Source organism: Ambystoma mexicanum, unplaced genomic scaffold, assembly GCF_040938575.1.
Source record: "Ambystoma mexicanum isolate Mex_15411 unplaced genomic scaffold, UKY_AmexF1_1 Mex_scaf3, whole genome shotgun sequence".
Lineage (NCBI taxonomy): Eukaryota > Metazoa > Chordata > Amphibia > Caudata > Ambystomatidae > Ambystoma > Ambystoma mexicanum.
This window is the reverse complement of record NW_027182444.1, coordinates 1,561,272-1,705,450: the sequence shown is the minus strand read 5'-3', so window position 1 is coordinate 1,705,450 and position 144,179 is coordinate 1,561,272.

Here is a 144,179-nt window from a genome sequence, read left to right as displayed (position 1 = left end):
ATTGGCAAGGAGTCAGATATCAAATCTCATGCTACAGGTAGGATCTCAGGTTTGTTGTGGGAAGGAGTTGGATACCACATCTGATGCTTTAGGAAGGGTCTCAGGTTTGGTATTAGAAGCATTGAGATATCACATCTTATGCTACAGGAAGGGTCTCTGGTTTGGAAAGGGAAGGAGTTGGATATCACATCTCATGCTATAGGAAGGGTATCAGGTTTGGAATGGGAAGGAGTTTGATATCACATCTCATGCTATAATAAGGGTCTCAGGTTTGGAATGGGGAGGAGTTGGTTATCACATTTCATGCTATAGGATGGTCTCAGGTTTGGTATTAGAAGCACTGAGATATCACATCTCATGTTATAGGAAGGGTCTCAGGATTGGAATGGGAAGGAGTTGGATATCACATCTCATGCTATAGGAAGGGTCTCAGGTTTGGTATTAGAAGTATTGAGATATCACATCTCATGCTATAGGAAGGGTCTCAGGATTGGAGTGGGAAGGAGTTGAATATCACATCTCATGCTATAGGAAGGGTCTCAGGATTGGAATGGGTAGGAGTTGGATATCACATCTCATGCTATAGGAAGGGTCTCAGGTTTGGTATTAGAAGCATTGAGATATCTCATCTCATGCTATAGGAAGGGTCTCGGGATTGGAATGGGAAGGAGTTGGATATCACATCTCATGCTATAGGAAGGGTCTCAGGTTGGAATGGAAAGGAGTTGGATATCACATCTCATGCTATAGGAAGGGTCTCATGTTTGAAATGGGAGGAGTTGGATATCACATCTCATGTTATAGGAAGGGTCTCAGGTTTGGTATTAGAAGCATTGAGATAACACATCTCATGTTATAGGAAGGGTCTCAGGTTTGGTATTAGAAGCATTGAGATATAACATCTCATGTTATAGCAAGCGTCTCTGATTTGGAAAGGGAAAGAGTTGGATATCATATCTCATGGTATAGGAAGGGTCTCAGGTTTGGAATGGGAAGGAGTTTGATATCACATCTCATGCTATAGGAAGGGAATCAGGTTTGGAATGGGAAGGAGTTTGATATCACATCTCATGCTATAAGAAGGGTCTCAGGTTTGGATTGGGAAGGAGTTGGATATCACATTTCATGCTATAGGAAGGGTCTCAGGTTTGGTATAAGAAGCATTGAGATATCATATCTCATGCTATAAGAAGGGTCTCAGGTTTGGAATGAGAAGTAGTTAGATATCACATTTCATGCGATAGGAAGGGTGTCAGGTTTGGAATGGGAAGGAGTTGGATATCACATCTCATGCTATAAGAAGGGTCTCTTGATTGGAATGGGAAGGAGTTGGATATAACATCTCATGCTATAGAAAGGGTCTCAGGTTTGGAATGGGAAGGAGTTGGATATCACATTTCATGCTATAGGAAGGGTCCCAGTTTTGGAATGGGAAGGAGTTGGATATCATATACCATGCTATAGGAAGGTTCTCAGGTTTGGTATTAGAAGCATTGAGATATCACATCTCATGCTATAGGAAGGGTCTCAGGCTTGGAATGGGAAGGAGTTCGATATCACATGTCATGTTATAGAAAGGTTCTCAGGTTTGGTATTAGAAGCACTGAGATATCACATCTCATGCTATAGGAAGGGTCTCGGGGTTGGAATGGGAAGGAGTTGGATATCACATCCCATGATACAAGAAGGGTCTCACGATTGGAATGGGAATTCGTTGGATATCACATCTCATGCTATAGGAAGGGTCTCAGGATTGGGATGGGAAGGAGTTAGATATTGCATCTCATGCTATAGGAAGGGTCTCAGGTTTGGTATTAGAAGCATTGAGATATCACATCTCATGCTATAGGAAGGGTCTCAGGATTGGAATGGGAAGGAGCTGGATATCACATCTCATGCTATAGGAAGGGTCTTAGGTTTGGAATGGGAAGGAGTTGGACATCACATACCATGCTATAGGAAGGTTCTCAGGTTTGATATTAGAAGCAGTGAGATATCACATCTCATGCTATATGAAGGGTCTCAGGCTTGGAATGGGAAGTACTTCGATATCACATCTCATGTTATAGGAAGGTTCTCAGGTTTGGTATTAGAAGCACTGAGATATCACATCTCATGGTACAGGATGCATCTCAGGTTAGGAATGGCAAGGAGTCAGATATCACATCTCATGCTACAGGTAGGATTTCAGGTTTGTTGTGGGAAGGAGTTGGATACCACATCTGATTCTTTAGTAAGGGTCCCAGGTTTGGAATGGGAAGGAGTTGGATATAACATTTCATGCTATAGGAAGGGTCTCAGGTTTGGTATTAGAAGCATTGAGATTTCACATCTCATGCTATAGGAAGGGTCTCAGGATTGGAATGGGAAGGAGTTGGATATAATATCTCATGCTATAGGAAGGATCTCAGGTTTGGAATGGGAAGGAGTTGGATATCACATTTCATGCTATAGGATGGGTCTCAGGTTTGGTATTAGAAGCATTGAGATATCACATCTCATGCTACAGGAAGGGTCTTTGGTTTTGAATGGGAAGGAGTTGGATAGCACATCTCATGCTATAGGAAGGGTCTCAGGTTTGGAATGGGAAGGAGTTTGATATCACATCTCATGCTATAGGAAGGGTCTCAGGTTTGGAATGGGAAGGAGTTGGATATCACATCTCATGCTATAAGAAGGGCATCAGGATTGGAATGGGAAGGAGTTGGATATAACATCTCATGCTATAGGAAGGGTCTCAGGTTTGGAATGGGAAGGAGTTCGATATCTCATTTCATGCTATAGGAAGGGTCTCAGGTTTGGTATTAGAAGCATTGAGATTTCACATCTCATGCTATAGGAAAGGTCTCAGTTTTGGAATGGGAAGGAGTTGGATATCAATCTCATGTTATAGGAAGGGTCTCAGGTTTGGTATTAGAAGCATTGAGATATCACATCGCATGCTATAGGAAGGGTCTCAGGATTGGAATGGGTAGGAGTTGGATATCACATCCCATGCTATAGGAAGGGTCTCAGGTTTGGTATTAGAAGCACTGAGATATCAAATCTCATGCTATAGGAAGGGTCTCGGGATTGGAATGGGAAGGAGTTGGATATCACATCTCATGCTATAGGAAGGGTCTCATGTTTGGAATGGGAGGAGTTGGATATCACATCTCATGTTATAGGAAGGGTCTCAGGTTTGGTATTAGAAGCATTGAGATAACACATCTCATGTTATAGGAAGGGTTTCAGGTTTGGTATTAGAAGCATTGAGATATAACATCTCATGTTATAGGAAGGGTCTCTGGTTTGGAAAGGGAAAGAGTTGGATATCATATCTCATGCTATAAGAAGGGTCTCAGGTTTGGAATGGGAAGGAGTTTGATATCACATCTCATGCTATAGGAAGGGAATCAGGTTTGGAATGGGAAGGAGTTTGATATCACATCTCATGCTATAAGAAGGGTCTCAGGTTTGGATTGGGAAGGAGTTGGATATCACATTTCATGCTATAGGAAGGGTCTCAGGTTTGGTATAAGAAGCATTGAGATATCATATCTCATGCTATAAGAAGGGTCTCAGGTTTGGAATGAGAAGTAGTTGGATATCACATTTAATGCGATAGGAAGGGTGTCAGGTTTGGAATGGGAAGGAGTTGGATATCACATGTCATGCTATAAGAAGGGTCTCAGGATTGGAATGGGAAGGAGTTGGATATAACATCTCATGCTATAGGAAGGGTCTCAGGTTTGGAATGGGAAGGAGTTGGATATCACATTTCATGCTATAGGAAGGGTCTCAGTTTTGGAATGGGAAGGAGTTGGATATCACATACCATGCTATAGGAAGGTTCTCAGGTTTGGTATTAGAAGCATTGAGATATCACATCTCATGCTATATTAAGGGTCTCAGGCTTGGAATGGGAAGGAGTTCGATATCACATGTCATGATATAGAAAGGTTCTCAGGTTTGGTATTGGAAGCACTGAGATATCACATCTCATGGTACAGGATGCATCTCAGGTTAGGATTGGCAAGGAGTCAGATATCAAATCTCATGCTACAGGTAGGATCTCAGGTTTGTTGTGGGAAGGAGTTGGATACCACATCTGATGCTTTAGGAAGGGTCTCAGGTTTGGAATCTGAAGGAGTTAGATATCACATCTCATGCTATAGGAAGGGTCTCAGGTTTGGTATTAGAAGCATTGAGATATCAAATCTCATGATATAGGAAGGGTCTCAGGTTTGGAATGGGAAGGAGTTGGATATCACATCTCATGTTATAGGAAGGGTCTCAGGTTTGGTATTAGAAGCATTGAGATATCACATCTTATGCTACAGGAAGGGTCTCTGGTTGGAAAGGGAAGGAGTTGGATATCACATCTCATGCTATAGGAAGGGTATCAGGTTTGGAATGGGAAGGAGTTTGATATCACATCTCATGCTATAATAAGGGTCTCAGGTTTGGAATGGGAAGGAGTTGGTTATCACATTTCATGCTATAGGATGGTCTCAGGTTTGGTATTAGAAGCACTGAGATATCACATCTCATGTTATAGGAAGGGTCTCAGGATTGGAATGGGAAGGAGTTGGATATCACATCTCATGCTATAGGAAGGGTCTCAGGTTTGGTATTAGAAGTATTGAGATATCACATCTCATGCTATAGGAAGGGTCTCAGGATTGGAGTGGGAAGGAGTTGAATATCACATCTCATGCTATAGGAAGGGTCTCAGGTTGGAATGGGAAGGAGTTGAATATCACATCTCATGCTATAGGAAGGGTCTCAGGATTGGAATGGGTAGGAGTTGGATATCACATCTCATGCTACAGGAAGGGTCTCAGGTTTGGTATTAGAAGCATTGAGATATCTCATCTCATGCTATAGGAAGGGTCTCGGGATTGGAATGGGAAGGAGTTGGATATCACATCTCATGCTATAGGAAGGGTCTCAGGTTGGAATGGAAATGAGTTGGATATCACATCTCATGCTATAGGAAGGGTCTCATGTTTGAAATGGGAGGAGTTGGATATCACATCTCATGCTACAGGTAGGATCTCAGGTTTGTTGTGGGAAGCACTGAGATATCACATCTCATGGTACAGGATGCATCTCAGGTTAGGATTGGCAAGGAGTCAGATATCAAATCTCATGCTACAGGTAGGATCTCAGGTTTGTTGTGGGAAGGAGTTGGATACCACATCTGATGCTTTAGGAAGGGTCTCAGGTTTGGAATCTGAAGGAGTTAGATATCACATCTCATGCTATAGGAAGGGTCTCAGGTTTGGTATTAGAAGCATTGAGATATCAAATCTCATGATATAGGAAGGGTCTCAGGTTTGGAATGGGAAGGAGTTGGATATCACATCTCATGTTATAGGAAGGGTCTCAGGTTTGGTATTAGAAGCATTGAGATATCACATCTTATGCTACAGGAAGGGTCTCTGGTTGGAAAGGGAAGGAGTTGGATATCACATCTCATGCTATAGGAAGGGTATCAGGTTTGGAATGGGAAGGAGTTTGATATCACATCTCATGCTATAATAAGGGTCTCAGGTTTGGAATGGGAAGGAGTTGGTTATCACATTTCATGCTATAGGATGGTCTCAGGTTTGGTATTAGAAGCACTGAGATATCACATCTCATGTTATAGGAAGGGTCTCAGGATTGGAATGGGAAGGAGTTGGATATCACATCTCATGCTATAGGAAGGGTCTCAGGTTTGGTATTAGAAGTATTGAGATATCACATCTCATGCTATAGGAAGGGTCTCAGGATTGGAGTGGGAAGGAGTTGAATATCACATCTCATGCTATAGGAAGGGTCTCAGGTTGGAATGGGAAGGAGTTGAATATCACATCTCATGCTATAGGAAGGGTCTCAGGATTGGAATGGGTAGGAGTTGGATATCACATCTCATGCTACAGGAAGGGTCTCAGGTTTGGTATTAGAAGCATTGAGATATCTCATCTCATGCTATAGGAAGGGTCTCGGGATTGGAATGGGAAGGAGTTGGATATCACATCTCATGCTATAGGAAGGGTCTCAGGTTGGAATGGAAAGGAGTTGGATATCACATCTCATGCTATAGGAAGGGTCTCATGTTTGAAATGGGAGGAGTTGGATATCACATCTCATGTTATAGGAAGGGTCTCAGGTTTGGTATTAGAAGCATTGAGATAACACATCTCATGTTATAGGAAGGGTCTCAGGTTTGGTATTAGAAGCATTGAGATATAACATCTCATGTTATAGCAAGGGTCTCTGATTTGGAAAGGGAAAGAGTTGGATATCATATCTCATGGTATAGGAAGGGTCTCAGGTTTGGAATGGGAAGGAGTTTGATATCACATCTCATGCTATAGGAAGGGAATCAGGTTTGGAATGGGAAGGAGTTTGATATCACATCTCATGCTATAAGAAGGGTCTCAGGTTTGGATTGGGAAGGAGTTGGATATCACATTTCATGCTATAGGAAGGGTCTCAGGTTTGGTATAAGAAGCATTGAGATATCATATCTCATGCTATAAGAAGGGTCTCAGGTTTGGAATGAGAAGTAGTTGGATATCACATTTCATGCGATAGGAAGGGTGTCAGGTTTGGAATGGGAAGGAGTTGGATATCACATCTCATGCTATAAGAAGGGTCTCTTGATTGGAATGGGAAGGAGTTGGATATAACATCTCATGCTATAGAAAGGGTCTCAGGTTTGGAATGGGAAGGAGTTGGATATCACATTTCATGCTATAGGAAGGGTCTCAGTTTTGGAATGGGAAGGAGTTGGATATCACATACCATGCTATAGGAAGGTTCTCAGGTTTGGCATTAGAAGCATTGAGATATCACATCTCATGCTATAGGAAGGGTCTCAGGCTTGGAATGGGAAGGAGTTCGATATCACATGTCATGTTATAGAAAGGTTCTCAGGTTTGGTATTAGAAGCACTGAGATATCACATCTCATGCTATAGGAAGGGTCTCGGGGTTGGAATGGGAAGGAGTTGGATATCACATCCCATGATACAAGAAGGGTCTCAGGATTGGAATGGGAATTCATTGGATATCACATCTCATGCTATAGGAAGGGTCTCAGGATTGGGATGGGAAGGAGTTAGATATTGCATCTCATGCTATAGGAAGGGTCTGAGGTTTGGTATTAGAAGCATTGAGATATCACATCTCATGCTATAGGAAGGGTCTCAGGATTGGAATGGGAAGGAGCTGGATATCACATCTCATGCTATAGGAAGGGTCTTAGGTTTGGAATGGGAAGGAGTTGGACATCACATACCATGCTATAGGAAGGTTCTCAGGTTTGATATTAGAAGCAGTGAGATATCACATCTCATGCTATATGAAGGGTCTCAGGCTTGGAATGGGAAGTACTTCGATATCACATCTCATGTTATAGGAAGGTTCTCAGGTTTGGTATTAGAAGCACTGAGATATCACATCTCATGGTACAGGATGCATCTCAGGTTAGGAATGGCAAGGAGTCAGATATCACATCTCATGCTACAGGTAGGATTTCAGGTTTGTTGTGGGAAGGAGTTGGATACCACATCTGATTCTTTAGTAAGGGTCCCAGGTTTGGAATGGGAAGGAGTTGGATATAACATTTCATGCTATAGGAAGGGTCTCAGGTTTGGTATTAGAAGCATTGAGATTTCACATCTCATGCTATAGGAAGGGTCTCAGGATTGGAATGGGAAGGAGTTGGATATAATATCTCATGCTATAGGAAGGATCTCAGGTTTGGAATGGGAAGGAGTTGGATATCACATTTCATGCTATAGGATGGGTCTCAGGTTTGGTATTAGAAGCATTGAGATATCACATCTCATGCTACAGGAAGGGTCTTTGGTTTTGAATGGGAAGGAGTTGGATAGCACATCTCATGCTATAGGAAGGGTCTCAGGTTTGGAATGGGAAGGAGTTTGATATCACATCTCATGCTATAGGAAGGGTCTCAGGTTTGGAATGGGAAGGAGTTGGATATCACATCTCATGCTATAAGAAGGGTATCAGGATTGGAATGGGAAGGAGTTGGATATAACATCTCATGCTATAGGAAGGGTCTCAGGTTTGGAATGGGAAGGAGTTGGATATCTCATTTCATGCTATAGGAAGGGTCTCAGGTTTGCTATTAGAAGCATTGAGATTTCACATCTCATGCTATAGGAAGGGTCTCAGTTTTGGAATGAGAAGGAGTTGGATATCAATCTCATGTTATAGGAAGGGTCTCAGGTTTGGTATTAGAAGCATTGAGATATCACATCGCATGCTATAGGAAGGGTCTCAGGATTGGAATGGGTAGGAGTTGGATATCACATCTCATGCTATAGGAAGGGTCTCAGGTTTGGTATTAGAAGCATTGAGATATCACATCTCATGCTATAGGAAGGGTCTCGGGATTGGAATGGGAAGGAGTTGGATATCACATCTCATGCTATAGGAAGGGTCTCAGGTTGGAATGGAAAGGAGTAGGATATCACATGTCATGCTATAGGAAGGGTCTCATGTTTGGAATGGGAGGAGTTGGATATCACATCTCATGTTATAGGAAGGGTCTCAGGTTTGGTATTAGAAGCATTGAGATAACACATCTCATGTTATAGGAAGGGTCTCAGGTTTGGTATTAGAAGCATTGAGATATAACATCTCATGTTATAGGAAGGGTCTCTGGTTTGGAAAGTGAAAGAGTTGGATATCATATCTCATGGTATAGGAAGGGTCTCAGTTTTGGAATGGGAAGGAGTTTGATATCACATCTCATGCTATAGCAAGGGAATCAGGTTTGGAATGGGAAGGAGTTTGATATCACATCTCATGCTATAAGAAGGGTCTCAGGTTTGGATTGGGAAGGAGTTGGATATCACATTTCATGCTATAGGAAGGGTCTCAGGTTTGGTATAAGAAGCATTGAGATATCATATCTCATGCTATAAGAAGGGTCTCAGGTTTGGAATGAGAAGTAGTTGGATATCACATTTCATGCGATAGGAAGGGTGTCAGGTTTGGAATGGGAAGGAGTTGGATATCACATTTCATGCTATAGGATGGGTCTCAGGTTTGGTATTAGAAGCATTGAGATATCACATCTCATGCTACAGGAAGGGTCTTTGGTTTTGAATGGGAAGGAGTTGGATAGCACATCTCATGCTATAGGAAGGGTCTCGGGTTTGGAATAGGAAGGAGTTTGATATCACATCTCATGCTATAGGAAGGGTCTCAGGTTTGGAATGGGAAGGAGTTGGATATCACATCTCATGCTATAAGAAGGGCATCAGGATTGGAATGGGAAGGAGTTGGATATAACATCTCATGCTATAGGAAGGGTCTCAGGTTTGGAATGGGAAGGAGTTGGATATCTCATTTCATGCTATAGGAAGGGTCTCAGGTTTGGTATTAGAAGCATTGAGATTTCACATCTCATGCTATAGGAAGGGTCTCAGTTTTGGAATGGGAAGGAGTTGGATATCAATCTCATGTTATAGGAAGGGTCTCAGGTTTGGTATTAGAAGCATTGAGATATCACATCGCATGCTATAGGAAGGGTCTCAGGATTGGAATGGGTAGGAGTTGGATATCACATCCCATGCTATAGGAAGGGTCTCAGGTTTGGTATTAGAAGCATTGAGATATCAAATCTCATGCTATAGGAAGGGTCTCGGGATTGGAATGGGAAGGAGTTGGATATCACATCTCATGCTATAGGAAGGGTCTCAGGTTGGAATGGAAAGGAGTTGGATATCACATCTCATGCTATAGGAAGGGTCTCATGTTTGGAATGGGAGGAGTTGGATATCACATCTCATGTTATAGAAAGGGTCTCAGGTTTGGTATTAGAAGCATTGAGATAACACATCTCATGCTACAGGTAGGATTTCAGGTTTGTTGTGGGAAGGAGTTGGATACCACATCTGATTCTTTAGTAAGGGTCTCAGGTTTGGAATGGGAAGGAGTTGGATATAACATTTCATGCTATAGGAAGGGTCTCAGGTTTGGTATTAGACGCATTGAGATTTCACATCTCATGCTATAGGAAGGGTCTCAGGATTGGAATGGGAAGGAGTTGGATATAATATCTCTTGCTATAGGAAGGATGTCAGGTTTGGAATGGGAAGGAGTTGGATATCACATTTCATGCTATAGGATGGGTCTCAGGTTTGGTATTAGAAGCATTGAGATATCACATCTCATGCTACAGGAAGGGTCTTTGGTTTTGAATGGGAAGGAGTTGGATAGCACATCTCATGCTATAGGAAGGGTCTCGGGTTTGGAATAGGACGGAGTTTGATATCACATCTCATGCTATAGGAAGGGTCTCAGGTTTGGAATGGGAAGGAGTTGGATATCACATCTCATGCTATAAGAAGGGCATCAGGATTGGAATGGGAAGGAGTTGGATATAACATCTCATGCTATAGGAAGGGTCTCAGGTTTGGAATGGGAAGGAGTTGGATATCTCATTTCATGCTATAGGAAGGGTCTCAGGTTTGGTATTAGAAGCATTGAGATTTCACATCTCATGCCATAGGAAGGTCTCAGTTTTGGAATGGGAAGGAGTTGGATATCAATCTCATGTTATAGGAAGGGTCTCAGGTTTGGTATTAGAAGCATTGAGATATCACATCGCATGCTATAGGAAGGGTCTCAGGATTGGAATGGGTAGGAGTTGGATATCACATCCCATGCTATAGGAAGGGTCTCAGGTTTGGTATTAGAAGCACTGAGATATCAAATCTCATGCTATAGGAAGGGTCTCGGGATTGGAATGGGAAGGAGTTGGATATCACATCTCATGCTATAGGAAGGGTCTCAGGTTGGAATGGAAAGGAGTTGGATATCACATCTCATGCTATAGGAAGGGTCTCAGGTTTGGTATTAGAAGCATTGAGATAACACATCTCATGTTATAGGAAGGGTCTCAGGTTTGGTATTAGAAGCATTGAGATATAACATCTCATGTTATAGGAAGGGTCTCTGGTTTGGAAAGGGAAAGAGTTGGATATCATATCTCATGGTATAGGAAGGGTCTCAGGTTTGGAATGGGAAGGAGTTTGATATCACATCTCATGCTATAGGAAGGGAATCAGGTTTGGAATGGGAAGGAGTTTGATATCACATCTCATGCTATAAGAAGGGTCTCAGGTTTGGATTGGGAAGGAGTTGGATATCACATTTCATGCTATAGGAAGGGTCTCAGGTTTGGTATAAGAAGCATTGAGATATCATATCTCATGCTATAAGAAGGGTCTCAGGTTTGGAATGAGAAGTAGTTGGATATCACATTTAATGCGATAGGAAGGGTGTCAGGTTTGGAATGGGAAGGAGTTGGATATCACATGTCATGCTATAAGAAGGGTCTCAGGATTGGAATGGGAAGGAGTTGGATATAACATCTCATGCTATAGGAAGGGTCTCAGGTTTGGAATGGGAAGGAGTTGGATATCACATTTCATGCTATAGGAAGGGTCTCAGTTTTGGAATAGGAAGGAGTTGGATATCACATACCATGCTATAGGAAGGTTCTCAGGTTTGGTATTAGAAGGATTGAGATATCACATCTCATGCTATATTAAGGGTCTCAGGCTTGGAATGGGAAGGAGTTCGATATCACATGTCATGATATAGAAAGGTTCTCAGGTTTGGTATTAGAAGCACTGAGATATCACATCTCATGGTACAGGATGCATCTCAGGTTAGGATTGGCAAGGAGTCAGATATCAAATCTCATGCTACAGGTAGGATCTCAGGTTTGTTGTGGGAAGGAGTTGGATACCACATCTGATGCTTTAGGAAGGGTCTCAGGTTTGGAATCTGAAGGAGTTAGATATCACATCTCATGCTATAGGAAGGATCTCAGGTTTGGTATTAGAAGCATTGAGATATCAAATCTCATGATATAGGAAGGGTCTCAGGTTTGGAATGGGAAGGAGTTGGATATCACATCTCATGTTATAGGAAGGGTCTCAGGTTTGGTATTAGAAGCATTGAGATATCACATCTTATGCTACAGGAAGGGTCTCTGGTTGGAAAGGGAAGGAGTTGGATATCACATCTCATGCTATAGGAAGGGTATCAGGTTTGGAATGCGAAGGAGTTTGATATCACATCTCATGCTATAATAAGGGTCTCAGGTTTGGAATGGGAAGGAGTTGGTTATCACATTTCATGCTATAGGATGGTCTCAGGTTTGGTATTAGAAGCACTGAGATATCACATCTCATGTTATAGGAAGGGTCTCAGGATTGGAATGGGAAGGAGTTGGATATCACATCTCATGCTATAGGAAGGGTCTCAGGTTTGGTATTAGAAGTATTGAGATATAACATCTCATGCTATAGGAAGGGTCTCAGGATTGGAGTGGGAAGGAGTTGAATATCACATCTCATGCTATAGGAAGGGTCTCAGGTTGGAATGGGAAGGAGTTGAATATCACATCTCATGCTATAGGAAGGGTCTCAGGATTGGAATGGGTAGGAGTTGGATATCACATCTCATGCTATAGGAAGGGTCTCAGGTTTGGTATTAGAAGCATTGAGATATCGCATCTCATGCTATAGGAAGGGTCTCGGGATTGGAATGGGAAGGAGTTGGATATCACATCTCATGCTATAGGAAGGGTCTCAGGTTGGAATGGAAAGGAGTTGGATATCACATCTCATGCTATAGGAAGGGTCTCATGTTTGAAATGGGAGGAGTTGGATATCACATCTCATGTTATAGGAAGGGTCTCAGGTTTGGTATTAGAAGCATTGAGATAACACATCTCATGTTATAGGAAGGGTCTCAGGTTTGGTATTAGAAGCATTGAGATATAACATCTCATGTTATAGCAAGGGTCTCTGATTTGGAAAGGGAAGGAGTTGGATATCATATCTCATGGTATAGGAAGGGTCTCAGGTTTGGAATGGGAAGGAGTTTGATATCACATCTCATGCTATAGGAAGGGAATCAGGTTTGGAATGGGAAGGAGTTTGATATCACATCTCATGCTATAAGAAGGGTCTCAGGTTTGGATTGGGAAGGAGTTGGATATCACATTTCATGCTATAGGAAGGGTCTCAGGTTTGGTATAAGAAGCATTGAGATATCATATCTCATGCTATAAGAAGGGTCTCAGGTTTGGAATGAGAAGTAGTTGGATATTACATTTCATGCGATAGGAAGGGTGTCAGGTTTGGAATGGGAAGGAGTTGGATATCACATCTCATGCTATAAGAAGGGTCTCTTGATTGGAATGGGAAGGAGTTGGATATAACATCTCATGCTATAGAAAGGGTCTCAGGTTTGGAATGGGAAGGAGTTGGATATCACATTTCATGCTATAGGAAGGGTCTCAGTTTTGGAATGGGAAGGAGTTGGATATCACATACCATGCTATAGGAAGGTTCTCAGGTTTGGTATTAGAAGCATTGAGATATCACATCTCATGCTATAGGAAGGGTCTCAGGCTTGGAATGGGAAGGAGTTCGATATCACATGTCATGTTATAGAAAGGTTCTCAGGTTTGGTATTAGAAGCACTGAGATATCACATCTCATGCTATAGGAAGGGTCTCGGGGTTGGAATGGGAAGGAGTTGGATATCACATCCCATGATACAAGAAGGGTCTCAGGATTGGAATGGGAATTCGTTGGATATCACATCTCATGCTATAGGAAGGGTCTCAGGATTGGGATGGGAAGGAGTTAGATATTGCATCTCATGCTATAGGAAGGGTCTCAGGTTTGGTATTAGAAGCATTGAGATATCACATCTCATGCTATAGGAAGGGTCTCAGGATTGGAATGGGAAGGAGCTGGATATCACATCTCATGCTATAGGAAGGGTCTTAGGTTTGGAATGGGAAGGAGTTGGACATCACATACCATGCTATAGGAAGGTTCTCAGGTTTGATATTAGAAGCAGTGAGATATCACATCTCATGCTATATGAAGGGTCTCAGGCTTGGAATGGGAAGTACTTCGATATCACATCTCATGTTATAGGAAGGTTCTCAGGTTTGGTATTAGAAGCACTGAGATATCACATCTCATGGTACAGGATGCATCTCAGGTTAGGAATGGCAAGGAGTCAGATATCACATCTCATGCTACAGGTAGGATTTCAGGTTTGTTGTGGGAAGGAGTTGGATACCACATCTGATTCTTTAGTAAGGGTCCCAGGTTTGGAATGGGAAGGAGTTGGATATAACATTTCATGCTATAGGAAGGGTCTCAGGTTTGGTATTAGAAGCATTGAGATTTCACATCTCATGCTATAGGAAGGGTCTCAGGATTGGAATGGGAAGGAGTTGGATATAATATCTCATGCTATAGGAAGGATCTCAGGTTTGGAATGGGAAGGAGTTGGATATCACATTTCATGCTATAGGATGGGTCTCAGGTTTGGTATTAGAAGCATTGAGATATCACATCTCATGCTACAGGAAGGGTCTTTGGTTTTGAATGGGAAGGAGTTGGATAGCACATCTCATGCTATAGGAAGGGTCTCAGGTTTGGAATGGGAAGGAGTTTGATATCACATCTCATGCTATAGGAAGGGTCTCAGGTTTGGAATGGGAAGGAGTTGGATATCACCTCTCATGCTATAAGAAGGGTATCAGGATTGGAATGGGAAGGAGTTGGATATAACATCTCATGCTATAGGAAGGGTCTCAGGTTTGGAATGGGAAGGAGTTGGATATCTCATTTCATGCTATAGGAAGGGTCTCAGGTTTGGTATTAGAAGCATTGAGATTTCACATCTCATGCTATAGGAAGGGTCTCAGTTTTGGAATGAGAAGGAGTTGGATATCAATCTCATGTTATAGGAAGGGTCTCAGGTTTGGTATTAGAAGCATTGAGATATCACATCGCATGCTATAGGAAGGGTCTCAGGATTGGAATGGGTAGGAGTTGGATATCACATCTCATGCTATAGGAAGGGTCTCAGGTTTGGTATTAGAAGCATTGAGATATCACATCTCATGCTATAGGAAGGGTCTCGGGATTGGAATGGGAAGGAGTTGGATATCACATCTCATGCTATAGGAAGGGTCTCAGGTTGGAATGGAAAGGAGTAGGATATCACATGTCATGCTATAGGAAGGGTCTCATGTTTGGAATGGGAGGAGTTGGATATCACATCTCATGTTATAGGAAGGGTCTCAGGTTTGGTATTAGAAGCATTGAGATAACACATCTCATGTTATAGGAAGGGTCTCAGGTTTGGTATTAGAAGCATTGAGATATAACATCTCATGTTATAGGAAGGGTCTCTGGTTTGGAAAGGGAAAGAGTTGGATATCATATCTCATGGTATAGGAAGGGTCTCAGTTTTGGAATGGGAAGGAGTTTGATATCACATCTCATGCTATAGCAAGGGAATAAGGTTTGGAATGGGAAGGAGTTTGATATCACATCTCATGCTATAAGAAGGGTCTCAGGTTTGGATTGGGAAGGAGTTGGATATCACATTTCATGCTATAGGAAGGGTCTCAGGTTTGGTATAAGAAGCATTGAGATATCATATCTCATGCTATAAGAAGGGTCTCAGGTTTGGAATGAGAAGTAGTTGGATATCACATTTCATGCGATAGGAAGGGTGTCAGGTTTGGAATGGGAAGGAGTTGGATATCACATTTCATGCTATAGGATGGGTCTCAGGTTTGGTATTAGAAGCATTGAGATATCACATCTCATGCTACAGGAAGGGTCTTTGGTTTTGAATGGGAAGGAGTTGGATAGCACATCTCATGCTATAGGAAGGGTCTCGGGTTTGGAATAGGAAGGAGTTTGATATCACATCTCATGCTATAGGAAGGGTCTCAGGTTTGGAATGGGAAGGAGTTGGATATCACATCTCATGCTATAAGAAGGGCATCAGGATTGGAATGGGAAGGAGTTGGATATAACATCTCATGCTATAGGAAGGGTCTCAGGTTTGGAATGGGAAGGAGTTGGATATCTCATTTCATGCTATAGGAAGGGTCTCAGGTTTGGTATTAGAAGCATTGAGATTTCACATCTCATGCTATAGGAAGGGTCTCAGTTTTGGAATGGGAAGGAGTTGGATATCAATCTCATGTTATAGGAAGGGTCTCAGGTTTGGTATTAGAAACATTGAGATATCACATCGCATGCTATAGGAAGGGTCTCAGGATTGGAATGGGTAGGAGTTGGATATCACATCCCATGCTATAGGAAGGGTCTCAGGTTTGGTATTAGAAGCATTGAGATATCAAATCTCATGCTATAGGAAGGGTCTCGGGATTGGAATGGGAAGGAGTTGGATATCACATCTCATGCTATAGGAAGGGTCTCAGGTTGGAATGGAAAGGAGTTGGATATCACATCTCATGCTATAGGAAGGGTCTCATGTTTGGAATGGGAGGAGTTGGATATCACATCTCATGTTATAGAAAGGGTCTCAGGTTTGGTATTAGAAGCATTGAGATAACACATCTCATGCTACAGGTAGGATTTCAGGTTTGTTGTGGGAAGGAGTTGGATATAACATTTCATGCTATAGGAAGGGTCTCAGGTTTGGTATTAGACGCATTGAGATTTCACATCTCATGCTATAGGAAGGGTCTCAGGATTGGAATGGGAAGGAGTTGGATATAATATCTCTTGCTATAGGAAGGATCTCAGGTTTGGAATGGGAAGGAGTTGGATATCACATTTCATGCTATAGGATGGGTCTCAGGTTTGGTATTAGAAGCATTGAGATATCACATCTCATGCTACAGGAAGGGTCTTTGGTTTTGAATGGGAAGGAGTTGGATAGCACATCTCATGCTATAGGAAGGGTCTCGGGTTTGGAATAGGACGGAGTTTGATATCACATCTCATGCTATAGGAAGGGTCTCAGGTTTGGAATGGGAAGGAGTTGGATATCACATCTCATGCTATAAGAAGGGCATCAGGATTGGAATGGGAAGGAGTTGGATATAACATCTCATGCTATAGGAAGGGTCTCAGGTTTGGAATGGGAAGGAGTTGGATATCTCATTTCATGCTATAGGAAGGGTCTCAGGTTTGGTATTAGAAGCATTGAGATTTCACATCTCATGCCATAGGAAGGGTCTCAGTTTTGGAATGGGAAGGAGTTGGATATCAATCTCATGTTATAGGAAGGGTCTCAGGTTTGGTATTAGAAGCATTGAGATATCACATCGCATGCTATAGGAAGGGTCTCAGGATTGGAATGGGTAGGAGTTGGATATCACATCCCATGCTATAGGAAGGGTCTCAGGTTTGGTATTAGAAGCACTGAGATATCAAATCTCATGCTATAGGAAGGGTCTCGGGATTGGAATGGGAAGGAGTTGGATATCACATCTCATGCTATAGGAAGGGTCTCAGGTTGGAATGGAAAGGAGTTGGATATCACATCTCATGCTATAGGAAGGGTCTCATGTTTGGAATGGGAGGAGTTGGATATCACATCTCATGTTATAGGAAGGGTCTCAGGTTTGGTATTAGAAGCATTGAGATAACACATCTCATGTTATAGGAAGGGTCTCAGGTTTGGTATTAGAAGCATTGAGATATAACATCTCATGTTATAGGAAGGGTCTCTGGTTTGGAAAGGGAAAGAGTTGGATATCATATCTCATGGTATAGGAAGGGTCTCAGGTTTGGAATGGGAAGGAGTTTGATATCACATCTCATGCTATAGGAAGGGAATCAGGTTTGGAATGGGAAGGAGTTTGATATCACATCTCATGCTATAAGAAGGGTCTCAGGTTTGGATTGGGAAGGAGTTGGATATCACATTTCATGCTATAGGAAGGGTCTCAGGTTTGGTATAAGAAGCATTGAGATATCATATCTCATGCTATAAGAAGGGTCTCAGGTTTGGAATGAGAAGTAGTTGGATATCACATTTAATGCGATAGGAAGGGTGTCAGGTTTGGAATGGGAAGGAGTTGGATATCAAATGTCATGCTATAAGAAGGGTCTCAGGATTGGAATGGGAAGGAGTTGGATATAACATCTCATGCTATAGGAAGGGTCTCAGGTTTGGAATGGGAAGGAGTTGGATATCACATTTCATGCTATAGGAAGGGTCTCAGTTTTGGAATGGGAAGGAGTTGGATATCACATACCATGCTATAGGAAGGTTCTCAGGTTTGGTATTAGAAGCATTGAGATATCACATCTCATGCTATATTAAGGGTCTCAGGCTTGGAATGGGAAGGAGTTCGGTATCACATGTCATTATATAGAAAGGTTCTCAGGTTTGGTATTAGAAGCACTGAGATATCACATCACATGGTACAGGATGCATCTCAGGTTAGGATTGGCAAGGAGTCAGATATCAAATCTCATGCTACAGGTAGGATCTCAGGTTTGTTGTGGGAAGGAGTTGGATACCACATCTGATGCTTTAGGAAGGGTCTCAGGTTTGGAATCTGAAGGAGTTAGATATCACATCTCATGTTATAGGAAGGGTCTCAGGTTTGGTATTAGAAGCATTGAGATATCAAATCTCATGTTATAGGAAGGGTCTCAGGTTTGGTATTAGAAGCATTGAGATATCACATCTCATGTTATAGGAAGGGTCTCAGGTTTGGTATTAGAAGCATTGAGATATCACATCTTATGCTACAGGAAGGGTCTCTGGTTTGGAAAGGGAAGGAGTTGGATATCACATCTCATGCTATAGGAAGGGTATCAGGTTTGGAATGGGAAGGAGTTTGATATCACATCTCATGCTATAATAAGGGTCTCAGGTTTGGAATGGGAAGGAGTTGGTTATCACATTTCATGCTATAGGATGGTCTCAGGTTTGGTATTAGAAGCACTGAGATATCACATCTCATGTTATAGGAAGGGTCTCAGGATTGGAATGGGAAGGAGTTGGATATCACATCTCATGCTATAGGAAGGGTCTCAGGTTTGGTATTAGAGGTATTGAGATATCACATCTCATGCTATAGGAAGGGTCTCAGGATTGGAGTGGGAAGGAGTTGAATATCACATCTCATGCTATAGGAAGGGTCTCAGGTTGGAATGGGAAGGAGTTGAATATCACATCTCATGCTATAGGAAGGGTCTCAGGATTGGAATGGGTAGGAGTTGGATATCACATCTCATGCTATAGGAAGGGTCTCAGGTTTGGTATTAGAAGCATTGAGATATCACATCTCATGCTATAGGAAGGGTCTCGGGATTGGAATGGGAAGGAGTTGGATATCACATCTCATGCTATAGGAAGGGTCTCAGGTTGGAATGGAAAGGAGTTGGATATCACATCTCATGCTATAGGAAGGGTCTCATGTTTGAAATGGGAGGAGTTGGATATCACATCTCATGTTACAGGAAGGGTCTCAGGTTTGGTATTAGAAGCATTGAGATAACACATCTCATGTTATAGGAAGGGTCTCAGGTTTGGTATTAGAAGCATTGAGATATAACATCTCATGTTATAGCAAGGGTCTCTGATTTGGAAAGGGAAAGAGTTGGATATCATATCTCATGGTATAGGAAGGGTCTCAGGTTTGGAATGGGAAGGAGTTTGATATCACATCTCATGCTATAGGAAGGGAATCAGGTTTGGAATGGGAAGGAGTTTGATATCACATCTCATGCTATAAGAAGGGTCTCAGGTTTGGATTGGGAAGGAGTTGGATATCACATTTCATGCTATAGGAAGGGTCTCAGGTTTGGTATAAGAAGCATTGAGATATCATATCTCATGCTATAAGAAGGGTCTCAGGTTTGGAATGAGAAGTAGTTGGATATCACATTTCATGCGATAGGAAAGGTGTCAGGTTTGGAATGGGAAGGAGTTGGATATCACATCTCGTGCTATAAGAAGGGTCTCTTGATTGGAATGGGAAGGAGTTGGATATAACATCTCATGCTATAGAAAGGGTCTCAGGTTTGGAATGGGAAGGTGTTGGATATCACATTTCATGCTATAGGAAGGGTCTCAGTTTTGGAATGGGAAGGAGTTGGATATCACATACCATGCTATAGGAAGGTTCTCAGGTTTGGTATTAGAAGCATTGAGATATCACATCTCATGCTATAGGAAGGGTCTCAGGCTTGGAATGGGAAGGAGTTCGATATCACATGTCATGTTATAGAAAGGTTCTCAGGTTTGGTATTAGAAGCACTGAGATATCACATCTCATGCTATAGGAAGGGTCTCGGGGTTGGAATGGGAAGGAGTTGGATATCACATCCCATGATACAAGAAGGGTCTCAGGATTGGAATGGGAATTCGTTGGATATCACATCTCATGCTATAGGAAGGGTCTCAGGATTGGGATGGGAAGGAGTTAGATATTGCATCTCATGCTATAGGAAGGGTCTCAGGTTTGGTATTAGAAGCATTGAGATATCACATCTCATGCTATAGGAAGGGTCTCAGGATTGGAATGGGAAGGAGCTGGATATCACATCTCATGCTATAGGAAAGTCTTAGGTTTGGAATGGGAAGGAGTTGGACATCACATACCATGCTATAGGAAGGTTCTCAGGTTTGATATTAGAAGCAGTGAGATATCACATCTCATGCTATATGAAGGGTCTCAGGCTTGGAATGGGAAGTACTTCGATATCACATCTCATGTTATAGGAAGGTTCTCAGGTTTGGTATTAGAAGCACTGAGATATCACATCTCATGGTACAGGATGCATCTCAGGTTAGGAATGGCAAGGAGTCAGATATCACATCTCATGCTACAGGTAGGATTTCAGGTTTGTTGTGGGAAGGAGTTGGATACCACATCTGATTCTTTAGTAAGGGTCCCAGGTTTGGAATGGGAAGGAGTTGGATATAACATTTCATGCTATAGGAAGGGTCTCAGGTTTGGTATTAGAAGCATTGAGATTTCACATCTCATGCTATAGGAAGGGTCTCAGGATTGGAATGGGAAGGAGCTGGATATAATATCTCATGCTATAGGAAGGATCTCAGGTTTGGAATGGGAAGGAGTTGGATATCACATTTCATGCTATAGAATGGGTCTCAGGTTTGGTATTAGAAGCATTGAGATATCACATCTCATGCTACAGGAAGGGTCTTTGGTTTTGAATGGGAAGGAGTTGGATAGCACATCTCATGCTATAGGAAGGGTCTCAGGTTTGGAATGGGAAGGAGTTTGATATCACATCTCATGCTATAGGAAGGATCTCAGGTTTGGAATGGGAAGGAGTTGGATATCACATCTCATGCTATAAGAAGGGTATCAGGATTGGAATGGGAAGGAGTTGGATATAACATCTCATGCTATAGGAAGGGTCTCAGGTTTGGAATGGGAAGGAGTTGGATATCTCATTTCATGCTATAGGAAGGGTCTTAGGTTTGGTATTAGAAGCATTGAGATTTCACATCTCATGCTATAGGAAGGGTCTCAGTTTTGGAATGAGAAGGAGTTGGATATCAATCTCATGTTATAGGAAGGGTCTCAGGTTTGGTATTAGAAGCATTGAGATATCACATCGCATGCTATAGGAAGGGTCTCAGGATTGGAATGGGTAGGAGTTGGATATCACATCTCATGCTATAGGAAGGGTCTCAGGTTTGGTATTAGAAGCATTGAGATATCACATCTCATGCTATAGGAAGGGTCTCGGGATTGGAATGGGAAGGAGTTGGATATCACATCTCATGCTATAGGAAGGGTCTTAGGTTGGAATGGAAAGGAGTTGGATATCACATGTCATGCTATAGGAAGGGTCTCATGTTTGGAATGGGAGGAGTTGGATATCACATCTCATGTTATAGGAAGGGTCTCAGGTTTGGTATTAGAAGCATTGAGATAACACATCTCATGTTATAGGAAGGGTCTCAGGTTTGGTATTAGAAGCATTGAGATATAACATCTCATGTTATAGGAAGGGTCTCTGGTTTGGAAAGGGAAAGAGTTGGATATCATATCTCATGGTATAGGAAGGGTCTCAGGTTTGGAATGGGAAGGAGTTTGATATCACATCTCATGCTATAAGAAGGGTCTCAGGTTTGGAATGGGAAGGAGTTGGATATCACATTTCATGCTATAGGAAGGGTCTCAGGTTTGGTATAAGAAGCATTGAGATATCATATCTCATGCTATAAGAAGTGTCTCAGGTTTGGAATGAGAAGTAGTTGGATATCACATTTCATGCGATAGGAAGGGTGTCAGGTTTGGAATGGGAAGGAGTTGGATATCACATCTCATGCTATAAAAAGGGTCTCAGGATTGGAATGGGAAGGAGTTGGATATAACATCTCATGCTATAGGAAGGGTCTCAGGTTTGGAATGGGAAGGAGTTGGATATCACATTTCATGCTATAGGAAGGGTCTCAGTTTTGGAATGGGAAGGAGTTGGATATCACATACCATGCTATAGGAAGGTTCTCAGGTTTGGTATTAGAAGCATTGAGATATCACATCTCATGCTATAGGAAGGGTCTCAGGCTTGGAATGGGAAGGAGTTTGATATCACATGTCATGTTATAGAAAGGTTCTCAGGTTTGGTATTAGAAGCACTGAGATATCACATCTCATGCTATAAGAAGGGTCTCAGGGTTGGAATGGGAAGGAGTTGGATATCACATCCCATGCTACAAGAAGGGTCTCATGATTGGAATGGGAATTCGTTGGATATCACATCTCATGCTATAGGAAGGGTCTCAGGATTGGAATGGGAAGGAGTTAGATATTGCATCTCATGCTATAGGAAGGGTCTCAGGTTTGGTATTAGAAGCATTGAGATATCACATCTCATGCTATAGGAAGGGTCTTCAGGATTGGAATGGGAAGGAGCTGGATATCACATCTCATGCTATAGGAAGGGTCTCAGGTTTGGAATGGGAAGGAGTTGGACATCACATACCATGCTATAGGAAGGTTCTCAGGTTTGGTATTAGAAGCAGTGAGATATCACATCTCATGCTATATGAAGGGTCTCAGGCTTGGAATGGGAAGTACTTCGATATCACATCTCATGTTATAGGAAGGTTCTCAGGTTTGGTATTAGAAGCACTGAGATATCACATCTCATGGTACAGGATGCATCTCAGGTTAGGAATGGCAAGGAGTCAGATATCACATCTCATGCTACAGGTAGGATTTCAGGTTTGTTGTGGGAAGGAGTTGGATACCACATCTGATTCTTTAGTAAGGGTCTCAGGTTTGGAATGGTAAGGAGTTGGATATAACATTTCATGCTATAGGAAGGGTCTCAGGTTTGGAATGGGAAGTACTTCGATATCACATCTCATGTTATAGGAAGGTTCTCAGGTTTGGTATTAGAAGCACTGAGATATCACATCTCATGGTACAGGATGCATCTCAGGTTAGGAATGGCAAGGAGTCAGATATCACATCTCATGCTACAGGTAGGATTTCAGGTTTGTTGAGAGAAGGAGTTGGATACCACATCTGATTCTTTAGTTAGGGTCTCAGGTTTGGAATGGTAAGGAGTTGGATATAACATTTCATGCTATAGGAAGGGTCTCAGGTTTGGTATTAGACGCATTGAGATTTCACATCTCATGCTATAGGAAGGGTCTCAGGATTGGAATGTAAAGGAGTTGGATATAATATCTCATGCTATAGGAAGGATCTCAGGTTTGGAATGGGAAGGAGTTGGATATCACATTTCATGCTATAGGAAGGGTCTCTGGTTTGGAAAGGGAAAGAGTTGGATATCATATCTCATGGTATAGGAAGGGTCTCAGGTTTTGAATGGGAAGGAGTTTGATATCACATCTCATGCTATAGGAAAGGTCTCAGGTTTGGAATGGGAAGGAGTTTGATATCACATCTCATGCTATAGGAAGGGGCTCAGGTTTGGAATGGGAAGGAGTTGGATATCACATCTCATGCTATAAGAAGGGTATCAGGATTGGAATGGGAAGGAGTTGGATATAACATCTCATGCTATAGGAAGGGTCTCAGGTTTGGAATGGGAAGGAGTTGGATATCTCATTTCATGCTATAGGAAGGGTCTCAGGTTTCGTATTAGAAGCATTGAGATTTCACATCTCATGCTATAGGAAGGGTCTCAGTTTTGGAATGGGAAGGAGTTGGATATCAATCTCATGTTATAGGAAGGGTCTCAGGTTTGGTATTAGAAGCATTGAGATATCACATCGCATGCTATAAGAAGGGTCTCAGGATTGGAATGGGTAGGAGTTGGATATCACATCTCATGCTATAGGAAGGGTCTCAGGTTTGGTATTAGAAGCATTGAGATATCACATCTCATGCTATAGGAAGGGTCTCGGGATTGGAATGGGAAGGAGTTGGATATCACATCTCATGCTACAGAAAGGGTCTCAGGTTGGAATGGAAAGGAGTTGGATATCACATCTCATGCTATAGGAAGGGTCTCATGTTTGGAATGGGAGGAGTTGGATATCACATCTCATGTTATAGGAAGGGTCTCAGGTTTGGTATTAGAAGCATTGAGATATAACATCTGATGTTATAGGAAGGGTCTCTGGTTTGGAAAGGGAAAGAGTTGGATATCATATCTCATGGTATAGGAAGGGTCTCAGGTTTGGAATGGGAAGGAGTTTGATATCACATCTCATGCTATAGGAAGGGAATCAGGTTTGGAATGGGAAGGAGTTTGATATCACATCTCATGCTATAAGAAGGGTCTCAGGTTTGGATTGGGAAGGAGTTGGATATCACATCTCATGCTATAGGAAGGGTCTCAGGTTTGGAACGAGAGGTAGTTGGATATCACATTTCATGCGATAGGAAGGGTGTCAGGTTTGGAATGGGAAGGAGTTGGATATCACATCTCATGCTATAGGAAGGGTCTCAGGTTTGGAATGGGAAGGAGTTGGATATCACATTTCATGCTATAGGAAGGGTCTCAGTTTTGGAATGGGAAGGAGTTGGATATCACATACCATGCTATAGGAAGGTTCTCAGGTTTGGCATTAGAAGCATTGAGATATCACATCTCATGCTATAGGAAGGGTCTCAGGCTTGGAATGGGAAGGAGTTCGATATCACATGTCATGTTATAGAAAGGTTCTCAGGTTTGGTATTAGAAGCACTGAGATATCACATCTCATGCTATAGGAAGGGTCTCGGGGTTGGGATGGGAAGGAGTTGGATATCACATCTCATGTTATAGGAAGGGTCTCAGGCTTGGTATTAGAAGCATTGAGATAGCACATCTCATGTTATAGGAAGGGTCTCAGGTTTGGTATTAGAAGCATTGAGATATAACATCTCATGTTATAGCAAGAGTCTCTGATTTGGAAAGGGAAAGAGTTGGATATCATATCTCATGGTATAGGAAGGATCTCAGGTTTGGAATGGGAAGGAGTTTGATATCACATCTCATGCTATAGGAAGGGAATCAGGTTTGGAATGGGAAGGAGTTTGATATCACATCTCATGCTATAAGAAGGGTCTCAGGTTTGGATTGGGAAGGAGTTGGATATCACATTTCATGCTATAGGAAGGGTCTCATGTTTGGTATAAGAAGCATTGAGATATCATATCTCATGCTATAAGAAGGGTCTCAGGTTGGAATGGAAAGGAGTTGGATATCACATCTCATGCTATAGGAAGGGTCTCATGTTTGGAATGGGAGGAGTTGGATATCACATCTCATGTTATAGGAAGGGTCTCAGGTTTGGTATTAGAAGCACTGAGATATCACATCTCATGGTACAGGATGCATCTCAAGTTAGGATTGGCAAGGAGTCAGATATCAAATCTCATGCTACAGGTAGGATCTCAGGTTTGTTGTGGGAAGGAGTTGGATACCACATCTGATGCTTTAGGAAGGGTCTCAGGTTTGGAATCTGAAGGAGTTAGATATCACATCTCAGGTTTGGTATTAGAAGCATTGAGATATCAAATCTCATGATATAGGAAGGGTCTCAGGTTTGGAATGGGAAGGAGTTGGATATCACATCTCATGTTATAGGAAGGGTCTCAGGTTTGGTATTAGAAGCATTGAGATATCACATCTTATGCTACAGGAAGGGTCTCTGGTTTGGAAAGGGAAGGAGTTGGATATCACATCTCATGCTATAATAAGGGTCTCAGGTTTGGAATTTGAAGGAGTTGCTTATCACATTTCATGCTATAGGATGGTCTCAGGTTTGGTATTAGAAGCACTGAGATATCACATCTCATGTTATAGGAAGGGTCTCAGGATTGGAATGGGAAGGAGTTGGATATCACATCTCATGCTATATGAAGGGTCTCAGGTTTGGTATTAGAAGTATTGAGATATCACATCTCATGCTATAGGAAGGGTCTCAGGATTGGAGTGGGAAGGAGTTGAATATCACATCTCATGCTATAGGAAGGGTCTCAGGTTGGAATGGGAAGGAGTTGAATATCACATCTCATGCTATAGGAAGGGTCTCAGGATTGGAATGGGTAGGAGTTGGATATCACATCTCATGCTATAGGAAGGGTCTCAGGTTTGGTATTAGAAGCATTGAGATATCACATCTCATGCTATAGGAAGGGTCTCGGGATTGGAATGGGAAGGAGTTGGATATCACATCTCATGCTATAGGAAGGGTCTCAGGTTGGAATGGAAAGGAGTTGGATATCACATCTCATGCTATAGGAAGGGTCTCATGTTTGAAATGGGAGGAGTTGGATATCACATCTCATGTTATAGGAAGGGTCTCAGGCTTGGTATTAGAAGCATTGAGATAGCACATCTCATGTTATAGGAAGGGTCTCAGGTTTGGTATTAGAAGCATTGAGATATAACATCTCATGTTATAGCAAGAGTCTCTGATTTGGAAAGGGAAAGAGTTGGATATCATATCTCATGGTATAGGAAGGGTCTCAGGTTTGGAATGGGAAGGAGTTTGATATCACATCTCATGCTATAGGAAGGGAATCAGGTTTGGAATGGGAAGGAGTTTGATATCACATCTCATGCTATAAGAAGGGTCTCAGGTTTGGATTGGGAAGGAGTTGGATATCACATTTCATGCTATAGGAAGGGTCTCATGTTTGGTATAAGAAGCATTGAGATATCATATCTCATGCTATAAGAAGGGTCTCAGGTTTGGAATGAGAAGTAGTTGGATATCACATTTCATGCGATAGGAAGGGTGTCAGGTTTGGAATGGGAAGGAGTTGGATATCACATCTCATGCTATAAGAAGGGTCTCTTGATTGGAATGGGAAGGAGTTGGATATAACATCTCATGCTATAGAAAGGGTCTCAGGTTTGGAATGGGAAGGAGTTGGATATCACATTTCATGCTATAGGAAGGGTCTCAGTTTTGGAATGGGAAGGAGTTGGATATCACATACCATGCTATAGGAAGGTTCTCAGGTTTGGTATTAGAAGCATTGAGATATCACATCTCATGCTATAGGAAGGGTCTCAGGCTTGGAATGGGAAGGAGTTCGATATCACATGTCATGTTATAGAAAGGTTCTCAGGTTTGGTATTAGAAGCACTGAGATATCACATCTCATGCTATAGGAAGGGTCTCGGGGTTGGAATGGGAAGGAGTTGGATATCACATCCCATGATACAAGAAGGGTCTCAGGATTGGAATGGGAATTCGTTGGATATCACATCTCATGCTATAGGAAGGGTCTCAGGATTGGGATGGGAAGGAGTTAGATATTGCATCTCATGCTATAGGAAGGTTCTCAGGTTTGGTATTAGAAGCATTGAGATATCACATCTCATGCTATAGGAAGGGTCTCAGGATTGGAATGGGAAGGAGCTGGATATCACATCTCATGCTATAGGAAGGGTCTTAGGTTTGGAATGGGAAGGAGTTGGACATCACATACCATGCTATAGGAAGGTTCTCAGGTTTGATATTAGAAGCAGTGAGATATCACATCTCATGCTATATGAAGGGTCTCAGGCTTGGAATGGGAAGTACTTCGATATCACATCTCATGTTATAGGAAGGTTCTCAGGTTTGGTATTAGAAGCACTGAGATATCACATCTCATGGTACAGGATGCATCTCAGGTTAGGAATGGCAAGGAGTCAGATATCACATCTCATGCTACAGGTAGGATTTCAGGTTTGTTGTGGGAAGGAGTTGGATACCACATCTGATTCTTTAGTAAGGGTCCCAGGTTTGGAATGGGAAGGAGTTGGATATAACATTTCATGCTATAGGAAGGGTCTCAGGTTTGGTATTAGAAGCATTGAGATTTCACATCTCATGCTACAGGAAGGGTCTTTGGTTTTGAATGGGAAGGAGTTGGATAGCACATCTCATGCTATAGGAAGGGTCTCAGGTTTGGAATGGGAAGGAGTTTGATATCACATCTCATGCTATAGGAAGGGTCTCAGGTTTGGAATGGGAAGGAGTTGGATATCACATCTCATGCTATAAGAAGGGTATCAGGATTGGAATGGGAAGGAGTTGGATATAACATCTCATGCTATAGGAAGGGTCTCAGGTTTGGAATGGGAAGGAGTTGGATATCTCATTTCATGCTATAGGAAGGGTCTCAGGTTTGGTATTAGAAGCATTGAGATTTCACATCTCATGCTATAGGAAGGGTCTCAGTTTTGGAATGAGAAGGAGTTGGATATCAATCTCATGTTATAGGAAGGGTCTCAGGTTTGGTATTAGAAGCATTGAGATATCACATCGCATGCTATAGGAAGGGTCTCAGGATTGGAATGGGTAGGAGTTGGATATCACATCTCATGCTATAGGAAGGGTCTCAGGTTTGGTATTAGAAGCATTGAGATATCACATCTCATGCTATAGGAAGGGTCTCGGGATTGGAATGGGAAGGAGTTGGATATCACATCTCATGCTATAGGAAGGGTCTCAGGTTGGAATGGAAAGGAGTAGGATATCACATGTCATGCTATAGGAAGGGTCTCATGTTTGGAATGGGAGGAGTTGGATATCACATCTCATGTTATAGGAAGAGTCTCAGGTTTGGTATTAGAAGCATTGAGATAACACATCTCATGTTATAGGAAGGGTCTCAGGTTTGGTATTAGAAGCATTGAGATATAACATCTCATGTTATAGGAAGGGTCTCTGGTTTGGAAAGGGAAAGAGTTGGATATCATATCTCATGGAATAGGAAGGGTCTCAGGTTTGGAATGGGAAGGAGTTTGATATCACATCTCATGCTATAGCAAGGGAATCAGGTTTGGAATGGGAAGGAGTTTGATATCACATCTCATGCTATAAGAAGGGTCTCAGGTTTGGATTGGGAAGGAGTTGGATATCACATTTCATGCTATAGGAAGGGTCTCAGGTTTGGTATAAGAAGCATTGAGATATCATATCTCATGCTATAAGAAGGGTCTCAGGTTTGGAATGAGAAGTAGTTGGATATCACATTTCATGCGATAGGAAGGGTGTCAGGTATGGAATGGGAAGGAGTTGGATATCACATTTCATGCTATAGTATGGGTCTCAGGTTTGGTATTAGAAGCATTGAGATATCACATCTCATGCTACAGGAAGGGTCTTTGGTTTTGAATGGGAAGGAGTTGGATAGCACATCTCATGCTATAGGAAGGGTCTCGGGTTTGGAATAGGAAGGAGTTTGATATCACATCTCATGCTATAGGAAGGGTCTCAGGTTTGGAATGGGAAGGAGTTGGATATCACATCTCATGCTATAAGAAGGGCATCAGGATTGAAATGGGAAGGAGTTGGATATAACATCTCATGCTATAGGAAGGGTCTCAGGTTTGGAATGGGAAGGAGTTGGATATCTCATTTCATGCTATAGGAAGGGTCTCAGGTTTGGTATTAGAAGCATTGAGATTTCACATCTCATGCTATAGGAAGGGTCTCAGTTTTGGAATGGGAAGGAGTTGGATATCAATCTCATGTTATAGGAAGGGTCTCAGGTTTGGTATTAGAAGCATTGAGATATCACATCGCATGCTATAGGAAGGGTCTCAGGATTGGAATGGGTAGGAGTTGGATATCACATCCCATGCTATAGGAAGGGTCTCAGGTTTGGTATTAGAAGCATTGAGATATCAAATCTCATGCTATAGGAAGGGTCTCGGGATTGGAATGGGAAGGAGTTGGATATCACATCTCATGCTATAGGAAGGGTCTCAGGTTGGAATGGAAAGGAGTTGGATATTATATCTCATGCTATAGGAAGGGTCTCATGTTTGGAATGGGAGGAGTTGGATATCACATCTCATGTTATAGGAAGGGTCTCAGGTTTGGTATTAGAAGCATTGAGATAACACATCTCATGCTACAGGTAGGATTTCAGGTTTGTTGTGGGAAGGAGTTGGATACCACATCTGATTCTTTAGTAAGGGTCTCAGGTTTGGAATGGGAAGGAGTTGGATATAACAGTTCATGCTATAGGAAGGGTCTCAGGTTTGGTATTAGACGCATTGAGATTTCACATCTCATGCTATAGGAAGGGTCTCAGGATTGGAATGGGAAGGAGTTGGATATAATATCTCATGCTATAGGAAGGATCTCAGGTTTGGAATGGGAAGGAGTTGGATATCACATTTCATGCTATAGGATGGGTCTCAGGTTTGGTATTAGAAGCATTGAGATATCACATCTCATGCTACAGGAAGGTTCTTTGGTTTTGAATGGGAAGGAGTTGGATAGCACATCTCATGCTATAGGAAGGGTCTCAGGTTTGGAATAGGAAGGAGTAGTTTGATATCACATCTCATGCTATAGGAAGGGTCTCAGGTTTGGAATGGGAAGGAGTTGGATATCACATCTCATGCTATAAGAAGGGCATCAGGATTGGAATGGGAAGGAGTTGGATATAACATCTCATGCTATAGGAAGGGTCTCAGGTTTGGAATGGGAAGGAGTTGGATATCTCATTTCATGCTATAGGAAGGGTCTCAGGTTTGGTATTAGACGCATTGAGATTTCACATCTCATGCTATAGGAAGGGTCTCAGTTTTGGAATGGGAAGGAGTTGGATATCAATCTCATGTTATAGGAAGGGTCTCAGGTTTGGTATTAGAAGCATTGAGATATCACATCGCATGCTATAGGAAGGGTCTCAGGATTGGAATGGGTAGGAGTTGGATATCACATCCCATGCTATAGGAAGGGTCTCAGGTTTGGTATTAGAAGCATTGAGATATCACATCGCATGCTATAGGAAGGGTCTCGGGATTGGAATGGGAAGGAGTTGGATATCACATCTCATGCTATAGGAAGGGTCTCAGGTTGGAATGGAAAGGAGTTGGATATCACATCTCATGCTATAGGAAGGGTCTCATGTTTGGAATGGGAGGAGTTGGATATCACATCTCATGTTATAGGAAGGGTCTCAGGTTTGGTATTAGAAGCATTGAGATAACACATCTCATGTTATAGGAAGGGTCTCAGGTTTGGTATTAGAAGCATTGAGATATAACATCTCATGTTATAGGAAGGGTCTCTGGTTTGGAAAGGGAAAGAGTTGGATATCATATCTCATGGTATAGGAAGGGTCTCAGGTTTGGAATGGGAAGGCGTTTGATATCACATCTCATGCTATAGGAAGGGAGTCAGGTTTGGAATGGGAAGGAGTTTGATATCACATCTCATGCTATAAGAAGGGTCTCAGGTTTGGATTGGGAAGGAGTTGGATATCACATTTCATGCTATAGGAAGGGTCTCAGGTTTGGTATAAGAAGCATTGAGATATCATATCTCATGCTATAAGAAGGGTCTCAGGTTTGGAATGAGAAGTAGTTGGATATCACATTTAATGCGATAGGAAGGGTGTCAGGTTTGGAATGGGAAGGAGTTGGATATCAAATGTCATGCTATAAGAAGGGTCTCAGGATTGTAATGGGAAGGAGTTGGATATAACATCTCATGCTATAGGAAGGGTCTCAGGTTTGGAATGGGAAGGAGTTGGATATCACATTTCATGCTATAGGAAGGGTCTCAGTTTTGGAATGGGAAGGAGTTGGATATCACATACCATGCTATAGGAAGGTTCTCAGGTTTGGTATTAGAAGCATTGAGATATCACATCTCATGCTATATTAAGGGTCTCAGGCTTGGAATGGGAAGGAGTTCGATATCACATGTCATGATATAGAAAGGTTCTCAGGTTTGGTATTAGAAGCACTGAGATATCACATCTCATGGTACAGGATGCATCTCAGGTTAGGATTGGCAAGGAGTCAGATATCAAATCTCATGCTACAGGTAGGATCTCAGGTTTGTTGTGGGAAGGAGTTGGATACCACATCTGATGCTTTAGGAAGGGTCTCAGGTTTGGAATCTGAAGGAGTTAGATATCACATCTCATGCTATAGGAAGGGTCTCAGGTTTGGTATTAGAAGAATTGAGATATCAAATCTCATGATATAGGAAGGGTCTCAGGTTTGGAATGGGAAGGAGTTGGATATCACATCTCATGTTATAGGAAGGGTCTCAGGTTTGGTATTAGAAGCATTGAGATATCACATTTTATGCTACAGGAAGGGTCTCTGGTTTGGAAAGGGAAGGAGTTGGATATCACATCTCATGCTATAGGAAGGGTATCAGGTTTGGAATGGGAAGGAGTTTGATATCACATCTCATGCTATAATAAGGGTCTCAGGTTTGGAATGGGAAGGAGTTGGTTATCACATTTCATGCTATAGGATGGTCTCAGGTTTGGTATTAGAAGCACTGAGATATCACATCTCATGTTATAGGAAGGGTCTCAGGATTGGAATGGGAAGGAGTTGGATATCACATCTCATGCTATAGGAAGGGTCTCAGGTTTGGTATTAGAAGTATTGAGATATCACATCTCATGCTATAGGAAGGGTCTCAGGATTGGAGTGGGAAGGAGTTGAATATCACATCTCATGCTATAGGAAGGGTCTCAGGTTGGAATGGGAAGGAGTTGAATATCACATCTCATGCTATAGGAAGGGTCTCAGGATTGGAATGGGTAGGAGTTGGATATCACATCTCATGCTATAGGAAGGGTCTCAGGTTTGGTATTAGAAGCATTGAGATATCACATCTCATGCTATAGGAAGGGTCTCGGGATTGGAATGGGAAGGAGTTGGATATCACATCTCATGCTATAGGAAGGGTCTCAGGTTGGAATGGAAAGGAGTTGGATATCACATCTCATGCTATAGGAAGGGTTTCATGTTTGAAATGGGAGGAGTTGGATATCACATCTCATGTTATAGGAAGGGTCTCAGGTTTGGTATTAGAAGCATTGAGATAACACATCTCATGTTATAGGAAGGGTCTCAGGTTTGGTATTAGAAGCATTGAGATATAACATCTCATGTTATAGCAAGGGTCTCTGATTTGGAAAGGGAAAGAGTTGGATATCATATCTCATGGTATAGGAAGGGTCTCAGGTTTGGAATGGGAAGGAGTTTGATATCACATCTCATGCTATAGGAAGGGAATCAGGTTTGGAATGGGAAGGAGTTTTATATCACATCTCATGCTATAAGAAGGGTATCAGGTTTGGATTGGGAAGGAGTTGGATATCACATTTCATGCTATAGGAAGGGTCTCAGGTTTGGTATAAGAAGCATTGAGATATCATATCTCATGCTATAAGAAGGGTCTCAGGTTTGGAATGAGAAGTAGTTGGATATCACATTTCATGCGATGGGAAGGGTGTCAGGTTTGGAATGGGAAGGAGTTGGATATCACATCTCATGCTATAAGAAGGGTCTCTTGATTGGAATGGGAAGGAGTTGGATATAACATCTCATGCTATAGAAAGGGTCTCAGGTTTGGAATGGGAAGGAGTTGGATATCACATTTCATGCTATAGGAAGGGTCTCAGTTTTGGAATGGGAAGGAGTTGGATATCACATACCATGCTATAGGAAGGTTCTCAGGTTTGGTATTAGAAGCATTGAGATATCACATCTCATGCTATAGGAAGGGTCTCAGGCTTGGAATGGGAAGGAGTTCGATATCACATGTCATGTTATAGAAAGGTTCCCAGGTTTGGTATTAGAAGCACTGAGATATCACATCTCATGCTATAGGAAGGGTCTCGGGGTTGGAATGGGAAGGAGTTGGATATCACATCCCATGATACAAGAAGGGTCTCAGGATTGGAATGGGAATTCGTTGGATATCACATCTCATGCTATAGGAAGGGTCTCAGGATTGGGATGGGAAGGAGTTAGATATTGCATCTCATGCTATAGGAAGGGTCTCAGGTTTGGTATTAGAAGCATTGAGATATCACATCTCATGCTATAGGAAGGGTCTCAGGATTGGAATGGGAAGGAGCTGGATATCACATCTCATGCTATAGGAAGGGTCTTAGGTTTGGAATGGGAAGGAGTTGGACATCACATACCATGCTATAGGAAGGTTCTCAGGTTTGATATTAGAAGCAGTGAGATATCACATCTCATGCTATATGAAGGGTCTCAGGCTTGGAATGGGAAGTACTTCGATATCACATCTCATGTTATAGGAAGGTTCTCAGGTTTGGTATTAGAAGCACTGAGATATCACATCTCATGGTACAGGATGCATCTCAGGTTAGGAATGGCAAGGAGTCAGATATCACATCTCATGCTACAGGTAGGATTTCAGGTTTGTTGTGGGAAGGAGTTGGATACCACATCTGATTCTTTAGTAAGGGTCCCAGGTTTGGAATGGGAAGGAGTTGGATATAACATTTCATGCTATAGGAAGGGTCTCAGGTTTGGTATTAGAAGCATTGAGATTTCACATCTCATGCTATAGGAAGGGTCTCAGGATTGGAATGGGAAGGAGTTGGATATAATATCTCATGCTATAGGAAGGATCTCAGGTTTGGAATGGGAAGGAGTTGGATATCACATTTCATGCTATAGGATGGGTCTCAGGTTTGGTATTAGAAGCATTGAGATATCACATCTCATGCTACAGGAAGGGTCTTTGGTTTTGAATGGGAAGGAGTTGGATAGCACATCTCATGCTATAGGAAGGGTCTCAGGTTTGGAATGGGAAGGAGTTTGATATCACATCTCATGCTATAGGAAGGGTCTCAGGTTTGGAATGGGAAGGAGTTGGATATCACATCTCATGCTATAAGAAGGGTATCAGGATTGGAATGGGAAGGAGTTGGATATAACATCCCATGCTATAGGAAGGGTCTCAGGTTTGGAATGGGAAGGAGTTGGATATCTCATTTCATGCTATAGGAAGGGTCTTAGGTTTGGTATTAGAAGCATTGAGATTTCACATCTCATGCTATAGGAAGGGTCTCAGTTTTGGAATGAGAAGGAGTTGGATATCAATCTCATGTTATAGGAAGGGTCTCAGGTTTGGTATTAGAAGCATTGAGATATCACATCGCATGCTATAGGAAGGGTCTCAGGTTTGGTATTAGAAGCATTGAGATATCACATCTCATGCTATAGGAAGGGTCTCGGGATTGGAATGGGAAGGAGTTGGTTATCACATCTCATGCTATAGGAAGGGTCTCGGGATTGGAATGGAAAGGAGTAGGATATCACATGTCATGCTATAGGAAGGGTCTCATGTTTGGAATGGGAGGAGTTGGATATCACATCTCATGTTATTGGAAGGGTCTCAGGTTTGGTATTAGAAGCATTGAGATAACACATCTCATGTTATACGAAGGGTCTCAGGTTTGGTATTAGAAGCATTGAGATATAACATCTCATGTTATAGGAAGGGTCTCTGGTTTGGAAAGGGAAAGAGTTGGATATCATATCTCATGGTATAGGAAGGGTCTCAGGTTTGGAATGGGAAGGAGTTTGATATCACATCTCATGCTATAGCAAGGGAATCAGGTTTGGAACGGGAAGGAGTTTGATATCACATCTCATGCTATAAGAAGGGTCTCAGGTTTGGATTGGGAAGGAGTTGGATATCACATTTCATGCTATAGGAAGGGTCTCAGGTTTGGTATAAGAAGCATTGAGATATCATATCTCATGCTATAAGAAGGGTCTCAGGTTTGGAATGAGAAGTAGTTGGATATCACATTTCATGCGATAGGAAGGGTGTCAGGTTTGGAATGGGAAGGAGTTGGATATCACATCTCATGCTATAAAAAGGGTCTCAGGATTGGAATGGGAAGGAGTTGGATATAACATCTCATGCTATAGGAAGGGTCTCAGGTTTGGAATGAGAAGGAGTTGGATATCACATTTCATGCTATAGGAAGGGTCTCAGTTTTGGAATGGGAAGGAGTTGGATATCACATACCATGCTATAGGAAGGTTCTCAGGTTTGGCATTAGAAGCATTGAGATATCACATCTCATGCTATAGGAAGGGTCTCAGGCTTGGAATGGGAAGGAGTTTGATATCACATGTCATGTTATAGAAAGGTTCTCAGGTTTGGTATTAGAAGCACTGAGATATCACATCTCATGCTATAGGAAGGGTCTCAGGGTTGGAATGGGAAGGAGTTGGATATCACATCCCATGCTACAAGAAGGGTCTCAGGATTGGAATGGGAATTCGTTGGATATCACATCTCATGCTATAGGAAGGGTCTCAGGATTGGAATGGGAACGAGTTAGATATTGCATCTCATGCTATAGGAAGGGTCTCAGGTTTGGTATTAGAAGCATTGAGATATCACATCTCATGCTATAGGAAGGGTCTTCAGGATTGGAATGGGAAGGAGCTGGATATCACATCTCATGCTATAGGAAGGGTCTCAGGTTTGGAATGGGAAGGAGTTGGACATCACATACCATGCTATAGGAAGGTTCTCAGGTTTGGTATTAGAAGCAGTGAGATATCACATCTCATGCTATATGAAGGGTCTCAGGCTTGGAATGGGAAGTACTTCGATATCACATCTCATGTTATAGGAAGGTTCTCAGGTTTGGTATTAGAAGCACTGAGATATCACATCTCATGGTACAGGATGCATCTCAGGTTAGGAATGGCAAGGAGTCAGATATCACATCTCATGCTACAGGTAGGATTTCAGGTTTGTTGTGGGAAGGAGTTGGATACCACATCTGATTCTTTAGTAAGGGTCTCAGGTTTGGAATGGTAAGGAGTTGGATATAACATTTCATGCTATAGGAAGGGTCTCAGGTTTGGTATTAGACGCATTGAGATTTCACATCTCATGCTATAGGAAGGGTCTCAGGATTGGAATGGGAAGGAGTTGGATATAATATCTCATGCTATAGGAAGGATCTCAGGTTTGGAATGGGAAGTACTTCGATATCACATCTCATGTTATAGGAAGGTTCTCAGGTTTGGTATTAGAAGCACTGAGATATCACATCTCATGGTAAAAGGATGCATCTCAGGTTAGGAATGGCAAGGAGTCAGATATCACATCTCATGCTACAGGTAGGATTTCAGGTTTGTTGAGAGAAGGAGTTGGATACCACATCTGATTCTTTAGTTAGGGTCTCAGGTTTGGAATGGTAAGGAGTTGGATATAACATTTCATGCTATAGGAAGGGTCTCAGGTTTGGTATTAGACGCATTGAGATTTCACATCTCATGCTATAGGAAGGGTCTCAGGATTGGAATGGGAAGGAGTTGGATATAATATCTCATGCTATAGGAAGGATCTCAGGTTTGGAATGGGAAGGAGTTGGATATCACATTTCATGCTATAGGAAGGGTCGCTGCTTTGGAAAGGGAAAGAGTTGGATATCATATCTCATGGTATAGGAAGGGTCTCAGGTTTTGAATGGGAAGGAGTTTGATATCACATCTCATGCTATAGGAAGGGTCTCAGGTTTGGAATGGGAAGGAGTTTGATATCACATCTCATGCTATAGGAAGGGTCTCAGGTTTGGAATGGGAAGGAGTTGGATATCACATCTCATGCTATAAGAAGGGTATCAGGATTGGAATGGGAAGGAGTTGGATATAACATCTCATGCTATAGGAAGGGTCTCAGGTTTGGAATGGGAAGGAGTTGGATATCTCATTTCATGCTATAGGAAGGGTCTCAGGTTTCGTATTAGAAGCATTGAGATTTCACATCTCATGCTATAGGAAGGGTCTCAGTTTTGGAATGGGAAGGAGTTGGATATCAATCTCATGTTATAGGAAGGGTCTCAGGTTTGGTATTAGAAGCATTGAGATATCACATCGCATGCTATAGGAAGGGTCTCAGGATTGGAATGGGTAGGAGTTGGATATCACATCTCATGCTATAGGAAGGGTCTCAGGTTTGGTATTAGAAGCATTGAGATATCACATCTCATGCTATAGGAAGGGTCTCGGGATTGGAATGGGAAGGAGTTGGATATCACATCTCATGCTATAGGAAGGGTCTCAGGTTGGAATGGAAAGGAGTTGGATATCACATCTCATGCTATAGGAAGGGTCTCATGTTTGGAATGGGAGGAGTTGGATATCACATCTCATGTTATAGGAAGGGTCTCAGGTTTGGTATTAGAAGCATTGGGATATAACATCTGATGTTATAGGAAGGGTCTCTGGTTTGGAAAGGGAAAGAGTTGGATATCATATCTCATGGTATAGGAAGGGTCTCAGGTTTGGAATGGGAAGGAGTTTGATATCACATCTCATGCTATAGGAAGGGAATCAGGTTTGGAATGGGAAGGAGTTTGATATCACATCTCATGCTATAAGAAGGGTCTCAGGTTTGGATTGGGAAGGAGTTGGATATCACATCTCATGCTATAGGAAGGGTCTCAGGTTTGGAACGAGAAGTAGTTGGATATCACATTTCATGCGATAGGAAGGGTGTCAGGTTTGGAATGGGAAGGAGTTGGATATCACATCTCATGCTATAGGAAGGGTCTCAGGTTTGGAATGGGAAGGAGTTGGATATCACATTTCATGCTATAGGAAGGGTCTCAGTTTTGGAATGGGAAGAAGTTGGATATCACATACCATGCTATAGGAAGGTTCTCAGGTTTGGCATTAGAAGCATTGAGATATCACATCTCATGCTATAGGAAGGGTCTCAGGCTTGGAATGGGAAGGAGTTCGATATCACATGTCATGTTATAGAAAGGTTCTCAGGTTTGGTATTAGAAGCACTGAGATATCACATCTCATGCTATAGGAAGGGTCTCGGGGTTGGAATGGGAAGGAGTTGGATATCACATCCCATGCTACAAGAAGGGTCTCAGGATTGGAATGGGAATTCGTTGGATATCACATCTCATGCTATAGGAAGGGCCTCAGGATTGGAATGGGAAGGAGTTAGATATTGCATCTCATGCTATAGGAAGGGTCTCAGGTTTGGTATTAGAAGCAATGAGATATCACATCTCATGCTATAGGAAGGGTCTCAGGATTGGAATGGGAAGGAGCTGGATATCACATCTCATGCTATAGGAAGGGTCTCAGGTTTGGAATGGGAAGGAGTTGGACATCACATACCATGCTATAGGAAGGTTCTCAGGTTTGGTATTAGAAGCAGTGAGATATCACATCTCATGCTATATGAAGGGTCTCAGGCTTGGAATGGGAAGTACTTCGATATCAAATCTCATGTTATAGGAAGGTTCTCAGGTTTGGTATTAGAAGCACTGAGATATCACATCTCATGGTACAGGATGCATCTCAGGTTAGGAATGGCAAGGAGTCAGATATCACATCTCATGCTACAGGTAGGATTTCAGGTTTGTTGTGGGAAGGAGTTGGATACCACATCTGATTCTTTAGTAAGGGTCTCAGGTTTGGAATGGTAAGGAGTTGGATATAACAGTTCATGCTATAGGAAGGGTCTCAGGTTTGGTATTAGACGCATTGAGATTTCACATCTCATGCTATAGGAAGGGTCTCAGGATTGGTATTAGAAGCATTGAGATATCACATCGCATGCTATAGGAAGGGTCTCAGGATTGGAATGGGTAGGAGTACGATATCACATCTCATGCTATAGGAAGGGTCTCAGGTTTGGTATTAGAAGCATTGAGATATCACATCTCATGTTATAGGAAGGGTCTCTGGTTTGGAAAGGGAAAGAGTTGGATATCATATCTCATGGTATAGGAAGGGTCTCAGGTTTGGAATGGGAAGGAGTTTGATATCACATCTCATGCTACAGGAAGGGTCTCAGTTTTGGAATGGGAAGGAGTTGGATATCAATCTCATGTTATAGGAAGGGTCTCAGGTTTGGTATTTAGAAGCATTGAGATATCACATCGCATGCTATAGGAAGGGTCTCAGGATTGGAATGGGAAGGAGTTGGATATAATATCTCATGCTATAGGAAGGATCTCAGGTTTGGAATGGGAAGGAGTTGGATATAACATCTCATGCTATAGGAAGGGTCTCAGGTTTGGAATGGGAAGGAGTTGGATATCTCATTTCATGCTATAGGAAGGGTCTCAGGTTTGGTATTAGAAGCATTGAGATTTCACATCTCATGCTATAGGAAGGGTCTCAGTTTTGGAATGGGAAGGAGTTGGATATCAATCTCATGTTTTAGGAAGGGTCTCAGGTTTGGTATTAGAAGCATTGAGATAACACATCTCATGTTATAGGAAGGGTCTCAGGTTTGGTATTAGAAGCATTGAGATATAACATCTCATGTTATAGGAAGGGTCTCTAGTTTGGAAAGGGAAAGAGTTGGATATCATATCTCATGGTATAGGAAGGGTCTCAGGTTTGGAATGGGAAGGAGTTTGATATCACATCTCATGCTATAGGAAGGGTCTCAGTTTTGGAATGGGAAGGAGTTTAATATCAATCTCATGTTACAGGAAGGGTCTCAGGTTTGGTATTAGAAGCATTGAGATATCACATCGCATGCTATAGGAAGGGTCTCAGGATTGGAATGGGTAGGAGTTGGATATCACATCTCATGCTATAGGAAGGGTCTCAGGTTTGGTATTAGAAGCATTGAGATATCACATCTCATGCTATAGGAAGGGTCTCGGGATTGGAATGGGAAGGAGTTGGATATCACATCTCATGCTATAGGAAGGGTCTCAGGTTGGAATGGAAAGGAGTTGGATATCACATCTCATGCTATAGGAAGGGTCTCATGTTTGGAATGGGAGGAGTTGGATATCACATCTCATGTTATAGGAAGGGTCTCAGGTTTGGTATTAGAAGCATTGAGATAACACATCTCATGTTATAGGAAGGGTCTCTGGTTTGGAAAGGGAAAGAGTTGGATATCATATCTCATGGTATAGGAAGGGTCTCAGGTTTGGAATGGGAAGGAGTTTGATATCACATCTCATGCTATAGGAAGGGAATCAGGTTTGGAATGGGAAGGAGTTTGATATCACATCTCATGCTATAAGAAGGGTCTCAGGTTTGGATTGGGAAGGAGTTGGATATCACATTTCATGCTATAGGAAGGGTCTCAGGTTTGGTATAAGAAGCATTGAGATATCATATCTCATGCTATAAGAAGGGTCTCAGGTTTGGAATGAGAAGTAGTTGGATATCACATTTCATGCAATAGGAAGGGTGTCAGGTTTGGAATGGGAAGGAGTTGGATATCACATCTCATGCTATAAAAAGGGTCTCAGGATTGGAATGGGAAGGAGTTGGATATAACATCTCATGCTATAGGAAGGGTCTCAGGTTTGGAATGGGTAGGAGTTGGATATCACATTTCATGCTATAGGAAGGGTCTCAGTTTTGGAATGGGAAGGAGTTGGATATCACATACCATGCTATAGGAAGGTTCTCAGGTTTGGTATTAGAAGCATTGAGATATCACATCTCATGCTATAGGAAGGGTCTCAGGCTTGGAATGGGAAGGAGTTTGATATCACATGTCATGTTATAGAAAGGTTCTCAGGTTTGGTATTAGAAGCACTGAGATATCACATCTCATGCTATAGGAAGGGTCTCGGGGTTGGAATGGGAAGGAGTTGGATATCACATCCCATGCTACAAGAAGGGTCTCAGGATTGGAATGGGAATTCGTTGGATATCACATCTCATGCTATAGGAAGGGTCTCAGGATTGGAATGGGAAGGAGTTAGATATTGCATCTCATGCTATAGGAAGGGTCTCAGGTTTGGTATTAGAAGCATTGAGATATCACATCTCATGCTATAGGAAGGGTCTCGGGATTGGAATGGGAAGGAGCTGGATATCACATCTCATGCTATAGGAAGGGTCTCAGGTTTGGAATGGGAAGGAGTTGGATATAACATCTCATGCTATAGGAAGGGTCTCAGTTTTGGAATGGGAAGTAGTTGGATATCAATCTCATGTTATAGGAAGGGTCTCAGGTTTGGTATTAGAAGCATTGAGATATCACATCGCATGCTATAAGAAGGGTCTCAGGATTGGAATGGGAAGGAGTTGGATATCAATCTCATGTTATAGGAAGGTTCTCAGGTTTGGTATTAGAAGCAGTGAGATATCACATCTCATGCTATATGAAGGGTCTCAGGCTTGGAATGGGACGTACTTTCGATATCACATCTCATGTTATAGGAAGGTTCTCAGGTTTGGTATTAGAAGCACTGAGATATCACATCTCATGGTACAGGATGCATCTCAGGTTAGGAATGGCAAGGAGTCAGATATCACATCTCATGCTACAGGTAGGATCTCAGGTTTGTTGTGGGAAGGAGTTGGATACCACATCTAATTCTTTAGTAAAGGTCTCAGGTTTGGAATGGGAAGGAGTTGTATATAACAATTCATGCTATAGGAAGGGTCTCAGGTTTGGTATTAGAAGCATTGAGATTTCACATCTCATGCTATAGGAAGGGTCTCAGGATTGGAATGGGAAGGAGTTGGATATAATATCTCATGCTATAGGAAGGATCTCAGGTTTGGAATGGGAAGGAGTTGGATATCACATTTCATGCTATAGGATGGGTCTCAGGTTTGGTATTAGAAGCATTGAGATATCACATCTCATGCTACAGGAAGGGTCTTTGGTTTTGAATGGGAAGGAGTTGGATAGCACATCTCATGCTATAGGAAGGGTCTCAGGTTTGGAATGGGAAGGAGTTTGATATCACATCTCATGCTATAGGAAGGGTCTCAGGTTTGGAATTCAAAGGAGTTGGATATCACATCTCATGCTATAAGAAGGGTATCAGGATTGGAATGGGAAGGAGTTGGATATAACATCTCATGCTATAGGAAGGGTCTCAGTTTTGGAATGGGAAGGAGTTGGATATCAATCTCATGTTATAGGAAGGGTCTCAGGTTTGGTATTAGAAGCATTGAGATATCACATCGCATGCTATAGGAAGGGTCTCAGGATTGGAATGGGAAGGAGTTGGATATCAAACTCATGTTATAGGAAGGTTCTCAGGTTTGGTATTAGGAGCAGTGAGATATCACATCTCATGCTATATGAAGGGTCTCAGGCTTGGAATGGGACGTACTTCGATATCACATCTCATGTTATAGGAAGGTTCTCAAGTTTGGTATTAGAAGCACTGAGATATCACATCTCATGGTACAGGATGCATCTCAGGTTAGGAATGGCAAGGAGTCAGATATCACATCTCATGCTACAGGTAGGATCTCAGGTTTGTTGTGGGAAGGAGTTGGATACCACATATGATTCTTTAGTAAGGGTCTCAGGTTTGGAATGGCAAGGAGTTGGATATAACATTTCATGCTATAGGAAGGGTCTCAGGTTTGGTATTAGAAGCATTGAGATTTCACATCTCATGCTATAGGAAGGGTCTCAGGATTGGAATGGGAAGGAGTTGGATATAATATCTCATGCTATAGGAAGGATCTCAGGTTTGGAATGGGAAGGAGTTGGATATCACATTTCATGCTATAGGATGGGTCTCAGGTTTGGTATTAGAAGCATTGAGATATCACATCTCATGCTACAGGAAGGGTCTTTGGTTTTGAATGGGAAGGAGTTGGATAGCACATCTCATGCTATAGGAAGGGTCACAGGTTTGGAATGGGAAGGAGTTTGATATCACATCTCATGCTATAGGAAGGGTCTCAGGTTTGGAATGGAAAGGAGTTGGATATCACATCTCATGCTATAAGAAGGGTATCAGGATTGGAATGGGAAGGAGTTGGATATAACATCTCATGCTATAGGAAGGGTCTCACGTTTGGAATGGGAAGGAGTTGGATATCACATCTCATGCTATAGGAAGGGTCTCAGGTTTGGTATTAGAAGTATTGAGATATCACATCTCATACTATAGGAAGAGTCTCAGGTTGAAATGGGAAGGAGTTGAATATCACATCTCATGCTATAGGAAGGGTCTCAGGTTTGGAAAGAGAAGGATTTGGATATCACATCTCATGGTATAGGAAGGGTCTCAGGTTTGGTATTAGAAGCATTGAGATATCACGTCTCATGTACAGGAAGGGTCTCAGGTTTGGAATGGGAATGAGTTTGATATCACATCTCATGCTATAGAAGGGTCTCAGGATTGGAATGGGAAGGATTGAATATCACATTTCATTCTATAGGTAGGGTCTCAGGTTTGGTATTAGAAGCATTGCGATATCACATCTCATGCTACAGGAAGGGTCTTTGGTTTGGAATGGGAAGGAGTTGGATAGCACATCTGATGGTATAGGAAGGGTCTCAGGTTTGGAATGGGAAGGAGTTTGATATCACATCTCATGCTATAGGAAGGGTCTCAGGTTTGGAATGGGAAGGAGTTGGATATCACATCTCATTCTATAAGAAGGGTCTCAGGATTGGAATGGGAAGGAGTTGGATATAACATCTCATGCTATAGGAAGGTTCTCAGGTTTGGAATGGGAAGGAGTTGGATATCACATTTCATGCTATAGGAAGGGTCTCCGGTTTGGTATTAGAAGCATTGAGATATCACATCTCATACTATAGGAAGGCTCTCAGGTTTGGAATGGGAAGGAGTTGGATATCGCATCTCATGCTGTAGCAAGGGTCTCAGGTTTGGTATTAGAAGTATTGAGATACCACATCTCATGCTATAGGAAGGGTCTAAGGATTGGAATGGGAAGGAGTTGGATATCACATCTCATGCTATAAGAAGGGTCTCAGGTTGGAATGGGAAGGAGTTGAATATCACATCTCATGCTATAGGAAGGGTCTCAGCTTTGGAATGAGAAGGATTTGGATATCACATCTCATGGTATAGGAAGGGTCTCAGGTTTGGTATTAGAAGCATTGAGATATCACATCTCATGCTGCAGAAAGGGTCTCAGGTTTGGAATGAGAAGGAGTTGGACATCACGTCTCATGGTATAGGAAGGGTCTCAGGTTTGGTATTAGAATCATTGAGATATCACATCTCATGCTATAGGAAGGGTCTCAGGTTTGGAATGGGAAGGAGTTGGATATCACATCTCATGTTATAGGAAGGTTCTCAGGTTTGGTATTAGAAGCATTGAGATATCACATCTCATGCTATAGGAAGGGTCTCAGGATTGGAATGGGAAGGAGTTGGATATCACATCTCATGCTGTAGGAAGGGTCTCAGGTTTGGTATTAGAAGCATTGAGATATCACATCTCATGCTATAGGAAGGGTCTCAGGCTTGGAATGGGAAGGAGTTTGATATCACATGTCATGTTATAGAAAGGTTCTCAGGTTTGGTATTAGAAGCACTGAGATATCACATCTCATGCTATAGGAAGGGTCTCAGGGTTGGAATGGGAAGGAGATGGATATCACATCCCATGCTACAAGAAGGGTCTCAGGATTGGAATGGGAATTCGTTGGATATCACATCTCATGCTATAGGAAGGGTCTCAGGATTGGAATGGGAAGGAGTTAGATATTGCATCTCATGCTATAGGAAGGGTCTCAGGTTTGGTATTAGAAGCATTGAGATATCACATCTCATGCTATAGGAAGGGTCTTCAGGATTGGAATGGGAAGGAGCTGGATATCACATCTCATGCTATAGGAAGGGTCTCAGGTTTGGAATGGGAAGGTGTTGGACATCACATACCATGCTATAGGAAGGTTCTCAGGTTTGGTATTAGAAGCAGTGAGATATCACATCTCATGCTATATGAAGGGTCTCAGGCTTGGAATGGGAAGTACTTCGATATCACATCTCATGTTATAGGAAGGTTCTCAGGTTTGGTATTAGAAGCACTGAGATATCACATCTCATGGTACAGGATGCATCTCAGGTTAGGAATGGCAAGGATTCAGATATCACATCTCATGCTACAGGTAGGATTTCAGGTTTGTTGTGGGAAGGAGTTGGATACCACATCTGATTCTTTAGTAAGGGTCTCAGGTTTGGAATGGTAAGGAGTTGGATATAACATTTCATGCTATAGGAAGGGTCTCAGGTTTGGTATTAGACGCATTGAGATTTCACATCTCATGCTATAGGAAGGGTCTCAGGATTGGAATGGGAAGGAGTTGGATATAATATCTCATGCTATAGGAAGGATCTCAGGTTTGGAATGGGAAGTACTTCGATATCACATCTCATGTTATAGGAAGGTTCTCAGGTTTGGTATTAGAAGCACTGAGATATCACATCTCATGGTACAGGATGCATCTCAGGTTAGGAATGGCAAGGAGTCAGATATCACATCTCATGCTACAGGTAGGATTTCAGGTTTGTTGAGAGAAGGAGTTGGATACCACATCTGATTCTTTAGTTAGGGTCTCAGGTTTGGAATGGTAAGGAGTTGGATATAACATTTCATGCTATAGGAAGGGTCTCAGGTTTGGTATTAGACGCATTGAGATTTCACATCTCATGCTATAGGAAGGGTCTCAGGATTGGAATGGGAAGGAGTTGTATATAATATCTCATGCTATAGGAAGGATCTCAGGTTTGGAATGGGAAGGAGTTGGATATCACATTTCATGCTATAGGAAGGGTCTCTGGTTTGGAAAGGGAAAGAGTTGGATATCATATCTCATGGTATAGGAAGGGTCTCAGGTTTTGAATGGGAAGGAGTATGATATCACATCTCATGCTATAGGAAGGGTCTCAGGTTTGGAATGGGAAGGAGTTTGATATCACATCTCATGCTATAGGAAGGGTCTCAGGTTTGGAATGGGAAGGAGTTGGATATCACATCTCATGCTATAAGAAGGGTATCAGGATTGGAATGGGAAGGAGTTGGATATAACATCTCATGCTATAGGAAGGGTCTCAGGTTTGGAATGGGAAGGAGTTGGATATCTCATTTCATGCTATAGGAAGGGTCTCAGGTTTCGTATTAGAAGCATTGAGATTTCACATCTCATGCTATAGGAAGGGTCTCAGTTTTGGAATGGGAAGGAGTTGGATATCAATCTCATGTTATAGGAAGGGTCTCAGGTTTGGTATTAGAAGCATTGAGATATCACATCGCATGCTATAGGAAGGGTCTCAGGATTGGAATGGGTAGGAGTTGGATATCACATCTCATGCTATAGGAAGGGTCTCAGGTTTGGTATTAGAAGCATTGCGATATCACATCTCATGCTATAGGAAGGGTCTCGGGATTGGAATGGGAAGGAGTTGATTATCACATCTCATGCTATAGGAAGGGTCTCAGGTTGGAATGGAAAGGAGTTGGATATCACATCTCATGCTATAGGAAGGGTCTCATGTTTGGAATGGGAGGAGTTGGATATCACATATCATGTTATAGGAAGGGTCTCAGGTTTGGTATTAGAAGCATTGAGATATAACATCTGATGTTATAGGACGGGTCTCTGGTTTGGAAAGGGAAAGAGTTGGATATCATATCTCATGGTATAGGAAGGGTCTCAGGTTTGGAATGGGAAGGAGTTTGATATCACATCTCATGCTATAGGAAGGGAATCAGGTTTAGAATGGGAAGGAGTTTGATATCACATCTCATGCTATAAGAAGGGTCTCAGGTTTGGATTGGGAAGGAGTTGGATATCACATCTCATGCTATAGGAAGGGTCTCAGGTTTGGAACGAGAAGTAGTTGGATATCACATTTCATGCGATAGGAAGGGTGTCAGGTTTGGAATGGGAAGGAGTTGGATATCACATCTCATGCTATAGGAAGGGTCTCAGGTTTGGAATGGGAAGGAGTTGGATATCACATTTCATGCTATAGGAAGGGTCTCAGTTTTGGAATGGGAAGGAGTTGGATATCACATACCATGTGTTAAGACGGATTTCTGAACTCTGTCCTGGCGGCGCAGAAGTTCAGAAGGCCAACCTAATTACTTGGAACAGGGTAACCTCTGGACAAGCCAGACCAATCAAGGCAGCGATCGCGGCGGTCAAGACTAGGTCTCAAGAGGGGTGAGGATGACTAAAAGCCCGCAATGAGCACACAAAGCAAGAGCGCTTACAAACTACTCCAAACAGGTGTTATATCAAAAATATAAACACATTTATTTTAAGGCCTTTAAAACAACGACCGTAGCGAGAAAATCACAATATCACAATATTAAACCAACACATACCAAATCAATACAATATATATACAAATACACAGTTGCAAGCGTTTAAAGCACGAAATATGTAGTCCACCTGAAAGGGAAGGAAAACAGGCAGTGCGATAACGCTTTAGACTTAGTTCGCCTTCAGAGGCACCTAACTAGATGGAAGTCCAAGCCCTGCGAAGAGTGGAGCCTTGTGCTCAAAGTAGCTGCACGCGCTGGTGCCAACGGGCAAAAGGAGAAGCTCTTCGGAGGAAGTCAGGCAGTTCGTGTTAGTGCACAGCAGAAGGAGAACAGGTTCCGCAACTCAAGCGCAGCCTCCACAGCGAGTAGAAGCAAAGCGCGAGTACGGACGAAAAGGGTGCTGTTTTTACACAGCGGGGAAAAGCAATGGGCTACTGCAGGAGGGCGACCAGATCCTAGCTATACTACTCACCGGTCCCCGAAGCAAGCAGACCCAGGCTTCTCCACGTTAGTTTCAGCAGCTGGCAGGTTCAGAAGAGCAGGGAACGCCTCGTAGTCGTGTAGATCAAAAAGACGTCCCAATCGACGAAACCGGCACAGTTTTGTTGCCGCAGCCGGGCAACGGAGCGGCCGTGCGTATCTGAGTCAAAAGTACACTCCTCCCTTCAGACCTGGGAACGCCAAGTGCACGAAGCGTGGGACAATGACAAGGACTCGAGATACGGCACAACCTGGCGGCGGTTACAGAGCAGAGCTCCCTTGTAAGCTGGTCAGTCAACTGGATGGCCCAGAGACGCTTCCGAAGGCTTACTTGGCAGGAGATGATGAAGATGCCGGGAATAGCTGTTCCTGCTATTCCAAAGGTCGAAGCACCAGTACAGGCCTTCTGGTTCGATCAAAGGAGGACAGTGGCTCACAGGACGACAGCAGTGCAAAGGAGGATTCCTTCAGCGGGTCACCAGCGATTCCTCGGTCCAGCCTCTTGGTTGCAGGATACTTGGCTCCTGTATTCCTTCGTTCGTGAGAACTCAGGAGATCGACATGGTAGTGGTGTTTCCAGCCCCCTCTTATCCACGGTTCCCTTCGCGCCAAAACGGAGGAGAGCCAATGGGAGATCCGCTCATCAAAACACATACCATACGTGGACCAATCACGGACCACGGTGGTCCCAGGCATTCACACCACCCTAGACTCTCTGGCACCCAGGATGTGTATTGGGACCAGACATCCCAGCCACACCCTGGAGGCACACAAACGACATGTAGAAGCCCGCGAAAGCATCCGTGTTTCGCGGGAAAGTACATGCCCAAATAAGGAAGGCCCCGGGTCGCCTCGACCTGGGGAAGGTGAAGGGAGCAAGACGGTCAGTGGACAAGACAAAGGAGCCTCGTGGTCTGGCCATTTTGGGAGCCAGGCCACCATTTTGGGTTCAGTGCAAAAACGTGCTCAGAACGGCAAAAGGAGCTCAAAATATACAAAACGATCGCTGCCACCATTCCAGTCCCTGAATGACTTGCACCGATCAAATCCCATCCTAAAAGATTATCTAGGGCCTGTAGAAGGCTAGAGACCCAAGAGAGCTGTAACTTAGCTTACAGTGCCCTCTTGTGTCGTGTTGCACTAAAGCTGCAACACGATAAAAGAAACTACGGGAAACAGCGTTCCCCGGTACTGACTGTCTTACGGGCATGTCAGTTTCCCCATAAGAAAGGAGCGAAAGCCCAGAGAAGTGCGGCAGAAGGCTGTACTTCTCTGGCAAAGTCAAGAACAAGGTTAAAAACAATAGCAAAAAGTTTAGGGGTTGCCACATGGAATGAAAATTCCCTACAATTACGAAATCTTTCCTAACACTCGCCCCTCCCAGACTATGGACAGGGGGAACTAATCCACCCCTGGATGAGTCTCTTGTTCAGGTCGGTTAAACATTCTGGACAACCCATCAGCATTGCTATGTTGGACACCCGGCCTATGCTCAATAGTGAAGTCGAAGCCTTGCAGACTTATGGACCACCTAAGCAACTTTGGATTCTCCCCCTTCATGTTCATTAGCCACTTTAACGGCTTATGGTCAGTTTGCACAGTGAAGTGGGTCCCATAGAGGTAGGGCCTCAGCTTCCTTAGGGCCCACACAACAGAGAAACATTCTTTCTCTACCGTGGACCATCTGAGCTCTCTGTCCTTAAGCTGGCGACTAATAAAACCGATAGGGTGTTCCTTACCCTTCTCATCTACTTGTGATAGTACAGCTCCTATCCCAGTGTCAGAGGCGTCCGTCTGCACGATAAAAGGTCTTTGATAATCAGGGGCCCTGAGGACAGGGGCCTGGCACAAGGAGTCTTTCAAGCCATTGAAGGCCTTCTCACACTCGTCGGTCCAAGTTACCTTCTTGGGTTTCTTCGGAGTTGTGAGGGCAGTCAGAGGAGCAGCTATGGTGCCATAGTCTGCCATAAAATTCCGATAATACCCCGTGAGTCCTAAGAAGGCTCTCACTTGGGTTTGCGTAGTGGGGGTAGTCCAGTCTTGTACTGCTTGTACTTTACTGGGTAGAGGCTGTATCCTCCCTCCACCTACTTCATGTCCAAGGTAAACCACTGAGCCTTGTCCAATCTGGCACTTACTAGCCTTCATGGTCAAGTGGGCTTTCTGAAGAGCCTGGAGCACAATCCCGAGGTGTTTCACATGGTCTTCCCAGGTGGCACTGAAAACTGCTATATCGTCCAGATATGCAAGACAGAATTCGTCCAACCCATTCAACACATGATTCACAAGCCTCTGGAAAGTGGCAGGTGCATTCTTCAACCCGAACGGCATTACCCGGAATTGGTAAAGGCCGTCTGGCGTAGAAAATGCTGTCTTCTCCCTGGCATGTTCTGCTAAAGCTATTTGCCAATAGCCAGCAGTGAGGTCAAACGTGCTGAGGTACTTGGAGGCACCCAAAGTATCCACCAGCTCATCTGTTCGAGGCAAGGGGTGTGCATCTGTCTTGGTGACAGCATTCAGAGCCCTGTAATCCACGCAGAACCTCAATTCAGAAGTGCCTGCTTTTGGAACCAAAACCACAGGGCTGGACCAAGGACTACTAGAGGGTTCAATCACCCCAAGGTCTAACATCTTGTTGACCTCGGTCTTAATATAAGACCGTACTTTATCCGACATTCTGTATCCCCTACTTTTGGTAGGTACACTGTCTCCTGTGTCAATGTTATGTTTGCACCAAGGTGTCAAACCAGGCGACTGTGAAAACAGGGGGGAAAACTGCCTAAGCAAACTTTTCACCTCAGCCTGCTGATCAGAAGTCAGGTGAGGGGCCACACGGACACCCTCAAAGGAGCTATCTGAAGGACCGCCTTGGAACAGGTCGGGGAGAGGTTCAGACTCCTCTTCCTCAACGTCTGAAGCCAGTAGCAGTGCTGCGATTTCGACTCTTGGGACGAAAGCCTTCAGCCTATTTACGTGAAACACTTTTGGAGCCTGTCCAGGCCTTCCAAGGTCCACTAAATAGTTCACCTCACCCAGGGGCTCCACCACTGTGTAAGGGCCTGACCATTTGTCCTGTAAAGCTCGAGGCCTTATGGGATTCATGATCAGGACTTGCTGACCAGGTGTAAAGTTGATGAGGGAAGCTTTCTGGTCGTACCAATGTTTCACCAGCGCTTGCCCTGCCTTCAATTTATCACTTGCCAAGCCCATCAGAAGTACCATCCGTTTTCTGAGCCCTAGCACATAATCAACTACATTGGTAGTAACAGGGGGAGTGGGCATCTCCCATCCCTCTTTGACGATGGCTAAGGGTCCTCGTACGGGATGACCGAACAGAAGTCCGAAGGGGCTGAAGCCAACACCCTCCTGTGGTACCTCTCGGTAGGCAAACAGTAAACATGGTAAAAGAAGATCCCATTTTCTTCTCTGGGGCTCCTCCAGAGCCCCAATCATGCTCTTTAACGTTCTGTTGAAGCGTTCCACCAGACCATTGGTCTGGGGGTGGTATGCAGAAGAGAACTTGTAGGTGACCCCACATTCTTTCCACATAGCCTGCATATACTTCGACATAAAGATGCTGCCACGATCTGACACAACTTCTTTAGGGAAGCCAACCCTAGTAAATATGCCGAGTAAAGCTTTTGCAACTGACTTGGCAGTTACAGTTTTCAATGGGATGGCCTCAGGATACCTGGTTGCATGGTCGACCAGCACCAGGATAAACCTATTGCCCGAGGATGTTTGCGGGTCAAGGGGGCCAACGATGTCGATCCCTACCCTTTCAAATGGTACCCCCACAACTGGGAGCGGTACCAACGGAGCTTGGATTGTCGCGCCAACCTTACCAGACAACTGGCAGGAGGCACAACTCCTGCAGTGTCTTTCTACTTGCACCCCCATCTTGGGCCAGTAGAAGTGCATGGATAACCTTTGCTTGGTCCTCTTCATACCAAGGTGACCAGCAAGGGGAACTTCATGCGCCAACTGCAGGAGGAAGGGCCTAACAGCAAGGGGAACCACCAACCTCCTATGGTCTCCTTCTGTAGACTCTGTGGGCTCACTATACATGAGTCCACCTTCCCAATAAATCCTATGCGTCCCATGAGGTTCACCCTCAAGTTGGGAGCAGGCCTGTCTCCTTAGGCCTTCCAGAGATGGGCACTCACGTTGGCCTTTACTGAATTCGTCCCTATCAGGACCTCCTTCAACTAACAAGTCTTTTAGTTCAGGATGATCGTTGGGGTCGAATACTTCAGGCATCGCCACTTCCTCGTCAGGCCCGGGCGATTGACCAACTTCCTCCACCGCAGTGGTAGGCGAGCTTGGGGGAATATTCTCTTTCCCTCGTCGTGACTTGTTGACTCCTTTCGCCTTGGGTTTCCCCTTCGGCGGGGGCAGCGTATTGGACTTGGCCAATGCTGCCCGTGCTTGAGACCGTGTGTAGGGTCTTTCGGCAGTGTCTCCTACGAGCCCTAAAGCTCTGAGATCATTACCTAACAAGACCTTTCCCGGGACGTTTCTCTGAACGCTCACTGGAATCCTGACTGCTGTACCATTTAAAGTAAGATTTACAGGTATCACGGGAAACATACGGAGGGGGCCGTCAGCCAACTTAGTGGGCATCAGAGTAGCTCTGGCAACTTCCTCTGAGTCTACCAAGGTAGAATCCACTACAGTGCGACTGCACCCACTATCCCTAAGAGCTGGAGTATCTACTCCATTGATCAGCACACTGTCTTTAAAGTAGTGCTTGGTATTATACGGAATCCTAGCATAAGCCTCTGCGACTTTAGGCTCCCAGGAACCCAGGGACACTAAAACTACCTCAGCCTCTATTCCGCTGGGAAATGAGTCTGAGGAGAAGGATGCTCCTGTAATCTCTTCTTCCTCGTAGGAGGAGAAGGCCAGATTAGCGGAGTGGACCCCCAAAGGTCTAACCTTACAACGGGGATCCCCCTTCACATGGTCAGTTGCTCCACAAGCAAAACAAGATCCAATGGGTCTGTTTACATAGGGAGGCTTATTGTAACCAGAGTTCTGTTTCGGAGGCGGACCTCCACTACCCTGTGAGTTCTCTTGTGTCTTACCCTTGTTTTTCTTTTTGTGGCCCTTTTGGGAAGAAGTTTTAGCAGATTCTCCACCCTCCATATCTTTGGACTTTTTCCCTTCCTCCTGCTTACCAGGATGAGTTTTGTCCTTATGGGACACTCGATGTGACACCCATAAGTCTGCTGCCATGGCCAGCTTCTTAGGATCTATCTCCTTCGAATCGGCTAAGTGCTGCTTAAGCTCCGGGGAAGAAGAAGCAAAAATGTGTTCCAGCATGACAAGATTTATCATGCCGGCGAAGGTAGAAACCTTATTGCCTTCGACCCAGCCAGTTAAGTTTTTCAAGGATTCAGTGACATAAGATACCCAAGTACCACCTTCCTTTTTCTTATACTCTCTAAAACGTTTTAAATATTGGGCCGGAGTCTTCCCAAACTTAAAAATGAGAGTTTGCTTCAACATTGCGAAATCAGCTCGCTCAGCCTTCGACATCTCCATAATGGCACTACAGCCAGAATGGGGCAGTCTGCTGAGTAACCACGCAATCTTATCAGCATTGTCAACTTTCTGAACTTCGCATGCATACTCAAACGCATTCAGCCAGTCCATAATGTCATTCCGCTCCTCATACACACTGAGCAGATCTTTTGGAAACCGTGGATGAGAGGAGGCCCCAGACCCATGTCCAGGACCCGTGGACCCATTTGCAACCTGAAGCTTGGCCAGTTCCAACTGGTGATCCCTGTCTTTTTGTTTTTCTGCCTGTTCGATTTTTAGTTTGGCTATGCTGAATTCAAGCTCCTGCTGCCTAAACCGCAGCTCTTGCTTCTTGAATTCAAGCATAGCCTCCCCATCAGCACTGGCAGAGGAAACATTAGACATCTCGTCCTCCCTGTCCTCGTGGTCACGGTGGATCAGTGCGGCGGCAGAACCGTCGGTTCTGCCAGTGAGAGCAGCCCCACCACCTTCCGCACTGTCCTCAGAAGTAATAGCGTCAAGCTGCGCTTCTTGCCACACCACGATTCTTTGGATCATTTCCAATTTTGTGCCTTGAGAGGAAACACCTCTCTCCGCACACATCTTTTTCAGCGTTTCTGATTTGGAAGCATTTAAAGTTAACAACGTACTTGTTTCCATACTGTGTGATAGGACTATGGCCTTTTTAAAGTTATATTACAACAATTCACTACGTGTACTGGTTGGAATAACCTGAAATGCCTTAGTTTGTGCGCAACACTGGATACCTTCAGTCGTATCCCACCGCTGTACACCAATTTGTTAAGACGGATTTCTGAACTCTGTCCTGGCGGCGCAGAAGTTCAGAAGGCCAACCTAATTACTTGGAACAGGGTAACCTCTGGACAAGCCAGACCAATCAAGGTAGCGATCGCGGCGGTCAAGACTAGGTCTCAAGAGGGGTGAGGATGACTGAAAGCCCGCAATGAGCACACAAAGCAAGAGCGCTTACAAACTACTCCAAACAGGTGTTATATCAAAAATATAAACACATTTATTTTAAGGCCTTTAAAACAACGACCGTAGCGAGAAAATCACAATATCACAATATTAAACCAACACATACCAAATCAACACAATATATATACAAATACACAGTACGCAAGCGTTTAAAGCACGAAATATGTAGTCCACCTGAAAGGGAAGGAAAACAGGCAGTGCGATAATGCTTTAGACTTAGTTCGCCTTCAGAGGCACCTAACTAGATGGAAGTCCAAGCCCTGCGAAGAGTGGAGCCTTGTGCTCAAAGTAGCTGCACGCGCTGGTGCCAACGGGCAAAAGGAGAAGCTCTTCGGAGGAAGTCAGGCAGTTCGTGTTAGTGCACAGCAGAAGGAGAACAGGTTCCGCAACTCAAGCGCAGCCTCCACAGCGAGTAGAAGCAAAGCGCGAGTACGGACGAAAAGGGTGCTGTTTTTACACAGCGGGGAAAAGCAATGGGCTACTGCAGGAGGGCGACCAGATCCTAGCTATACTACTCACCGGTCCCCGAAGCAAGCAGACCCAGGCTTCTCCACGTTAGTTTCAGCAGCTGGCAGGTTCAGAAGAGCAGGGAACGCCTCGTAGTCGTGTAGATCAAAAAGACGTCCCAATCGACGAAACCGGCACAGTTTTGTTGCCGCAGCCGGGCAACGGAGCGGCCGTGCGTATCTGAGTCAAAAGTACACTCCTCCCTTCAGACCTGGGAACGTCAAGTGCACGAAGCGTGGGAGAGTGACAAGGACTCGAGATACGGCACAACCTGGCGGCGGTTACAGAGCAGAGCTCCCTTGTAAGCTGGTCAGTCAACTGGATGGCCCAGAGACGCTTCCGAAGGCTTACTTGGCAGGAGATGATGAAGATGCCGGGAATAGCTGTTCCTGCTATTCCAAAGGTCGAAGCACCAGTACAGGCCTTCTGGTTCGATCAAAGGAGGACAGTGGCTCACAGGACGACAGCAGTGCAAAGGAGGATTCCTTCAGCGGGTCACCAGCGATTCCTCGGTCCAGCCTCTTGGTTGCAGGATACTTGGCTCCTGTATTCCTTCGTTCGTGAGAACTCAGGAGATCGACATGGTAGTGGTGTTTCCAGCCCCCTCTTATCCACGGTTCCCTTCGCGCCAAAACGGAGGGGAGCCAATGGGAGATCCGCTCATCAAAACACATACCATACGTGGACCAATCACGGACCACGGTGGTCCCAGGCATTCACACCACCCTAGACTCTCTGGCACCCAGGATGTGTATTGGGACCAGACATCCCAGCCCACACCCTGGAGGCACACAAACGACATGTAGAAGCCCGCGAAAGCATCCGTGTTTCGCGGGAAAGTACATGCCCAAATAAGGAAGGCCCCGGGTCGCCTCGACCTGGGGAAGGTGAAGGGAGCAAGACGGTCAGTGGACAAGACAAAGGAGCCTCGTGGTCTGGCCATTTTGGGAGCCAGGCCACCATTTTGGGTTCAGTGCAAAAACGTGCTCAGAACGGCAAAAGGAGCTCAAAATATACAAAACGATCGCTGCCACCATTCCAGTCCCTGAATGACTTGCACCGATCAAATCCCATCCTAAAAGAGCATCTAGGGCCTGTAGAAGGCTAGAGACCCAAGAGAGCTGTAACTTAGCTTACAGTGCCCTCTTGTGTCGTGTTGCACTAAAGCTGCGACACGATAAAAGAAACCACGGGAAACAGCGTTCCCCGGTACTGACTGTCTTAAGGGCATGTCAGTTTCCCCGTAAGAAAGGAGCGAAAGCCCAGAGAAGTGCGGCAGAAGGCTGTACTTCTCTGGCAAAGTCAAGAACAAGGTTAAAAACAATAGCAAAAAGTTTAGGGGTTGCCACATGGAAGGAAAATTCCCTACAATTACGAAATCTTTCCTAACACCATGCTATAGGAAGGTTCTCAGGTTTGGCATTAGAAGCATTGAGATATCACATCTCATGCTATAGGAAGGGTCTCAGGCTTGGAATGGGAAGGAGTTCGATATCACATGTCATGTTATAGAAAGGTTCTCAGGTTTGGTATTAGAAGCACTGAGATATCACATCTCATGCTATAGGAAGGGTCTCGGGGTTGGAATGGGAAGGAGTTGGATATCACATCCCATGCTACAAGAAGGGTCTCAGGATTGGAACGGGAATTCGTTGGATATCACATCTCATGCTATAGGAAGGGTCTCAGGATTGGAATGGGAAGGAGTTAGATATTGCATCTCATGCTATAGGAAGGGTCTCAGGTTTGGTATTAGAAGCATTGAGATATCACATCTCATGCTATAGGAAGGGTCTCAGGATTGGAATGGGAAGGAGCTGGATATTGCATCTCATGCTATAGGAAGGGTCTCAGGTTTGGTATTAGAAGCAGTGAGATATCACATCTCATGCTATATGAAGGGTCTCAGGCTTGGAATGGGAAGTACTTCGATATCACATCTCATGTTATAGGAAGGTTCTCAGGTTTGGTATTAGAAGCACTGAGATATCACATCTCATGGTACAGGATGCATCTCAGGTTAGGAATGGCAAGGAGTCAGATATCACATCTCATGCTACAGGTAGGATTTCAGGTTTGTTGTGGGAAGGAGTTGGATACCACATCTGATTCTTTAGTAAGGGTCTCAGGTTTGGAATGGTAAGGAGTTGGATATAACATTTCATGCTATAGGAAGGGTCTCAGGTTTGGTATTAGACGCATTGAGATTTCACATCTCATGCTATAGGAAGGGTCTCAGGCTTGGAATGGGAAGGAGTTCGATATCACATGTCATGTTATAGAAAGGTTCTCAGGTTTGGTATTAGAAGCACTGAGATATCACATCTCATGCTATAGGAAGGGTCTCGGGGTTGGAATGGGAAGGAGTTGGATATCACATCCCATGCTACAAGAAGGGTCTCAGGATTGGAACGGGAATTCGTTGGATATCACATCTCATGCTATAGGAAGGGTCTCAGGATTGGAATGGGAAGGAGTTAGATATTGCATCTCATGCTATAGGAAGGGTCTCAGGTTTGGTATTAGAAGCATTGAGATATCACATCTCATGCTATAGGAAGGGTCTCAGGATTGGAATGGGAAGGAGCTGGATATTGCATCTCATGCTATAGGAAGGGTCTCAGGTTTGGTATTAGAAGCAGTGAGATATCACATCTCATGCTATATGAAGGGTCTCAGGCTTGGAATGGGAAGTACTTCGATATCACATCTCATGTTATAGGAAGGTTCTCAGGTTTGGTATTAGAAGCACTGAGATATCACATCTCATGGTACAGGATGCATCTCAGGTTAGGAATGGCAAGGAGTCAGATATCACATCTCATGCTACAGGTAGGATTTCAGGTTTGTTGTGGGAAGGAGTTGGATACCACATCTGATTCTTTAGTAAGGGTCTCAGGTTTGGAATGGTAAGGAGTTGGATATAACATTTCATGCTATAGGAAGGGTCTCAGGTTTGGTATTAGACGCATTGAGATTTCACATCTCATGCTATAGGAAGGGTCTCAGGATTGGAATGGGAAGGAGTTGGATATAATATCTCATGCTATAGGAAGGATCTCAGGTTTGGAATGGGAAGGAGTTGGATATCACATTTCATGCTATAGGATGGGTCTCAGGTTTGGTATTAGAAGCATTGAGATATAACATCTCATGTTATAGGAAGGGTCTCTGGTTTGGAAAGGGAAAGAGTTGGATATCATATCTCATGGTATAGGAAGGGACTCAGGGTTGGAATGGGAAGGAGTTTGATATCACATCTCATGCTATAGGAAGGGTCTCAGTTTTGGAATGGGAAGGAGTTAGATATCAATCTCATGTTATAGGAAGGGTCTCAGGTTTGGTATTAGAAGCATTGAGATATCACATCGCATGCTATAGGAAGGGTCTCAGGATTGGAATGGGTAGGAGTTCGATATCACATCTCATGCTATAGGAAGGGTCTCAGGTTTGGTATTAGAAGCATTGAGATATCACATCTCATGTTATAGGAAGGGTCTCTGGTTTGGAAAGGGAAAGAGTTGGATATCATATCTCATGGTATAGGAAGGGTCTCAGGTTTGGAATGGGAAGGAGTTTGATATCACATCTCATGCTACAGGAAGGGTCTCAGTTTTGGAATGGGAAGGAGTTGGATATCAATCTCATGTTATAGGAAGGGTCTCAGGTTTGGTATTTAGAAGCATTGAGATATCACATCGCATGCTATAGGAAGGGTCTCAGGATTGGAATGGGAAGGAGTTGGATATAATATCTCATGCTATAGGAAGGATCTCAGGTTTGGAATGGGAAGGAGTTGGATATAACATCTCATGCTATAGGAAGGGTCTCAGGTTTGGAATGGGAAGGAGTTGGATATCTCATTTCATGCTATAGGAAGGGTCTCAGGTTTGGTATTAGAAGCATTGAGATTTCACATCTCATGCTATAGGAAGGGTCTCAGTTTTGGAATGGGAAGGAGTTGGATATCAATCTCATGTTATAGGAAGGGTCTCAGGTTTGGTATTAGAAGCATTGAGATAACACATCTCATGTTATAGGAAGGGTCTCAGGTTTGGTATTAGAAGCATTGAGATATAACATCTCATGTTATAGGAAGGGTCTCTAGTTTGGAAAGGAAAAGAGTTGGATATCATATCTCATGGTATAGGAAGGGTCTCAGGTTTGGAATGGGAAGGAGTTTGATATCACATCTCATGCTATAGGAAGGGTCTCAGTTTTGGAATGGGAAGGAGTTGGATATCAATCTCATGTTACAGGAAGGGTCTCAGGTTTGGTATTAGAAGCATTGAGATATCACATTGCATGTTATAGGAAGGGTCTCAGGATTGGAATGGGTAGGAGTTGGATATCACATCTCATGCTATAGGAAGGGTCTCAGGTTTGGTATTAGAAGTATTGAGATATCACATCTCATGCTATAGGAAGGGTCTCGGGATTGGAATGGTAAGGAGTTGGATATCACATCTCATGCTATAGGAAGGGTCTCAGGTTGGAATGGAAAGGAGTTGGATATCACATCTCATGCTATAGGAAGGGTCTCATGTTTGGAATGGGAGGAGTTGGATATCACATCTCATGTTATAGGAAGGGTCTCAGGTTTGGTATTAGAAGCATTGAGATATAACATCTAATGTTATAGGAAGGGTCTCTGGTTTGGAAAGGGAAAGAGTTGGATATCATATCTCATGGTATAGGAAGGGTCTCAGGTTTGGAATGGGAAGGAGTTTGATATCACATCTCATGCTATAGGAAGGGAATCAGGTTTGGAATGGGAAGGAGTTTGATATCACATCTCATGCTATAAGAAGGGTCTCAGGTTTGGATTGGGAAGGAGTTGGATATCACATTTCATGCTATAGGAAGGGTCTCAGGTTTGGTATAAGAAGCATTGAGATATCATATCTCATGCTATAAGAAGGGTCTCAGGTTTGGAATGAGAAGTAGTTGGATATCACATTTCATGCGATAGGAAGGGTGTCAGGTTTGGAATGGGAAGGAGTTGGATATCACATCTCATGCTATAAAAAGGGTCTCAGGATTGGAATGGGAAGGAGTAGGATATAACATCTCATGCTATAGGAAGGGTCTCAGGTTTGGAATGGGAAGGAGTTGGATATCACATTTCATGCTATAGGAAGGGTCTCAGTTTTGGAATGGGAAGGAGTTGGATATCACATACCATGCTATAGGAAGGTTCTCAGGTTTGGTATTAGAAGCATTGAGATATCACATCTCATGCTATAGGAAGGGTCTCAGGCTTGGAATGGGAAGGAGTTTGATATCACATGTCATGTTATAGAAAGGTTCTCAGGTTTGGTATTAGAAGCACTGAGATATCACATCTCATGCTATAGGAAGGGTCTCAGGGTTGGAATGGGAAGGAGTTGGATATCACATCCCATGCTACAAGAAGGGTCTCAGGATTGGAATGGGAATTCGTTGGATATCACATCTCATGCTATAGGAAGGGTCTCAGGATTGGAATGGGAAGGAGTTAGATATTGCATCTCATGCTATAGGAAGGGTCTCAGGTTTGGTATTAGAAGCATTGAGATATCACATCTCATGCTATAGGAAGGGTCTCAGGATTGGAATGGGAAGGAGCTGGATATCACATCTCATGCTATAGGAAGGGTCTCAGGTTTGGAATGGGAAGGAGTTGGATATAACATCTCATGCTATAGGAAGGGTCTCAGTTTTGGAATGGGAAGTAGTTGGATATCAATCTCATGTTATAGGAAGGGTCTCAGGTTTGGTATTAGAAGCATTGAGATATCACATCGCATGCTATAGGAAGGGTCTCAGGATTGGAATGGGAAGGAGTTGGATATCAATCTCATGTTATAGGAAGGTTCTCAGGTTTGGTATTAGAAGCAGTGAGATATCACATCTCATGCTATATGAAGGGTCTCAGGCTTGGAATGGGACGTACTTTCGATATCACATCTCATGTTATAGGAAGGTTCTCAGGTTTGGTATTAGAAGCACTGAGATATCACATCTCATGGTACAGGATGCATCTCAGGTTAGGAATGGCAAGGAGTCAGATATCACATCTCATGCTACAGGTAGGATCTCAGGTTTGTTGTGGGAAGGAGTTGGATACCACATCTAATTCTTTAGTAAAGGTCTCAGGTTTGGAATGGGAAGGAGTTGGATATAACATTTCATGCTATAGGAAGGGTCTCAGGTTTGGTATTAGAAGCATTGAGATTTCACATCTCATGCTATAGGAAGGGTCTCAGGATTGGAATGGGAAGGAGTTGGATATAATATCTCATGCTATAGGAAGGATCTCAGGTTTGGAATGGGAAGGAGTTGGATATCACATTTCATGCTATAGGATGGGTCTCAGGTTTGGTATTAGAAGCATTGAGATATCACATCTCATGCTACAGGAAGGGTCTTTGGTTTTGAATGGGAAGGAGTTGGATAGCACATCTCATGCTATAGGAAAGGTCTCAGGTTTGGAATGGGAAGGAGTTTGATATCACATCTCATGCTATAGGAAGGGTCTCAGGTTTGGAATGGAAAGGAGTTGGATATCACATCTCATGCTATAAGAAGGGTATCAGGATTGGAATGGGAAGGAGTTGGATATAACATCTCATGCTATAGGAAGGGTCTCAGTTTTGGAATGGGAAGGAGTTGGATATCAATCTCATGTTATAGGAAGGGTCTCAGGTTTGGTATTAGAAGCATTGAGATATCACATCGCATGCTATAGGAAGGGTCTCAGGATTGGAATGGGAAGGAGTTGGATATCAATCTCATGTTATAGGAAGGTTCTCAGGTTTGGTATTAGGATCAGTGAGATATCACATCTCATGCTATATGAAGGGTCTCAGGCTTGGAATGGGACGTACTTCGATATCACATCTCATGTTATAGGAAGGTTCTCAGGTTTGGTATTAGAAGCACTGATATATCACATCTCATGGTACAGGATGCATCTCAGGTTAGGAATGGCAAGGAGTCAGATATCACATCTCATGCTACAGGTAGGATTTCAGGTTTGTTGTGGGAAGGAGTTGGATACCACATCTGATTCTTTAGTAAGGGTCCCAGGTTTGGAATGGGAAGGAGTTGGATATCGGATTTCATGCTATAGGATGGGTCTCAGGTTTGGTATTAGAAGCACTGAGATATCACATCTGATGGTACAGGATGCATCTCAGGTTAGGAATGGCAAGGAGTCAGATATCAAATCTCATGCTACAGGTAGGATCTCAGGTTTGTCGTGGGAAGGAGTTGGATACCACATCTGATGCTTTAGGAAGGGTCTCAGGTTTGGAATCTGAAGGAGTTAGATATCACATCTCATGCTATAGGAAGGGTCTCAGGTTTGGTATGGGAAGGAGTTGGATATCACATCTCATGTTATAGGAAGGGTCTCAGGTTTGGAATGGGAAGGAGTTGGATATCACATCTCATGTTATAGGAAGGGTCTCAGGTTTGGTATTAGAAGCATTGAGATATCACATCTTATGCTACAGGAAGGGACTCTGGTTTGGAAAGGGAAGGAGTTGGATATCACATCTCATGCTATAGGAAGGGTATCAATTTTGGAATGGGAAGGAGTTTGATATCACATCTCAGGTTTGGAATGGGAAGGAGTTGGATATCACATCTCATGCTTTAAGAACTGGGTGGTCAGTCATAATCTCGAAATTAGAAATCTCGAAAAATAAAATCTCAAATGTATTATACCTAAAAATAAAAATCTCGAAAGTCATATTCTCGAATTTTTTTCTAGCAATCTCGAATCTATGTCAATAGTTCAGGTAAGTACAATACAAATAATTAAACAAACATCATATTTAGTAGTTAAGTCTATAGCTTTTTATTCTTTTATAAATTGTTTTATTTTTAATTTTCCCTAATAACTTGTTTTAAAATATGAAAGTATTGTAATACAACTTATTTAATGGTTTATACATATATATATCAGTGAAAAAAACTTTGTTAAAGGGACGTTATGGTTAAGTTGCGCTACTAAAAACCTATGAAATTCAGTGAAAAAAACTTTGTTAAAGGGACGTTATGGTTAAGTTGTGCTACTAAAAACCTATGAAATTCAGTGAAAAAAACTTTGTTAAAGGGACGTTATGGTTAAGTTGTGCTACTAAAAACCTATAAAATTCAGTGAAAAAACTTTGTTAAAGGGACGTTATGGTTCCAAGTAAAACCGAAAAACCCTTGAAATTCGCCAGTTATGGTAAGCTAAGCAACCATAACTCGCGCCACCACCTTGCTCTGCTAAGACTAACACCCAGGACATCAAAGATGACATCACAAATGTCATTGATGACATCACTGATGACATCACATGTCTGGTTCCGCCTTTTTTCCTTTACTGACATATCTAGGCCACATGGTTTTCTTCAGTAACAGTCAGGAATTAAAAGTGGAAATGGTAGTATATTTGTAGACTTATCCTTCAAGTATGTTCTTACAATAATTCCCTTAGGATCCAGTCATATCATATGAAACATATACATAGGGGAAGACACAAGCTGGAAAGACAGCAATCCTTTCTGTGCATTAAAATAATCAGTAGAGTTGTCAGCACTTTCTGATAGTTCTGTTGTTTTTTTATTACTGTACTTTCCCTGTATATGCTCATATTTTTATATCTTGTATTCACACTACTTTCCTTAGAGACCAGGCACATCATGTGATATATATAGGGTAAGTAGCAGCTTTGAAACAGAGCAATCATTTCTCTGCATAAAGGTAATCAGTTAGGTTATGAACACTTTTTGCTACTACTTCAATTTCCTTGTATATACTCATATTTGTATGTGGTGTTGTCTCTTTGTGTTTTATTATCTACTTATCACATGTTTCACAGTATGCAAAAGTCTAATAAGAAAACAGTTATCATTTCTCTATTCAACATGGCAAGCTTATGAATATTGCACCTCCATCATGTATGCTGCACACAATGCCTATGTTTCTACATGAGCACCTTAGTATACTGGATGGACTAAATAGCCCTTGATATTTATTCCAATGATCATTGACACTTTTTTTAAAATTAACATTACAATATGAAACCCTTGTACAGACATTTTATGAAAGGTAAATGCACATGTGATGTCATCAGTGATGTCATAAATGACATTTGTGATGTCATCTTTGATGTCCTGGATGTTAGTCTTAGCAGAGCATGGTGGTGGCGCGAGTTATGGTTGCTTAGCTTACCATAACTGGCGAATTTCAAGGGTTTTTCGGTTTTACTTGGAACCATAACGTCCCTTTAACAAAGTTTTTTCACTGAATTTCATAGGTTTTTAGTAGCACAACTTAACCATAACGTCCCTTTAACAAAGTTTTTTTCACTGAATTTCATAGGTTTTTAGTAGCACAACTTAACCATAACGTCCTTTTAACAAAGTTTTTTTTCACTGAATTTCATAGGTTTTTAGTAGCGCAACTTAACCATAACGTCCCTTTAACAAAGTTTTTTCACTGAATTTCATAGGTTTTTAGTAGCGCAACTTAACCATAACGTCCCTTTAACAACGTTTTTTTCACTGAATTTCATAGGTTTTTAGTAGCACAACTTAACCATAACGTCCCTTTAACAAAGTTTTTACACGGAATTTCATAGGTTTTTAGTAGCAAAACTTAACAATAATGACTTTCACTTTATATACATGTCATATGGAACTGACTAGATCTCTTCTTATGAACTTGATGTCCGCGAAATTATTTAATGTTCGCGGACATGTTCGGAGAACAGTACCACTACCTAAAAACTTTGGGGGGGGGTATGTTTGATTGTTATATCATAATATAAGAACATTTAACAAATTCAAAAAGCAGCACACAAACACATTATATATAGTAATACATAAGAAATGTAACCCATATATGTAACACACTAACCATTCATTTAAATACAATATGTTCTGAAATGGAACATACCACAAGAACATAAATTGGCTTCCAACATAATTACCTCACAGACACAACAGAACTGAGAACAAGACCAGACCCACTGAATACATAGGACTTATCTTACCAGAAATAGTAAGTGTACTTCATGTTACTCATATATTTATAAACTTTCTGTATTAGATTAAAAAATATATTATCTTTTCTTTTTTTTTCTCACAGAAATGTCTAGTACTCTGGAATGGCTAGAGGACAATTTCCCACATGAAGAAATGTCACAAGATAGTGAAACTAATGGTAAACACTTTATAATATAAACCATTTAAATATTATTATTTTGTATACATTTAACATATATATATTTTTTTTATACAGAGCATAACAAAATAGAAACTACCTCTGAAGAAGCTGTTATGGAAAACACGCTTGACAACATAAAAGAAAAAATTGATTTACTGTTGACCAATTTTAATAATTTAAAAACTTTTGTTGAAGATCATTTTAAAACAAAAACGTCATACCATTGCCCCACATGTACTTGTCCCTCCTCACCATATCCCAGTCAATTATCCCCAAGCCCTCTCCATAATCCAAAACGTTTGATGAGATTTCCATCCCTTCCTCACCTAATACCAATCATGTTGAAACCCCAAATTCTCCTGTTTTTGTTTCTGTTTCTGCCTCACCTTCTCTGTCATAAATTATTAATATATGTTAAATAAAGTTTAATTTTGATATTGTATTGTGAACAGTTTCCGTTTTTTAAAAAAAAACAATAAAAGTGTCCGCGGACAGTGCGAGTGTTCTGAAATGTTCGTACATAAACGAAAATGGAGGTGTCCTAAAGAACACCACACCTGTTCGTACTGTTTGCTAGCAAGTTGAAACTGTTCTAAGAACACACGTGGTGTCCTGAAATGTTCGTAAAGAAACAAAAATTAAAGTGTTCTAAAGAACACTATATCTGTCCTTAATGTTCGCTATCAACTTAAAACTGTCCTAAGAACACAATTGCTGTCCTGAAATGTTCCTAAATACACGAAAATGATGTGTCATGAACAACAGTACAACTGTTCGTAGTGTTCGCTACCCAATTGAAGGTGTTCTAAGAACACAATTGGTGTCCTGAAATGTTCCTACATAAACTAAATTACACGTGTACTGAAGAACACTATATCTGTCCTTACTGTTCGCTACCAAGTTTAAACTGTTCTAAGAACACACGCGGTGTCCTGAAATATTCGTTTCAGGTGTGGCGCACTTTTAATTACTTCAGAACCCGAACAGTGTCCGTAGGACATCAATGCGCATGCGCTAACCAATCTCTGTGCACTTGGTGTCCTGCGGACAGGCGCTTCCTTCGCAGACTAGTTCGCAAACAGATCATATGACCGCGCCCACGCTCATCGTGTGTCCTGAAATGCGGACATTGTTCGTGTCCCCGAACAATTTAAAAGTACATTTTCAGTTAATCCATAATATTTTTCAATAAAATCTCACCATGCCACAAGTCCCACATAGCAATCTTGACTTTCTATATACGTTTTGAAACTTTCCGATCCTTTTTTTGTGTTCGATCTGTCTGCGCACAGTGCGCATGTCCGCGGACCGCGCACAAGCACCCCTATAAAAGACCACGCCCAAGAGCTTATTCCCATTGTGTTTCTGGCTATTATTCAGAACACAGTGATTTTTGCTGCCACCTGCAGACTACACCATCATCGACATGGCATCCTTGGCTGCTGAACTGCCACTTGGTGCTGCACCTGCTTCAGCACCACCACCACCCCCTCCACCACCACCACCTCCCCAAGGGCCTGAAGAGGGGAACAGGAGTGAGGATGCGGAGGAGGAAGAAGAGGATGATGAGAATGAGGTAGAGGAAATCCCTACTACCCGCACTAGGCGTGAGTCTTGGGTGTGGCGGTTATTTACCATTCATGGGAATGGTCCTAAGGCTCGTGCGAACCATGTTACCTGCAATGAGTGCAAAATGATACTCAGTCGCGGGAAGCACGGTAACTACAGCTTTGGGACCACTACTATGAAGCGACACCTGAGGTCATTTCACTCTGGGGCTATTCGCAGGGTTGTACCTTGCGAAGAACGTAGCAGGTTGATTTCCTCTACTTCATCCTCTGTTTCTGATCCTGTCACCACAAGGACCACCTCTGTGGGACAGCGTCTTTCTGAAGCTGCCTCACAGGCCATACAGAATGCTGATGACCCTTACCTTTCGAGGGTCACAGTTGTATGTATGTACTGTGACACAGTACTCTGCAGGGGGGAGCGACTTCGGAGTGCTTTTGAGACTATCGTCTCAGAGCACGAGAAGACCTGCTCACTACCCAAATAAAACCCACTCTACATCTTCCTCTCTCAGCTCGCCCTTTCTTATCCCTGTGGTTGGTGTCCCCCCTTTACCCTCCTTTACCCTCCTCTCCTACTGTGTCATGTCTGAAAAACCAAAAAAAATACAAAATTACAAAAATCAAAAAAAAATAAGGCTCTTTTCAGAGCCGCCTTTCCCAGTTAAAAAATAGAAGTGAAAATAAATGAAGCAGGGCTCTTTGTATTTTTTAGAAGTCCACGAACAGTTCGCGAACATTAAAAAAATTGGGTTACTACTCCATCACAAACATTGTAATTTTCTCTGGAAAGAAGTGGTGGCTCTGAAAAGAGCCTTTGGGTGGTGTTTGTAAGTCAAAAAATGTAAATGCTTAACATCTACTTCAAAATCGTTGTTGTAATTCCAAAAAAGGTCGCAATGCATTTTGTACATTTCTCAGAAAAATCTGATTGCCAGCATAAGTAAGATGGACTCCATCTCTGCGAAAAATGTATGTACTACAAAACATAATATTTTCATTGTGAAAAAAAGACATGCCAAAATCTCTTAGAAAGCCACAAACAGCCTTATTAACATTGTGCCTTGCTTTTTCCATTTGTGGACCAAATGAAGAAGAACGAAGCCACATTTGTCTCTGCGCAATCCGTGAAAATATCACTTGCGAATTAGGAAACATGTCCATAACCTTCCTCAGTCCTTCTTTCATAGCAAATTGCAAAAAAATTCCAGTCACATGCCCTAAACTGTTCCCTCCACAATGAATTACAATAATGTCTGGTTGTTGCTCTGTCTCCAAAGTAGCACAGAGAGGTAGCAAATCCAACCACTTCATTCCACGTACTCCATGCCAGTGTACTTCCACATGTGGGAATCCAAGATCTACAGCTACTCCACAGCTTTCTGCATGCACCTTCAACCAATGTATCCACGAATCTCCTAAAATGCAAACAATCTGTTTTCTGAAACACACAGCCATAGCTATCTTTTGTTCTCTTAGCAAAAAGAGTATCTCAAAAAATCTCTCCTGGCACAACACACCCACCAAACTTTCCTGACCAATCCCTTTCAGTGCTTATTCTCATTTGCATGACTTCTGAACCCAAAAATCCCCGGATGTAACTCCCGATGTCCTGGAACTAGCGCCATGTCCGCGGACATATCGTAACATGAACAGTCCTTCTGCCATTTCCACTACACTCTCTCTGCCATTCCCTCATTGGATGTACCTCAAAAATCACATGACCATGCACCAATCACATTCAAGACCTCTACATCTAACTGCATCATCATAGATCAGCACTGCAAATGTACTCTGAATCTCTCTGAGTACAAGTGTCATATCATTGGCAAGCAGCATCTACCACAAATACTGTACAAGTCTTCAAGATTTCTACTTGCAGCTCCACGCATATCCATATGCATGAACACAAACTTCAGGTATGCATATTTTCTGTATAGTACATGACATAGCTCTCAACCATTTTTGTTTTACAGGCGGGTGAAATCACCCGATTTTGTTTTTAGCGGGTGAGACGCCCATTGGAATGAATGGGCATGCAGGAGGCTTGGCGGGTGAGTCTGCTCTTTACAAGGCGTGTGACACCCGCCAAAAGCGTGTGACTTGAGAGCTATGGTAGATGAACACATTTTCAAACAGACTTTTACCTTGTAAAATCTGTTAAATGAATTTACTGTACTTTTTTCAATTTCCTAAAATCAACTACCACTTATACACCTTTATACTTTTTACTTTCTTTAAACACACACACTCAAATCATGTTAAACTAACATTTTTTAAATGAAATATATAGACTACATATATTCAAACAAAATTGCATGCAAACACAATCTATGTTTAAACCTTTATAAAAAATACTTATACAATTTGATATTTTTTTATTTATTTATTTATTTACTTAATTACTTTAAATTAGACATGCCATTGAGGCGCTATTACCTAGAACAGTTTACTTACAGAAATAGTGGTATTCACTAATATATTATAAATTTCACAAGACATAGTAAAGATATTTTATTTTTGCTACAGTTAGTCATTCAATACAATTTGTTCATTAAGAACATATCATATACACTGAACTGATGCAATGTATCTTATGTAAATAAATTAGTTTAATAGTTTTACAGAAGGCACTGAGGATTTCAATTTAAAAAATCAATATCTAAATTAAAAACAGTGCTATATACAAACAAAGTTACTAATTTGAAGCTTTCACAGTTGCAGTGAAGACCAGTTTCCTGAAAAGAAGCAGACGAATTCGAAGAAGAAAGAAAAACTAAGAAGTTACCTGTTAATTTAAAAAAAAAAGTAAGTAAAATATCACCATATTATTTATATTATTAATCAAATATACTATAACATTAATACCAGCTATTTTGGTTTCTTAAAATAGAGATTTTGTACCATTTTGTCCAAAAATTTCCATGTCGTAAACAGCGATTTACAACCAGAATGGCCCACAAATTTCTATTTTTGGACACACAAATTAGCCAACTGAACCACTTCAATTTTCATATTATAGAACAAACAACTGTTTTAATTGTATACATTACATTTACTATTTGTACTTTTCCACACCACTAGCTTACTTTTTTTTGTCATCTGAACCCTAGTTTAGTGACACATAAATTCAAGAATACCTACCCCTACTAGTTTTAGTTCCCAATGCACAATCACACACCATTACATACATCTTTATCATCTTACTCAAACACTCATGCACACAGCACACATACATTCCATAACAGCCCAACCCATATCTTCTTTATTTTTTTCAACAGACCCTAAAGAATGCCTACCAAAAGACAACTCCGTAGAAAGCAACGCAAAATTAGAGCAAATGAAAATAAAGGTGTCCAACATAAGCATCCATCTCTAGCAGAATTTGTAAAAAAAGTTGAAACAAAACAGCTAGTACAATCATTTAGTGAAACACAAAAAGTTTCAAGTACAACAACTTCGCTTCCTCTATCAAAATGTAAAACAAACCAAAAAACAATTAACAGAAAATCACCTATCAGTACAGATAAAACTACTTCTTCAAATTTTAATATAGTGCAAAGTAAGCATACCAAGAAAAGTATTTTAGCCAAAATATACCGTCACAAAGTCCTTCAAAATCTTATAAAAACAGGAGAGAAATCAGGTTCAAAGCTTAAAACCTATCGTAGGAAATTAATCTTAGAAGCATGATGGACAGTGCAATTCTTCTCAAAAGAAATTTATATATTTTACTGTTAAACAAAATGAAACCACTAACAAAACTAATAACTAAATTACAAAAAAGACTTCTCAATAAGCGAAATGTCAACAGAAAGAACTTCTTAAGTATCTGCGGAGGTGAATGGAATCACACTACGAGCACAGAACCATATTTTAATGAAGAAGCGTACAAACAAAAGCAAACGAATACAATTGCCATAAATAGCAGTGGTCGAGGTTATGAAAAAGTGAATAATACCATAATGGAACAAGAAGTACTCCTTACAAAAATATGCCCTGAAAACTTAGAATTACCCCTCCATTCAACTGAATCAGAACGTCTAGTGTACAAATGCACGTCAATGTGTAACATTCCCAAACAATGTTTCAAATCTTTACACCAATTCCTCAATAAATATGTAAAAAGCAAAGACAAAATCAAAATTAAATTACTGCAAAATATAGATACCTGTCCAGTGCGCAAGTACAAAGGACTACAAGGACATTCATTGGCCTGCATTACAGGACCTACTTGTAAAACCACTTTCCATGATATCAAAAGGATATCAACACATCATTCAACTATAAGAAATCTAGTCTATAAACTGTACTATGCTAAAAGTCCTGCTTTAGCACTAGCAAAGTTAAATAACATCCTTCTACATGGTACAGCAAAAGACCTACTTGAAGAAATTCACTATATCCAGAAAAAATGTTTTGGAAGTGAAAGCCATTTACAGAATGAAATAGCTTTAAACCAATTAAGCAACAATTCTACACATGGCAACCTTTTGCTAAACACATACAAAAAAGAAATACTAAAATTTAAAAGTACATCAGCTGAAGTACCAAACCATGTATGTGTATGTTGCCGTAGAATTTTTTATAAAAGTAACACAAAAACTGTGGACCTATCATACAAAATAGAAGACAATGAAGATTCTAAACGGTTTGATTTAGCTCTCTACCTTCTAGCAGAAAACAAATATGAAATAACTGAGCCCTTAATACTTTGCAGTTATTGCACCACAAAACTTGACAACAACCAAACTCCTTCACGTTCTATCACAAATAATTTGGAAATATACCCAGTACCAAAACCTCTACAACAACTTAATTTATATGAGAGCATCATAATTCAAACAGTACACCCATTTCAAGCAATAATACACCTTCAACCAAAAACAGCAAAATTACCTCCCTCTGAATTGGTAAAAGGCATTCGTGGAAAAGTAGTTTATTTACCATTAAATCTAAAAGAAAATGTGCATACTCCAGGAGTGCAACATCGAATGCACCAATCTTTAATTATATTAGTAAATGGAGTACCTACAAAAGACAAAAAAATATGGCAACAGCTGGTAGATTTATATAAAGTTAGACAAGCCTTCCAATATCTTAAAGAGAATAATGAATATTACAAAGAAATTAATATTGAAGAAAACTTGAAAGATACAACTGAAATAATTCAAGAAACACAAGAAGCTGGTCAATTTGAGCTACTAGATCCTGCTACAATATCAAAGACTTTAGACCAGTATACAATTCATCCTTTGCACTGTAATGACACGGTACAAGATGTACTGGAAACTTACCAAATGCGTCAAACAAAAGGATCGCAAATCAGTATATGGGAAAAAAGTATAGAAGCACGTGCTTTGTCTCTACTCTTTCCAACTGGCAAAGGAGGAAGATATGATGATAGACCTATTCAAAAATCAGCTTCAGAATACCGCTCATTACGGATGTATTCTGAAGATCCCAGATTTAGACAAAATGTGGAATACATATTCCACCTACTCTTTGAAAGTGAACTAGCAACTTTATGTTACGGAGTTGCACACATATTAAAATCAGGATCACACTTTCAAAATATGACAGCTACACAATTATTAGAGAAAGTGCAACAAAAGGATGAGATTTTACAATCAAATATTACAAATCTATTAGCAAATATGCGTGGTACTAAAGAGTACTGGTTTCAACGTCATGGAGATGTACGTTGTATGATCAGAAACCTTGGTCCACCCACTTGGTTTGTTACATTAAGTTGTGCAGAATATGCATGGGAAGATTTACATGATTTCCTACGCATATCAAATAAAAACAAAACAAACATAGATATTCTAACACCTGGAGAACTTTGTTCTTTGGATCCTGTTAATGTTTCAAGATATTTTCACCATCGCTTCATTGCTATGCTACATTTTATTTGTAATAAAACTGTTCCTCCCCTTGGAGAAGTGCAACACTTCTTTTGGAGAAAAGAATACCAAGCCAGAGGAGCACCACATATCCACATGCTTTTATGGATTAAAGATGCTCCTAAATTTGGTCAAGACAGTGATGCCACTGTTTTACAGTTTATTGAAAAATATGTCACTTGTCAAATTCCATCAGAAGCCACAAATAGTGATCTTTGTGCACAAATTTAACAATTTCAAAGACACAAATGTGGAAAATATTGTCGTCGCAAATACAAAAACAAAGGCAAATACTACACCAAATGCCGATTTGGTTTCCCTAGACCAGTTACAAATACAGGTCAAGTAAACAACCTCATGTCTTCAGTTAGACATACTGTTAAAGGAAAGTCACCTAAAAATACATATTACATAAAAAGAAAAGAAGAAGAAAAATATATCAATGATTATAATGTAATCATTGCCCACTTATGGAATGCAAACATAGATGTGCAGTACATTGCAGACAATTCTACTGCAGTTGCACGATATGTCACAGCATACTTAACTAAAGCAGAAAAGACAGAGCTCCAAGACCTCTGGAATGACCTGTCATCAGATAAAACAGTCTCTCAGAAATTATACAGCTTGGGCATAAAAATGCTCACCCATAGAGAATGTGGATCTTATGAAGCAGCTGATCGTTTAACTGGTACTTCATTGTATGGTAAATCTGAAAATATAGTATGGCTAAGTCTTGGTCCAGCTAAATCTAGAAAAAGAGTTCTAAAATCATATGAAGATATAGAAACAATAGCCAAACATGATCCCAACAGCCAAGACATTTTAAAAAACAATTTATTGGACACATACTAACCAAACAGAAGTAATACTTTGGAAAACATGTGTCTATACCAAATAGCCCAAAACTACACATACAAAAATAATATGAAACCCGATGAAAAAAAAGGTAAATATAGAGTGACAGACTGTGAAGGCAGCTTAGTTAAACTCACTAAACCAAACTTAATTAATCATATCAAATTGTCATTGAAGACTCCTCAACATAAAGAAGTATATTACATGTCCCTGCTACAACTCTTCAAACCATGGAGAAAAGAAGAACAATTACTAGATAACTATGACTCATATGAGGATGCTTTCAAAGCAAATGAAAGAACTATAACTGATGTAAACTTTACACAGTACAAAACAATGTTGCACAATGAACAGCAACATGAAGAACTCCAAGCTCAACTAGATAAGGATACTCCTGACAGTAGTCAACCTTCTGTAACAGGAAGCCAAGAACCACTGGGAGAACCACTAATAACAAATGAGGCAGAATTAGCTATGATAGAAGTAGAAAACACCATGTATCAGTATGAAGATAAGGAAGACTTAACTATACTACAATCAAAACTAAACAATGAGCAAAGTAGCATTTTTCAAGAAGTAACAAAACAAATTGCACATGGTGTAAAACATGAAAATAAAGAATGTTCCTGCCATAATTATAAACCTATACTACTGTACGTCAGTGGTGAAGCTGGTTCTGGCAAAACATTCCTAATCAAAATCATTAGTAAGTTCCTTCAACAATTGACAAGCAACAAACTGTCAGCTGTTGTCACTGCCCCCACAGGTTTAGCTGCCTACAACATAGGTGGTGTTACATTACACCGATTACTACTATTACCAGTAGAACACCAGAACAAATTAGACTATTACAAACTTTCTGCAGAAGCTGCAATGGAATTACGCAGAGTATTGAAACAAATGAAAATGCTACTAATAGATGAAGTGAGCATGGTCTCCAACCTGATGTTAGCTTTGATTCACCTCAGATTACAAGAAGTACTCAAAACAGACTATGAAGAGCTCTTTGCAGGAAAACACATTATTGTTTTTGGAGATCTGCTTCAATTAACACCAGTAAAAGGTGAACCTATTTTTAAAACATTAGGGCACAAACTCTGCCGTAAAACTGTTGGCAGCATTGGAAATGTCAACCTTTGGCAACATTTCCAATACAGAGAATTAACAGAAAACATGCGCCAATCTGCAGATCTCACTTATGCCAACATTTTAAAAAGTTTGAGAGTTGGTATACTTTCTAAAGAAGCAGAAGCAACATTGAAAACCCGGCACATTAATGCACTTTATGGCGATAATGCATGTGCTACAGATGTTATGGAACAATTAGCCCACAAAAATGTCAATTGTATGGCCTTAATGCCAACTCTTGCAAGCTGTTTCAAATTCAATGAAATCATGCTAAGTAAAGAAATGCAACCAATAATGGAAATTAGCGCCACAGACAAACTAGATGTACATGGTATGACACTACCCATGTGTGACCAAGCCACAACAAGACTAAATAATTTAGAAAAATTAATCTCAAACACAGCAGGCTTAGAAAAGATGTTAAAATTATCCTTAAATTGCAGAGTAATGCTTAAACCTAACCTTGACGTGGACCAAGGACTAGTTAATGGAGCACTGGGTACAGTTGTTGGCTTTCAAACATACCCACGTGACAACAAAATTCAGTTTGTCAATATACTCTTTGACAAACTTTCAGAAGTAAAACGGATAGGACGCTCAACAGCTAGATTTCTTCTCTTCAAAGATATGTATGTACGCAGAGAACAATTTTCTCTAACTCTTGCTTACGCAGTCACAATTCATAAATCACAAGGTCTTACCCTAGACAAAGCAATGATAGATATTGGTAACACAGTCTTTAAAGAAGGCATGAGCTACGTAGCACTATCACGCTTACGTACACTTGACAGTCTATTTCTAATCAACTTTGATGCAAGTAAAGTAAACGCTGATATTCCTTGCATTTTAGAATATAATAGACTTCGCTCACTATACACTCCCCATCTAAACACATATTCTGTTCCACAAAAACTAAAACGTTGTAAAAGAAAACTAAATCAAACTGAAATGCAACAAGACGTCACTGGAAATCCTCCAAAGAGAGTAAAAGAAACTAATACTCCATCAAGTACCACAAACAAAAAAGAATCAATTAGAGAAAGTAAACCAGGTACTTCTTTAAAGAAGGAAGACAAACTCCAAAAAAAGCAGTTAGATACAGAACTACCTGGACCATTTAAATTCTCAAATATAGTTGGTGTAAGTTGCTATGCAAATGTAGCAATGAATATTCTATTTCAATTACCACCAATTGTTGACAACATTTACTCACACAGTACAAACCCATTGTGTTTGCAAATGTTAGTACTTCACAGAAATGCAGCAAACAATCCTGACAACACATATAGTGTTTTTGGAATAAGACGACAATTGGACTACTGTGCTGGAATGGTGAAATTCACTATAAACTCACAGGAAGATCCACAAGAATTTCTAATGTACTTACTACAAGTACTGGAAAACAAAAACATACCTATAAATGAAATCTTTCAGATTTCATACATGTGGAAACATACATGCACTCTCTGCAACAATGTGACACAAGAAGAAATCCCCAATGAACGCTTCATATATATATCAATACCAAATTGTCAATCCATTCCATTTCAGCAACTTGTACAAAATGCAAACCATGGTAGATTATGCTCTACCTGCAATTCAGATAATCGCTCCACGTTAGTAATACAAACACATAGTAAATACGTAATACTAATGCTTCTACGTTACAATGCAGATGGTACCAAAAACAACTGCAAGCTGACTGGATTCACACATGGTCAAATATCACTTGGTAAGAAAACCTTCACAACAATAGGTATAATCTACCACGCAGGAGCCACAACCAATTCAGGGCACTACACTGCATATATAAAAAAGAAATGTGGATGGTTTGAATGTAATGATAGTACCATTACTCTAAAGCAGAGATTACCAGAAAATCTTACAAACGCTTATTTGATGTTCTTAAAACCAAAATTTGATAAATAAACTGTATTTAAACCTTTAAGTAAATTTGTGTTACAAAAATATAAACTGTTAGAATACTCCAAAACCTATCCAACTGCTCAAAGATTCTACAACAACTAATCAGATAAATGAATACCACTAAATTAGACCAAAAAATACACAGTTAGAATACGCCAATTGGTATCTAACTGTCCCAAAATTATAAATGTGTGTTAAAGTAATATAAACTGTTAGAATACGCCAAAAGCTATCTAAAACTCAAAGATTCTACAACTAATCAGATAAATGAATACCACTAAATTAGGCCAAAAAATACACAGTTAGAATACGCCAATTGGTATCTAACTGTCCCAAAATTTAACAATATCCAAATAGGTAAATGAAAACCACTACAATATATTAAAAAAATAGACAGTTAGAATACGCCAATTGGTATCTAACTGCTCCAAAATGTTATAATATCAAAACAAATGAAGAATCTGTTACTGTTCCAAAGGAAATACAACAAAGCAAAGTATAAAGCATTAGCCAGAAACAACAAGTGAACACTGAAAACAAACAAACAAATAAACTGTAGCATAACAGAAAAAGGTTTTTTTTTAAATCCAACATGGATTTTTTTTCTCCCACAGACCCAATGATTTTAGCAACAAATACAGAAACTGAGCAAATTGCACAGTACTCTGATTTGTACTCTACTAAATATGAGGGTCGAAAAAAAATTAAAGTATATTGCTTATACAATTAAGTCATTACAAAATACTAATACTAACATGCTATTTTCTTTTATCACAGAAATGAAGAAAAAAAACATGGACTCCCATTACTAGACCAAACAGTAAGTATACAATAATAAGGACAACCATAGCAGCACATCACATCCATAGTATCTAATACCTTTGTTCCTTATACATTTGTTTTTCACCCAAAGTTATAAACAAATATGAATGTGATATGCTGCGGTGGTTGTTGCCAGGGCATAGAGTCTTGGGTGCATGGCCAAATGGCCATGCACCCAAGACTCTATGCCCTGGCAACAACCACCGCAGCATATCACATCCATAGAGTCAAACATTTCAACTATGATCTATGGGAAACTTTTAATATCCGCGAACAATGTGAGTGTTCTTAGAACACTTTGAGCTTGCCAGCGAACAATACGGACACCGTTTTCAGGACACCCCCTACGAACATTTCAGAACAACGCGATAGTTCTTAGAACACTTTCAACTTAACAACGAACAATACGGACATCGTCCTAAGGACACCCCCTACGAACATTCCAGGACACCGGGAGTGTTCTCAAAAACGTCTTCAGAACACCCCATCTTGTTTATTTGCGAACAATTCAGGACACCGCGAGTGTTCTTAGGACACATTCAACTTGACAGAGAACAATACGGACAGCGTCCTCAGGACACCCCCTACGAACATTCCAGGACACCGGGAGTGTTCTCAAAAACATCTTCAGAACACCCCCATCTTGTTTATTTGCGAACATTTCAGGACACCGCGAGTGTTCTTAGGACACATTCAACTTGACAAAGAACAATACGGACAGCGTCCTCAGGACACCCCCTACGAACACTCCCCGGACACCGCGAGTGTTCTTAGAAGCGTCTTCAGAACACCACCATCTTGTTTATTTGCGAACATTTCATGACACCGCGAGTGTTCTTAGGACACATTCAACTTGACAGAGAACAATACGGACAGCCTCCTCAGGACACCCCCTACGAACACTCCCCGGACACCGCGAGTGTTCTTAGAAGCGTCTTCATAACACCCCCATTTTGTTTATTTGCAAACATTTCAGGACACCGCGCGTGTTCTTAGAACACATTCAACTTGACAGAGAACAATACGGACAGCGTCCTCAGGACACCACCTATGAACACTCCCCGGACACCGCGAGTGTTCTTAGAACAGTTTCACTTTGCTTGCGAACAAAACGGACACATTTTGACTCCTTAGAACACCCCCTAGTCAGTTTATTTAGAAAATTTCAGAACACCCGTGATGTCCGCAAACAAATCGAACACAAAAAGAACATCTAACACATAAAAAACACAACTTTCATCCTATCTCACACACTCCCACCCTCCCCAAACACTCCTACACACCAACACACTCTACAAAATACACATTTTGAACAAAGTTTCACCGCGCTGTTCGGGACGTCCGCGAATCCAATATGGCGGGCGCTACCGAAAAATCTGACGCGCTTCACGCTCCACGCCGTCCAATCAGCGAACACTTTGCATGTCCGCGAACATCACGCAAGATGATTGGCCAATCAGGACACTTTCCGCGGAGCGAACAGGGAAGTGTATCCGCAAACCGAACACAGATATCACTAATTTTTTTTGACCTACTTTTTGGTCATTTTAAAAAAAAACTACTGGACGAATTTTCACCAAATTTGCAAAAGCACGCTTTCGGGACCAAGCCGCTGCTCCTGGTCCAAATTTGGTGGAAATCCGTCCAGCGGTTTGGGCTGTAGACGCGAGCAAATTTTTTTTCCCATTCACTCTATGGAGAGTGACTATAATGTATACAAATATGAGCATATAGAGGGAAGGTAGAGTAATAAAAATAAAACTATGACAAAGTGCTGATACCATAATGATTATCTTCATGCACAGAAAGGATTCCTCTCTTTCAAGCCTGTATCTTCCGCTACGTACATGTTTCATATATGATGTGACAGGAACCCAAGTCTACAAATATAGTACGTTTTCAATTTTTATTTCCTGACTGTCACTGTAGAAAACTATGTGGCTTCGATATGTCACTAAAGGATAAAAAGGGAGAGCCAGCCATGTGATGTCATCAGTTATGTCATCAATGACATTTGTGATGTCATCTTTGATGTCCTGGGTGTTAGTGTTAGCAGTGCACGGTGGCGCGAGTTATGGTTGCTTATGTTACCATAACTGGCGAATTTCAAGGGTTTTTCGGTTTTACTTGGAACCATAACGTCCCTTTAACAACGTTTTTTCACTGAATTTCATAGGTTTTTAGTAACACAACTTAACCATAATATCCCTGACATGTAACATAGAACATACTAACCCCCTCGTAGTGATTTTCATGTCCGCGGACTACCGCCATGTCCGCGGACACATCGAAAATCTGAGCGTGGTCAATGTAAATTTAAATAGTGTGCCCCATTTCCCCTTTGAAGTTGGCTCTAAAAAGATGCTTGACAGACACCTGTTATTTTATATTTTTTTTCTTGTTTTTTTTTCTTACTTTACTCCTAAAATCTTCACATAACCTTCTCCAAAGCAACCCTTACATTCCAAAATAAAAAGGCATTTCCGGTAAAAGATAAAGAAATGCCATCTTCTTTAAAATTAACAGCATTACTGGCATCAATATTCTCATTGTTACAGAAGAACATACCAGCTCTAAGCATGAAGGCACACATGCCTCAGTTGATGACACACCTAGCAATGTTTTGCTGAGGACAAAAAACTGAACTATTGTCCCATATTGCCCTAGGTAGTAATCCAGAAAAAATTACTTTCGCATTTGGAAGGATCTTCACTACGGCTTGAACCAAGCGTTCCAAATCAGTCAACAAAGTAGGGGCACTGACGTTGCCCAAATGGAAAGCACCATAGTGCAAAACTACCACATGCGGACTGTTCATCGTGGCCATATCCACACAAACTTGTACAATTCCCTGTACATTGCAATCAGGCACAGTGCTCCACACCACCTCCACTCCTTTGACATCAAAGTTCTTTGCAACATGCCTGCATTCAGCGTACTGCTGTAAACCATGCACAAACATATCTCCGAGCACTAACACCCTGACTTTCTCCACTTCTGCCATCTTCACCACACACAGTCTCTTTCAACACAAATCCACAACCTCGACATCTGATTGGCTGATCCGTACAGTCTTCTTTCCATGTTGGATTTCCTGGAAAAACCCGGATTTACCACGCCCTGTCCACGAACAGCCGCGGTGTCCGCGGACGGCGTCCACTTTACTCTCTGTACCATTCCCTCATTGCATACAGCTAAGCAATCACACAATACGAATAACGTCCTCAGAACACCCCCATTTTGTGAATTTTCCAACATTTCAGGACAATTATCATTTCATTATTCTACATATTAACATTACAAATATTATACTTTTATCTTGTACTCTGCACACAATGCTATCTTTCTCCATTAGCAGCTCAGTATACTACATAGAATCCCATAATACAATGCTATTTATTGATATAAATGCATCGTTCAAAGCACTAATAACGGTATGATATTTATTGCAATATCCTTGACACTTTTTTCGGAACATTATAATGAAAATCCCTAGTACACAAATTCCATGAAAAGTACATACAGATGTGATGTCATCAGTGATTTTATCAATGACATTTGCGATGTCATCTTTGATGTCCTGGGTGTTAGTCTTAGCAGTGCATGGTGTTGGCGCGAGTTATTTTTCATAGCTTACCATAACTTGCTATTTTCAGGGGTCTTTCGGCTGTACTTAGAACCATAACGTCCTTTAAACAAACTTTTTTTAATATCACGCAAACAATATACAAACATGGCGTGCAAAAACCAACTTCTACAGATGGCTTTACACAGAATGTTGCAAAGTAAGAATTTATGCTCGTTCACAGTGAAGGTCAGCTGCTTCATTTTTTTCACGGGCCCCGGAGAGGCTCACGAAGCAGACTATAAGGTTGTATTGTGTTTTGACCTTGACAGACAGAGATTGTGATGAAAGACTTCTCTTGAAGGAGTGTTGCTAAAACGTAAGAGAAGATAAAGATGAAATTTCTGAAACGAAACCACTTTTACATATTATATCACTATGCGAAAGATGGTTGGCACACGCGGAGTCGTATTTTCGGACTGCACCACTCGTAGACAATGGAAATTGCAATTGTACTGTAAGTAACCCTTTACATTACTTTATACCAAATATAATTACAATAGCGTAGCATTAAAGACCGCTGAAGTTGAACTTGTTCGTTGAAAGTGGCATAATGTTTTCTACCGCGTACTATCACCGCCGAATTGATCCCCTGTCGTTTATAGGGCTCTGAAAAAGGCAGACGACACAGAGTGGGTTAATAGAAATAATTTAACCGGTCTATAGGCGGTCAAGCGCTCTACTCGCTGTGCCACTTTACTGTAGCCTGTCAAGTGGCACAGCGAGTACAGCGCTCGCTTTGACATCCCTGCACAGCTTGCTAACGCAAGTTTGAATCCCGGCAAGCCCAAACTCAGCCTTTCATCCTTCCGTGGTCGAAAAATGAGCACCAACCACCGTGGTTAATAGTAAGCACTGCTTAGATACCTCACAGTTCTTAGCGCTATATGAATGGGAAAATATTATTATTTTATTATTAACATACTCTGTTGCACTATCTTCGATAGCAAATAGTTTCACGCCCTAATAAATAAAATGATGATTTTTAATGAAGATCGGCTGGTGAGACTAATTTATGTTTTTTAAAACAGGTACGTGGCCCCGTTTTGTCTATGTCACGATTTACAGACTCCAGCGGATGGGGTCTTCAACTGCCAGGTGCAAGTCCAAATATGCAACTTCATGACCCTCACCATTTTATGGGACAATCGCCAAGGACCAATATGCCCTTACGCAGTACTAGCGGCTACAAACAACATACCAACCAATACGGTGGTCTAATGGCTCGTTGTTGGAGCAACCTTCCGATTATCAGAGCGACCATTTACTGCTTTTATAATAAACCAACAGCTTATCTACCGCAAAGGAACAACGCGCGGCTCCAAATAAACTTTTGCTGATCGACAGCAGAGACAATAGCAAATCGCTGAATATTCACTAAACATTTCATGTGAAATAAATGTACTTTACCAAGTGTACAATCCTGCTGTTTACTTTTAAACCACAGTTTCATATTCCGAATTGTGGCGCACTGAGTTGTAACCTGATCTAACACTCTCTGTACCGCAAAGGAACATCGCGTGTCTCAACATGAACTTTTGCGGATCGACAACAAAGACAAATGCAAATTGCTGAATATTCTCTAAACATTTGATGTCAAATAAATGTACTTTACAACATTTACAATCTTGTTCTTTGCTTTTAAATCACAGTTTCATATTCTGAATTGTGGCGCGCTGTGTTGTGACATAATGTGTGTTGTCTTCCGGGTTCTGTGTAAAGTTGCGTAGTACTGGAGACGACTGGGCGTGTTTCATTACGCACCCTGTAACATCACGGAGAGAGGTGGGGAATATGAATGCTTTGATAATATCAGGCTCAGTGGCGGGAGATATGATTTAGTGTCGCAAAAGCAAGTCAGCCAGGTCAATAGCGCCAGTCATAGGATTATCACATAATGTCGACGCACACCAGCCGGATTTATCGTTTCTTTATTGGACAAAAAGTCGGTTGACGCCCCTAGGAAATTGTACTATTAGCGGACAAAAGGAGTGCTCTTAAAACACTTTCACCCTGACAACGAACAATACAAACAACGTTCTCAGAACACCCCCATTTTGTGTAATTGCAACCATTTCGGGACACTGCGAGTGTTCTTAGAACACATTCAACTAGACAGATTACAATACGGACAGCGTCCTGAGGACACCCCCAGTTTGTGTATTTACGAACAATTAAGTACACCGCGAGTGTTCATAGCTCATTTTTACCTTCCTTGCGAACAAAAATGACACATACTCCGTCCTCTAAACACCCCACCATTTAGTTTATTTACAAAATGTCAGAACAGCCGTGTTCTCCGCGGACAAATCGAACGCAACACAAACGTCTAGCACATAAAAAAACAAAGCATTGAACCTATCTCATACTCCCCCACCCTCCCCAAACACTCTTACACACCAACACACGGCACTAAATACAATTTTTTATCCACGTTTCACTGCGCTGTACGCGGTCGACTGCGAATACAAGATGGCGGGCGCCACAGAAAATCTGACGCGCTCCACGCCCCTCGCCGTCCAATCAGCGAACACGTCGCATGTCCGCGGACATGACGCAAGCCCATGGGCCAATCGGGGTGCTGTCCGCGGAGCGAACAGGGAAGTCCGTCCGCGAAGCGAACGCAGATATCACTAAATTTTTTGCCTTACATTTTAGTCATTTTTAAAAAAAACTACTGGACAGATTTACACCAAATTTACAAAAGCACGCTTTTGGGACCAGGCCGCCGCTCCTGCCGCAAATTTGGTGTAAATCAGTCCAGCGGTTCGGGCTGTAGCCGTGCGCAAAGTTTTTTCCCATTCAAATCCTCACCAAACTTTGCAAAAAAATTCAGAGTGACCGAACTACTTTTTTTGCAAAGTTTGGTGAGGATCCGTCCAGGGAGAGCGAAGTTATAAGCCGCCCAAAAAGTGCTCTTCCTATGGAAACAGCAACTTAACCATAACTACATATATATATGGTTACAGATATGTTATGTTAAACTGAATAATATTTTGTAACATGTAATATATCTATTTTCCACTAGATGGTGGTATTGCATCAATAATAACCAGTAGTATACATTTAAACTTTGTGTCTGTTTTCTTATTTAAATGCACGTAACGTAATCCCTTGTAAAGCATAACCGCCATTTTTAAAGTTCATCTTGTATCGGGTTCTGCAGCGGTCGCGTCTCCGTCATGGTGTTCCTGTATTTTAATGGATTTTTCTTTTTTTTTTCACTTGGATTGCCTTTTTTTCACCGGATTTACTTGGATTCGATGGACTATGGATTTTTAGCGGATTTACCTGGATTCGATGGACTATGGATTTCCAACGGATTTACCTGGATTTGCTGGATTATGGATTATGGTGCATCGTGGTATTTTCTTTTCAATGGCATGTTTTTTTTTAGTAGTCGTATTGGTTTTTCTGACTTCATGTGAACTTTTCTTGTTTTTTCCCATGGAATTGCTTGGTTATTTTTTTATTTTGATTGTGTTTTTCCTGGATGTGTACTCTGATTTTTCTTGGGTTTTTTTATGGAATAGACTGGTTTTTCTCTTTCGCGAATGTGTTTTTCCTGGATCTGTATTTGGATTTTTTCGATGGTTTTTTTGGGTTTCTTTCCAATGGATTCCTGTCCCAGTTCCTGTATTTTGGATCACCAGGATGTTTTATTCGGAATCACTATCGCCATGGCACAATGGATTTGACTTTTACCCGAAACGTGAGTGATTTTTTTTTAACATTTCAAGTTGAATGCCACAGAGTCTAAAAAGGTTTCTTTATTTTGTGGGTCAAAAGCTTGTATTAACTGTACCAGTTTTCCTTCATAGTCTCTGTATTTTTTTCTCGGTTGTGCCTGGTTAGCTAATGAAATTGTTTGTGCCATTTTAAATTGCTGGTGTTGTTCTTCATCTTGTAAGTCTCGTAAAAAATGCCACAATGTGGGGTTATGGATGTTAAAGTGTTTGTTTAACCTGCTGTGCCATCCCTCCAGGGCGTTATTTGTTCTTGGTGTATTTTCTTTGGTTGCTTGGTAACAATTCCATAAATTCACTGGGTATTTTGGCCTTCTTCGTGTGAAACTTCTGGTTAATTGTCCAATCCAAGTGTTTTCAAAATAGTCCAACAAATCACTAAATTCCTCATCATGATTTTTATAATACGCACTGTCAATTAAATGTTCATAAAAATCAATTACATAATCTATCTCTACAAATGCTAATGCAAAAAGTTTTTTAATATTAAACTGGTAGCAACTGTCCTCTGTGTATTTTGTGTTTAGACCTAATTTCCGCAATTTGCGCCATATGCTCTGCGTGAAGTGAAAAAAACATCCTTGAATTCGTGTATCCTTGTAAACTGATGAAAATCCTTTGATTTGTGCTGATTCGTAATCCATGATTATTGTTGCAGGGTTTGCCTCAGGGCTAGTTTGTTTAATTTTACTAAACATGATTCTGTACGCCTCTTCAGTCTTTTTCGGCATTAATGTATACACAAGTGGAATGATTTTGCCGTTTATTGTGCCATGAATGGTGTAAAACTGGAGGAATGGTTGCGGGCATACTTTAAAAGTTGCGTCACTTTGCCATTTGTCACTTTGAGTCAGATGGTGAAAATGACTTGCAGTGGAGAATATTAATATTTTTTCGTTGTTTAAATCAAGAGTTGCTTGGTGAAAAATTTCTCCATTTTTTGTTATTTTTAATACATCATATTTTCTTTTTGATTTCTCGCTCTGTTTATGGTTCGTTGCATCAACTTCTCAGCCGGTAACTGTGCCGTGATATGTCTTGGTAATTGGTCACATACTTTTGCCAGAACACATCCACTTGGTTCCCCGTGACTTTCTTCGGCCTTTCTTTTCAGCTCTGAGAGTGTTTTTTTTATAATAATATTTGTTTGGTCAGGTAGATGATTATGTTCGTTTTTACTGTGCACATTCGTTCCCTCAGTAATAGCTCGAGCGCTGCATTTATTTTTTTTGTATTCGGCGCATTTCCAGTAAACACGGTTATTTTTCTCATACTCCTTATGGTAAACGTATCCGTTTAAAGTCAGCTGCTTTCCTCCCTTTTGATTTGTCACAAATTCCATTTTGTTTTCTGTTAGGAAAGATTTCGTTATTGTAGGGAAATTTCCTTCCATGTGGCAACCCCTAAACTTTTTGCTAGTGTTTTTAAACCTTGTTCTTGACTTTGCCAGGGAAGTACAGCCTTCTGCCGCACTTCCCTGGGCTTTCGCTCCTTTCTTACGGGGAAACTGACATGCCCTTAAGACAGTCAGTACCGGGGAACGTTGTTTCCCGTAGTTTCTTCTATCGTGTCGCAGCTTTAGTGCAACACGACACAAGAGGGCACTGTAAGCTAAGTTACAGCTCTCTTGGGTCTCTAGCCTTCTACAGGCCCTAGATACTCTTTTAGGATGGTATTTGATCGGTGCAAGTCATTCAGGGACTGGAATGGTGGCAGCGATCGTATTGAATATTTTGAGTCCCTTTTGGCGTTCTGAGCACGTTTTTGCACTGAACCCAAAATGGTGGCCTGGCTCCCAAAATGGCCAGACCACGAGGCTCCTTTGTCTTGTCCACTGACCGTCTTGCTCCCTTCACCTTCCCCAGGTCGAAAGCGACCCGGGGCCTTCCTTATTTGGGCATGTACTTTCCCGCGAAACGTGGTTGCTTTCGCGGGCTTCTACATGTCGTTTGTGTGCCTCCAGGGTGTGGGCTGGGATGTCTGGTCCCAATACACATCCTGGGTGCCAGAGAGTCTAGGGTGGTGTGAATGCCTGGGACCACCGTGGTCCGTGATTGGTCCACGTATGGTATGTGTTTTGATGAGCGGATCTCCCATTGGTTCCTCTCCGTTTTGGCGCGAAGGGAACCGTGGATAAGAGGGGGCTGGAAACACCATTACCATGTCGATCTCCTGAGTTCTCACGAACGAAGGAATACAGGAGCCAAGTATCCTGCAACCAAGAGGCTGGACCGAGGAATCGCTGGTGACCCGCTGAAGGAATCCTCCTTTGCACTGCTGTCGTCCTGAGAGCCACTGTCCTCCTTTGATCGAACCAGAAGGCCTGTACTGGTGCTTCGACCTTTGGAATAGCAGGAACAGCTATTCCCGGCATCTACATCATCTCCTGCCAAGTAAGCCTTCGGAAGCGTCTCTGGGCCATCCAGTTGACTGACCAGCTTACAAGGGAGCCTTGCTCTGTAACCGCCGCCAGGTTGTGCCGTATCTCGAGTCCTTGTCACTCTCCCACGCTTCGTGTCCTTGGCGTTCCCAGGTCTGAAGGGAGGAGTGTACTTTTGACTCAGATACGCACGGCCGCTTCGTTGTCCTGCTGCGGCAACAAAACTGTGCTGGTTTCGTCGATTGGGACGTCTTTTTGATCTACACGACTGGAAAGCGTTCCCTGCTCTTCTGAACCCGCCAGCTGCTGAAACTAACGTGGAGAAGCCTGGGACTGCTTGCTTCAGGGACCGGTGAGTAGTATATATAGGATCTGGTCGCCCTCCTGCAGTAACCCATTGCTTTTCCCCGCTGTGTAAAACAGCACCCTTTTCGCCCGTACTCACGCTCTGCTTCTGCCCGCTGTGGAGGCTGCGCTTGAGTTGCGGACCCTGTTCTTCTTCTGCTGTGCACTAATCCGAACTGCCTGACTTCCTCCGAAGAGCTTCTCCTTTTGCCCGTTGGCACCAGCGTGTGCAGGTACTTTGAGCACAAGGCTCCACTCTTCGCAGGGCTCGGACTTCCATCTAGTTAGGTGCCTATGAAGGCGAACTAAGTCTAAAGCATTATCGCACTGCCTGTTTTCCTTCCTTTTCAGGTGGACTACATATTTCGTGCTTTAAACGCTTGCGACTGTGTATTTGTATATATATTGTGTTGATTTGGTATGTGTTGGCTTAATACTGTGTTATTGTGATTTTCTCGCTACGGTCGTTGTTTTAAAGGCCTTAAAATAAATGTGTTTATATTTTTGATATAACACCTGTTTGGAGTAGTTTGTAAGCGCTCTTGCTTTGTGTGCTCATTGCGGGCTTTCAGTCACCCTCACCCCTCTTGAGACCTAGTCTTGACCGCCGCGATCGCTACCTTGATTGGTCTGGCTTGTCCAGAGGTTACCCTGTTCCAAGTAATTAGGTTGGCCTTCTGAACTTCTGCTCCGCCAGGACAGAGTTCAGAAATCCGTCTTAACAAATTGGTGTACAGCGGTGGGATACGACTGAAGGTATCCAGTGTTGCGCACGGGCTAGGGCATTTCTGGTTATTCCAAACAGTACACGTAGTGAATTGTTGTAATATAATGATAAAAAGGCCATAGTCCTATCACACAGTATGGAAACAAGTACATTGTTAACTTTAAATGCTTCCAAATCAGAAACGCTGAAAAAGATGTGTGCGGAGAGAGGTGTTTCCTCTCAAGGCACAAAATTGGAAATGATCCAAAGAATCGTGGCGTGGCAAGAAGCGCAGCTTGACGCTATTACTTCTGAGGACAGTGCGGAAGGTGGTGGGGCTGCTCTCACTGGCAGAACCGACGGTTCTGCCGCCGCACTGGTCCATCGCGACCACGAGGACAGGGAGGACGAGATGTCTAATGTTTCCTCTGCCAGTGCTGATGGGGAGGCTATGCTTGAATTCAAGAAGCAAGAGCTGCGGTTTAGGCAGCAGGAGCTTGAATTCAGCATAGCCAAACTAAAAATCGAACAGGCAGAAAAACAAAAAGACAGGGATCACCAGTTGGAACTGGCCAAGCTTCAGGTTGCAAATGGGTCCACGGGTCCTGGACATGGGTCTGGGGCCTCCTCTCATCCACGGTTTCCAAAAGATCTGCTCAGTGTGTATGAGGAACGGAATGACATTATGGACTGGCTGAATGCGTTTGAGTATGCATGCGAAGTTCAGAAAGTTGACAATGCTGATAAGATTGCGTGGTTACTCAGTAGACTGCCCCATTCTGGCTGTACTGCCATTATGGAGATGTCGAAGACTGAGCGAGCTGATTTCGCCATCTTAAAGCAAACTCTCATTTTAAAGTTTGGGAAGACTCCGGCCCAATATTTAAAACGTTTTCGAGAGTATAAGAAAAAGGAAGGTGGTACTTGGGTATCTTATGTCGCTGAATCTTTGAAAAACTTAACTGGCTGGGTCGAAGGCTATAAGGTTTCTACCTTCGCCGGCATGATAAATCTTGTCATGCTGGAACACATTTTTGCTTCTTCTTCCCCGGAGCTTAAGCAGCACTTGGCCGATTCGAAGGAGATAGATCCTAAGAAGCTGGCCATGGCCGCCGACTTATGGGTGTCACATCGAGTGTCCCATAAGGACAAAACTCATCCTGGTAAGCAGGAGGAAGGGAAAAAGTCCAAAGATATGGAGGGTGGAGAATCTGCTAAATCTTCTTCCCAAAAGGGCCACAAAAAGAAAAACAAGGGTAAGACACAAGAGAACTCACAGGGTAGTGGAGGTCCGCCTCCGAAACAGAACTCTGGTTACAATAAGCCTCCCTATGTAAACAGACCCATTGGATCTTGTTTTGCTTGTGGAGCAACTGACCATGTGAAGGGGGATCCCCGTTGTAAGGTTAGACCTTTGGGGGTCCACTCCGCTAATCTGGCCTTCTCCTCCTACGAGGAAGAAGAGATTACAGGAGCATCCTTCTCCTCAGACTCATTTCCCAGCGGAATAGAGGCTGAGGTAGTTTTAGTGTCCCTGGGTTCCTGGGAGCCTAAAGTCGCAGAGGCGTATGCTAGGATTCCGGATAATACCAAGCACTACTTTAAAGACAGTGTGCTGATCAATGGAGTAGATACTCCAGCTCTTAGGGATAGTGGGTGCAGTCGCACTGTAGTGGATTCTACCTTGGTAGACTCAGAGGAAGTTGCCAGAGCTACTCTGATGCCCACTAAGTTGGCTGACGGCCCCCTCCGTATGTTTCCCGTGATCCCTGTTAATCTTACTTTAAATGGTACAGCAGTCAGGATTCCAGTGAGCATTCAGAGAAACGTCCCGGGAAAGGTCTTACTAGGTAATGATCTCAGAGCTTTAGGGCTCGTAGGAGACACTGCCGAACGACCCTACACACGGTCTCAAGCACGGGCAGCATTGGCCAAGTCCAATACGCCGCCCCAGCCGAAGGGGAAACCCAAGGCGAAAGGAGTCAACAAGTCACGATGAGGGAAAGAGAATATTCCCCCGAGCTCGCCTACCACTGCGGTGGAGGAAGTTGGTCGATCGCCCGAGCCTGACGAGGAAGTGGCGATGCCTGAAGTATTCGACCCCAACGATCATCCTGAACTAAAAGACTTGTTAGTTGAAGGAGGTCCTGATAGGGACGAATTCAGTAAAGGCCAACGTGAGTGCCCATCTCTGGAAGGCCTAAGGAGACAGGCCTGCTCCCAGCTTGAGGGTGAACCTCCTGGGACACCTAGGATTTATTGGGAAGGTGGACTCCTGTATAGTGAGCCCACAGAGTCTACAGAAGAAGACCATAGGAGGATGGTGGTTCCCCTTACTGTTAGGCCCTTCCTCCTGCAGTTGGCGCATGAAGTTCCCCTTGCTGGTCACCTTGGTATGAGGAGGACCAAGCAAAGGTTATCCATGCACTTCTACTGGCCCAAGATGGGGGTGCGAGTAGAAAGTCACTGCAGGGGTTGTGCCTCCTGCCAGTTGTCTGGTAAGGTTGGCGCGACAATCCAAGTTCCGTTGGTACCGCTCCCAGTTGTGGGGGTACCATTTGACAGGGTAGGGATCGACATCGTTGGTCCCCTTGACCCGCAAACATCCTCAGGCAATAGGTTTATCCTGGTGCTGGTCGACCATGCAACCAGGTATCCTGAGGCCATCCCATTAAAAACTGTAACTGCCAAGTCAGTTGCAAAAGCTTTACTCGGCATATTTACTAGGGTTGGCTTCCCTAAAGAAGTTGTGTCGGATCATGGCAGCAACTTTATGTCGAAGTATAGGCAGGCTATGTGGAAAGAATGTGGGGTCACCTACAAGTTCTCTTCTGCATACCACCCCCAGACCAATGGTCTGGGGGGGCGTTTCAACAGAACGTTAAGGAGCGTGATTGGGGCTCTGGAGGAGCCTCGGAGAAGAAAATGGGATCTTCTGGTGTCATGCTTACTGTTTACCTACCGAGAGGTACCACAGGAGGGTGTTGGCTTCAGCCCCTTCGAACTTCTGTTCGGTCATCCCGTACGGGGACCCTTAGCCATCGTCAAGGAGGGATGGGAGATGCCCACTCCCCCTGTTACTACCAACGTAGTTGATTATGTGCTAGGGCTCAGAAAACGGATGGTACTTCTGATGGGTTTGACTAGTGATAAATTGAAGGCAGGGCAAGCGCTGGTGAAACATTGGTACGACCAGAAAGCTTCCCTCATCAACTTTACACTTGGTCAGCAAGTCCTGATCATGAATCCTATAAGGCCTCGAGCTTTACAGGACAAATGGTCAGGCCCTTACCCAGTGGTGGAGCCCCTGGGTGAGGTTTACTATTCCGTGGACCTTGGAAGGCCTGGACAGGCCCCAAAAGTGTTTCCCGCGAATAGGCTGAAGGCTTTCGTCCCAAGCGGCGAAATCGCAGCACTGCTACTGGCTTCAGACGTTGAGGGAGAGGAGTCTGAACCTCTCCTCGACCTGTGCCAACGCAGTCCTTCAGATAGCTCTTCTGAGGGTGTCCGAGTGGCCCCTCACCAAAATGGACAAGGCTCTGTGGTTTACCTTGACCATGAAGTAGATGGAGGGAGGAGACAGCCTCTACCCAGTCAGGTACACGCAGTACAAGACTGGCCTACCCCCACTACGCAAACCCAAGTGAGAGCCTTCTTAGGACTCACGGGGTATTACCGCAATTGTGTGGCAGACTATGGCACCATAGCTGCTCCTCTGACTGCCCTCACAACTCCGAAGAAACCCAAGAAGGTAACTTGGACTGACGAGTGTGAGAAGGCCTTCAATGGCTTGAAAGACTCCTTGTGCCAGGCCCCTGTCCTCAGGGCCCCTGATTATCAAAGACCTTTTATCGTGCAGACGGACGCCTCTGACACTGGGATAGGAGCTGTACTATCACAAGTAGATGAGAAGGGTAAGGAACACCCTATCGGTTTTATTAGTCGCCAGCTTAAGGACAGAGAGCTCAGATGGTCCACGGTAGAGAAAGAATGTTTCTCTGTTGTGTGGGCCCTAAGGAAGCTGAGGCCCTACCTCTATGGGACCCACTTCACTGTGCAAACTGACCATAAGCCGTTAAAGTGGCTAATGAACATGAAGGGGGAGAATCCAAAGTTGCTTAGGTGGTCCATAAGTCTACAAGGCTTCGACTTCACTATTGAGCATAGGCCAGGTGTCCAACATAGCAATGCTGATGGGTTGTCCAGAATGTTTAACCGACCTGAACAGGAGACTCATCCAGGGGTGGATTAGTTCCCCCTGTCCATAGTCTGGGAGTGGCGAGTGTTAGGAAAGATTTCGTTATTGTAGGGAAATTTCCTTCCATGTGGCAACCCCTAAACTTTTTGCTATTGTTTTTAAACCTTGTTCTTGACTTTGCCAGGGAAGTACAGCCTTCTGCCGCACTTCCCTGGGCTTTCGCTCCTTTCTTACGGGGAAACTGACATGCCCTTAAGACAGTCAGTACCGGGGAACGTTGTTTCCCGTAGTTTCTTCTATCGTGTCGCAGCTTTAGTGCAACACGACACAAGAGGGCACTGTAAGCTAAGTTACAGCTCTCTTGGGTCTCTAGCCTTCTACAGGCCCTAGATACTCTTTTAGGATGGTATTTGATCGGTGCAAGTCATTCAGGGACTGGAATGGTGGCAGGGATCGTATTGAATATTTTGAGTCCCTTTTGGCGTTCTGAGCACGTTTTTGCACTGAACCCAAAATGGTGGCCTGGCTCCCAAAATGGCCAGACCACGAGGCTCCTTTGTCTTGTCCACTGACCGTCTTGCTCCCTTCACCTTCCCCAGGTCGAAAGCGACCCGGGGCCTTCCTTATTTGGGCATGTACTTTCCCGCGAAACGTGGTTGCTTTCGCGGGCTTCTACATGTCGTTTGTGTGCCTCCAGGGTGTGGGCTGGGATGTCTGGTCCCAATACACATCCTGGGTGCCAGAGAGTCTAGGGTGGTGTGAATGCCTGGGACCACCGTGGTCCGTGATTGGTCCACGTATGGTATGTGTTTTGATGAGCGGATCTCCCATTGGTTCCTCTCCGTTTTGGCGCGAAGGGAACCGTGGATAAGAGGGGGCTGGAAACACCACTACCATGTCGATCTCCTGAGTTCTCACGAACGAAGGAATACAGGAGTCAAGTATCCTGCAACCAAGAGGCTGGACCGAGGAATCGCTGGTGACCCGCTGAAGGAATCCTCCTTTGCACTGCTGTCGTCCTGAGAGCCACTGTCCTCCTTTGATCGAACCAGAAGGCCTGTACTGGTGCTTCGACCTTTGGAATAGCAGGAACAGCTATTCCCGGCATCTACATCATCTCCTGCCAAGTAAGCCTTCGGAAGCGTCTCTGGGCCATCCAGTTGACTGACCAGCTTACAAGGGAGCCTTGCTCTGTAACCGCCGCCAGGTTGTGCCGTATCTCGAGTCCTTGTCACTCTCCCACGCTTCGTGTCCTTGGCGTTCCCAGGTCTGAAGGGAGGAGTGTACTTTTGACTCAGATATGCACGGCCGCTTCGTTGTCCTGCTGCGGCAACAAAACTGTGCTGGTTTCGTCGATTGGGACGTCTTTTTGATCTACACGACTGGAAAGCGTTCCCTGCTCTTCTGAACCCGCCAGCTGCTGAAACTAACGTGGAGAAGCCTGGGACTGCTTGGTTCAGGGACCGGTGAGTAGTATATCTAGGATCTGGTCGCCCTCCTGCAGTAACCCATTGCTTTTCCCCGCTGTGTAAAACAGCACCCTTTTCGCCCGTACTCGCGCTCTGCTTCTGCCCGCTGTGGAGGCTGCGCTTGAGTTGCGGACCCTGTTCTTCTTCTGCTGTGCACTAATCCGAACTGCCTGACTTCCTCCGAAGAGCTTCTCCTTTTGCCCGTTGGCACCAGCGTGTGCAGGTACTTTGAGCACAAGGCTCCACTCTTCGCAGGGCTCGGACTTCCATCTAGTTAGGTGCCTATGAAGGCGAACTAAGTCTAAAGCATTATCGCACTGCCTGTTTTCCTTCCTTTTCAGGTGGACTACATATTTCGTGCTTTAAACGCTTGCGACTGTGTATTTGTATATATATTGTGTTGATTTGGTATGTGTTGGCTTAATACTGTGTTATTGTGATTTTCTCGCTACGGTCGTTGTTTTAAAGGCCTTAAAATAAATGTGTTTATATTTTTGATATAACACCTGTTTGGAGTAGTTTGTAAGCGCTCTTGCTTTGTGTGCTCATTGCGGGCTTTCAGTCACCCTCACCCCTCTTGAGACCTAGTCTTGACCGCCGCGATCGCTACCTTGATTGGTCTGGCTTGTCCAGAGGTTACCCTGTTCCAAGTAATTAGGTTGGCCTTCTGAACTTCTGCTCCGCCAGGACAGAGTTCAGAAATCCGTCTTAACAAATTGGTGTACAGCGGTGGGATACGACTGAAGGTATCCAGTGTTGCGCACGGGCTAGGGCATTTCTGGTTATTCCAAACAGTACACGTAGTGAATTGTTGTAATATAACGATAAAAAGGCCATAGTCCTATCACACAGTATGGAAACAAGTACATTGTTAACTTTAAATGCTTCCAAATCAGAAACGCTGAAAAAGATGTGTGCGGAGAGAGGTGTTTCCTCTCAAGGCACAAAATTGGAAATGATCCAAAGAATCGTGGCGTGGCAAGAAGCGCAGCTTGACGCTATTACTTCTGAGGACAGTGCGGAAGGTGGTGGGGCTGCTCTCACTGGCAGAACCGACGGTTCTGCCGCCGCACTGGTCCATCGCGACCACGAGGACAGGGAGGACGAGATGTCTAATGTTTCCTCTGCCAGTGCTGATGGGGAGGCTATGCTTGAATTCAAGAAGCAAGAGCTGCGGTTTAGGCAGCAGGAGCTTGAATTCAGCATAGCCAAACTAAAAATCGAACAGGCAGAAAAACAAAAAGACAGGGATCACCAGTTGGAACTGGCCAAGCTTCAGGTTGCAAATGGGTCCACGGGTCCTGGACATGGGTCTGGGGCCTCCTCTCATCCACGGTTTCCAAAAGATCTGCTCAGTGTGTATGAGGAACGGAATGACATTATGGACTGGCTGAATGCGTTTGAGTATGCATGCGAAGTTCAGAAAGTTGACAATGCTGATAAGATTGCGTGGTTACTCAGTAGACTGCCCCATTCTGGCTGTACTGCCATTATGGAGATGTCGAAGACTGAGCGAGCTGATTTCGCCATCTTAAAGCAAACTCTCATTTTAAAGTTTGGGAAGACTCCGGCCCAATATTTAAAACGTTTTCGAGAGTATAAGAAAAAGGAAGGTGGTACTTGGGTATCTTATGTCGCTGAATCTTTGAAAAACTTAACTGGCTGGGTCGAAGGCTATAAGGTTTCTACCTTCGCCGGCATGATAAATCTTGTCATGCTGGAACACATTTTTGCTTCTTCTTCCCCGGAGCTTAAGCAGCACTTGGCCGATTCGAAGGAGATAGATCCTAAGAAGCTGGCCATGGCCGCCGACTTATGGGTGTCACATCGAGTGTCCCATAAGGACAAAACTCATCCTGGTAAGCAGGAGGAAGGGAAAAAGTCCAAAGATATGGAGGGTGGAGAATCTGCTAAATCTTCTTCCCAAAAGGGCCACAAAAAGAAAAACAAGGGTAAGACACAAGAGAACTCACAGGGTAGTGGAGGTCCGCCTCCGAAACAGAACTCTGGTTACAATAAGCCTCCCTATGTAAACAGACCCATTGGATCTTGTTTTGCTTGTGGAGCAACTGACCATGTGAAGGGGGATCCCCTTTGTAAGGTTAGACCTTTGGGGGTCCACTCCGCTAATCTGGCCTTCTCCTCCTACGAGGAAGAAGAGATTACAAGAGCATCCTTCTCCTCAGACTCATTTCCCAGCGGAATAGAGGCTGAGGTAGTTTTAGTGTCCCTGGGTTCCTGGGAGCCTAAAGTCGCAGAGGCGTATGCTAGGATTCCGGATAATACCAAGCACTACTTTAAAGACAGTGTGCTGATCAATGGAGTAGATACTCCAGCTCTTAGGGATAGTGGGTGCAGTCGCACTGTAGTGGATTCTACCTTGGTAGACTCAGAGGAAGTTGCCAGAGCTACTCTGATGCCCACTAAATTGGCTGACGGCCCCCTCCGTATGTTTCCCGTGATCCCTGTTAATCTTACTTTAAATGGTACAGCAGTCAGGATTCCAGTGAGCATTCAGAGAAACGTCCCGGGAAAGGTCTTACTAGGTAATGATCTCAGAGCTTTAGGGCTCGTAGGAGACACTGCCGAACGACCCTACACACGGTCTCAAGCACGGGCAGCATTGGCCAAGTCCAATACGCCGCCCCAGCCGAAGGGGAAACCCAAGGCGAAAGGAGTCAACAAGTCACGACGAGGGAAAGAGAATATTCCCCCGAGCTCGCCTACCACTGCGGTGGAGGAAGTTGGTCGATCGCCCGAGCCTGACGAGGAAGTGGCGATGCCTGAAGTATTCGACCCCAACGATCATCCTGAACTAAAAGACTTGTTAGTTGAAGGAGGTCCTGATAGGGTCGAATTCAGTAAAGGCCAACGTGAGTGCCCATCTCTGGAAGGCCTAAGGAGACAGGCCTGCTCCCAGCTTGAGGGTGAACCTCCTGGGACACATAGGATTTATTGGGAAGGTGGACTCCTGTATAGTGAGCCCACAGAGTCTACAGAAGGAGACCATAGGAGGATGGTGGTTCCCCTTACTGTTAGGCCCTTCCTCCTGCAGTTGGCGCATGAAGTTCCCCTTGCTGGTCACCTTGGTATGAGGAGGACCAAGCAAAGGTTATCCATGCACTTCTACTGGCCCAAGATGGGGGTGCGAGTAGAAAGTCACTGCAGGGGTTGTGCCTCCTGCCAGTTGTCTGGTAAGGTTGGCGCGACAATCCAAGTTCCGTTGGTACCGCTCCCAGTTGTGGGGGTACCATTTGACAGGGTAGGGATCGACATCGTTGGTCCCCTTGACCCGCAAACATCCTCAGGCAATAGGTTTATCCTGGTGCTGGTCGACCATGCAACCAGGTATCCTGAGGCCATCCCATTAAAAACTGTAACCGCCAAGTCAGTTGCAAAAGCTTTACTCGGCATATTTACTAGGGTTGGCTTCCCTAAAGAAGTTGTGTCGGATCATGGCAGCAACTTTATGTCGAAGTATAGGCAGGCTATGTGGAAAGAATGTGGGGTCACCTACAAGTTCTCTTCTGCATACCACCCCCAGACCAATGGTCTGGGGGGGCGTTTCAACAGAACGTTAAGGAGCGTGATTGGGGCTCTGGAGGAGCCTCGGAGAAGAAAATGGGATCTTCTGGTGTCATGCTTACTGTTTACCTACCGAGAGGTACCACAGGAGGGTGTTGGCTTCAGCCCCTTCGAACTTCTGTTCGGTCATCCCGTACGGGGACCCTTAGCCATCGTCAAGGAGGGATGGGAGATGCCCACTCCCCCTGTTACTACCAACGTAGTTGATTATGTGCTAGGGCTCAGAAAACTGATGGTACTTCTGATGGGTTTGACTAGTGATAAATTGAAGGCAGGGCAAGCGCTGGTGAAACATTGGTACGACCAGAAAGCTTCCCTCATCAACTTTACACTTGGTCAGCAAGTCCTGATCATGAATCCTATAAGGCCTCGAGCTTTACAGGACAAATGGTCAGGCCCTTACCCAGTGGTGGAGCCCCTGGGTGAGGTTTACTATTCCGTGGACCTTGGAAGGCCTGGACAGGCCCCAAAAGTGTTTCCCGCGAATAGGCTGAAGGCTTTCGTCCCAAGCGGCGAAATCGCAGCACTGCTACTGGCTTCAGACGTTGAGGGAGAGGAGTCTGAACCTCTCCTCGACCTGTGCCAACGCAGTCCTTCAGATAGCTCTTCTGAGGGTGTCCGAGTGGCCCCTCACCAAAATGGACAAGGCTCTGTGGTTTACCTTGACCATGAAGTAGATGGAGGGAGGAGACAGCCTCTACCCAGTCAGGTACACGCAGTACAAGACTGGCCTACCCCCACTACGCAAACCCAAGTGAGAGCCTTCTTAGGACTCACGGGGTATTACCGCAATTGTGTGGCAGACTATGGCACCATAGCTGCTCCTCTGACTGCCCTCACAACTCCGAAGAAACCCAAGAAGGTAACTTGGACTGACGAGTGTGAGAAGGCCTTCAATGGCTTGAAAGACTCCTTGTGCCAGGCCCCTGTCCTCAGGGCCCCTGATTATCAAAGACCTTTTATCGTGCAGACGGACGCCTCTGACACTGGGATAGGAGCTGTACTATCACAAGTAGATGAGAAGGGTAAGGAACACCCTATCGGTTTTATTAGTCGCCAGCTTAAGGACAGAGAGCTCAGATGGTCCACGGTAGAGAAAGAATGTTTCTCTGTTGTGTGGGCCCTAAGGAAGCTGAGGCCCTACCTCTATGGGACCCACTTCACTGTGCAAACTGACCATAAGCCGTTAAAGTGGCTAATGAACATGAAGGGGGAGAATCCAAAGTTGCTTAGGTGGTCCATAAGTCTACAAGGCTTCGACTTCACTATTGAGCATAGGCCAGGTGTCCAACATAGCAATGCTGATGGGTTGTCCAGAATGTTTAACCGACCTGAACTGGAGACTCATCCAGGGGTGGATTAGTTCCCCCTGTCCATAGTCTGGGAGGGGCGAGTGTTAGGAAAGATTTCGTTATTGTAGGGAAATTTCCTTCCATGTGGCAACCCCTAAACTTTTTGCTATTGTTTTTAAACCTTGTTCTTGACTTTGCCAGGGAAGTACAGCCTTCTGCCGCACTTCCCTGGGCTTTCGCTCCTTTCTTACGGGGAAACTGACATGCCCTTAAGACAGTCAGTACCGGGGAACGTTGTTTCCCGTAGTTTCTTCTATCGTGTCGCAGCTTTAGTGCAACACGACACAAGAGGGCACTGTAAGCTAAGTTACAGCTCTCTTGGGTCTCTAGCCTTCTACAGGCCCTAGATACTCTTTTAGGATGGTATTTGATCGGTGCAAGTCATTCAGGGACTGGAATGGTGGCAGCGATCGTATTGAATATTTTGAGTCCCTTTTGGCGTTCTGAGCACGTTTTTGCACTGAACCCAAAATGGTGGCCTGGCTCCCAAAATGGCCAGACCACGAGGCTCCTTTGTCTTGTCCACTGACCGTCTTGCTCCCTTCACCTTCCCCAGGTCGAAAGCGACCCGGGGCCTTCCTTATTTGGGCATGTACTTTCCCGCGAAACGTGGTTGCTTTCGCGGGCTTCTACATGTCGTTTGTGTGCCTCCAGGGTGTGGGCTGGGATGTCTGGTCCCAATACACATCCTGGGTGCCAGAGAGTCTAGGGTGGTGTGAATGCCTGGGACCACCGTGGTCCGTGATTGGTCCACGTATGGTATGTGTTTTGATGAGCGGATCTCCCATTGGTTCCTCTCCGTTTTGGCGCGAAGGGAACCGTGGATAAGAGGGGGCTGGAAACACCACTACCATGTCGATCTCCTGAGTTCTCACGAACGAAGGAATACAGGAGCCAAGTATCCTGCAACCAAGAGGCTGGACCGAGGAATCGCTGGTGACCCGCTGAAGGAATCCTCCTTTGCACTGCTGTCGTCCTGAGAGCCACTGTCCTCCTTTGATCGAACCAGAAGGCCTGTACTGGTGCTTCGACCTTTGGAATAGCAGGAACAGCTATTCCCGGCATCTACATCATCTCCTGCCAAGTAAGCCTTCGGAAGCGTCTCTGGGCCATCCAGTTGACTGACCAGCTTACAAGGGAGCCTTGCTCTGTAACCGCCGCCAGGTTGTGCCGTATCTCGAGTCCTTGTCACTCTCCCACGCTTCGTGTCCTTGGCGTTCCCAGGTCTGAAGGGAGGAGTGTACTTTTGACTCAGATATGCACGGCCGCTTCGTTGTCCTGCTGCGGCAACAAAACTGTGCTGGTTTCGTCGATTGGGACGTCTTTTTGATCTACACGACTGGAAAGCGTTCCCTGCTCTTCTGAACCCGCCAGCTGCTGAAACTAACGTGGAGAAGCCTGGGACTGCTTGGTTCAGGGACCGGTGAGTAGTATATCTAGGATCTGGTCGCCCTCCTGCAGTAACCCATTGCTTTTCCCCGCTGTGTAAAACAGCACCCTTTTCGCCCGTACTCGCGCTCTGCTTCTGCCCGCTGTAGAGGCTGCGCTTGAGTTGCGGACCCTGTTCTTCTTCTGCTGTGCACTAATCCGAACTGCCTGACTTCCTCCGAAGAGCTTCTCCTTTTGCCCGTTGGCACCAGCGTGTGCAGGTACTTTGAGCACAAGGCTCCACTCTTCGCAGGGCTCGGACTTCCATCTAGTTAGGTGCCTATGAAGGCGAACTAAGTCTAAAGCATTATCGCACTGCCTGTTTTCCTTCCTTTTCAGGTGGACTACATATTTCGTGCTTTAAACGCTTGCGACTGTGTATTTGTATATATATTGTGTTGATTTGGTATGTGTTGGCTTAATACTGTGTTATTGTGATTTTCTCGCTACGGTCGTTGTTTTAAAGGCCTTAAAATAAATGTGTTTATATTTTTGATATAACACCTGTTTGGAGTAGTTTGTAAGCGCTCTTGCTTTGTGTGCTCATTGCGGGCTTTCAGTCACCCTCACCCCTCTTGAGACCTAGTCTTGACCGCCGCGATCGCTACCTTGATTGGTCTGGCTTGTCCAGAGGTTACCCTGTTCCAAGTAATTAGGTTGGCCTTCTGAACTTCTGCTCCGCCAGGACAGAGTTCAGAAATCCGTCTTAACAAATTGGTGTACAGCGGTGGGATACGACTGAAGGTATCCAGTGTTGCGCACGGGCTAGGGCATTTCTGGTTATTCCAAACAGTACACGTAGTGAATTGTTGTAATATAACGATAAAAAGGCCATAGTCCTATCACACAGTATGGAAACAAGTACATTGTTAACTTTAAATGCTTCCAAATCAGAAACGCTGAAAAAGATGTGTGCGGAGAGAGGTGTTTCCTCTCAAGGCACAAAATTGGAAATGATCCAAAGAATCGTGGCGTGGCAAGAAGCGCAGCTTGACGCTATTACTTCTGAGGACAGTGCGGAAGGTGGTGGGGCTGCTCTCACTGGCAGAACCGACGGTTCTGCCGCCGCACTGGTCCATCGCGACCACGAGGACAGGGAGGACGAGATGTCTAATGTTTCCTCTGCCAGTGCTGATGGGGAGGCTATGCTTGAATTCAAGAAGCAAGAGCTGCGGTTTAGGCAGCAGGAGCTTGAATTCAGCATAGCCAAACTAAAAATCGAACAGGCAGAAAAACAAAAAGACAGGGATCACCAGTTGGAACTGGCCAAGCTTCAGGTTGCAAATGGGTCCACGGGTCCTGGACATGGGTCTGGGGCCTCCTCTCATCCACGGTTTCCAAAAGATCTGCTCAGTGTGTATGAGGAACGGAATGACATTATGGACTGGCTGAATGCGTTTGAGTATGCATGCGAAGTTCAGAAAGTTGACAATGCTGATAAGATTGCGTGGTTACTCAGTAGACTGCCCCATTCTGGCTGTACTGCCATTATGGAGATGTCGAAGACTGAGCGAGCTGATTTCGCCATCTTAAAGCAAACTCTCATTTTAAAGTTTGGGAAGACTCCGGCCCAATATTTAAAACGTTTTCGAGAGTATAAGAAAAAGGAAGGTGGTACTTGGGTATCTTATGTCGCTGAATCTTTGAAAAACTTAACTGGCTGGGTCGAAGGCTATAAGGTTTCTACCTTCGCCGGCATGATAAATCTTGTCATGCTGGAACACATTTTTGCTTCTTCTTCCCCGGAGCTTAAGCAGCACTTGGCCGATTCGAAGGAGATAGATCCTAAGAAGCTGGCCATGGCCGCCGACTTATGGGTGTCACATCGAGTGTCCCATAAGGACAAAACTCATCCTGGTAAGCAGGAGGAAGGGAAAAAGTCCAAAGATATGGAGGGTGGAGAATCTGCTAAATCTTCTTCCCAAAAGGGCCACAAAAAGAAAAACAAGGGTAAGACACAAGAGAACTCACAGGGTAGTGGAGGTCCGCCTCCGAAACAGAACTCTGGTTACAATAAGCCTCCCTATGTAAACAGACCCATTGGATCTTGTTTTGCTTGTGGAGCAACTGACCATGTGAAGGGGGATCCCCTTTGTAAGGTTAGACCTTTGGGGGTCCACTCCGCTAATCTGGCCTTCTCCTCCTACGAGGAAGAAGAGATTACAAGAGCATCCTTCTCCTCAGACTCATTTCCCAGCGGAATAGAGGCTGAGGTAGTTTTAGTGTCCCTGGGTTCCTGGGAGCCTAAAGTCGCAGAGGCGTATGCTAGGATTCCGGATAATACCAAGCACTACTTTAAAGACAGTGTGCTGATCAATGGAGTAGATACTCCAGCTCTTAGGGATAGTGGGTGCAGTCGCACTGTAGTGGATTCTACCTTGGTAGACTCAGAGGAAGTTGCCAGAGCTACTCTGATGCCCACTAAATTGGCTGACGGCCCCCTCCGTATGTTTCCCGTGATCCCTGTTAATCTTACTTTAAATGGTACAGCAGTCAGGATTCCAGTGAGCATTCAGAGAAACGTCCCGGGAAAGGTCTTACTAGGTAATGATCTCAGAGCTTTAGGGCTCGTAGGAGACACTGCCGAACGACCCTACACACGGTCTCAAGCACGGGCAGCATTGGCCAAGTCCAATACGCCGCCCCAGCCGAAGGGGAAACCCAAGGCGAAAGGAGTCAACAAGTCACGACGAGGGAAAGAGAATATTCCCCCGAGCTCGCCTACCACTGCGGTGGAGGAAGTTGGTCGATCGCCCGAGCCTGACGAGGAAGTGGCGATGCCTGAAGTATTCGACCCCAACGATCATCCTGAACTAAAAGACTTGTTAGTTGAAGGAGGTCCTGATAGGGTCGAATTCAGTAAAGGCCAACGTGAGTGCCCATCTCTGGAAGGCCTAAGGAGACAGGCCTGCTCCCAGCTTGAGGGTGAACCTCCTGGGACACATAGGATTTATTGGGAAGGTGGACTCCTGTATAGTGAGCCCACAGAGTCTACAGAAGGAGACCATAGGAGGATGGTGGTTCCCCTTACTGTTAGGCCCTTCCTCCTGCAGTTGGCGCATGAAGTTCCCCTTGCTGGTCACCTTGGTATGAGGAGGACCAAGCAAAGGTTATCCATGCACTTCTACTGGCCCAAGATGGGGGTGCGAGTAGAAAGTCACTGCAGGGGTTGTGCCTCCTGCCAGTTGTCTGGTAAGGTTGGCGCGACAATCCAAGTTCCGTTGGTACCGCTCCCAGTTGTGGGGGTACCATTTGACAGGGTAGGGATCGACATCGTTGGTCCCCTTGACCCGCAAACATCCTCAGGCAATAGGTTTATCCTGGTGCTGGTCGACCATGCAACCAGGTATCCTGAGGCCATCCCATTAAAAACTGTAACCGCCAAGTCAGTTGCAAAAGCTTTACTCGGCATATTTACTAGGGTTGGCTTCCCTAAAGAAGTTGTGTCGGATCATGGCAGCAACTTTATGTCGAAGTATAGGCAGGCTATGTGGAAAGAATGTGGGGTCACCTACAAGTTCTCTTCTGCATACCACCCCCAGACCAATGGTCTGGGGGGGCGTTTCAACAGAACGTTAAGGAGCGTGATTGGGGCTCTGGAGGAGCCTCGGAGAAGAAAATGGGATCTTCTGGTGTCATGCTTACTGTTTACCTACCGAGAGGTACCACAGGAGGGTGTTGGCTTCAGCCCCTTCGAACTTCTGTTCGGTCATCCCGTACGGGGACCCTTAGCCATCGTCAAGGAGGGATGGGAGATGCCCACTCCCCCTGTTACTACCAACGTAGTTGATTATGTGCTAGGGCTCAGAAAACTGATGGTACTTCTGATGGGTTTGACTAGTGATAAATTGAAGGCAGGGCAAGCGCTGGTGAAACATTGGTATGACCAGAAAGCTTCCCTCATCAACTTTACACTTGGTCAGCAAGTCCTGATCATGAATCCTATAAGGCCTCGAGCTTTACAGGACAAATGGTCAGGCCCTTACCCAGTGGTGGAGCCCCTGGGTGAGGTTTACTATTCCGTGGACCTTGGAAGGCCTGGACAGGCCCCAAAAGTGTTTCCCGCGAATAGGCTGAAGGCTTTCGTCCCAAGCGGCGAAATCGCAGCACTGCTACTGGCTTCAGACGTTGAGGGAGAGGAGTCTGAACCTCTCCTCGACCTGTGCCAACGCAGTCCTTCAGATAGCTCTTCTGAGGGTGTCCGAGTGGCCCCTCACCAAAATGGACAAGGCTCTGTGGTTTACCTTGACCATGAAGTAGATGGAGGGAGGAGACAGCCTCTACCCAGTCAGGTACACGCAGTACAAGACTGGCCTACCCCCACTACGCAAACCCAAGTGAGAGCCTTCTTAGGACTCACGGGGTATTACCGCAATTGTGTGGCAGACTATGGCACCATAGCTGCTCCTCTGACTGCCCTCACAACTCCGAAGAAACCCAAGAAGGTAACTTGGACTGACGAGTGTGAGAAGGCCTTCAATGGCTTGAAAGACTCCTTGTGCCAGGCCCCTGTCCTCAGGGCCCCTGATTATCAAAGACCTTTTATCGTGCAGACGGACGCCTCTGACACTGGGATAGGAGCTGTACTATCACAAGTAGATGAGAAGGGTAAGGAACACCCTATCGGTTTTATTAGTCGCCAGCTTAAGGACAGAGAGCTCAGATGGTCCACGGTAGAGAAAGAATGTTTCTCTGTTGTGTGGGCCCTAAGGAAGCTGAGGCCCTACCTCTATGGGACCCACTTCACTGTGCAAACTGACCATAAGCCGTTAAAGTGGCTAATGAACATGAAGGGGGAGAATCCAAAGTTGCTTAGGTGGTCCATAAGTCTACAAGGCTTCGACTTCACTATTGAGCATAGGCCAGGTGTCCAACATAGCAATGCTGATGGGTTGTCCAGAATGTTTAACCGACCTGAACTGGAGACTCATCCAGGGGTGGATTAGTTCCCCCTGTCCATAGTCTGGGAGGGGCGAGTGTTAGGAAAGATTTCGTTATTGTAGGGAAATTTCCTTCCATGTGGCAACCCCTAAACTTTTTGCTATTGTTTTTAAACCTTGTTCTTGACTTTGCCAGGGAAGTACAGCCTTCTGCCGCACTTCCCTGGGCTTTCGCTCCTTTCTTACGGGGAAACTGACATGCCCTTAAGACAGTCAGTACCGGGGAACGTTGTTTCCCGTAGTTTCTTCTATCGTGTCGCAGCTTTAGTGCAACACGACACAAGAGGGCACTGTAAGCTAAGTTACAGCTCTCTTGGGTCTCTAGCCTTCTACAGGCCCTAGATACTCTTTTAGGATGGTATTTGATCGGTGCAAGTCATTCAGGGACTGGAATGGTGGCAGCGATCGTATTGAATATTTTGAGTCCCTTTTGGCGTTCTGAGCACGTTTTTGCACTGAACCCAAAATGGTGGCCTGGCTCCCAAAATGGCCAGACCACGAGGCTCCTTTGTCTTGTCCACTGACCGTCTTGCTCCCTTCACCTTCCCCAGGTCGAAAGCGACCCGGGGCCTTCCTTATTTGGGCATGTACTTTCCCGCGAAACGTGGTTGCTTTCGCGGGCTTCTACATGTCGTTTGTGTGCCTCCAGGGTGTGGGCTGGGATGTCTGGTCCCAATACACATCCTGGGTGCCAGAGAGTCTAGGGTGGTGTGAATGCCTGGGACCACCGTGGTCCGTGATTGGTCCACGTATGGTATGTGTTTTGATGAGCGGATCTCCCATTGGTTCCTCTCCGTTTTGGCGCGAAGGGAACCGTGGATAAGAGGGGGCTGGAAACACCACTACCATGTCGATCTCCTGAGTTCTCACGAACGAAGGAATACAGGAGCCAAGTATCCTGCAACCAAGAGGCTGGACCGAGGAATCGCTGGTGACCCGCTGAAGGAATCCTCCTTTGCACTGCTGTCGTCCTGAGAGCCACTGTCCTCCTTTGATCGAACCAGAAGGCCTGTACTGGTGCTTCGACCTTTGGAATAGCAGGAACAGCTATTCCCGGCATCTACATCATCTCCTGCCAAGTAAGCCTTCGGAAGCGTCTCTGGGCCATCCAGTTGACTGACCAGCTTACAAGGGAGCCTTGCTCTGTAACCGCCGCCAGGTTGTGCCGTATCTCGAGTCCTTGTCACTCTCCCACGCTTCGTGTCCTTGGCGTTCCCAGGTCTGAAGGGAGGAGTGTACTTTTGACTCAGATATGCACGGCCGCTTCGTTGTCCTGCTGCGGCAACAAAACTGTGCTGGTTTCGTCGATTGGGACGTCTTTTTGATCTACACGACTGGAAAGCGTTCCCTGCTCTTCTGAACCCGCCAGCTGCTGAAACTAACGTGGAGAAGCCTGGGACTGCTTGCTTCAGGGACCGGTGAGTAGTATATCTAGGATCTGGTCGCCCTCCTGCAGTAACCCATTGCTTTTCCCCGCTGTGTAAAACAGCACCCTTTTCGCCCGTACTCGCGCTCTGCTTCTGCCCGCTGTGGAGGCTGCGCTTGAGTTGCGGACCCTGTTCTTCTTCTGCTGTGCACTAATCCGAACTGCCTGACTTCCTCCGAAGAGCTTCTCCTTTTGCCCGTTGGCACCAGCGTGTGCAGGTACTTTGAGCACAAGGCTCCACTCTTCGCAGGGCTCGGACTTCCATCTAGTTAGGTGCCTATGAAGGCGAACTAAGTCTAAAGCATTATCGCACTGCCTGTTTTCCTTCCTTTTCAGGTGGACTACATATTTCGTGCTTTAAACGCTTGCGACTGTGTATTTGTATATATATTGTGTTGATTTGGTATGTGTTGGCTTAATACTGTGTTATTGTGATTTTCTCGCTACGGTCGTTGTTTTAAAGGCCTTAAAATAAATGTGTTTATATTTTTGATATAACACCTGTTTGGAGTAGTTTGTAAGCGCTCTTGCTTTGTGTGCTCATTGCGGGCTTTCAGTCACCCTCACCCCTCTTGAGACCTAGTCTTGACCGCCGCGATCGCTACCTTGATTGGTCTGGCTTGTCCAGAGGTTACCCTGTTCCAAGTAATTAGGTTGGCCTTCTGAACTTCTGCTCCGCCAGGACAGAGTTCAGAAATCCGTCTTAACAAATTGGTGTACAGCGGTGGGATACGACTGAAGGTATCCAGTGTTGCGCACGGGCTAGGGCATTTCTGGTTATTCCAAACAGTACACGTAGTGAATTGTTGTAATATAACGATAAAAAGGCCATAGTCCTATCACACAGTATGGAAACAAGTACATTGTTAACTTTAAATGCTTCCAAATCAGAAACGCTGAAAAAGATGTGTGCGGAGAGAGGTGTTTCCTCTCAAGGCACAAAATTGGAAATGATCCAAAGAATCGTGGCGTGGCAAGAAGCGCAGCTTGACGCTATTACTTCTGAGGACAGTGCGGAAGGTGGTGGGGCTGCTCTCACTGGCAGAACCGACGGTTCTGCCGCCGCACTGGTCCATCGCGACCACGAGGACAGGGAGGACGAGATGTCTAATGTTTCCTCTGCCAGTGCTGATGGGGAGGCTATGCTTGAATTCAAGAAGCAAGAGCTGCGGTTTAGGCAGCAGGAGCTTGAATTCAGCATAGCCAAACTAAAAATCGAACAGGCAGAAAAACAAAAAGACAGGGATCACCAGTTGGAACTGGCCAAGCTTCAGGTTGCAAATGGGTCCACGGGTCCTGGACATGGGTCTGGGGCCTCCTCTCATCCACGGTTTCCAAAAGATCTGCTCAGTGTGTATGAGGAACGGAATGACATTATGGACTGGCTGAATGCGTTTGAGTATGCATGCGAAGTTCAGAAAGTTGACAATGCTGATAAGATTGCGTGGTTACTCAGTAGACTGCCCCATTCTGGCTGTACTGCCATTATGGAGATGTCGAAGACTGAGCGAGCTGATTTCGCCATCTTAAAGCAAACTCTCATTTTAAAGTTTGGGAAGACTCCGGCCCAATATTTAAAACGTTTTCGAGAGTATAAGAAAAAGGAAGGTGGTACTTGGGTATCTTATGTCGCTGAATCTTTGAAAAACTTAACTGGCTGGGTCGAAGGCTATAAGGTTTCTACCTTCGCCGGCATGATAAATCTTGTCATGCTGGAACACATTTTTGCTTCTTCTTCCCCGGAGCTTAAGCAGCACTTGGCCGATTCGAAGGAGATAGATCCTAAGAAGCTGGCCATGGCCGCCGACTTATGGGTGTCACATCGAGTGTCCCATAAGGACAAAACTCATCCTGGAAAAAGTCCAAAGATATGGAGGGTGGAGAATCTGCTAAATCTTCTTCCCAAAAGGGCCACAAAAAGAAAAACAAGGGTAAGACACAAGAGAACTCACAGGGTAGTGGAGGTCCGCCTCCGAAACAGAACTCTGGTTACAATAAGCCTCCCTATGTAAACAGACCCATTGGATCTTGTTTTGCTTGTGGAGCAACTGACCATGTGAAGGGGGATCCCCTTTGTAAGGTTAGACCTTTGGGGGTCCACTCCGCTAATCTGGCCTTCTCCTCCTACGAGGAAGAAGAGATTACAAGAGCATCCTTCTCCTCAGACTCATTTCCCAGCGGAATAGAGGCTGAGGTAGTTTTAGTGTCCCTGGGTTCCTGGGAGCCTAAAGTCGCAGAGGCGTATGCTAGGATTCCGGATAATACCAAGCACTACTTTAAAGACAGTGTGCTGATCAATGGAGTAGATACTCCAGCTCTTAGGGATAGTGGGTGCAGTCGCACTGTAGTGGATTCTACCTTGGTAGACTCAGAGGAAGTTGCCAGAGCTACTCTGATGCCCACTAAATTGGCTGACGGCCCCCTCCGTATGTTTCCCGTGATCCCTGTTAATCTTACTTTAAATGGTACAGCAGTCAGGATTCCAGTGAGCATTCAGAGAAACGTCCCGGGAAAGGTCTTACTAGGTAATGATCTCAGAGCTTTAGGGCTCGTAGGAGACACTGCCGAACGACCCTACACACGGTCTCAAGCACGGGCAGCATTGGCCAAGTCCAATACGCCGCCCCAGCCGAAGGGGAAACCCAAGGCGAAAGGAGTCAACAAGTCACGACGAGGGAAAGAGAATATTCCCCCGAGCTCGCCTACCACTGCGGTGGAGGAAGTTGGTCGATCGCCCGAGCCTGACGAGGAAGTGGCGATGCCTGAAGTATTCGACCCCAACGATCATCCTGAACTAAAAGACTTGTTAGTTGAAGGAGGTCCTGATAGGGACGAATTCAGTAAAGGCCAACGTGAGTGCCCATCTCTGGAAGGCCTAAGGAGACAGGCCTGCTCCCAGCTTGAGGGTGAACCTCCTGGGACACATAGGATTTATTGGGAAGGTGGACTCCTGTATAGTGAGCCCACAGAGTCTACAGAAGGAGACCATAGGAGGATGGTGGTTCCCCTTACTGTTAGGCCCTTCCTCCTGCAGTTGGCGCATGAAGTTCCCCTTGCTGGTCACCTTGGTATGAGGAGGACCAAGCAAAGGTTATCCATGCACTTCTACTGGCCCAAGATGGGGGTGCGAGTAGAAAGTCACTGCAGGGGTTGTGCCTCCTGCCAGTTGTCTGGTAAGGTTGGCGCGACAATCCAAGTTCCGTTGGTACCGCTCCCAGTTGTGGGGGTACCATTTGACAGGGTAGGGATCGACATCGTTGGTCCCCTTGACCCGCAAACATCCTCAGGCAATAGGTTTATCCTGGTGCTGGTCGACCATGCAACCAGGTATCCTGAGGCCATCCCATTAAAAACTGTAACTGCCAAGTCAGTTGCAAAAGCTTTACTCGGCATATTTACTAGGGTTGGCTTCCCTAAAGAAGTTGTGTCGGATCATGGCAGCAACTTTATGTCGAAGTATAGGCAGGCTATGTGGAAAGAATGTGGGGTCACCTACAAGTTCTCTTCTGCATACCACCCCCAGACCAATGGTCTGGGGGGGCGTTTCAACAGAACGTTAAGGAGCGTGATTGGGGCTCTGGAGGAGCCTCGGAGAAGAAAATGGGATCTTCTGGTGTCATGCTTACTGTTTACCTACCGAGAGGTACCACAGGAGGGTGTTGGCTTCAGCCCCTTCGAACTTCTGTTCGGTCATCCCGTACGGGGACCCTTAGCCATCGTCAAGGAGGGATGGGAGATGCCCACTCCCCCTGTTACTACCAACGTAGTTGATTATGTGCTAGGGCTCAGAAAACGGATGGTACTTCTGATGGGTTTGACTAGTGATAAATTGAAGGCAGGGCAAGCGCTGGTGAAACATTGGTACGACCAGAAAGCTTCCCTCATCAACTTTACACTTGGTCAGCAAGTCCTGATCATGAATCCTATAAGGCCTCGAGCTTTACAGGACAAATGGTCAGGCCCTTACCCAGTGGTGGAGCCCCTGGGTGAGGTTTACTATTCCGTGGACCTTGGAAGGCCTGGACAGGCCCCAAAAGTGTTTCCCGCGAATAGGCTGAAGGCTTTCGTCCCAAGCGGCGAAATCGCAGCACTGCTACTGGCTTCAGACGTTGAGGGAGAGGAGTCTGAACCTCTCCTCGACCTGTGCCAACGCAGTCCTTCAGATAGCTCTTCTGAGGGTGTCCGAGTGGCCCCTCACCAAAATGGACAAGGCTCTGTGGTTTACCTTGACCATGAAGTAGATGGAGGGAGGAGACAGCCTCTACCCAGTCAGGTACACGCAGTACAAGACTGGCCTACCCCCACTACGCAAACCCAAGTGAGAGCCTTCTTAGGACTCACGGGGTATTACCGCAATTGTGTGGCAGACTATGGCACCATAGCTGCTCCTCTGACTGCCCTCACAACTCCGAAGAAACCCAAGAAGGTAACTTGGACTGACGAGTGTGAGAAGGCCTTCAATGGCTTGAAAGACTCCTTGTGCCAGGCCCCTGTCCTCAGGGCCCCTGATTATCAAAGACCTTTTATCGTGCAGACGGACGCCTCTGACACTGGGATAGGAGCTGTACTATCACAAGTAGATGAGAAGGGTAAGGAACACCCTATCGGTTTTATTAGTCGCCAGCTTAAGGACAGAGAGCTCAGATGGTCCACGGTAGAGAAAGAATGTTTCTCTGTTGTGTGGGCCCTAAGGAAGCTGAGGCCCTACCTCTATGGGACCCACTTCACTGTGCAAACTGACCATAAGCCGTTAAAGTGGCTAATGAACATGAAGGGGGAGAATCCAAAGTTGCTTAGGTGGTCCATAAGTCTACAAGGCTTCGACTTCACTATTGAGCATAGGCCAGGTGTCCAACATAGCAATGCTGATGGGTTGTCCAGAATGTTTAACCGACCTGAACTGGAGACTCATCCAGGGGTGGATTAGTTCCCCCTGTCCATAGTCTGGGAGGGGCGAGTGTTAGGAAAGATTTCGTTATTGTAGGGAAATTTCCTTCCATGTGGCAACCCCTAAACTTTTTGCTATTGTTTTTAAACCTTGTTCTTGACTTTGCCAGGGAAGTACAGCCTTCTGCCGCACTTCCCTGGGCTTTCGCTCCTTTCTTACGGGGAAACTGACATGCCCTTAAGACAGTCAGTACCGGGGAACGTTGTTTCCCGTAGTTTCTTCTATCGTGTCGCAGCTTTAGTGCAACACGACACAAGAGGGCACTGTAAGCTAAGTTACAGCTCTCTTGGGTCTCTAGCCTTCTACAGGCCCTAGATACTCTTTTAGGATGGTATTTGATCGGTGCAAGTCATTCAGGGACTGGAATGGTGGCAGCGATCGTATTGAATATTTTGAGTCCCTTTTGGCGTTCTGAGCACGTTTTTGCACTGAACCCAAAATGGTGGCCCTGCTCCCAAAATGGCCAGACCACGAGGCTCCTTTGTCCACTGACCGTCTTGCTCCCTTCACCTTCCCCAGGTCGAAAGCGACCCGGGGCCTTCCTTATTTGGGCATGTACTTTCCCGCGAAACGTGGTTGCTTTCGCGGGCTTCTACATGTCGTTTGTGTGCCTCCAGGGTGTGGGCTGGGATGTCTGGTCCCAATACACATCCTGGGTGCCAGAGAGTCTAGGGTGGTGTGAATGCCTGGGACCACCGTGGTCCGTGATTGGTCCACGTATGGTATGTGTTTTGATGAGCGGATCTCCCATTGGTTCCTCTCCGTTTTGGCGCGAAGGGAACCGTGGATAAGAGGGGGCTGGAAACACCACTACCATGTCGATCTCCTGAGTTCTCACGAACGAAGGAATACAGGAGCCAAGTATCCTGCAACCAAGAGGCTGGACCAAGGAATCGCTGGTGACCCGCTGAAGGAATCCTCCTTTGCACTGCTGTCGTCCTGAGAGCCACTGTCCTCCTTTGATCGAACCAGAAGGCCTGTACTGGTGCTTCGACCTTTGGAATAGCAGGAACAGCTATTCCCGGCATCTACATCATCTCCTGCCAAGTAAGCCTTCGGAAGCGTCTCTGGGCCATCCAGTTGACTGACCAGCTTACAAGGGAGCCTTGCTCTGTAACCGCCGCCAGGTTGTGCCGTATCTCGAGTCCTTGTCACTCTCCCACGCTTCGTGTCCTTGGCGTTCCCAGGTCTGAAGGGAGGAGTGTACTTTTGACTCAGATACGCACGGCCGCTTCGTTGTCCTGCTGCGGCAACAAAACTGTGCTGGTTTCGTCGATTGGGACGTCTTTTTGATCTACACGACTGGAAAGCGTTCCCTGCTCTTCTGAACCCGCCAGCTGCTGAAACTAACGTGGAGAAGCCTGGGACTGCTTGGTTCAGGGACCGGTGAGTAGTATATCTAGGATCTGGTCGCCCTCCTGCAGTAACCCATTGCTTTTCCCCGCTGTGTAAAACAGCACCCTTTTCGCCCGTACTCGCGCTCTGCTTCTGCCCGCTGTGGAGGCTGCGCTTGAGTTGCGGACCCTGTTCTTCTTCTGCTGTGCACTAATCCGAACTGCCTGACTTCCTCCGAAGAGCTTCTCCTTTTGCCCGTTGGCACCAGCGTGTGCAGGTACTTTGAGCACAAGGCTCCACTCTTCGCAGGGCTCGGACTTCCATCTAGTTAGGTGCCTATGAAGGCGAACTAAGTCTAAAGCATTATCGCACTGCCTGTTTTCCTTCCCTTTCAGGTGGACTACATATTTCGTGCTTTAAACGCTTGCGACTGTGTATTTGTATATATATTGTGTTGATTTGGTATGTGTTGGCTTAATACTGTGTTATTGTGATTTTCTCGCTACGGTCGTTGTTTTAAAGGCCTTAAAATAAATGTGTTTATATTTTTGATATAACACCTGTTTGGAGTAGTTTGTAAGCGCTCTTGCTTTGTGTGCTCATTGCGGGCTTTCAGTCACCCTCACCCCTCTTGAGACCTAGTCTTGACCGCCGCGATCGCTACCTTGATTGGTCTGGCTTGTCCAGAGGTTACCCTGTTCCAAGTAATTAGGTTGGCCTTCTGAACTTCTGCTCCGCCAGGACAGAGTTCAGAAATCCGTCTTAACATTTTCCATTTCTTATTTTAAAACAAACGGAAGAAATGTTTTCTGTTATATATTTCTATGTCATATGCTTTTTTACTGTTTATCCACATGATTGTTTTATAAATAGTACCTGTTGTCTTGCGAAGTAAAGCCAAGCGATTTCCCGCAGTACAGCGTCAACTGTCGTCCTGTCAGGTAATGACGGTTTGCCACAATCGTTATTCCTATCTTGGTACCCTAACAAGGTTCTTTACTCTTGCTTTTCACCTATCAGTTTGACCCCTTCGAAACTCTTGTTTCGATTACGTAGGTTGAGAGTAGGGTGGGGGGGTGGGGGTAGTTGGCGCTAGCTGCGGGGTGCCGGGTAAGAGGGTGGTGGAGGGGGGGGGGGGTTTGGGGGTTGGAACCCCCCACCATACAATGCTAATTTTGTTTTTTCTTTATTTCTACTCACGCATGTTCGTATTTTTTTTTTCGACATTTACATATTCGAGATATTGACCCTTTTAATGCTATGTATATATTTTCGATATTTTTATTTTCGAGATTTTTTTTCGAGATTTTTGTAGTTCGAGATTGTTTTTTCGGTATTTTGACTATAAACCGCTATAAGAAGGGTCTCAGGTTTGGAATGGGAAGGAGTTGGATATCACATTTCATGCTATAGGATGGTCTCGGGTTGGGTAATAGAAGCATTGATATATCACATCTCATGGTATAGGAAGGGTCTCAGGGTTGGAATGGGAAGGAGTTGGATATCACATCTCATGCTACTGGTAGGATCTCAGGTTTGTAGTGGGAAGGAGTTGGATACCACATCTGATGCTATAGTAAGGATCTTAGGTTTGGAAATGGAAGGAGTTGTTTATCAGATCTCATGCTATGGGAAAGGCCTCAGGTTTGCTATTAGAAGCATTGAGATATCACATCTCATGCTATAGGAAGGGACTCAGGATTGGATTGGGAAGGAGTTGGATATCACATCTAATGCTATAGGAAGGGTCTCAGGTTTGGAATCTGAAGGAGTTGGATATCACACCTCGTGAAATAGGAAGGGTCTCAGGTTTGGTATTATAAGCATTGAGATATCACATCTCATGATATAGGAAGGGTCTCAGGTTTGGAATGGGAAGAAGTTGGAAATCATATCTCATGTTATAGGAAGGCTCTCAGGTTTGGTATTAGAAGCATTGAGATATCACATCTCATGTTATAGGAAGGGTCTCAGGTTTGGTATTAGAAGCATTGAGATATCACATCTCATGCTACATGAAGGGTATCTGGCTTGGAAAGGGAAGGAGTTGGATATCACATCTCATGCTATAGGAAGGGTCTCAGGTTTGGAATGGGAAGGAGTTGGATATCACATCTCATGCTATAAGAAGGGTCTCAGGTTTGGAATGGGAAGGGGTTGGATATCACATTTCATGCGATAGGAAGGGTGTCAGGTTTGGTATTAGAAGCATTGAGATATCACATCTCATTCTATAGGAAGGGTCTCAGAATTGGAATGGGAAGGAATTGGATATAACATCTCATGCTATAGGAAGGGTCTCAGGTTTGGAATGGGAAGGAGTTGGATATCACATTTCATGCTATAGGAAGGGTCCCATGTTTGGTATTAGAAGCATTGAGATATCACATCTCATGCTATAGGAAGGGTCTCAGGTTTGGAATGGGAAGGAGTTGGATATCACATCTCATGCTATAGGAAGGGTCTCAGTTTTGGTATTAGAAGTATTGAGATATCACATCTCATACTATAGGAAGGGTCTCAGGATTGGAATGGGAAGGAGTTGGATATCACATCTCATGCTATAGGAAGGGTCTCAGCTTTGGAAAGAGAAGGATTTGGATATCACATCTCATGGTATAGGAAGGGTCTCAGGTTTGGTATTAGAAGCATTGAGATATCACGTCTCATGTACAGGAAGGGTCTCAGGTTTGGAATGGGAATGAGTTTGATATCACATCTCATGCTATAGGAAGGGTCTCAGGTTTGGTATTAGAAGCATTGCGATATCACATCTCATGCTACAGGAAGGGTCTTTGATTTGGAATGGGAAGGAGTTGGATAGCACATCTGATGGTATAGGAAGGGTCTCAGGTTTGGAATGGGAAGGAGTTTGATATCACATCTCATGCTATAGGAAGGGTCTCAGGTTTGGAATGGGATGGAGTTGGATATCACATCTCATGCTATAAGAAGGGTCTCAGGATTGGAATGGGAAGGAGTTGGATATAACATCTCATGCTATAGAAAGGGTCTCAGGTTTGGAATGGGAAGGAGTTGGATATCACATTTCATGCTATAGGAAGGGTCTCCGGTTTGGTATTAGAAGCATTGAGATACCACATCTCATACTATAGGAAGGCTCTCAAGTTTGGAATGGGAAGGAGTTGCATATCGCATCTCATGCTGTAGCAAGGGTCTCAGGTTTGGTATTAGAAGTATTGAGATACCACATCTCGTGCTATAGGAAGGGTCTAAGGATTGGAATGGGAAGGAGTTGGATATCACATCTCATGCTATAGGAAGGGTCTCAGGTTGGAATGGGAAGGAGTTGAATATCACATCTCATGCTATAGGAAGGGTCTCAGATTTGGAATGAGAAGGATTTGGATATCACATCTCATGGTATAGGAAGGGTCTCAGGTTTGGTATTAGAAGCATTGAGATATCACATCTCATGCTACAGGAAGGGTCTCAGGTTTGGAATGAGAAGGATTTGGACATCACATCTCATGGTATAGGAAGGGTCTCAGGTTTGGTATTAGAATCATTGAGATATCACATCTCATGCTATAGGAAGGGTCTCAGGTTTGGAATGGGAAGGAGTTGGATATCACATCTCATGCTGTAGGAAGGGTCTCAGGTTTGGTATTAGAAGCATTGAGATATCACATCTCATGCTATAGGAAAGGTCTCAGGATTGGAATGGGAAGGAGTTGGATATCACATCTCATGCTATAGGAAGGGTCTCAGGTTTGGAATGGTAAGGAGTTGGATATCACATCTCATGTCATAGGAAGGGTCTCAGGTTTGGTATTAGAAGCATCGAGATATCACATCCTATGGTACAGGATGTATCTCAGGTTAGGAATGGCAAGGAGTCAGATATCAAATCTCATGCTACTGGTAGAATCTCAGGTTTGTAGTGGGAAGGAGTTGGATACCACATCTGATGCTATAGGAAGGATCTTAGGTTTGGAAATGGAAGGAGTTGTTTATCAGATCTCATGCTATGGGAAGGGCCTCAGGTTTGCTATTGGAAGCATTGAGATATCACATCTCATGCTATAGGAAGGGACTCAGGATTGGATTGGGAAGGAGTTGGATATCACATCTAATGCTATAGGAAGGGTCTCAGGTTTGGTATTAGAAGCATAGAGATATCACATCTCATGCTATAGGAAGGGTCTCAGGATTGGAATGGGGTGGAGTTGGATATCACATCTCATGCTATAGGAAGGGTCTCAGGTTTGGAATCTGAAGGAGTTGGATATCACACCTCATGAAATAGGAAGGGTCTCAGGTTTGGTATTATAAGCATTGAGATATCACATCTCATGATATAGGAAGGGTCTCAGGTTTGGAATGGGAAGGAGTTGGATATCACATCTCATGTGTTAGGAAAGATTTCGTAATTGTAGGGAATTTTCCTTCCATGTGGCAACCCCTAAACTTTTTGCTATTGTTTTTAACCTTCTTCTTGACTTTGCCAGAGAAGTACAGCCTTCTGCCGCACTTCTCTGGGCTTTCGCTCCTTTCTTACGGGGAAACTGACATGCCCTTAAGACAGTCAGTACCGGGGAACGCTGTTTCCCGTAGTTTCTTTTATCGTGTTGCGGCTTTAGTGCAACATGACACAAGAGGGCACTGTAAGCTAAGTTACAGCTCTCATGGGTCTCTAGCCTTCTACAGACCCTAGATACTCTTTTAGGATGGTATTTGATCGGTGCAAGTCATTCAGGGACTCGAATGGTGGCAGCGATCGTTTTGTTTATTTTGAGCTCCTTTTGGCGTTCTGAGCACGTTTTTGCCCTGAACCCAAAATGGTGGCCTGGCTCTCCAAAATGGCCAGACCACGAGGCTCCTTTGTCTTGTCCACTGACCGTCTTGCTCCCTTCACCTTCCCCAGGTCGGGCGACCCGGGGCCTTCCTTATTTGGGCATGTACTTTCCCGCGAAACGTGGTTGCTTTCGCGGGCTTCTACATGTCGTTTGTGTGCCTCCAGGGTGTGGGCTGGGATGTCTGGTCCCAATACACATCCTGGGTGCCAGAGAGTCTGGGGTGGTGTGAATGCCTGGGACCACCGTGGTCCGTGATTGGTCCACGTATGGTATGTGTTTTGATGAGCGGATCTCCCATTGGGTCCCCTCCGTTTTGGCGCGAAGGGAACCGTGGATAAGAGGGAGCTGGAAACACCACTACCAGGTCGATCTCCTGAGTTCTCACGAACGAAGGAATACAGGAGCCAAGTATCCTACAACCAAGAGGCTGGACCGAGGAATCGCTGGTGACCCGCTGAAGGAATCCTCCTTTGCACTGCTGTCGTCCTGTGAAACCCTTTCCTCCTTGGATCGAACCAGAAGGCCTGTACTGGTGCTTCGACCTTTGGAATAGCAGGAACAGCTATTCCCGGCGACTTCATCATCTCCTGCCAAGTAAGCCTTCGGAAGTGTCTCTGGGCCATCCAGTTGACTGACCAGCTTACAAGGGAGTCCTGCTCTGTAACTGCCGCCAGGTTGTGTTGTATTTCGAGTCCTTGTCACTCTCCCACGCTTCGTACACTTGGCGTCCCCAGGTCTGAAGGGAGGAGTGCACATTTGGCTTGAATCCACACGGCCGCTCCGTTGTCCTGCTGCGGCAACAAAACTGTGCTGGTTTCGTCGATTGGGACGTCTTTTTGCTCTACACGACTACGAGGCGGTCCCTGCTCTTCTGAACCTGCCAGCTGCTGAAACTAACGTGGAGAAGCCTGGGTCTGCTTGCTTCGGGGACCGGTGAGTAGTTTAACTAGGATCTGGTCGCCCTCCTGCAGTATCCCATTGCTTTTCCCTGCTGTGTAAAAACAGCACCCTTTTGGCCGTACTCGCGCTCTGCTTCTGCCCGCTGTGGAGGCTGCGCTTGAGTTGCGGAACCTGTTCTCCTTCTGCTGTGCACTAACCCGAACTGCCTGACTTCCTCCGAAGAGCTTCCCCTTTTGCCCGTTGGCACCGGTGTGGCAGGTACTTTGAGCACAAGGCTCCACTCTTCGCAGGGCTCGGACTTCCATCTAGTTAGGTGCCTCTGAAGGCGAACTGAGTCTAAAGCGTTATCGCACTGCCTGTTTTCCTTTCCTTTCAGGTGGACTACATATTTCGTGCTTTAAACGCTTGCGACTGTGTATTTGTATATATATTGTGTTGATATGGTATGTGTTGGTTTAATATTGTGATATTGTGATTTTCTTGCTACGGTCATTATTTTAAAGGCCTTAAAATAAATGTGTATCTATTTTTGATATAACAACTGTTTGGAGTAGTTTGTAAGCGCTCTTGCTTTGTGTGCTCATTGCGAGCTTTCAGTCACCCTCACCCCTCTTGAGACCTAGTCTTGACCGCCGCGATCGCTACCTTGATTGGTCTGGCTTGTCCAGAGGTTACCCTGTTCCAAGTAATTAGGTTGGCCTTCTGAACTTCTGCGCCACCAGGACAGAGTTCAGAAATCCGTCTTAACATCATGTTATAGGAAGGCTCTCAGGTTTGGTATTAGAAGCATTGAGATATCAGATCTCATGCTATAAGAATGGTCTCAGGATTGGAATGGGAAGGAGTTGGATATCACATCTCATGCTATAGGAAGGGTCTCAGGTTTGGAATGGGAAAGAGTTGGATATCATATCTCATGCTATAGGAAGGGTCTCGGGTTGGGTAATAGAAGCATTGAGATATCACATCTCATGCTATAGGAAGGGTCTCAGGGTTGGAATGGGAAGGAGTTGGATATCACATCTCATGCTATAGGAAGGGTCTCAGGTTTGGAATGGGAAGGAGTTGGATATCATATTTCATGCTATATGAAGGGTCTCAGGTTTGGTATTAGAAGCATTGAGATATCACATCTCATGCTATAGGAAGGGTCTCAGGTTTGGAATGGGAAGGAGTTGGATATCACATCTCATGTTATAGGAAGTGTCTCAGGTTTGGAATTAGAAGCATTGAGATATCACATCTCATGCTATAGGAAGGGTCTCAGGATTGGAATGGGAAGGAGTTGGATATTGCTTCTCATGCTATAGGAAGGGTCTCAGGTTTGGTATTAGAAGCATTGAGATATAACATCTCATGCTATAGGAAGAGTCTCAGGATTGGAATTGGAAGGAATTGGATATCACATCTCATGCTATAGGAAGGGTCTCAGGATTGGAATGGGAAGGAGTTGGATATCACATACCATGCTATAGGAAGGTTCTCAGGTTTGGTATTAGAAGCATTGAGATATCACATCTCATGCTATAGGAAGGCTCTCAGGCTTGGAATGGGAAGGAGTTCGATATCACATCTCATGTTATAGGAAGGTTCTCAGGTTTGGTATTAGAAGCACTGAGATATCACATCTGATGGTACAGGATGCATCTCAGGTTAGGAATGGCAAGGAGTCAGATATCAAATCTCATGCTACAGGTAGGATCTCAGGTTTGTTGTGGGAAGGAGTTGGATACCACATCTGATGCTTTAGGAAGGGTCTCAGGTTTGGAATCTGAAGGAGTTAGATATCACATCTCATGCCATGGGAAGGGTCTCAGGTTTGGTATGGGAAGGAGTTGGATATCACATCTCATGTTATAGGAAGGGTCTCAGGTTTGGACTGGGAAGGAGTTGGATATCACATCTCATGTTATAGGAAGGGTCTCAGGTTTGGTATTGGAAGCATTTAGATATCACATTTTATGCTACAGGAAGGGTCTCTGGTTTGGAAAGGGAAGGAGTTTGATATCACATCTCATGCTATAGGAAGGGTATCAATTTTGGAATGGGAAGGAGTTTGATATCACATCTCAGGTTTGGAATGGGAAGGAGTTGGATATCACATCTCATGCTATAAGAACTGGGTGGTCAGTCATAATCTCGAAATTAGAAATCTCGAAAAATAAAATCTCTAATTTATTATACCTAAAAAAAAAAATCTCGAAAGTCATATTCTCGAATTTTTTTCTAGCAATCTCAAATCTATGTCAATAGTTCAGGTAAGTACAATACAAATAATTAAACAAACATCATATTTAGTAGTTAAGTCTATAGCTTTTTATTCTTTTATAAATTGTTTTATTTTTAATTTTCCCTAATAACTTGTTTTAAAATATGAAAGTATTGTAATACAACTTATTTAATGGTTTATACATATATATATATATATATATATATATATATGGTTACAGATATGTTATGTTAAACTGAATAATATTTTGTAACATGTAATATATCTTTTTTCCACTAGATGGCGCTATTGCATCAATAATAACCAGTAGTATACATTTAAACTTTGTGTCTGTTTACTTATTTAAATGCACGTAACGTAATCCTACGTAAAGCATAACCGCCATTTTTAAAGTTCATCTTGTATCGGGTTCTGCAGCGGTCGCGTCTCCGTCATGGTGTTCCTGTATTTTAATGGATTTTTCTTTTTTTTTTCACTTGGATTGCCTTTTTTTCACCGGATTTACTTGTATTCGATGGACTATGGATTTTTAGCGGATTTACCTGAATTCGATGGACTATGGATTTCCAACAGATTTACCTGGATTTGCTGGATTATGGATTATGGTGCATCGTGGTATTTTCTTTTCAATGGCATGTTTTTTTTTAGGAGTTGTATTGGTTTTTCTGACTTCATGTGAACTTTTCTTGTTTTTTCCCATGGAATTGCTTGGTTATTTTTTTATTTTGATTGTGTTTTTCCTGGATGTGTACTCTGATTTTTCTTGGGTTTTTTTATGGAATAGACTGGTTTTTCTCTTTCGCGAATGTGTTTTTCCTAGATCTGTATTTGGATTTTTTCGATGGTTTTTTTGGGTTTCTTTCCAATGGATTCCTGTCCCAGTTCCTGTATTTTGGTTTACCAGGATGTTTTATTCAGAATCACTATCGCCATGGCACAATGGATTTGACTTTTACCCGAAACGTGAGTGATTTATTTTTAACATTTCAAGTTGAATGCCACAGAGTCTAAAAAGGTTTCTTTATTTTGTGGGTCAAAAGCTTGTATTAACTGTACCAGTTTTCCTTCATAGTCTCTGTATTTTTTTCTCGGTTGTGCCTGGTTAGCTAATGAAATTGTTTGTGCCATTTTAAATTGCTGGTGTTGTTCTTCATCTTGTAAGTCTCGTAAAAAATGCCACAATGTGGGGTTATGGATGTTAAAGTGTTTGTTTAACCTGTTGTGCCATCCCTCCAGGGCTTTATTTGTTCTTGGTGTATTTTCTTTGGTTGCTTGGTAACAATTCCATAAATTCACTGGGTATTTTGGCCTTCTTCGTGTGCCACTTCTGGTTAATTGTCCAATCCAAGTGTTTTCAAAATAGTCCAACAAATCACTAAATTCCTCATCATGATTTTTATAATACGCACTGTCAATTAAATGTTCATAAAAATCAATTACATAATCTATCTCTACAAATGCTAATGCAAAAAGTTTTTTAATATTAAACTGGTAGCAACTGTCCTCTGTGTATTTTGTGTTTAGACCTAATTTCTGCAATTTGCGCCATATGCTCTGCGTGAAGTGAAAAAAACATCCTTGAATTCGTGTATCCTTGTAAACTGATGAAAATCCTTTGATTTGTGCTGATTCGTAATCCATGATTATTGTTGCAGGGTTTGCCTCAGGGCTAGTTTGTTTAATTTTACTAAACACGATTCTGTACGCCTCTTCAGTCTTTTTCGGCATTAATGTATACACAAGTGGAATGATTTTGCCGTTTATTGTGCCATGAATGGTGTAAAACTGGAGGAATGGTTGCGGGCATACTTTAAAAGTTGCGTCACTTTGCCATTTGTCACTTTGAGTCAGATGGTGAAAATGACTTGCAGTGGAGAATATTAATATTTTTTCGTTGTTTAAATGAAGAGTTGCTTGGTGAAAAATGTCTCAAATTTTTGTTATTTTTAATACATCAGGGATTGTAATGTCTTGAAAAAGCGTTGGTACAGGTGGCATATTTTCTTTTTGATTTCTCGCTCTGTTTATGGTTCGTTGCATCAACTTCTCAGCCGGTAACTGTGCCGTGATATGTCTTGGTAATTGGTCACATACTTTTGCCAGAACACATCCACTTGGTTCCCCGTGACTTTCTTCGGCCTTTCTTTTCAGCTCTGAGAGTGTTTTTTTTATAATAATATTTGTTTGGTCAGGTAGATGATTATGTTCGTTTTTACTGTGCACATTCGTTCCCTCAGTAATAGCTCGAGCGCTGCATTTATTTTTTTTGTATTCGGCGCATTTCCAGTAAACACGGTTATTTTTCTCATACTCCTTATGGTAAACGTATCCGTTTAAAGTCAGCTGCTTTCCTCCCTTTTGATTTGTCACAAATTCCATTTTGCTTTCCATTTCTTATTCTAAAACAAACGGAAGAAATGTTTTCTGTTATATATTTCTATGTCATATGCTTTTTTACTGTTTATCCACATGATTGTTTTATAAATAGTACCTGTTGTCTTGCGAAGTAAAGCCAAGCGATTTCCCGCAGTACAGCGTCAACTGTCGTCCTGTCAGGTAATGACGGTTTGCCACAATCGTTATTCCTATCTTGGTACCCACACAAGGTTCTTTACTCTTGCTTTTCACCTATCAGTTTAACCCCTTCGAAACTCTTGTTTCGATTACGTAGGTTGAGAGTAGGGTGGGGGGGTGGGGGTAGTTGGCGCTAGCTGCGGGGTGCCGGGTAAGAGGGGGGTGGAGGGGGGGGGTTTGGGGGTTGGAACCCCCCATCATACAATGCTAATTTTGTTTTTTCTTTATTTCTACTCACGCATGTTCGTATTTTTTTTTTCCACATTTACATATTCGAGATATTGACCCTTTTAATGCTATGTATATATTTTCGATATTTTTATTTTCGAGATTTTTTTTTCGAGATTTTTGTAGTTCGAGATTGTTTTTTCGGTATTTTGACTATAAACCGCTATAAGAAGGGTCTCAGGTTTGGAATGGGAAGGAGTTGGATATCACATTTCATGCTATAGGATGGTCTCGGGTTGGGTAATAGAAGCATTGATATATCACATCTCATGGTATAGGAAGGGTCTCAGGGTTGGAATGGGAAGGAGTTGGATATCACATCTCATGCAACTGGTAGGATCTCAGGTTTGTAGTGGGAAGGAGTTGGATACCACATCTGATGCTATAGGAAGGATCTTAGGTTTGGAAATGGAAGGAGTTGTTTATCAGATCTCATGCTATGGGAAAGGCCTCAGGTTTGCTATTAGAAGCATTGAGATATCACATCTCATGCTATAGGAAGGGACTCAGGATTGGATTGGGAAGCAGTTGGATATCACATCTAATGCTATAGGAAGGGTCTCAGGTTTGGAATCTGAAGGAGTTGGATATCACACCTCGTGAAATAGGAAGGGTCTCAGGTTTGGTATTATAAGCATTGAGATATCACATCTCATGATATAGGAAGGGTCTCGGGTTTGGAATGGGAAGAAGTTGGAAATCATATCTCATGTTATAGGAAGGCTCTCAGGTTTGGTATTAGAAGCATTGAGATATCACATCTCATGTTATAGGAAGGGTCTCAGGTTTGGTATTAGAAGCATTGAGATATCACATCTCATGCTACATGAAGGGTATCTGGCTTGGAAAGGGAAGGAGTTGGATATCACATCTCATGCTATAGGAAGGGTCTCAGGTTTGGAATGGGAAGGAGTTGGATATCACATATCATGCTATAAGAAGGGTCTCAGGTTTGGAATGGGAAGGGGTTGGATATCACATTTCATGCGATAGGAAGGGTGTCAGGTTTGGTATTAGAAGCATTGAGATATCACATCTCATGCTATAGGAAGGGTCTCAGAATTGGAATGGGAAGGAGTTGGATATAACATCTCATGCTATAGGAAGGGTCTCAGGTTTGGAATGGGAAGGAGTTGGATATCACATTTCATGCTACAGGAAGGGTCTCGGGTTGGGTAATAGAAGCATTGATATATCACATCTCATGGTATAGGAAGGGTCTCAGGGTTGGAATGGGAAGGAGTTTGATATCACATCTCTTGCTATAGGAAGGGTCTCAGGTTTGGAATGGGAAGGAGTTGGATATCACATTTCATGCTATAGGAAGGGTCTCAGGTTTGGTATTAGAAGCATTGAGATATCACATCTCATGCTATCGGAAGCGTCTCGGGATTGGAATGGGAAGGAGTTGGATATAACATCTGATGCTATAGGAAAGGTCTCAGGTTTGGAATGGGAAGGAGTTGGATATCACATTTCATGCTATAGGAAGGGTCTCAGGTTTGGTATTAGAAGCATTGAGATATCACATCTCATGCTATAGGAAGGGTCTCGGGATTGGAATGGGAAGGAGTTGGATATCACATTTCATGCGATAGGAAGGGTGTCAGGTTTGGTATTAGAAGCATTGAGATATCACATCTCATTCTATAGGAAGGGTCTCAGAATTGGAATGGGAAGGAATTGGATATAACATCTCATGCTATAGGAAGGGTCTCAGGTTTGGAATGGGAAGGAGTTGGATAACACATTTCATGATATAGGAATGGTCCCATGTTTGGTATTAGAAGCATTGAGATATCACATCTCATGCTATAGGAAGGGTCTCAGGTTTGGAATGGGAAGGAGTTGGATATCACATCTCATGCTATAGGAAGGGTCTCAGGTTTGGTATTAGAAGTATTGAGATATCACATCTCATACTATAGGAAGGGTCTCAGGATTGGAATGGGAAGGAGTTGGATATCACATCTCATGCTATTGGAAGGGTCTCAGGTTGAAATGGGAAGGAGTTGAATATCACATCTCATGCTATAGGAAGGGTCTCAGCTTTGGAAAGAGAAGGATTTGGATATCACATCTCATGGTATAGGAAGGGTCTCAGGTTTGGTATTAGAAGCATTGAGATATCACGTCTCATGTACAGGAAGGGTCTCAGGTTTGGAATGGGAATGAGTTTGATATCACATCTCATGCTATAGAAGGGTCTCAGGATTGGAATGGGAAGGAGTTGAATATCACATTTCATTCTATAGGAAGGGTCTCAGGTTTGGTATTAGAAGCATTGCGATATCACATCTCATGCTACAGGAAGGGTCTTTGGTTTGGAATGGGAAGGAGTTGGATAGCACATCTGATGGTATAGGAAGGGTCTCAGGTTTGGAATGGGAAGGAGTTTGATATCACATCTCATGCTATAGGAAGGGTCTCAGGTTTGGAATGGGAAGGAGTTGGATATCACATCTCATGCTATAAGAAGGGTCTCAGGATTGGAATGGGAAGGAGTTGGATATAACATCTCATGCTATAGGAAGGGTCTCAGGTTTGGAATGGGAAGGAGTTAGATATCACATTTCATGCTATAGGAAGGGTCTCCGGTTTGGTATTAGAAGCATTGAGATATCACATCTCATACTATAGGAAGGCTCTCAGGTTTGGAATGGGAAGGAGTTGCATATCGCATCTCATGCTGTAGCAAGGGTCTCAGGTTTGGTATTAGAAGTATTGAGATACCACATCTCATGCTATAGGAAGGGTCTAAGGATTGGAATGGGAAGGAGTTGGATATCACATCTCATGCTATAGGAAGGGTCTCAGGTTGGAATGGGAAGGAGTTGAATGTCACATCTCATGCTATAGGAAGGGTCTCAGCTTTGGAATGAGAAGGATTTGGATATCACATCTCATGGTATAGGAAGGGTCTCAGGTTTGGTATTAGAAGCATTGAGATATCACATCTCATGCTACAGGAAGGGTCTCAGGTTTGGAATGAGAAGGATTTGGACATCACATCTCATGGTATAGGAAGGGTCTCAGGTTTGGTATTAGAATCATTGAGATATCACATCTCATGCTATAGGAAGGGTCTCAGGTTTGGAATGGGAAGGAGTTGGATATCACATCTCATGCTGTAGGAAGGGTCTCAGGTTTGGTATTAGAAGCATTGAGATATCACATCTCATGCTATAGGAAGGGTCTCAGGATTGGAATGGGAAGGAGTTGGATATCACATCTCATGCTATAGGAAGGGTCTTAGGTTTGGAATGGTAAGGAGTTGGATGTCACATCTCATGTCATAGGAAGGGTCTCAGGTTTGGTATTAGAAGCATCGAGATATCACATCCTATGGTACAGGATGTATCTCAGGTTAGGAATGGCAAGGAGTCAGATATCAAATCTCATGCTACTGGTAGAATCTCAGGTTTGTAGTGGGAAGGAGTTGGATACCACATCTGATGCTATAGGAAGGATCTTAGGTTTGGAAATGGAAGGAGTTGTTTATCAGATCTCATGCTATGGGAAGGGCCTCAGGTTTGCTATTGGAAGCATTGAGATATCACATCTCATGCTATAGGAAGGTACTCAGGATTGGATTGGGAAGGAGTTGGATATCACATCTAATGCTATAGGAAGGGTCTCAGGTTTGGTATTAGAAGCATAGAGATATCACATCTCATGCTATAGGAAGGGTCTCAGGATTGGAATCGGATGGAGTTGGATATCACATCTCATGCTATAGGAAGGGTCTCAGGTTTGGAATCTGAAGGAGTTGGATATCACACCTCATGAAATAGGAAGGGTCTCAGGTTTGGTATTATAAGCATTGAGATATCACATCTCATGATATAGGAAGGGTCTCAGGTTTGGAATGGGAAGGAGTTGGATATCACATCTCATGTTATAGGAAGGCTCTCAGGTTTGGTATTAGAAGCATTGAGATATCAGATCTCATGCTATAAGAATGGTCTCAGGATTGGAATGGGAAGGAGTTGGATATCACATCTCATGCTATAGGAAGGGTCTCAGGTTTAGAATGGGAAAGAGTTGGATATCATATCTCATGCTATAGGGAGGGTCTCGGGTTGGGTAATAGAAGCATTGAGATATCACATCTCATGCTATAGGAAGGGTCTCAGGGTTGGAATGGGAAGGAGTTGGATATCACATCTCATGCTATAGGAAGGGTCTCAGGTTTGGAATGGGAAGGAGTTGGATATCATATTTCATGCTATATGAAGGGTCTCAGGTTTGGTATTAGAAGCATTGAGATATCACATCTCATGCTATAGGAAGGGTCTCAGGTTTGGAATGGGAAGGAGTTGGATATCACATCTCATGTTATAGGAAGTGTCTCAGGTTTGGAATTAGAAGCATTGAGATATCACATCTCATGCTATAGGAAGGGTCTCAGGATTGGAATGGGAAGGAGTTGGATATTGCATCTCATGCTATAGGAAGGGTCTCAGGTTTGGTATTAGAAGCATTGAGATATAACATCTCATGCTATAGGAAGAGTCTCAGGATTGGAATTGGAAGGAATTGGATATCACATCTCATGCTATAGGAAGGGTCTCAGGATTGGAATGGGAAGGAATTGGATATCACATACCATGCTATAGGAAGGTTCTCAGGTTTGGTATTAGAAGCATTGACATATCACATCTCATGCTATAGGAAGGGTCTCAGGCTTGGAATGGGAAGGAGTTCGATATCACATCTCATGTTATAGGAAGGTTCTCAGGTTTGGTATTAGAAGCACTGAGATATCACATCTGATGGTACAGGATGCATCTCAGGTTAGGAATGGCAAGGAGTCAGATATGAAATCTCATGCTACAGGTAGGATCTCAGGTTTGTTGTGGGAAGGAGTTGGATACCACATCTGATGCTTTAGGAAGGGTCTCAGGTTTGGAATCTGAAGGAGTTAGATATCACATCTCATGCCATATGAAGGGTCTCAGGTTTGGTATGGGAAGGAGTTGGATATCACATTTCATGTTATAGGAAGGGTCTCAGGTTTGGACTGGGAAGGAGTTGGATATCACATCTCATGTTATAGGAAGGGTCTCAGGTTTGGTATTAGAAGCATCGAGATATCACATCCTATGGTACAGGATGTATCTCAGGTTAGGAATGGCAAGGAGTCAGATATCAAATCTCATGCTACTGGTAGGATCTCAGGTTTGTAGTGGGAAGGAGTTGGATACCACATCTGATGCTATAGGAAGGATCTTAGGTTTGGAAATGGAAGGAGTTGTTTATCAGATCTCATGCTATGGGAAGGGCCTCAGGTTTGCTATTGGAAGCATTGAGATATCACATCTCATGCTATAGGAAGGGTCTCAGGTTTGGAATGGGAAGGAGTTGGATATCACATTTCATGCTACAGGAAGGGTCTCGGGTTGGGTAATAGAAGCATTGATATATCACATCTCATGGTATAGGAAGGGTCTCAGGGTTGGAATGGGAAGGAGTTTGATATCACATCTCTTGCTATAGGAAGGGTCTCAGGTTTGGAATGGGAAGGAGTTGGATATCACATTTCATGCTATAGGAAGGGTCTCAGGTTTGGTATTAGAAGCATTGAGATATCACATCTCATGCTATCGGAAGCGTCTCGGGATTGGAATGGGAAGGAGTTGGATATAACATTTCATGCTACAGGAAGGGTCTCGGGTTGGGTAATAGAAGCATTGATATATCACATCTCATGGTATAGGAAGGGTCTCAGGGTTGGAATGGGAAGGAGTTTGATATCACATCTCTTGCTATAGGAAGGGTCTCAGGTTTGGAATGGGAAGGAGTTGGATATCACATTTCATGCTATAGGAAGGGTCTCAGGTTTGGTATTAGAAGCATTGAGATATCACATCTCATGCTATCGGAAGCATCTCGGGATTGGAATGGGAAGGAGTTGGATATAACATCTGATGCTATAGGAAAGGTCTCAGGTTTGGAATGGGAAGGAGTTGGATATCACATTTCATGCTATAGGAAGGGTCTCAGGTTTGGTATTAGAAGCATTGAGATATCACATCTCATGCTATAGGAAGGGTCTCGGGATTGGAATGGGAAGGAGTTGGATATCACATTTCATGCGATAGGAAGGGTCTCAGGTTTGGAATGGGAAGGAGTTGGATAACACATTTCATGATATAGGAATGGTCCCATGTTTGGTATTAGAAGCATTGAGATATCACATCTCATGCTATAGGAAGGGTCTCAGGTTTGGAATGGGAAGGAGTTGGATATCACATCTCATGCTATAGGAAGGGTCTCAGGTTTGGTATTAGAAGTATTGAGATATCACATCTCATACTATAGGAAGGGTCTCAGGATTGGAATGGGAAGGAGTTGGATATCACATCTCATGCTATTGGAAGGGTCTCAGGTTGAAATGGGAAGGAGTTGAATATCACATCTCATACTATAGGAAGGGTCTCAGCTTTGGAAAGAGAAGGATTTGGATATCACATCTCATGGTATAGGAAGGGTCTCAGGTTTGGTATTAGAAGCATTGAGATATCACGTCTCATGTACAGGAAGGGTCTCAGGTTTGGAATGGGAATGAGTTTGATATCACATCTCATGCTATAGAAGGGTCTCAGGATTGGAATGGGAAGGAGTTGAATATCACATTTCATTCTATAGGAAGGGTCTCAGGTTTGGTATTAGAAGCATTGCGATATCACATCTCATGCTACAGGAAGGGTCTTTGGTTTGGAATGGGAAGGAGTTGGATAGCACATCTGATGGTATAGGAAGGGTCTCAGGTTTGGAATGGGAAGGAGTTTGATATCACATCTCATGCTATAGGAAGGGTCTCAGGTTTGGAATGGGAAGGAGTTGGATATCACATCTCATGCTATAAGAAGGGTCTCAGGATTGGAATGGGAAGGAGTTGGATATAACATCTCATGCTATAGGAAGGGTCTCAGGTTTGGAATGGGAAGGAGTTAGATATCACATTTCATGCTATAGGAAGGGTCTCCGGTTTGGTATTAGAAGCATTGAGATATCACATCTCATACTATAGGAAGGCTCTCAGGTTTGGAATGGGAAGGAGTTGCATATCGCATCTCATGCTGTAGCAAGGGTCTCAGGTTTGGTATTAGAAGTATTGAGATACCACATCTCATGCTATAGGAAGGGTCTAAGGATTGGAATGGGAAGGAGTTGGATATCACATCTCATGCTATAGGAAGGGTCTCAGGTTGGAATGGGAAGGAGTTGAATGTCACATCTCATGCTATAGGAAGGGTCTCAGCTTTGGAATGAGAAGGATTTGGATATCACATCTCATGGTATAGGAAGGGTCTCAGGTTTGGTATTAGAAGCATTGAGATATCACATCTCATGCTACAGGAAGGGTCTCAGGTTTGGAATGAGAAGGATTTGGACATCACATCTCATGGTATAGGAAGGGTCTCAGGTTTGGTATTAGAATCATTGAGATATCACATCTCATGCTATAGGAAGGGTCTCAGGTTTGGAATGGGAAGGAGTTGGATATCACATCTCATGCTGTAGGAAGGGTCTCAGGTTTGGTATTAGAAGCATTGAGATATCACATCTCATGCTATAGGAAGGGTCTCAGGATTGGAATGGGAAGGAGTTGGATATCACATCTCATGCTATAGGAAGGGTCTTAGGTTTGGAATGGTAAGGAGTTGGATGTCACATCTCATGTCATAGGAAGGGTCTCAGGTTTGGTATTAGAAGCATCGAGATATCACATCCTATGGTACAGGATGTATCTCAGGTTAGGAATGGCAAGGAGTCAGATATCAAATCTCATGCTACTGGTAGAATCTCAGGTTTGTAGTGGGAAGGAGTTGGATACCACATCTGATGCTATAGGAAGGATCTTAGGTTTGGAAATGGAAGGAGTTGTTTATCAGATCTCATGCTATGGGAAGGGCCTCAGGTTTGCTATTGGAAGCATTGAGATATCACATCTCATGCTATAGGAAGGTACTCAGGATTGGATTGGGAAGGAGTTGGATATCACATCTAATGCTATAGGAAGGGTCTCAGGTTTGGTATTAGAAGCATAGAGATATCACATCTCATGCTATAGGAAGGGTCTCAGGATTGGAATCGGATGGAGTTGGATATCACATCTCATGCTATAGGAAGGGTCTCAGGTTTGGAATCTGAAGGAGTTGGATATCACACCTCATGAAATAGGAAGGGTCTCAGGTTTGGTATTATAAGCATTGAGATATCACATCTCATGATATAGGAAGGGTCTCAGGTTTGGAATGGGAAGGAGTTGGATATCACATCTCATGTTATAGGAAGGCTCTCAGGTTTGGTATTAGAAGCATTGAGATATCAGATCTCATGCTATAAGAATGGTCTCAGGATTGGAATGGGAAGGAGTTGGATATCACATCTCATGCTATAGGAAGGGTCTCAGGTTTGGAATGGGAAAGAGTTGGATATCATATCTCATGCTATAGGGAGGGTCTCGGGTTGGGTAATAGAAGCATTGAGATATCACATCTCATGCTATAGGAAGGGTCTCAGGGTTGGAATGGGAAGGAGTTGGATATCACATCTCATGCTATAGGAAGGGTCTCAGGTTTGGAATGGGAAGGAGTTGGATATCATATTTCATGCTATATGAAGGGTCTCAGGTTTGGTATTAGAAGCATTGAGATATCACATCTCATGCTATAGGAAGGGTCTCAGGTTTGGAATGGGAAGGAGTTGGATATCACATCTCATGTTATAGGAAGTGTCTCAGGTTTGGAATTAGAAGCATTGAGATATCACATCTCATGCTATAGGAAGGGTCTCAGGATTGGAATGGGAAGGAGTTGGATATTGCATCTCATGCTATAGGAAGGGTCTCAGGTTTGGTATTAGAAGCATTGAGATATAACATCTCATGCTATAGGAAGAGTCTCAGGATTGGAATTGGAAGGAATTGGATATCACATCTCATGCTATAGGAAGGGTCTCAGGATTGGAATGGGAAGGAGTTGGATATCACATACCATGCTATAGGAAGGTTCTCAGGTTTGGTATTAGAAGCATTGACATATCACATCTCATGCTATAGGAAGGGTCTCAGGCTTGGAATGGGAAGGAGTTCGATATCACATCTCATGTTATAGGAAGGTTCTCAGGTTTGGTATTAGAAGCACTGAGATATCACATCTGATGGTACAGGATGCATCTCAGGTTAGGAATGGCAAGGAGTCAGATATCAAATCTCATGCTACAGGTAGGATCTCAGGTTTGTTGTGGGAAGGAGTTGGATACCACATCTGATGCTTTAGGAAGGGTCTCAGGTTTGGAATCTGAAGGAGTTAGATATCACATCTCATGCCATATGAAGGGTCTCAGGTTTGGTATGGGAAGGAGTTGGATATCACATTTCATGTTATAGGAAGGGTCTCAGGTTTGGACTGGGAAGGAGTTGGATATCACATCTCATGTTATAGGAAGGGTCTCAGGTTTGGTATTAGAAGCATCGAGATATCACATCCTATGGTACAGGATGTATCTCAGGTTAGGAATGGCAAGGAGTCAGATATCAAATCTCATGCTACTGGTAGGATCTCAGGTTTGTAGTGGGAAGGAGTTGGATACCACATCTGATGCTATAGGAAGGATCTTAGGTTTGGAAATGGAAGGAGTTGTTTATCAGATCTCATGCTATGGGAAGGGCCTCAGGTTTGCTATTGGAAGCATTGAGATATCACATCTCATGCTATAGGAAGGGTCTCAGGTTTGGAATGGGAAGGAGTTGGATATCACATCTCATGCTATAGAGAGGGTCTCAGGTTTGGTATTAGAAGCATTGAGATATCACATATCATGCTAAAGGAAGGGTCTCAGGATTGGAATGGGGAGGAGTTGGATATCACATCTCATGCTATAGGAAGGGTCTCAGGTTTGGAATCTGAAGGAGTTGGATATCACACCTCATGAAATAGGAAGGGTCTCAGGTTTGGTATTATAAGCAGTGAGATATCACATCTCATGATATAGGAAGGGTCTCAGGTTTGGAATGGGAAGGAGTTGGATATCACATCTCATGTTATAGGAAGGCTCTCAGGTTTGGTATTAGAAGCATTGAGATATCGGATCTCATGCTATAAGAAGGGTCTCAGGATTGGAATGGGAAGGAGTTGGATATCACATCTTATGCTATAGGAAGGGTCTCAGGTTTGGAATGGGAAAGAGTTGGATATCAAAGCTCATGCTATAGGAAGGGTCTCGGGTTGGGTAATAGAAGCATTGAGATATCACATCTCATGCTATAGGAAGGGTCTCAGGGTTGGAATGGGAAGGAGTTGGATATCACAGCTCATGCTACAGGAAGGGTCTCTGGGTTGGAATGGGAATTAGTTGGATATCACATCTCATGCTATAGGAAGGGTCTCAGGTTTGGTATTAGAAGCATTGAGATATCACATCTCATGCTATAGGAATGGTCTCAGGTTTGGAATGGGAAGGAGTTGGATATCACATCTCATGTTATAGGAAGGGTCTCAGGTTTGGTATTAGAAGCATTGAGACATCACATCTCATAATATAGGAAGGGTCTCAGGATTGGAATGGGAAGGAGTTGGATATTGCATCTCATGTTATAGGAAGGGTCTCAGGTTTGGTATTAGAAGCATTGAGACATCACATTTCATGCTATAGGAAGGGTCTCAGGTTTGGTATTAGAAGCATTGAGATATCACATCTCATGCTATCGGAAGCGTCTCTGGATTGGAATGGGAAGGAGTTGGATATAACATCTGATGCTATAGGAAAGGTCTCAGGTTTGGAATGGGAAGGAGTTGGACATCACATTTCATGCTATAGGAAGGGTCTCAGGTTTGGTATTAGAAGCATTGAGATATCACATCTCATGCTATAGGAAGGGTCTCGGGATTGGAATGGGAAGGAGTTGGATATCAAATTTCATGCTATAGGAAGGGTCTCAGGTTTAGTATTAGAAGCTTTGAGATATCACATCTCATGTTATAGGAAGGGTCTCAGGTTTGGTATTAGGAGCATTGAGATATCACATCTCATGCTACAGGAAGGGTCTCTGGTTTGGAAAGGAAAGGAGTTGGATATCACATCTCATGCTATAGGATGGGTCTCAGGTTTGGAATGGGAAGGAGTTGGATATCACATCTCATGCTATAAGAAGGGTCTCAGGTTTGGAATGTGAAGGAGTTGGATATCACATTTCATGCGATAGGAAGGGTGTCAGGTTTGGTATTAGAAGCATTGAGATATCACATCTCATGCTATAGGAAGGGTCTCAGAATTGGAATGGGAAGGAGTTGGATATAACATCTCATGCTATAGGAAGGGTCTCAGGTTTGGAATGGGAAGGAGTTGGATATCACATGTCGTGCTATAGGAAGGGTCTCATGTTTGGTATTAGAAGCATTGAGATATCACATCTCTTGCTATAGGAAGTGTCTCAGGTTTGGAATGGGAAGGAGTTGTATATCACATCTCATGCTATAGGAAGGGTCTCAGGTTTGGTATTAGAAGTATTGAGATATCACATCTCATGCTATAGGAAGGGTCTCAGGATTGGAATGGGAAGGAGTTGGATATCACATCTCATGCTATAGGAAGGGTCTCAGGTTGGAATGGGAAGGAGTTGAATATCACATCTCATGCTATCGGAAGGGTCTCAGGTTTTGAATGAGAAGGATTTGGATATCACATCTCATGGTATAGGAAGGGTCTCAGGTTTGGTATTAGAAGCATTGAGATATCACATCTCATGCTACAGGAAGGGTCTCAGGTTTGGAATGAGAAGGAGTTGGACATCACATCTCATGGTATAGGAAGGGTCTCAGGTTTGGTATTAGAAGCACTGAGATATCACATCTCATGCCACAGGAAGGGTCTCAGGTTTGGAATGGGAATGAGTTTGATATCACATCACATGCTATAGAAGGGTCTCAAGTTTGGAATGGGAAGGAGTTGGATATCACATCTCATGCTATAAGAAGGGTCTCAGGATTGGAAAGGGAAGGGGTTGGATATCACATTTCATTCTATAGGAAGGGTATCAGGTTTGGTATTAGAAGCATTGCGATATCACATCTCATGCTAAAGGAAGGGTCTTTGGTTTGGAATGGGAAGGAGTTGGATAGCACATCTCATGCTATAGGAAGGGTCTCAGGTTTGGAATGGGAAGGAGTTTGATATCACATCTCATGCTATAGGAAGGGTCTCAGGTTTGGAATGGGAAGGAGTTGGATATCACATCTCATGCTATAAGAAGGGTCTCAGGATTGGAATGGGAAGGAGTTGGATATAACATCTCATTCTATAGGAAGGGTCTCAGGTTTGGAATGGGAAGGAGTTGGATATCACATTTCATGCTATAGGAAGGGTCTCCGGTTTGGTATTAGAAGCATTGAGATATCACATCTCATACTATAGGAAGGGTCTCAGGTTTGGAATGGGAAGGAGTTGGATATCACATCTAATGCTGTAGCAAGGGTCTCAGGTTTGGTATTAGAAGCATTGAGATATCACATCTCATGCTACAGGAAGGGTCTCAGGTTTGGAATGGGAAGGAGTTGGATATCACATCTCATGCTGTAGCAAGGGTCTCAGGTTTGGTATTAGAAGTATTGAGATATCACATCTCATGCTATAGGAAGGGTCTCAGGATTGGAATGGGAAGGAGTTGAATATCACATCTCATGCTATAGGAAGGGTCTCAGGTTGGAATGGGAAGGAGTTGAATATCACATCTCATGCTATAGAAAGGGTCTCAGGTTTGGAATTAGAAGGGGTTGGATATCACATCTCATGGTATAGGAAGGGTCTCAGGTTGGAATGGGAAGGAGTTGAATATCACATCTCATGCTATAGGAAGGGTCTCAGGTTTGGAATGAGAAGGAGTTGGATATCACATCTCATGCTATAGGAAGGGTCTCAGGTTTGGTATTAGAAGCATTGAGATATCACATCTCATGCTACAGGAAGGGTCTCAGGTTTGGAATGGGAAGGAGTTGGATATCACATCTCATGCTGTAGCAAGGGTCTCAGGTTTGGTATTAGAAGTATTGAGATATCACATCTCATGCTATAGGAAGGGTCTCAGGATTGGAATGGGAAGGAGTTGAATATCACATCTCATGCTATAGGAAGGGTCTCAGGTTGGAATGGGAAGGAGTTGAATATCACATCTCATGCTATAGGAAGGGTCTCAGGTTTGGAATGAGAAGGGGTTGGATATCACATCTCATGATATAGGAAGGGTCTCAGGTTTGGAATGGGAAGGAGTTGGATATCACATCTCATGCTATAAGAAGGGTCTCAGGATTGGAATGGGAAGGAGTTGAATATCACATTTCATTCTATAGGAAGGGTCTCAGGTTTGGTATTAGAAGCATTGCGATATCTCATCTCATGCTACAGGAAGGGTCTTTGGTTTCGAATGGGAAGGAGTTGGATAGCACATCTGATGGTATAGGAAGGGTCTCAGGTTTGGAATGGGAAGGAGTTTGATATCACATCTCATGCTATAGGAAGGGTCTCAGGATTGGAATGGGAAGGAGTTGGATATCACATCTCATGCTATAAGAAGGGTCTCAGGATTGGAATGGGAAAGAGTTGGATATAAAATCTCATGCTATAGGAAGGGTCTCAGGTTTGGAATGGGAAGGAGTTGGATATCACATTTCATGCTATAGGAAGGGTCTCCGGTTTGGTATTAGAAGCATTGAGATATCACATCTCATACTATAGGAAGGCTCTCAGGTTTGGAATGGGAAGGAGTTGGATATCACATCTCATGCTGTAGCAAGGGTCTCAGGTTTGGTATTAGAAGTATTGAGATACCACATCTCATGCTATAGGAAGGGTCTAAGGATTGGAATGGGAAGGAGTTGGATATCACATCTCATGCTATAGGAAGGGTCTCAGGTTGGAATGGGAAGGAGTTGAATATCACATCTCATGCTATAGGAAGGGTCTCAGCTTTGGAATGAGAAGGATTTGGATAGCACATACCATACTATAGGAAGGTTCTCAGGTTTGGCATTAGAAGCATTGAGATATCACATCTCATGGTATAGGAAGGGTCTCAGGTTTGGTATTAGAAGCATTGAGATATCACGTCTCATGTACAGGAAGGGTCTCAGGTTTGGAATGGGAATGAGTTTGATATCACATCTCATGCTATAGAAGGGTCTCAGGTTTGGAATGGTAAGGAGTTGGATATCACATCTCATGCTATAAGAAGGGTCTCAGGATTGGAATGGGAAGGAGTTGAATATCACATTTCATTCTATAGGAAGGGTCTCAGGTTTGGTATTAGAAGCATTGCGATATCACATCTCATGCTACAGGAAGGGTATTTGGTTTCGAATGGGAAGGAGTTGGATAGCACATCTGATGGTATAGGAAGGGTCTCAGGTTTGGAATGGGAAGGAGTTTGATATCACATCTCATGCTATAGGAAGGGTCTCAGGTTTGGAATGGGAAGGATTTGGATATCACATCTCATGCTATAAGAAGGGTCTCAGGATTGGAATGGGAAGGAGTTGGATATAACATCTCATGCTATAGGAAGGGTCTCAGGTTTGGAATATGAAGGAGTTGGATATCACATTTCATGCTATAGGAAGGGTCTCCGGTTTGGTATTAGAAGCATTGAGATATCACATCTCATGCTATAGGAAGGGTCTCAGGTTTGGAATGGGAAGGAGTTGGATATCACATCTCATGTTATAGGAAGTGTCTCAGGTTTGGAATTAGAAGCATTGAGATATCACATCTCATGCTATAGGAAGGGTCTCAGGATTGGAATGGGAAGGAGTTGGATATTGCATCTCATGCTATAGGAAGGGTCTCAGGTTTGGAATGGGAAGGAGTTGGATATCATATTTCATGCTATATGAAGGGTCTCAGGTTTGGTATTAGAAGCATTGAGATATCACATCTCATGCTATAGGAAGGGTCTCAGGTTTGGAATGGGAAGGAGTTGGATATCACATCTCATGTTATAGGAAGTGTCTCAGGTTTGGAATTAGAAGCATTGAGATATCACATCTCATGCTATAGGAAGGGTCTCAGGATTGGAATGGGAAGGAGTTGGATATTGCATCTCATGCTATAGGAAGGGTCTCAGGTTTGGTATTAGAAGCATTGAGATATAACATCTCATGCTATAGGAAGAGTCTCAGGATTGGAATTGGAAGGAATTGGATATCACATCTAATGCTATAGGAAGGGTCTCAGGATTGGAATGGGAAGGAGTTGGATATCACATACCATGCTATAGGAAGGTTCTCAGGTTTGGTATTAGAAGCATTGACATATCACATCTCATGCTATAGGAAGGGTCTCAGGCTTGGAATGGGAAGGAGTTCGATATCACATCTCATGTTATAGGAAGGTTCTCAGGTTTGGTATTAGAAGCACTGAGATATCACATCTGATGGTACAGGATGCATCTCAGGTTAGGAATGGCAAGGAGTCAGATATCAAATCTCATGCTACAGGTAGGATCTCAGGTTTGTTGTGGGAAGGAGTTGGATACCACATCTGATGCTTTAGAAAGGGTCTCAGGTTTGGAATCTGAAGGAGTTAGATATCACATCTCATGCCATATGAAGGGTCTCAGGTTTGGTATGGGAAGGAGTTGGATATCACATTTCATGTTATAGGAAGGGTCTCAGGTTTGGACTGGGAAGGAGTTGGATATCACATCTCATGTTATAGGAAGGGTCTCAGGTTTGGTATTAGAAGCATCGAGATATCACATCCTATGGTACAGGATGTATCTCAGGTTAGGAATGGCAAGGAGTCAGATATCAAATCTCATGCTACTGGTAGGATCTCAGGTTTGTAGTGGGAAGGAGTTGGATACCACATCTGATGCTATAGGAAGGATCTTAGGTTTGGAAATGGAAGGAGTTGTTTATCAGATCTCATGCTATGGGAAGGGCCTCAGGTTTGCTATTGGAAGCATTGAGATATCACATCTCATGCTATAGGAAGGGTCTCAGGTTTGGAATGGGAAGGAGTTGGATATCACATCTCATGCTATAGAGAGGGTCTCAGGTTTGGTATTAGAAGCATTGGGATATCACATATCATGCTAAAGGAAGGGTCTCAGGATTGGAATGGGGAGGAGTTGGATATCACATCTCATGCTATAGGAAGGGTCTCAGGTTTGGAATCTGAAGGAGTTGGATATCACACCTCATGAAATAGGAAGGGTCTCAGGTTTGGTATTATAAGCAGTGAGATATCACATCTCATGATATAGGAAGGGTCTCAGGTTTGGAATGGGAAGGAGTTGGATATCACATCTCATGTTATAGGAAGGCTCTCAGGTTTGGTATTAGAAGCATTGAGATATCGGATCTCATGCTATAAGAAGGGTCTCAGGATTGGAATGGGAAGGAGTTGGATATCACATCTTATGCTATAGGAAGGGTCTCAGGTTTGGAATGGGAAAGAGTTGGATATCAAAGCTCATGCTATAGGAAGGGTCTCGGGTTGGGTAATAGAAGCATTGAGATATCACATCTCATGCTATAGGAAGGGTCTCAGGGTTGGAATGGGAAGGAGTTGGATATCACAGCTCATGCTACAGGAAGGGTCTCTGGGTTGGAATGGGAATTAGTTGGATATCACATCTCATGCTATAGGAAGGGTCTCAGGTTTGGTATTAGAAGCATTGAGATATCACATCTCATGCTATAGGAATGGTCTCAGGTTTGGAATGGGAAGGAGTTGGATATCACATCTCATGTTATAGGAAGGGTCTCAGGTTTGGTATTAGAAGCATTGAGACATCACATCTCATAATATAGGAAGGGTCTCAGGATTGGAATGGGAAGGAGTTGGATATTGCATCTCATGTTATAGGAAGGGTCTCAGGTTTGGTATTAGAAGCATTGAGACATCACATTTCATGCTATAGGAAGGGTCTCAGGTTTGGTATTAGAAGCATTGAGATATCACATCTCATGCTATCGGAAGCGTCTCTGGATTGGAATGGGAAGGAGTTGGATATAACATCTGATGCTATAGGAAAGGTCTCAGGTTTGGAATGGGAAGGAGTTGGACATCACATTTCATGCTATAGGAAGGGTCTCAGGTTTGGTATTAGAAGCATTGAGATATCACATCTCATGCTATAGGAAGGGTCTCGGGATTGGAATGGGAAGGAGTTGGATATCAAATTTCATGCTATAGGAAGGGTCTCAGGTTTAGTATTAGAAGCTTTGAGATATCACATCTCATGTTATAGGAAGGGTCTCAGGTTTGGTATTAGGAGCATTGAGATATCACATCTCATGCTACAGGAATGGTCTCTGGTTTGGAAAGGAAAGGAGTTGGATATCACATCTCATGCTATAGGATGGGTCTCAGGTTTGGAATGGGAAGGAGTTGGATATCACATCTCATGCTATAAGAAGGGTCTCAGGTTTGGAATGTGAAGGAGTTGGATATCACATTTCATGCGATAGGAAGGGTGTCAGGTTTGGTATTAGAAGCATTGAGATATCACATCTCATGCTATAGGAAGGGTCTCAGAATTGGAATGGGAAGGAGTTGGATATAACATCTCATGCTATAGGAAGGGTCTCAGGTTTGGAATGGGAAGGAGTTGGATATCACATGTCGTGCTATAGGAAGGGTCTCATGTTTGGTATTAGAAGCATTGAGATATCACATCTCTTGCTATAGGAAGTGTCTCAGGTTTGGAATGGGAAGGAGTTGTATATCACATCTCATGCTATAGGAAGGGTCTCAGGTTTGGTATTAGAAGTATTGAGATATCACATCTCATGCTATAGGAAGGGTCTCAGGATTGGAATGGGAAGGAGTTGGATATCACATCTCATGCTATAGGAAGGGTCTCAGGTTGGAATGGGAAGGAGTTGAATATCACATCTCATGCTATCGGAAGGGTCTCAGGTTTTGAATGAGAAGGATTTGGATATCACATCTCATGGTATAGGAAGGGTCTCAGGTTTGGTATTAGAAGCATTGAGATATCACATCTCATGCTACAGGAAGGGTCTCAGGTTTGGAATGAGAAGGAGTTGGACATCACATCTCATGGTATAGGAAGGGTCTCAGGTTTGGTATTAGAAGCACTGAGATATCACATCTCATGCCACAGGAAGGGTCTCAGGTTTGGAATGGGAATGAGTTTGATATCACATCACATGCTATAGAAGGGTCTCAAGTTTGGAATGGGAAGGAGTTGGATATCACATCTCATGCTATAAGAAGGGTCTCAGGATTGGAAAGGGAAGGGGTTGGATATCACATTTCATTCTATAGGAAGGGTATCAGGTTTGGTATTAGAAGCATTGCGATATCACATCTCATGCTAAAGGAAGGGTCTTTGGTTTGGAATGGGAAGGAGTTAGATAGCACATCTCATGCTATAGGAAGGGTCTCAGGTTTGGAATGGGAAGGAGTTTGATATCACATCTCATGCTATAGGAAGGGTCTCAGGTTTGGAATGGGAAGGAGTTGGATATCACATCTCATGCTATAAGAAGGGTCTCAGGATTGGAATGGGAAGGAGTTGGATATAACATCTCATTCTATAGGAAGGGTCTCAGGTTTGGAATGGGAAGGAGTTGGATATCACATTTCATGCTATAGGAAGGGTCTCCGGTTTGGTATTAGAAGCATTGAGATATCACATCTCATACTATAGGAAGGGTCTCAGGTTTGGAATGGGAAGGAGTTGGATATCACATCTAATGCTGTAGCAAGGGTCTCAGGTTTGGTATTAGAAGCATTGAGATATCACATCTCATGCTACAGGAAGGGTCTCAGGTTTGGAATGGGAAGGAGTTGGATATCACATCTCATGCTGTAGCAAGGGTCTCAGGTTTGGTATTAGAAGTATTGAGATATCACATCTCATGCTATAGGAAGGGTCTCAGGATTGGAATGGGAAGGAGTTGAATATCACATCTCATGCTATAGGAAGGGTCTCAGGTTGGAATGGGAAGGAGTTGAATATCACATCTCATGCTATAGAAAGGGTCTCAGGTTTGGAATTAGAAGGGGTTGGATATCACATCTCATGGTATAGGAAGGGTCTCAGGTTGGAATGGGAAGGTGTTGAATATCACATCTCATGCTATAGGAAGGGTCTCAGGTTTGGAATGAGAAGGAGTTGGATATCACATCTCATGCTATAGGAAGGGTCTCAGGTTTGGTATTAGAAGCATTGAGATATCACATCTCATGCTACAGGAAGGGTCTCAGGTTTGGAATGGGAAGGAGTTGGATATCACATCTCATGCTGTAGCAAGGGTCTCAGGTTTGGTATTAGAAGTATTGAGATATCACATCTCATGCTATAGGAAGGGTCTCAGGATTGGAATGGGAAGGAGTTGAATATCACATCTCATGCTATAGGAAGGGTCTCAGGTTGGAATGGGAAGGAGTTGAATATCACATCTCATGCTATAGGAAGGGTCTCAGGTTTGGAATGAGAAGGGGTTGGATATCACATCTCATGATATAGGAAGGGTCTCAGGTTTGGAATGGGAAGGAGTTGGATATCACATCTCATGCTATAAGAAGGGTCTCAGGATTGGAATGGGAAGGAGTTGAATATCACATTTCATTCTATAGGAAGGGTCTCAGGTTTGGTATTAGAAGCATTGCGATATCTCATCTCATGCTACAGGAAGGGTCTTTGGTTTCGAATGGGAAGGAGTTGGATAGCACATCTGATGGTATAGGAAGGGTCTCAGGTTTGGAATGGGAAGGAGTTTGATATCACATCTCATGTTATAGGAAGGGTCTCAGGATTGGAATGGGAAGGAGTTGGATATCACATCTCATGCTATAAGAAGGGTCTCAGGATTGGAATGGGAAAGAGTTGGATATAACATCTCATGCTATAGGAAGGGTCTCAGGTTTGGAATGGGAAGGAGTTGGATATCACATT